The 130,000-nt window shown below is 47.5% G+C and overlaps 2 protein-coding genes across 2 annotated transcripts in view; both read right to left on the bottom strand.

Annotated features, from left to right (window-relative positions):
- Window positions 1–36,216: 36,216 nt before the first annotated feature.
- Window positions 36,217–101,203, bottom strand: syt14a (synaptotagmin XIVa; the record flags this gene model as incomplete). Its single annotated transcript, XM_079528662.1, has 15 exons — window positions 36,217–36,414; window positions 39,989–40,104; window positions 42,218–42,274; window positions 45,314–45,506; window positions 45,731–45,772; window positions 45,871–45,898; window positions 45,981–45,997; window positions 46,095–46,172; window positions 48,102–48,290; window positions 50,113–50,301; window positions 51,549–51,958; window positions 66,783–67,055; window positions 78,205–78,366; window positions 92,147–92,194; window positions 101,191–101,203. 15 exons carry the CDS (start codon window positions 101,201–101,203, stop codon window positions 36,217–36,219), a joined length of 2,013 nt encoding a protein of 670 aa, XP_079384788.1.
- An 11,700-nt stretch (window positions 101,204–112,903) lies between these two features.
- jkamp (jnk1/mapk8 associated membrane protein) overlaps window positions 112,904–130,000 on the bottom strand; it is a 25,348-nt gene continuing 8,251 nt past the window's right edge. Inside the window, exons 4-7 of the mRNA XM_079527272.1 lie at window positions 123,225–123,431; window positions 119,331–119,512; window positions 117,442–117,518; window positions 112,904–113,232 (exon numbers count right to left, since the gene is read on the bottom strand). Coding sequence (XP_079383398.1) covers window positions 113,014–113,232; window positions 117,442–117,518; window positions 119,331–119,512; window positions 123,225–123,431 — 685 coding nt within the window. The 3' untranslated portion in view covers window positions 112,904–113,013. The remainder of the gene's footprint in view (window positions 113,233–117,441; window positions 117,519–119,330; window positions 119,513–123,224; window positions 123,432–130,000) is intronic.

Raw genomic sequence — 130,000 nt, 5'->3', positions numbered from 1 at the left:
CTCTCTCCACATGCCTTCGGCCTGGTGGAGACAACTAAACATACTCTCTCCACATGCCTTCAGCCTGGTGGAGACAACAAAACATACTCTCTCCCCATGCCTTCTGCCTGGTGGAGACAACTAAACATACTCTCTCCCCATGCCTTCTGCCTGGTGGAGACAACTAAACATACTCTCTCCCCATGCCTTCTGCCTGGTGGAGACAACTAAACATACTCTCTCCCCATGCCTTCTGCCTGGTGGAGACAACTAAACATACTCTCTCCCCATGCCTTCTGCCTGGTGGAGACAACTAAACATACTCTCTCCCCATGCCTTCTGCCTGGTGGAGACAACTAAACATACTCTCTCCCCATGCCTTCTGCCTGGTGGAGACAACTAAACATACTCTCTCCCCATGCCTTCTGCCTGGTGGAGACAACTAAACATACTCTCTCCCCATGCCTTCTGCCTGGTGTAATATTAGAGAAAATATATCGTAAATTAATACTGAAACCAGATTTAATCATTAAGGAAGGTTTATGCGTGTACTATGTAAACTCTTAATTTACATTTTCCCAGCCATTCAGTTGAAAATAATTGAAAATAATTTGGGGACACCCCAAAATAAATGTGGCGACCCCCCCCCCCCGAGGGGTCGCGACCCACGGGTTGAGAACCCCTGCCAAGGCTGCCATAGAGACGGAATCTGGTCTGTTGATCCGGTGTTCCGTTCATCATGGAACTGGTCTATTGATCATGTATTTTTGTAAGTTTGGGTCCCATGACAGAGACCAGACGTCAGGATGTATTTTATAGGCTAGTGATATTCACATCCTGTAGTAGTATACGCTTGACTAGGTTTTACTTCACTGTTTTGTTCCTTTTATTTTGTAGTATTGTTCCTGTTACCTGTGTTGTCTCGCCTCCCTGTGATTAGTCTGTTATCTCCACCTGTGTCCTGTTGCCCCTAGAGCCAATCCCTGTGCTGATTGACAGCTGTGTTCACCTGTGTCTGGTTGTCCCCGTGTCTATATAAGCCCAGTTCTTTGTGCTCTCTGCTTGTCACTTCTCTAATGTCCTGCTGGAGCTCTGTTCTTTTTTTTGCAAAGTTTTATTCTCCTATGTGGGGGGATAATTCCTTTTGCCGTTTCTCAGACATTTATTTATTTATATGATTTCATCTTTATTCAGCTTTTCTTTTTTTGCAAAGTTTTATTCTCCTATGTGGGGGGATAATTCCTTTGCCGTTTCTCAGACATTTATTTATATGATTTCATCTTTATTCAGCTTTTTTTTTTTTTGCAAAGTTTTATTGTTTTATGTGGGGGGATAATTCCTTTGCAGTTTCTTGCCGTGGCTCAGGCATATTTTTTTTAATTTATATGATTTCATCTTTATTCAGCATTCTTTTTTTTTTTTTTGCAAAGTTTTATTCTCTTATGTGGAGGGATAATTCCTTTGCACTTTCCTGCCATGGCTCAGACATATTTTTTTAATTTACATTATTTCATCTTTATTCAGCATTATTCTTTTTTGCGAAGTGTTCTTCTCCTATGTGGGGGGATAACTCCTTTGCAGTTTCCTGCCGTGGGCCGTGGCTCATATTTATTATTGCAACATCTCTTGCCTGGATGTGAGCAGACCGTACTGGTCATTAATCCCATGTTTAAAAACAGCCATGCTATTAAAATTAGTCTGGTTTGGGTCCAAACACCATTGTCTCAAAGCATGACACCACATGTTGGGTCTCGAGCTCAGTGTTGCCACAAAAACTAAACCAAACCACTTCAAGCCTTCAGTGCTTATACGAAACGTTGCTTGCACAAAGAAATTACCGTACCGTACTTAACTTTTCTTCAGTGACCGCATGTCTCTGCCAGTGAAGGTTTACACGAACCCTGACTCACAGCCAGGAAGCCATAATATCCCAGTGGCAAATATGCCTGCAGTTCTCTGCAAACGCCACCATGTGGCACTACTGTCCCGTCTAAGCAGCCTCATGTCTAAATTACATCGCCTCATTGAAGGAAAAAAGAAGGGAAGACTAATGTTATACCTCTTGTCAATTTCAACTAAATTCAAAGGAGCTTTATTTGGCATGAGAAAACATACCTGTCAAGCAATATGGTTGTAGGAGTCCACTCTACAAATTGGCCAATGGTTTCATTCCTTCTCCCTTCTCCCCAGAGTGGAGATCATAATAATAATACAACTTTCATGTATGTAGAACTTTTTTAAACAAAGTTACAAAGTGCTTTGAACAGTCAGACATCGATAACAGAATACATCACTGAAAAAACAGTAGAAAATGCAAAATAACAAACGCATAAGAATCAGGGAGATGCAAAGGCTATTCTATACAAATGGGTCTTCAGGAGGGTTTTAAAATGTGTTAAGACTCTGGGTTAGCCTCAGTTCCTCTGGTAGGCTATAACAGTAGCCTGGCTAATAAGCCAGACCGAATCGAGTCTGGCTTATTAGCCAGGCTACTATAACCACAAAAGCCCGATACCCCCCTTTAGTGACCAATTTAGCCTTATGGGTCACCTTCAGTAGACCCTGACCCGATCTTAACCCATTTAGGACTGAGGTCGATAAAAAAAGGCTTCTAAATCTTTAGAAGCCTTTTTTTCTGAAAAAGCCATGTTTCTATGTCAGTGGTGCTCAACCTTTTTCATGTCAAGGACCCCCCAGCATTATCTCTATTGGGCCACGGACCCCCATCTCAAAATATGTAGTTCCAGGGACCCCCCAGAAGCCAATATTTTAGTTAAAAATGTTCGCTCTGAAATATATATTTAAAGATTTGCGACACATTTTCACTACTTTTCAAAAAAATTGCAGACCTACAAGCTCGTAGTGCGCCGCGAGCTTGTAGATCTGCTATTTTTCAATAGCTAAAGCATAACCTAATGCTTAAAACACCAAAAGGGGTTCCCAACTTCCCGCCCAAAATGGGTGGTACATGGTGGCACATAATATTGTACCATGTTGCATAAGTAGCTATAGGCGCTAGACCATTAAGAGCTTTAAAAGTTAATAATACAATCTTAAAATCAATGCGAAAGGATTACTGGCAACCAATGAAGTGCAGCTAAAACCGGAGATCACCATTAGACTTTCATAGATTTGTCATCAGCAATGGTAGATGTAACCTATAGTCGTGTAACTAGGTCTACACTGCAGTAGGCTATGGTAGACCTAATCTAGTGTTTGCGAACGCAGTGAGCATTTACTATGAGACCCAGCAGATCATGTCTGTCTGTCTCTGTGTGTGTGTCTGTGTCTGTGTCACGCTGTAACACCACCCGCCCACCACCAGAGGGCGCAGCTGTATCACACACAAAAACACACACATGCACGCACGCACGCACGCACGCACACAAAACTTAAAAAAAACTTAACTTAAAAAAAAACTTAACTTAAAAAAAAAAGTACATTTTGTGCTGGATGCTGTTGGCAGATTTGATGCATCGTAACTCAACCGAAACAAAGCAATTATTCTGGAAACACAGGACTACAGATAATTAAAGCCTTCAGTACAAAACAGAACTTCATGAAGAAATTAGGGCTGTCAAAATAACGTTCATTAAAAAAAACAAGACAAGACAAACGAGAACAAACAGAACAGGGGGGGGGGGGGCGTGCGATCGCTAAATTATTAGATAGATTACCCACACTGAACATCATTTGCTGTTCATTTATTCAGAACGGGTAAGGACTAGTCTAAAAGATTATACGAGTGCAAAAATACATACAGATGAGAAGATAGGAAGTCCGCACACCGGTCTTGAGCTCCAAACTTTTAATGAATTATAATTTAACAGCTGATAAAAACTTAAAGCTGATAAAATAATTAAATGGGGGTACGGTAGACTAATGAAATGTCGAAATTAAACTGGTTAAGAATCAACATGTCCATCCATCTTCAACCGCTAATCCGTAGTCGGGTCATGCATTCTTGTAAACAAATATTCTCAAAAATTAAATTCAAACATTTACCTTTTTTATACTTTTGTTTTTATTTCTTTGAACACAGAACGGCAGTGACATTACGATGTCCATCCATCTTCAACCGCTAATCCGTAGTCGGGTCGCGGGGGCAACAGCTCCACCAGAGTGTTCCAGACTTCCCTCACCAGAGCAACATTAGTGACTTCCTCCTGCCCTATGTCAGCATAGGGTTATATAGGGGCCAGAAATACAATTCAGTCGTTAATTAAAGAAATAATGTGCTCTCCATGTAAAGAAATGTGAAGGTTTCCTACCCAATCCTCCAGAGATGCTGACTGGTGACAAAGATGAGGTTGCATTTAGAACATTGTTGTGTTTATACAACTTGTGGTTCTTCACACCTGCAGCATTACTGCAACGTTTATCACCATCGTCACATGCAAATGGTCTCTCCCCCATGAGGGGGCGCCGACGGTTCCTCCGTTCTTCCTGTATAATGGATGGAGCTAATCTACAAAAAACAAGCTACAATTAAGCTACAATGTTGGGGAATTGGTCTCTGTTAATTGGTCACGAAGGGATTAAGGGAGAGCTCTCGATTGGATGACGGTCTGGGGGTGATGGTTGTATTAGAGTTACAGTCTGGGGGTGATGGTTGTATTAGAGTTACAGTCTGGGGGTGATGGTTGTATTAGAGTTACAGTCTGGGGGTGATGGTTGTATTAGAGTTACAGTCTGGGGGTGATGGTTGTATTAGAGTTACAGTCTGGGGGTGATGGTTGTATTAGAGTTACAGTCTGGGGGTGATGGTTGTATTAGAGTTACAGTCTGGGGGTGATGGTTGTATTAGAGTTACAGTCTGGGGGTGATGGTTGTATTAGAGTTACAGTCTGGGGGTGATGGTTGTATTAGAGTTACAGTCTGGGGGTGATGGTTGTATTAGAGTTACAGTCTGGGGGTGATGGTTGTATTAGAGTTACAGTCTGGGGGTGATGGTTGTATTAGAGTTACAGTCTGGGGGTGATGGTTGTATTAGAGTTACAGTCTGGGGTGATGGTTGTATTAGAGTTACAGTCTGGGGGTGATGGTTGTATTAGAGTTACAGTCTGGGGGTGATGGTTGTATTAGAGTTACAGTCTGGGGGTGATGGTTGTATTAGAGTTACAGTCTGGGGGTGATGGTTGTATTAGAGTTACGGTCTGGGGGTGATGGTTGTATTAGAGTTACGGTCTGGGGGTGATGGTTGTATTAGAGTTACGGTCTGGGGGTGATGGTTGTATTAGAGTTACGGTCTGGGGGTGATGGTTGTATTAGAGTTACGGTCTGGGGGTGATGGTTGTATTAGAGTTACGGTCTGGGGGTGATGGTTGTATTAGAGTTACGGTCTGGGGGTGATGGTTGTATTAGAGTTACGGTCTGGGGGTGATGGTTGTATTAGAGTTACGGTCTGGGGGTGATGGTTGTATTAGAGTTACGGTCTGGGGGTGATGGTTGTATTAGAGTTACAGTCTGGGGGTGATGGTTGTATTAGAGTTACAGTCTGGGGGTGATGGTTGTATTAGCGATAAATGTGTTAGATTTAATTTTAGGGAGTCAAGGTTTAATTGGAGGGTGTTATAATCTAAAATGGCGGTGGGGGTATTTTCATATTAATTGCATACAAACTAATACAAGTCCTAAAGTTAATTTTTGGTGTGTGTGGAATTGTGTAAATAAAATAAGTAAACCATAGCAATCATTGAAATATTAATTACAGGCCCTTGTAAATAAGAATACAGTATGTAGGTAAATTACATGCATATGGGAACTTAATGAAGGTGGTATTTGTCATATCGGCTCTGTGTAATTTGTGATTATGATACCACGCCCCAAAAGGCAAACAGAAATACAATTGTAACGTTCCGATGTAAAATGCAAAAACAAAAAAATACAATATTAAATTAAATCACAATTATTTGTGTGACAAATTAATCATCAATTTATGTGTAATCGTGACAGCCTACCTTCTGGATCCACCATCCTTATCATCTCCTCGAGATTCAGGAACTGCAATAAGGGTCCATTTGGTTACCAACTCTCCATCATTTATCTGTGGACCACCTGGAACCCCCTCAATGACCACTGGTTCAGAACCACTGAATGAGAGGAATGATATATATACACATAGTATAAATTAATATATTGCCATATAAATTAATTGAACATGCAATTGGTGTTGATGCATCGTTCCAGTGGTGAAGATTATTTAATCTGCATGTTGTGTTTATCGATGCACCCCCACATCGGAGGCAAGGATTGGTGGCGATGAACCCTAGCCAATAGGTCCCACTTTTCTTGTCCGTCACCTGCTACAAAACACCAGCTTCTGTAGCAAAAAGTGTGTCTGTCTATTTGGAACAGATGTTTGTTTGACTACCATACGTGTTTTATCGAGTAAGCTATGACTTTTACTTCGATAGATATAGGCTATTGGTGTATAAAAGGTTTAATAGTGTTAAAGATATTGATGTAAAATAAATCAAACATCAGCATTTACCTCCTGTGGGGTTGTGCGTTTCATGTTGCATGTATGGGTTCAAAGTAAAACCAACAATGCAGACTGAAATTCAATCAAGACTGATCAGACTGATCATCTGCAGTCTCTGCACGCACAGATGTGAAACAGATGTTGGTTTGACTATCATGATGTCTGCCTAGCTGTGCCTAAAAACAAAGGAACAATAATGGTCACCGTCAAACCACAATGATATGCCTGTAGAAACACATAGTAGGAAACAGTGGTGGAAAAAGTACTCAATTGTTTTACTTAAATAAAAGTACCAATACTGCAAATTAGAACTACTTCGTTAAAAGTACGAAATTGAAAATGTACATAAAGTACTAAAAGTAAAAGTAGGCTACTCATTGTGCAGAATGTGCCATTTCACAAGTTCAAAATGTGCACAAAATCTATTGAAAATAGCAGATCTACAAGCTCACAATGCGTCGCAACGCGACGCATTGTGAGCTTGTAGATCTGCTATTTTCAAATTGCCAAAATGTATAGGGTTGAAGTGGTTAATGTATATTTTCTAATCAAAATTTAAATCTCCAAAGTAACTAGTAACTAAAGTTTTAAAATAATTGTAGTGGAGTAAAAGTAAACATTTTGGCTCTGAGATGTAGTGGTAGTAGAAGTAAAAGTAGTGGAAATTGGAAATACTCAAGTAAAGTACAAATACCTCAAAATTGTAGCCTACTTATCTACAGTACTTAAGTAAAAGTACTTAGTTACCTTCCACCACTGGTAGGAAAAGAATGTGGTTAACGTAACCAGCCAAAGGGTGCGCTCACACCTTTAATGCAATTCTCGTGCTCGTTGGATGCTTGTGTTGTGTCATGGCCGCCCAATGTATTTCCAATGGAGGTCACATGGTTTGACACAACATTGTGTTGTGTGAGGGGGAGGGGTGTTTCGACTGCGCCCCTCCCCCTCACACAACACAATGTTGTGTCAAACCATGTGACCTCCATTGGAAATACATTGGGCGGCCATGACACTACACAACATGCATCCAACGAGCACGAGAATTGCATTAAAGGTGTGAGCTCAGCCAAAGGGTGCGCTCACACGGTTAATGCAATGCTCTATGCTCGTTGGGTAGTGTCATGGCCGCCCCAATGCATTTCCAATGGGAGTCACATGGTTTGACACAACATTGTGTTGTGTGAGGGGGAGGGGCGCAGTCGAAACACAGCTGAAAGCCATACAACAGACCATGTGACCTCCATTGGAAATGCATTGGGGCGGCCATGACACTCACAACAGCAATACAGTGTTGCGACCGTGTGAGTGAGGCCTAACCACCGACGCTATCAACAATACCACCCATGCAGCAGCGATACAGTACATGGACCCAAAAGTGTCAACAAAACAAAGTATTTCCTTGCTTATGCTTTACGGTAATGAAAGTATTTCAAGTTGGCCTGAAGAGCAAACTGAGTGTTGATCAAGGAATTAGCTTTAGTGTGCGTTGATCAAATGGAATCAATTTCCCGGGTACAGTGCAACGTTTTTAATTCAGCGAAAGGAAAGCTTATAAATCAGCCATTACTATTTTGTATATATATTTTTGGAAATAAATTATTATTAAAATGTTAAATTTGTATATTTAAGTTATTTTGTCATATCTGCTCTCGTGTGTAATTTGTGATTATTATGATACGACGCCTAAAAGGCAAAACAGATATACAATTGTAACGTTCCGATGTAAAATGCAAAAAAATATTTGTGTGACAATTTAATCATCAACTGATGTGTAATGTTGACAGCCCTACCTTCTGGATCCACCATCCTTATCATCTCCTCCAGATTCAGGGCCTTCAGGCCAGTTGTACTCCAGCCATCGTACTGCATTATTGCCTTAAAGGCGCAGGTGGGGAGCACTCCATCCATTGGAGCACTCCATCCATTGGAGTGTTGAAAACCATGAAAGCTTTATGGTACACTGTTGAAAGCAAACAAGACGGCGCACAAGCTGCAATTCCATTCCAGGCAGGTAACGGTCTCTCTCAGTCCAGCCATCATGGTAGCAAACTCATTGTTGTTGATGCTTGAGCGTCCCTCGCCGACGGCGCTGAAGGCTGTTAGGAACACTGTGGAAAGCAAACAAGTCGGCGCACAAGCAGTGCTGTAAGACACTACACTATGCGATTAATCTTTACACATAGATTGTATGCAGAGAACAGCTTTCGCACACCTGGTGCGTATAGGCAAGTGCACACCAATAATGAAATAGAAAAGTACGTTTCGGTCATTACTGACCTTCAGGCATATGGAGGTGTTGTTGGATTTGGAGTATATGTCGCTGTATCAGTCTGAAACTCTTGCCTCTCACTCATCTATGTTATCAGTCTCTGTACGTCTAATAGGTCAAACGACCTGAAGGTCTTGTGGCAGAGGTCACAATCGACCCCCTGAATGAACGGGGACGGCATGGGTGGTACGTCCTGCAATTCCATTCCAGGCAGGTAACGGTCTCTCAGTCCAGCCATCATGATAGCAAACTCATTGTTGTTGATGCTTGAGCGTCCCTCGCCGACGGCGCTGAAGGCTGTTAGGAACACTGTTGAAAGCAAAAAAGACAAGCGCACAAGCAGTGCTGTAAGACATTACACTAAGATTCGATACACCACCAAGATACCCATGTACCTGTCTAGATACTTCCTTAATGTTAACGAAGTCCACACCCACAACACCAGAGGGAGTGCAACGAACCATGTTCAACCCAGATTCGGCACAAACAAGGGACTAAATTATTTTCGCTCCTATGCCACCAAAATGTGGAACGCCCTACCAACAGTCATTAAGACATGCAAATCCCTTGACTCCTTCAAAACCGCTCTCAAAGGGCACCTACGGACGGCTGCAATTCGAAACTGGCCCCTGTAAAATCGGAATCCCTCAAACACGGACGCAAGGACAAAACAAGAGACGGTCGCGGCCACACAGCAAACTCAAGGTATGGCCACTGAGCCGACTTGGGGACCCAACGTAAGGACAACACAAGAGACGGTCACGGCCACACAGCCAACTCAAGGTACGGCCACTGAGCCGACTTGGGGACCCAACACAAGGACAACACAAGAGATGGTCACGGCCACACAGCCAACTCAAGGTACGGCCACGGAGCCGACTTGGGGACCCAACGCAGCTCCTCCAAGGAAAACAAACAAATGAACGGAGCTGAACGTGAATCCCCCCACCGCCCACCCCTTTTTTTCCCTCACTGTATGTTTCTTTTCCCTTTTTACCTCCTTTATGATGAATTCCTGTTCTGTCCTTTGTCTATTTGTACGTCTAAATGTTTTTGATGAATTGAACATTGTGGACCCTATTGGAAACAAGTGTAATGCTTAATTGGGTCGTCCACTCACAGTTAACAGCCTTTGTATTGAGTTTGTGCTTGAAATGTACTGTAATTCTGCAAACTGTTAATACATTTTTCAATCAATCAATCAAGCTACAATGCTTTACAATGAACTGGCAATTACCTACATCTGGGAGATCAGAGTAATGAAGCAATAATATTCTTTCTTTAGATCAATAAAAAGGATTCCAAGTCTCTTACCTACACAGCGCTGATTTGCTGCTGAAGTAATCCACCAGTTCTTTCAGTGCTACATTGGGTTGGTGCGGAAGTAATCCACCAGTTCTTTCAGTGGTACATTGGGTTGGTGCTGAAGTAATCCACCAGTTATTTCAGTGCTACATTGGGTTGGTGCTGAAGTAATCCACCAGTTCTTTCAGTGCTACATTGGGTTGGTGCGGAAGTAATCCACCAGTTCTTTCAGTGCTACATTGGGTTGGTGCTGAAGTAATCCACCAGTTCTTTCAGTGCTACATTGGGTTGGATCCCGCAGACTTTGATGAGTTGTTCGGGTGAGCTGTATGAAGAAGGGGGAAAAAAAAACTGGTCCTCCGCCGCTGAGGAAGAAGGCTTCCCTTTCGACGAAGATCCTGGCAACTCCTCTCCACTGCTTCCCTGCGCCATGCAGTGTTAAGCCTTGAGGAAAACAATAAAAACAGAATTACGAGCAGATTCTTTATCGTTTACACCCACAGCTTTGTTGTGGAAGACTACACTTATTTATTTATTTTAACACATCAAAAGTGTCAAGTCCTAGTTATCCCATTTTCCAGATCGATCCGAAATAAGTACTAGCTTGTCCCAAAAACACAATCTGTACATAACATTGTCAAGTACAGTAATTGCATTGTCAAAGTGTGTGTCAAGATGTACAAACACATCTTTGATCTGAATCTATTAGTCATATCAACTTACCCTTCACCACAAATGCTGGCATGAAATGGAAGGACAGCAGCTGGGAATGTTCTGACAGATTGGGCAAACCTGCTAAAAAAAAGTGGGGGAAAAAAAGAATGGCAATAGTAAATATAGTTCTATAGGATACTAAATGAGTACATTGTGTGTCCCATAACAAAACGTTACGTTTGGTGACACCCATTTATAACTTATCATCATATCATTATGAAGTTAAAGACAAGCTGCCTTACTTCCTAAGAGGAATAATGAATAAGTCATTGAGTCATCGACGTGACACACACTCGTTAAACCCACCCTTGCATGATGTCGTAGCACAGGGGTTCTCAACGTTTTTGGCCGGGGACCCCCGGAAATGCTTTGGCAATGTCTCGGGACCCCCGCCCCGCCCCCTCCCGACCCCCAATATAAATTGACTGCTACAATAACCTTAAACCATTTTGGGCGGGAACCCCTTTTGGTGTTTTAAGCATTGTTATAATTTAGCTATTGAAAAATAGCAGATCTACAAGCTCATAGCGCGCCACCGAGTGGCGCGCTACGAGCTTGTAGGTCTGCTATTTTTGAAAAATCGTGATTTTTTTATTTTTTTTTGAAAATAATTTGGGGACCCCCTAAAATAATTTGGCGACCCCCCCGAGGGGTCGCGACCCACGGGTTGAGAACCCCTGTCGTAGCAGATTGGCCATATTTCTGCAGCTGATGTGGCACTGATGGTAATTCCACCTTGTCTGTGGAAAGAACAAAATGTCTTGTTACAATAAACATGTCAATGTCGAATGAAGTAAGGTGCAGCCGAAACACTTGAGATTGTTCGGCTCTCGCTGCCGGTCAATGTTATGCGTTATTAGCCCATATACTCAGTCCCGAGGACTCCCAACGTTATGGAGTTCCCAAAATTGTGGATTTGGAAAATTCTGCCTAAAATAGAGCCCTATATGTCTATTGTCTAATGGTGGACGTGGACCACTGCACCACCTGTCACCACACTTACCTGCCATTGTGCTGATGATAGTCCGCTCTGAGCGAGACAGCCAGATTCAGTCCAAATACAGGGCTTTGTGTGGGACATTGAACTCCAAGGTCACTGCAGTGAAGGACGCAGGGCGTTGTGTGGGACATTGAACTCCAAGGTCACTGCAGTGAAGGACGCAGGGCGTTGTGTGGGACATTGAACTCCAGGGTCACTGCAGTGGAGGACGCAGGGCGTTGTGTGGGACATTGAACTCCAAGGTCACTGCAGTGAAGGACGCAGGGTGTTGTGTGGGACATTGAACTCCAGGGTCACTGCAGTGAAGGACTCAGGGCTTTGTGTGGGACATTGAACTCCAGGGTCACTGCAGTGAAGGACTCAGGGCTTTGTGTGGGACATTGAACTCCAGGGTCACTGCAGTGAAGGACTCAGGGCGTTGTGTGGGACATTGAACTCCAGGGTCACTGCAGTGGAGGACTCAGGGCGTTGTGTGGGACATTGAACTCCAGGGTCACTGCAGTGGAGGACTCAGGGCGTTGTGTGGGACATTGAACTCCAGGGTCACTGCAGTGAAGGACTCCTTCCTCCAACTCCTCCTCCTCCCCACCTACGGCTGTAGGAACGAACAGACCGCATGGCCTTGATTGTTTGTTGTTCCTTTGCCTTCTTCCCTTTCTCGTCTCTCTCTCCTTTATCGCCTTTATCTTCCCTCGCGTTGAGCCTCGTCACTATGAAAGGGGGACATGCGATTAATCTTTACACATGGATTGTATGTAGAGAACAGCTTTCGCACACCTGGTGCGTATAGGCACCAGGTGCACATCAATAATGAAATAGAAAAGTACGTTTCGTTCATTACTGACCTTCAGGCATATGGAGGTGTTGTTGGATTTGGAGTATATGTCGCTGTATCAGTCTACCTATGCAGCCAGAGTTGGATAATGAAAGGCAAACGGCGGAAGGTCCACGAAGTCATTGAAGCGGCTTGGCACGCGTTGTCTTCTCTGTTGGCGTAGCATAGTGGAGCTGACTCTGAGTCCCAACTAAATGAACTGAAGGCCTTTTATATGTGCTGTTGTACCTGGGTCTGACCACACCCCCTTGACAACTTCATTACCATCACCATGGTCAATGATGTGTGTAAATGCACTCCAAGAGTGCTAAAAAAAATAAAAAAATAATGGCTATAGTAAATATAGTTCTATAGGATACTAAATGAGTACATTGTGTCCCATAACAAAACGTTAAGTTTGGTGACACCCATTTATAACTTTAAATCATATCATTATGAAGTTAAAGACAAGCTGCCTTACTTCCTATGAGGGATAAGAGTCATTGACGTGACTCACCCTCGTTGAACCCACCCTTGCATGATGTCGTAGCAGATTGGCCAAATTTCTGCAGCTCCACCGTGTCTGTGCAATGAAAAAATGTCTTGTTACAATAAACATGTCAATGTCGAATTAAGTAAGGTGCGGCCGAAACACTTGAGATTGTTCGGCTCTCGCTGCCGGTCAATGTTATGCGTTATTAGCCAATATTCAGCCCCGAGGACTCGTTCCGGAGATCCCAAAATTGTGTATTTAGACATTTCTGCCTAAAATAGAGCCCTATATGTCTTATCTAATGGTGGACGTGGACCACTGCACCACCTGTCACCACACTTACCTGCCATTGTGCTGATGATAGTCAGCTCTCACTCAGTCCAAATACAGGGCTTTGTGTGGGACATTGAACTCAAAGGTCACTGCAGTGAAAGACTCAGGGCTTTGTGTGGGACATTGAACTCCAAGGTCTCTGCAGTGGAGGACTCAGGGCTTTGTGTGGGACATTGAACTCCAAGGTCACTGCAGTGAAGGACTCAGGGCTTTGTGTGGGACATTGAACTCCAAGGTCACTGCAGTGAAGGACTCAGGGCTTTGTGTGGGACATTGAACTCCAAGGTCACTGCAGTGAAGGACTCCTTCCTCAAACTCCTCCTCTCCCCACGAACAGAATGCATGGCCTTGATCGTTTGTTGCTCCCACTTTTCCCTTTTCCCTTCTTCCCCTTCTCCTCTCTCTCCTTGCGATCCTCTCTGGCGCTCAATTTCACCCTATACACCTCTCCCGCTTTCTCGTCTCTCTCCTTTATCGCCTTTATCTTCCCTCGCGTTGAACGGCCAGCCTTGGCCTCCTCACCTATATGAGGGGGGATATGTGATTAATCTTTACACATAGATCGTCTAACAACAGCGCTTTCATTAGTATCAATAACATTGCAATGATACATTTTTCAGCTGACAAAGTATAAAAAACATAGTATACATAATCATTAGATTCAAGAACAAGAGAGTAACTATCAGACAACATTAAAAGTGAGGGAGAGAAGGTGGGTTTTGAGAAGGGATTTAAAAGTCTCTAAGGATTGGGCAGTTCTAATGTGGGGGGGAAGGTTGTTCCATAGCCCTGGGGCCGCAACCGCAAAAGCACGGTCACCTCTTGTTTTACGGGTTAGGTCTGTTGGCATGGACAGTAGTGACTGGTCAGCAGACCTCAGAGCTCTAGAGTGGGTTGTGGCGATGTAGGAGTTCAGACATATATGGGGGAGCCAGGTCATTTAGGGATTTATAAGTAAATAAAAGGATCTTGAAATCGATCCTTTCTTTAATCGGGAGCCAATGGAGGGAGGTGAGGACTGGTGAGATGTGGTAAAATGTTTTGGTACCGGTGAGAAGGTTCTGGTACCGGTGAGAAGGCGGGCAGCAGCGTTCTGGTACCGGTGAGAAGGCGGGCAGCAGCGTTTTGAACTAGTTGGAGGCGTCTGAGTGCGGATTGGTCCATTCCATAATAAAGGGCGTTACAGTAGTCGAGTCGTGATGAGATGAAGGAGTGGATAACGGTTTCAAATTGATTGTGGGGGAGATAGGGTTCGAGTAGGCGGAGGTGGTAGAAGCTGGTTTGAACAACGGAGCTAATCTGTTTGTCGAACTTGAAATTGCAGTCAAATATGAAGCCAAGGTTTTTTGCGCTGGTGTGGATATTTGATGATAGGGGGCCCAGGGTATTGACAGGAAGGGTGGGGTTATGACCAAAAATGATGATCTCAGTTTTATTGTTGTTTAGATGTAGGAAGTTGGCATCCATCCAGGTTTTGATGTCACTGAGACGGTTGGTTAAGGGCTCAAATGAGTTATTGCTGTTGGGTGTGAGAGGCATGTACATTTGTACATCATCAGCGTAGCAGTGGAAGGATATATTGTGTTTGGAGAGGATGGGTCCGAGGGGGAGCATGTATAGCAGGAATAGTAGGGGGGCCAAAATAGATCCCCGGGGTACCCCACAGGTGAGAGGGGCTGCGGGTGATGAAAAGTCGCCCAACTGGACAGAGAAAGTCCTATCGGTCAGATATGATCTGAACCAGGTCAGGGCCGTGCCGGAGATGCCAACCTGGTTTTCCAGGCGTGAGAGAAGGATTCTGTGGTCGACCGTGTCGAAGGCCGCTGAGAGGTCCAACAAAACTAATATGGCAGGTCTACCTGAATCAACTGTTAAAATTAGGTAATTAAAAACTTTTAAAAGGGCCGTTTCAGTGCTGTGTCTGGGTTTAAAACCGGATTGAAATTTGTCATGAATGTCGTGGCTAATTAAAAAGGACTGAAGTTGCGTGTAGATTATTTTTTCCAAATCTTTGGAGGATTGATGGGTCTAGGTTTTTTTTTTTAAATAAGCGGGTGGACTACAGCATGTTAAAAGGGGGCGGGGACCTGTCCAGACATGAGGCACGTATTTAAGAGTGTGACCAGACTTGGACTTGGGACTTGGATGCTGTCTGTGGGGCAATTTGTGGGCCGGAGATGAGAGATGATGTCAGAGAGAGAGGAGAGAGATACCGGAGTGAAATGGTCGAGGGTAGCAGGGCAGGGTAGAGATGCAGGGGGTGGGGCAGTGAAGGTATGCAGTGACCTGAGATCTGAAATGTTTTCGATAAAAAATGCTTGAAAATTGTTGCAAAGGGTGAGAGATGGGGTGATAGGAGAGACATCGCGGGGATTTATAAGAGAGTTAAAAATGTTAAAGAGCACCTGGGGTTTGTGGCTGTTGTTAGAGACAGTAGCGGATATAAAGGCTGATTTTGCAGCCTTTACGGCTTTTTGATAAGTACATTAGCAGTCATTTGCTCTCAGGTATCTTGAGCGTGTCTTTACATGCAGATTCCAGAATCTGGCAGGCCACGAACCACAGGTGGACAAAAACGGTCAGCCCACCCAAGGACGGAGACGTTCCCAGTACAATAGGCAGGATGTCCAATGTCTCAGTGCGACAGGAAGAAAGATTCTGTTGCCTCACAGCTAGAAGGTCCTGGGTTCGATTCCCGCTGGGGGCGTGTTGCAGTGATTCCCAACAAGCTATCTGCTGGTAAAGTTGTTTTTTTTCCTCTTTGGGGACAGGCTCTGGGCTTCTCTCCTCTTGGGGCAGTGGGGACAGGCTCTGGGCTTCTCTCCTCTTGGGGCAGTGGGGACAGGCTCTGGGCTTCTCTCCTCTTGGGGCAGTGGGGACAGGCTCTGGGCTTCTCTCCTCTTGGGGCAGTGGGGACAGGCTCTGGGCTTCTCTCATGTGAGCGTGTCTTGGGGCAGTGGGGACAGGCTCTGGGCTTCTCTCCTCTTGGGGCAGTGGGGACAGGCTCTGGGCTTCTCTCATGTGAGCGTGTCTTGGGGCAGTGGGGACAGGCTCTGGGCTTCTCTCCTCTTGGGGCAGTGGGGACAGGCTCTGGGCTCCAAACTTTTAATTAATTATAAGAGAAACAACGTTTCAACAGGAATACAAACTGCTCTGCAATGAGGAGTAATCCATGTTCAAATGGAACCAAATGGACATGTTCATTTGCACGCGTTCTACACCCATAAGGGGCCATTTGGAACCCGCCTCAAGCTCAAGGAGCCATGAGGGGTCCCCTGGAGTTTGTCCAGTGAACCAACATGAATGATATCAGCACCCCGACTCTGTTTGACCAGAATGGTAACAAGTTAGAGAACAGCTTTCGCACACCTGGTGCGTATAGGCAAGTGCACATCAATAATGAAATCGAAAAGTACATTTCGGTCATTACTGACCTTCAGGCATATGGAGGTGTTTTGGAGTATATGTCGCTGTATCAGTCTCCCTATATGCAGCCAGAGTTGGACACAGAGTTACTGATTGATTAATGAGCTTTGTCCCTGTCAAATAAATAAATAATTAAAAATGTATGCAAACGAGTTCATTCTTTAAATGTATTAATTATTCTTTAGATCAATAAAAAGGATTCCAAGTCTCTTACCTACACAGCGCTGAGTGCTGCTGAAGTAATCCACCAGTTGTCTCAGTGCTACATTGGGTTGGATCCCGCAGACTTTGAGGAGTAGTGGGTCTGCTGTATAAAGGGGACACAAATATATAACACATTTTTGCATCTATGGCCTCGCTCACACATTCTGTCTCTGTTCTTTTTCAATGGGAGTCACGTGGTTTTGACGAAACATGCTTGCTTTATGGGGGGTGCAGAATCCATTTAAGAACTAAGAACAGAAACATGTATTGTTTTTGATCCACTGATCAACACCCCCCCGCTGGTAGTCATTCCCTTGGCATGCCTGGATGAAGAACAGCTTGGGCTTCCCTGCCAAGGTGGGAGCGTTCCTGCTTCTGAAGGGCTCCATCAGTTCTTTGAGCAACACCTTCTTACGATCCGAACCCAACACGCATCCCTTGTTGCCGTGAGACAGCACACACTGTCAATGTGTGGAAACAGGCCAATGCACAGGGAAATACTGACACCTCTGTAGATGTTGAACACCTCCTACCAAAGCATCTGCCTCCCTGAAATCTTGTCCTCCCAGTTCTTTCAGCACACGACAGATGTCATTCGCTGTCTGGTTGGTGCGTACCTCCACCTCAAAGCCCAGCTTGGAGAACACCTTTTCCAGTTCCTCTGTGTGACACCATGAGGAGAGACGAGAGAGAGGGAGGAGATAGATCGCGTTTTTATATATCATCAAAACATGTGAAATACAGACAAATGTTGACTTTGATCAAAGGCCTTTATTGACTGACTATCAGTAACTAATTAGATCTGATCACTAAAGCAAGGGTACAAACCCTGGTCTTTCAGAGTTCCTGGTCGATCGCTCGGCTTCCCAGAGAATATCTCGTTGTTGATGATCAAACACGTCCCACGTGGGTTATGAGTCAGTATGTAGAATTCAGTCTGCAGGATACACACACGCACACACACACACACACACACACACACACACGCACCCACACGCACAAACACACACACACACACACACTATCTGTATGAAATGTGATATTCCATCCTCACTTCTACACGTGTGTCAGACACTGTTTAATGCAATTCAAGGTACACTTAGTTCACAGGGCACACATTTCCTAAACTAAACTTTCCAGATCACATAGCTGAATTACAATATTGTTGTACCCTATTTTGTTTCTCAACTCATACTTATTACCATGTCTTTGTTAACTGCTTCTATTTATTTTTCTTATCTCTCTACTCTCATCTGTACCCGTCTTGTGTTTTACACGTACTGCTACGACATCTGCATTCCCCCACAGGGATTAATACATTATCTTATCATTCTTCAGCAGTAAATGTTTTCTTTCTTTTCAGTTTCATGTTTGTCTCATGTCCCACCTTGAAGTGTCCTCTGTTCCTCGTCACCATGTCTTCTGTTTTCTCCATCAGCTGTGTTACCTCTGAAATGTCCCACTTCCTACCATGTAGAACATGGTACCTGTAGCCACATTTCTCCAGGATCCTCCTCAGAGGTTCTCCTTCAGACTCGATGTACTCCTCAACACGTCTCCCTCCCAGCCAGGATCCCCACATGAACAGAACCAGAGCGTGTCTCCAGACTGTGTCCCCCAGCAGCTCCATGTGTTCCTCCACTGATCTCCTGTCAGCTTCACAGAAACTGGACTTGACATCGACAGTCACCAGGACAGCGTGGGGTCCAGGAGAACACAGAGTCACACCGTGTAGAAGGACGTCTTTGGTCTTCTGGGATGGAGGTGTAGTCGACCAGTCTGGACACATCACCACACTCACTGTTCTGTCAGCAACTCGTCTCTGTTGTCTGACACATTCTGTCAGTTTAGGCTGGGTTTTAAACTCCTGGAATATGAGATTTACTCTATATTAGTCATAATAATAATAATAATAATAATAATGATGATAAGGTTTACTGTACGTTAGTCTTAATTAATAATCACTATCAGAATAGAGCTATATGTAAGTAAACAGAATGGCTAACAGTAACAGTTAGCTAACACAGATCACAGACAAATACTTGTTAAATTGTTTTATAATTATTACTTCTACTACACTACACCTCACAGCAGAAAATGTGCTTTCAGACAGCGCGGGGGGGGGGGGGGGCATTCTTGCTTGGATCAGCTACACCGCGTTTGCTCATGATGGGCGTGGCCGCATAGCGTGACAAAAACATTGACCACGCGTGCACGAAACGAGCACTAGTTTAGTCACGACTGGTGTGTCGGAGCCCAACAGCCTTTAGCCTCAAATATTTAGGCATTTTCTACTCCTTTGTAAAACGTTTTTAAATGGTTCAAATAGCCAATCTACACCGACATCTATGATCTGAATGAGATGTTATAATGAATGAGCTCACAGTAAACAGTAAACACAATCTGCTGCAGAATGCAGCATCCCATTAGCATCTTGCATGTCGTCAAACCGCTATTCCATCACTACTTACCGAAAGAATGCCGATCTTGCTCCGTAGTTTTGCCGAGGTATACAGGAATAAGTCTCCTCTCCCACCTTCCTTGAGCGTTCTTGAAATAGTATAGTACTTTCCTCCACTCTGGACCGGACAGAGAGACCACCAGCTCTTAGACTTACCACACAGACGACAGCGAAAAGGTTTCTCTCCAGTATGGGTGTACGTGTGAGTTCTCAGATCACATGGATAAGCGAAACGCTTTGCCACACTGTGGACAGGCGTGATGTTTCTCTTAGTGTGGCTGTGTGTGCTGGTGCTTGGAAGACTGGGTACTACTGCTTGGGGGCTCTGTGCAGGCGTAGAGCTGCTGGTGCTGGGAGGACTGGGTACTACTGCTGGGGGGCTCTGTGCAGGCGTAGAGCTGCTGGTGCTTGGAAGACTGGGTACTACTGCTGGGGGGCTCTGTGCAGGCGTAGAGCTGCTGGTGCTGGGAGGACTGGGTACTACTGCTGGGGGGCTCTGTGCAGGCGTAGAGCTGCTGGTGCTGGGAGGACTGGGTACTACTGCTGGGGGGCTCTGTGCAGGCATAGAGCTGCTGGTGCTGGGAGGACTGGCTGCTGGGGGGATGAAATATAACACACAAAACACACAGATGCACGCACGCGCGCGCGCACACACACACACACACACACACACACACACACACACACACACACACACACACACACACACACACACACACACACACACACACACACACACACACACCGATATTCATAACTGTGACTGAGTGATCATTTTTTCTGCACAAAAAAAGCCAGTTGTGAAATCACATCCGGGTGTGATTTCATTACGTCAGACATGATTTCATTACGTCAGACAGACCTTACACCACTCAGTTCACACGGGTGTGATTTTTTTTAGAAACTAATGGTTCGAAGGTTCGCTCGGAAATTCCTGCCAAAGTTCGAGTCCTAAAAACAGGGCTAGGGTACAGCCTTATACCATACCCTATAAATCTACTTCATTCATTTCATAACTCCTAATTTATGGACATGCATAAACTCATAATAACTCGACGTAACACGACCGGGGATATTAAAAACAAGAGCATATTTACCATATTTAGGAGGCGTTCTGAAACAGCACCGGAGCACAGTGCAGCTCGATGGAGCTATTTCCAAACGCACCCTCAATAATAAGTGCAAAACAAGAAGAGTTAAAGATCTATAAGGGGTCCATTTGGTTACCAACTCTCCATCATTTAGCCACGGACCACCTGGGACCCCCTCAAGGACCACCTGGGACCCCCTCAAGGACCACCTGGGACCCCCTCAAGGACCACCCGGGTCCCCCTCAAGGACCACCCACCTCAAGGACCACCTGGGACCCCCTCAAGGACCACCTGGGACCCCCTCAAGGACCACCTGGGTCCCCTCAAGGACCACCTGGGTCCCCTCAAGGACCACCTGGGACCCCCTCAAGGACCACCTGGGGCCCCCTCAAGGACCACCTGGGACCCCCTCAAGGACCACCTGGGACCCCCTCAAGGACCACCTGGGACCCCCTCAAGGACCACCTGGGACCCCCTCAAGGACCACCTGGGACCCCCTCAAGGACCACCTGGGACCCCCTCAAGGACCACCTGGGCCCCCTCAAGGACCACCTGGGTCCCCCTCAAGGACCACCTGGGACCCCCTCAAGGACCACCTGGGACCCCCTCAATGACCACCTGGGACCCCCTCAATGACCACCTGGGACCCCCTCAAGGACCACCCGGGGCCCCCTCAAGGACCACCTGGGTCCCCCTCAAGGACCACCCGGGACCCCCTCAAGGACCACCTGGGACCCCCTCAAGGACCACCTGGGTCCCCCTCAAGGACCACCCGGGACCCCCTCAAGGACCACCCGGGACCCCCTCAAGGACCACCTGGGTCCCCCTCAAGGACCACCTGGGTCCCCCTCAAGGACCACCCGGGTCCCCCTCAAGGACCACCCGGGACCCCCTCAAGGACCACCCGGGACCCCCTCAAGGACCACCCGGGACCCCCTCAAGGACCACCCGGGACCCCCTCAAGGACCACCTGGGCCGCCTCAAGGACCACCTGGGCCGCCTCAAGGACCACCTGGGACCCCCTCAAGGACCACCTGGGACCCCCTCAAGGACCACCTGGGACCCCCTCAAGGACCACCCGGGACCCCCTCAAGGACCACCCGGGACCCCCTCAAGGACCACCCGGGTCCCCCTCAAGGACCACCTGGGACCCCCTCAAGGACCACCTGGGACCCCCTCAAGGACCACCTGGGACCCCCTCAAGGACCACCTGGGTCCCCCTCAAGGACCACCTGGGACCCCCTCAAGGACCACCTGGGACCCCTCAAGGACCACCTGGGACCCCCTCAAGGACCACCTGGGACCCCCTCAAGGACCACCTGGGACCCCCTCAAGGACCACCTGGGTCCCCTCAAGGACCACCTGGGGCCCCCTCAAGGACCACCTGGGGCCCCCTCAAGGACCACCTGGGACCCCCTCAAGGACCACCTGGGACCCCCTCAAGGACCACCTGGGACCCCCTCAAGGACCACCTGGGACCCCCTCAAGGACCACCTGGGACCCCCTCAAGGACCACCTGGGACCCCCTCAAGGACCACCTGGGCCCCCTCAAGGACCACCTGGGTCCCCCTCAAGGACCACCTGGGACCCCCTCAAGGACCACCTGGGTCCCCCTCAAGGACCACCTGGGACCCCCTCAATGACCACCTGGGACCCCCTCAAGGACCACCCGGGGCCCCCTCAAGGACCACCCGGGTCCCCCTCAAGGACCACCCGGGACCCCCTCAAGGACCACCCGGGACCCCCTCAAGGACCACCCGGGTCCCCCTCAAGGACCACCCGGGACCCCCTCAAGGACCACCCGGGACCCCCTCAAGGACCACCCGGGTCCCCCTCAAGGACCACCCGGGACCCCCTCAAGGACCACCCGGGTCCCCCTCAAGGACCACCCGGGTCCCCCTCAAGGACCACCCGGGACCCCCTCAAGGACCACCTGGGCCGCCTCAAGGACCACCTGGGACCCCCTCAAGGACCACCTGGGACCCCCTCAAGGACCACCTGGGACCCCCTCAAGGACCACCCGGGACCCCCTCAAGGACCACCCGGGACCCCCTCAAGGACCACCTGGGCCGCCTCAAGGACCACCTGGGCCGCCTCAAGGACCACCTGGGACCCCCTCAAGGACCACCTGGGACCCCCTCAAGGACCACCTGGGCCCCCTGGGACCCCCTCAAGGACCACTGGTTGAAAACCACTGATTTAGACAAACATCGACGCCAGGCAGTGTGAAAACTCTTTCATTCTCCTTACCTGCCTACTACTGCACTCCACCCCGCTGACCACTAGGTGGCAGCAGAGTCTTCCTCATGACAGTGGATGACAGTGGAAACGTTGCATGATTATTGTAACGTCTCCTACTTCAGTGGTTCCCAAATCGGGGTCCGGGGACCCCCAGAGGTCCTTGAGGGAGTTCCAGGGGGTCCCCAGCTAAATGATAGATATAGAAACCAAATGGACCCTTATGGGTCTGTAACTCAGAGAGTGTACAAATGGAACTAAATGGACCATTTGTGGTTCCCAAAGTGGGGTCCGGGGACCCCCAGGGGTCCTTGAGGGAGTTCCAGGCCAGGGGGGCCCCAGCTAAATGATAGTTAGGAACCAAATGGACCCTTATGGGTCTGTAACTCAGAGAGTTACAGACCCATGTAATAATTTAACTCAGAGTTAAATTAACATTGATTTTACAACATAAATTGGGGTCCCAGAGATAGAAATGCCATTAAATGGGGGTCCGTAGCCTAATGCATGTCAAACTGGGGGTCCTTGAAATGAAACTGCAAGAATCACTGTAACTGCGCTGTAAACATATAAGACATATATATACATATATATGGTACTATAGTTGAACCTGCAGCAACATCATACCTAGCCTACGTATATATGGTACTATAGTTGAACCTGCAGCAACAGCATCATATTCCAGATACCAATGTACAGCAATGGCCAATCTGCTCTTGCTGTCATTAATAGTAATAATAGATCTACAAGCTCATAGCGCGCCACCGTGCTAGGAGCTTAACAAGTGAAAATGTGGCACAAATCTTTGAATAATTATATAATATGAACGTGTTTAACTCAAATATTTGCTTCTGATCTCAGTGTGAATTTAAGCCTAAATGTTTTAAACTAAATCTAAGAGCAGAAGCAAAACAACCAGAGGTTTGATGATCAAAGCATCTCAGTAATGAAAGACACACACACACACACACACACACACACACACACACACACACACACACACACACACACACACACACACACACGTACAGCTGACAGCCTATTCTGACTCTCATCATCACCTCTTCCTACACGCACGCGTGCGCACACACACGCGCAGCACCGTGAAAACTATACAAACCCGTTACCCAAGCGCACACGTTCACGTATACACACTGAGACGAATCAAACACACACGCAACTGTCTGTCAATCAATCAACCAATCAATCAATCAAACACACGCAACTTGCAAGCAGCACGACCGAAATGAAATAAAGACGCAAGCATTAAGTCACACATACGCACGCGGCACCTATTAGTTATTATATTTCAATATGGCCTTCAGCCGACTGATTATGCCCAATAAGTCACACAATAGGCCTACCTATAAATCTACTTCATTCATTTCATAACTCCTAATTTATGGACATGCATAAAGTACTCATAATAACTCGACCGGGGATATTAAAAACAAGAGCATATTTAAGAGGCGTTCTGAAACAGCGCACCGGAGCGCACTCGCCTATTAATTGCATCGCACAGTGCTCTATTGAACGCGCCCTCAATAATATATAAAACTTTTTTTCCCGATATATCTCATCTGGCTGACAGTTGAAACACTTCTAAAGCCATTTATATTATCATTGTGGGTGTCCTTGACATGAACAAGTTGGGGAACCACTGCTAATCTGCCCCGAAAACATGGAAAATACAGCAATAAATCCATTTCTTCTCACCTTTTGTGGCGTTCTTTCTTCTCTGACTGAAGGCCTAATGTCTCCAAACACAAACAGGCCTAATGTCTCCAAACAGGCCTAATGTCTCCAAACACAAACAGGCCTAATGTCTCCAAACAGGCCTAATGTCTCCAAACACAAACAGGCCTAATGTCTCCAAACAGGCCTAATGTCTCCAAACACAAACAGGCCTAATGTCTCCAAACAGGCCTAATGTCTCCAAACAGGCCTAATGTCTCCAAACACAAACAGGCCTAATGTCTCCAAACAGGCCTAATGTCTCCAAACACAAACAGGCCTATATGTCTCCAAACACAAACAGGCCTAATGTCTCCAAACAGGCCTAATGTCTCCAAACACAAACAGGCCTAATGTCTCCAAACACAAACAGGCCTAATGTCTCCAAACAGGCCTAATGTCTCCAAACAGGCCGATACTAAACTTCACCCAAGTTCAGCTGCTCAGACGAAGCTTCAATACCTCACATAATAGCCCAATATAGGCAGAAATACTTCTTTCATTTCATAACGCCAACTTTATGGACACATAAACTCATCATAACTCGTTAAACTCGACGTAACACACGGACAGAAAAGGGATTAAAAAAAACTCCGTCACCATCTTTACTCGTGGTGAGGCGCGTTTGTTGCGCAGTTACAACTTGGCTCTTAATTGCAGGTCTCCATTCATTCAAGTGCTTTTATATGTTCACGGAGAAAACAAATTAAAAGTTATGTTTTTAATAAAACTCACCTTCTCTCCTCCTCTGCTCACACGGTCTGTTTTGTCTCTTCGTTTTCTTTTTCGTCCTCTTCTCCCACACCACGGCCATGCGTTTTTATATTAATGTTTACAATTAACTTCTTCTCGTGTTTCTTTATTCGTCTTATCTCGCTGCATCAAACAAACATTAAGTATAGTGTTCTTCTTCAGGAACGAAGGACAGGTCTAAGCTACAAGCACACGGCGCACAGCGAACACAACGCTCTGTGGGCTTGGAGCTCTGCTGTTTTTAGGGTCAGAGCCTGAAAAAAGAAAAGCTCGAGCGGTCTAAAAGACACTCGTCAGCCCAGCTGCATGTGATTGGACTAACCACACGCGTCGTCGTGTCAGAACTTTAATAGCCTGGGGTCCACCTATTATATATGCTTTCTATGGCATAGGCCCGGGCCCTATTATATAGGCAGCTCCCGGCAGGATCCGCCGGGAGAATCTAGACGCAGCTGCGCGACATGAGACTAATTAATTAGAGCGACAGAGAGAAGTGTGTGTGTGTGTGTGTGTGTGTGTGTGTGTGTGTGTGTGTGTGTCAATTTAACAAAGGTGCAGACGATCAGAAATCATAAAAACGTCTGGGTTTCGAGGCTATCTTAATGCCATGAAATTAGAATGATTTATGAATAATAGAATAATTATTTGAAGTCTTTGAAACATGCTGTGCTTCTTTGCTATATTGTTTTTCTTTTCCTCTTTTTTAGTATTTATGTATATGCCTCATACCTTTATTTTATGTGATATAATATTTACAACAAAAGGGGTCAACGCAGCTTAAGTTCCAACGTGCAATCTTTTTCTGGTGTAATATTTATAAATGTTTGCATTAGTCCTTCATTTGTAAATATCAGTAGATCTACAAGCTCACAATGTGTCGCACCACGATGCATTATATGAGCTTGTAGATCTGCTATTTCCAAATGGCCGAAGTGTGTATGGGGTTGAAGTGGTTAATGTATGTTTTTGTAATAATAATAATAATCATCTACAAAGTAACGTTTTCAAATAACTGTAGTGGAGTAAAAGTACAACATTTGGAGTAGAAGTAAAAGTATTGGATATTGGTAATAGCTCAAGTAATGTACAAATACCTCACAACTTTATACTTGAGTGCACAGTACTTAAGTAATTGTAATTAGTTACTTTCCACCACTGATTACCAGTAAGACACCCATGAGGGCGAGAAGCGACCTCTGACTGCTGGGTGAGCGTTAGCGCTTTGGAATAGGGGGGGTCAGATCAGCATATCCGCCTGGGTGACAGCAGACTGCTGGGTGAGCGTTAGCGCTTTGGAATAGGGGGGGTCAGATCAGCATATCCGCCTGGGTGACAGCAGACTGCTGGGTGAGCGCTGGCGCTTTGGAATAGGGGGGGTCAGATCAGCATATCCGCCTGGGTGACAGCAGACTGCTGGGTGAGCGTTAGCGCTTTGGAATAGGGGGGGTCAGATCAGCATATCCGCCTGGGTGACAGCAGACTGCTGGGTGAGCGTTAGCGCTTTGGAATAGGGGGGGTCAGATCAGCATATCCGCCTGGGTGACAGCAGACTGCTGGGCGAGCGCTGGCGCTTTGGAATAGGGGGGGTCAGATCAGCATATCCGCCTGGGTGACAGCAGACTGCTGGGCGAGCGCTGGCGCTTTGGAATAGGGGGGTCAGATCAACATATCCGCCTGGGTGACAGCAGACTGCTGGGCGAGCGCTGGCGCTTTGGAATAGGGGGGTCAGATCAACATATCCGCCTGGGTGACAGCAGACTGCTGGGCGAGTGCTGGCGCTTTGGCATGGGCCTGTTGAGAACTGTAGTTTTCGCCGGCTGCCAGGCGCGGCTGCACTAATAACATTTGGGGCAGGCCCGTCTAGAGTTTAAATGGACAGGTATCAGTCAAAAGGGAGACATCTTAAGCATCGGACAAAGCCGGACGGGCGACTGTGGCTCAGGAGGTAGAGCAGGTCGTCCAATGATCCATGGGTCGGCGGTTCGAATCCCGGCTCCTCCTGTCTACATGTCGAAGTGTCCTTGGGCAAGACACTGAACCCCAAATTGCTCCCGGTGTGCTGGTTGGTACCTTGCATGGCTTCCGCCGCAATCGGTGTATGAATGTGTGTGTGAATGGGTGAATGTAATGCACAATCTATGTAAAGCGCCTTGGATAAAGGCGCTATATAAATGCAAAAAAAAAAGAAAAAAAGCCAACTCGGCTTGTGACAATAAATCTTTTGGGCCGAACAAATAATTAGAAATAAGAAAAACAAAAAAAAGGGGCAAAAGGTTAGTTGTACTCGTTTTCACATATCCGCCATCTTGTAAATATGCAAATTAGAGTTCCAGACACACTCAATTGTAATGATAAGCATTCCAACGTGGTTGTGACTTACTTACTTACTGCATTTGTAGCTCATCTGGTTCAAATGTTAGTCAAAACCGTTTTATGTGGCAACCATATTGGATTTGGCCGCCATGGCGACCCCGAAGGTCACTGGCTCGGGTGCCTATAGCTAAATCGGTTATACACTTTAATACATTTCTGGCTTGTGACAAAATACTGCAGGATATTAAATGCGAAGAACCTTTAACCCAAAGTCCAGAAGGGTAATGTCTAATATGCAAAAATAAAATGCATTGAATTAGAGCTGCCAATAACGCGGACGGAACAAAATTCATTTTCTAGGCACTTTTTCTTGGGTCGCGGCACGGCCTATACTGCCCTGTTTACGCTTTCGCTTCTGTCGTGGAAGGTTCTTCTATAGTCATCATGGCTGCCAGTTCCCACCTGATGTTGTGTGGGAGTTCAGACCGCTCCAGACCGTACTGAATAACCGCCATCTTGCACAGCGTCTTGAGACTAGGACTGATGTCCAAGATGTACAGGTCATCCTTGAGTTTGTCGTTTCCTTGGATGGTATTTCCTTTCCATCCTCCAAAGATGATGACACGATCTCCCACCATGCAACAGCAGCCGCCAATCACCCTGAACGGGTCATTCACCTCGGGCTTAACCTCCGTCCAGGAAAAGGTCTCTGGGCTGAGTTTCAACACATCTTTTAGGGCGTCATTCTGCATCCAGTTCTTTCCACCAAATATGTACAGCTTTCCATTGTAGGCAAAGGCTGCGTGACCCCTACGTGACCCCTGCGTGACCCCTGCGTGACCCCGTCGTCCTTCTGGAAGAAGCTCGGCAGAAGGAATGCTGAGCCAGCGGTTGGTCTCTGTGTCAAACACACTGATGTTGTTGCAGACGTCGAGGTTGTTGCAGAGGTACCCATCTCCACTATACAAACATCTTTGTCCCCATGATGGTGGCAGAGTGATGTTGTGAATTAAGAGGCGGGGTGCCTCTGGTGTTAAAGGGGAAAACCACCCATTTTCAACATTTTACTATGTCATTAACCTTATACCTTATACCTTAGAGCTGTTGTGTGGAAATAATAAAAAAAAGTCCCCCCATTCTGTGTTTCCTAGAACTGTAATTATGAAAAAAGCATTAACATGGTGAAACATGGTGTCATCAAGATGTGTTTCACCATGTTAATGATTTTTTTCAGACCTCTAGTTCTAGGAAACACAGAATGGGGGAACCTTTTTATTATTTCCACACAACAGCTCTAAGGTATATTAATGACATAGTAAAATGTTGAAAATGAGTGGAATGCCCCTTTAATTGAAGTCCAGACCATCGTGGCGGTGTCCAGCTTGTAGATTCAGTGAATTCAGTCCCCTCGCCATCTCCTTTACCTCCATAGACATACATGTCCTTCCTCAAGGCACAGGCTGAGTGGCTCCACCTCGCCACTGGAACGCTCCCGGAAACCTCAGCATTGAGCCATCCGTGGGTGTCGACGTCAAATGTATAAAGAGTGTTGTTGCATAGCTCGCCATCTATATCTGCTCCACCCCAGATGTAGACGATAACTCCAATGTGCACAGCTGTGTGACCGCGGCGACTACAAGGCACCTCAGGGGGGCGCTCTCCTCTTGTAGTTGTCACTGGGGGCAACATTGTCCATCTCAGAGACACGGTGTGTCTCTGAGATGGCAGTGGCAGTGTTTTGCGGTGAAATCGGTGACGTCACAACATGACGTTAGTGGCAACTTGCAAGGTTTTACCTGTTAATTTACACAGTAAATACCTGGTAATTAACAGTTATTGCCATGGGTAGTACCCATGTAAACGTATTTTTTATAGATTATAATCCTCCCCATTACCCATCAGGGTGTATTTTTAACTTTGAACTTTGAATTTTGAACTGGCAATAACTGTTAATTACCAAGTATTTACTGTGTAAATTAACAGGTAAAACCTTGCAAGTTACCGTGTAAGAAAGGTGGAACTGTACTGTGAAAGGAAGCGTGGTTTGTTTCCATAATATTACCCTGTACTTTCACTGTAACAAACCACGCTTCCTTTCACAGTACAGTTCCACCTTTCTTACACGGTAACTTGCAAGGTTTTACCTGTTAATTTACACAGTAAATACCTGGTAATTAACAGTTATTGCCAGTTCAAAATTCAAAGTTCAAAATACACCCTGATGGGTAATGGGGAGGATTATAATCTACAATTGCCAGGTAGGTACATGGTAATATCATGGAAATAGAGCACGCTTCCTTTTACAGTACAGTTCCTCCGTCCTTACTGGTTACCTATCAGGTAATTACATGGTAGTTGTCAGGAAATGACCTAGTAACAACTGGTAATTTCCTGGTAGGCTACTACCCACGTGTTTCATGGGTAGTACCCATGTAAACACAGTGAATACAGTTACCATGTTATTACCTGGTAGTTGTCAGGAAAATACTTGGTAATGACCTAGTACCTACTGGGTAACTTGCCTGGTAGCAGAGTAAATACCTGGTAGTTGTTGAAAATACTTGGTATACCTATAGTACCTACATACCTATAGTACCTGCAACCAGGGTATCGTGCCTGGTTGCAGAGTAAATACTTATAAATACCGGGTAGTTAGCTGGTAATTACATACTAAAAACGTATAAATACCTGGTAATTGTCAGGAACATACTTGGTAATTACCTGGCAACCAGTGTGTCATTTACCATGGTAAGTTCCATATAATTACCAGGAGATTATACAGTAAATAGTTATACATACTGGGTAATACTTGGTAATTACTGGGTAATTACTGAGTAATGTATCTGGAAGTTACCATGTAATTACCAGGTAATTAATGGGTAAATACTTATAACTACTACCTGGTTGTTACCAGGTAATACCAGGTACTTACCTATTATTACCAGGTAATTACCTGGTAGTTACCTGGTAATTACCGTACCGTAAAATGAAGGGTTACCAAAATATAAAATAAAGGCGGAAGCCGCAAAAAACAAAACATGTTTTCGTAACATGTATTTTTGGGACCCTTAAGGTCCCTGCACACTGGACGCATTTTTCGGATTTTTAGCCCTTTTTTCCGTCGGTTTTCCAAAAAGACGTGTCCAGTGTGCAACCACCTTTATGGTGTCTAGTTGAAGACGCGTCCACCTTTATGGTGTCTAGTTGAAGACGCGTCCACCTTTATGGTGTCTAGTTAAAGACGCGTCCAGTGTGCAACCACCTTTATGGTGTCTAGTTAAAGATGCGTCCACCTTTATGGTGTCTAGTTAAAGACGCGACCACCTTTATGGTGTCTAGTTAAAGACGCGTCCAGTGTGCAACCACCTTTATGGTGTCTAGTTAAAGACGCGTCCACCTTTATGGTGTCTAGTTAAAGACGCGACCACCTTTATGGTGTCTAGTTAAAGACGCGTCCAGTGTGCAACCACCTTTATGGTGTCTAGTTAAAGACGCGTCCAGTGTGCAACCACCTTTATGGTGTCTAGTTAAAGATGCGTCCAGTGTGCGACCACCTTTATGGTGTCCAGTTACGATTTCTTCTAATGTCCCATGGGGGTTAATTTTAACCCTTTCTTACACCTACCCCCCCAAACGAACCATACGATGGAGATAACAGCAAATTCCATAACTTTTGAAGTAAACAACATACAGAGACAACTGAACACAGAATTCATTAAAGTGGTTATTAATAAGATTCAAGCACATCTTTAAATTTTTTATCCCTCGATTTTGTAACCCATTTTTTCACCCCTGTGCCAATTATCTAATGTGATCCTGGGCTCTCTACACACCCTCCGCCAAACTAGTCCCCATATATGGGGGACATGGGGAGAGCAACGGACTTGAACTCATGCTTCCTTCCTGCCCGAGTGTCCAAGTTGCTCCTTTACAGTGACAGGGGGGAGTTTCCCTGGTTGGACGTAGCGCGTGGAAGGAACATGTTATTCCAACCAGTTCCTTTCCCCTCCATCAGATGCCCCGGCTGGCCAGGGGGAGGCAGTTTGTTTAGAGACCAGGATTCAAGCACATCTTGACTCTATTTCAGGACAGAAACAACAAAAAACGACCATAAAACGTTTAGTAGAGGGGCCTTCCAAAGTCTGCAGGATGCACGTACTGTATGTCATGATGAGAAAAAGACCACATACTCTCAAAATGCGGTTTCATCTGGACTTTAATAAGTAACCAAACCAGAAAGTGTAAATAACGTATACTTCAAGGAAGTGTGTTTGGCCACAGCTGTAGTAGCACCGACGACGCGGAGCGAAAAGGGCCTAAACATCTCTACGTGATCTCCTTAAAGGAGAATTCCATACTAGAAGGCTTTCTTACCTTTATTTGTAGTTGTTCTGTCCCCACCAAAGAGGTCCAGGTGTTATTTTGGGCAAAAGTGCATTATTGGCTATTTCCCCTATAAGCCCTCAATGAATTGCATTGAATTGGATTGAATTGAATGGGGCTATGGGGTGTTGTGCTAATTCGCTTATTTCCATCGCTCAAATCATTTATTTTGTATATATCCTCTCTTCATAATGTAAATAGTATCCCAAGCGGCACACTTTACTACTTATTTCGATGGAAATAAGCGAATTAGCACAAAAACCCAACCCCCATTGAGGGCTTATATTAGGGGAAATAGCCAATAATGCACACAAAATGTGCATTACAAACACCTGGACCTCTTTGGGGACGTAAGAACTACAAATAACACCTGGACCTCTTTGGGGACGTAAGAACTACAAATAACACCTGGACCTCTTTGGGGACGTAAGAACTACAAATAACACCTGGACCTCTTTGGGGACGTAAGAACTACAAATAACACCTGGACCTCTTTGGGGACGTAAGAACTACAAATAACACCTGGACCTCTTTGGGGACGTAACAACTACAAATAAAGGTAAGAAAGCCTTCTAGCCTGGAACATCTTCATTCTAGTGCAGGGGTGGGCAACTGGCGGCCCGGGGGCCACACGTGGCCCCCACCTTCACTAAACACGGCCCGCATGTTAATATCAGAATACTGATATAGTATTGATGTCAGCTGTTGCAATTCCAATCCCGCTTTAATTACTTCATAGTATTCAATCCAATGTAGTTATGTTAACAGTTCATAAAGTTGACATAACTATAATTAAATGCATTTGAAATTCAATAAAAAAGGTTACTTTTCAGGATTCCAATTAAAAAAAAACAAGCTCAAAACGCGTCGCATTGCGACGCGTTTTGAGCTTGTAGATCGGCTATTTTTGCTACGACAGTAATATGCAATGTGGCCCCTCTGGAGTGAGTGTGGAAATATAGTGGCCCTCTCCATCGTCAAAGTTGCCCACCTCTGTTCTAGTTTGACATTCCAAAGCAGTATAACTTATTTTATCAAACATCATCAAGGTCCATATTGAATATATATATATATATATATATATATATATATATATATATATATATATATATGGCACATTTAAAAATTAGAAATGACAGACACAACGACATAGAAGTTGAGATTACATCACCCCAGCGTCAACTACACACAACAGTGCAAGGGGCTTAACTGTGTCGCCACTAAGTGTGACTGCTGTACTTTGTCTTCAGATAAGTTCCACTTAGCGATAGAAAAACAAGAAGAGAGGGTGAAGTAATTCACCCTGGCAGTGTTGACGGCTTAAAGGACGTCATATTTACCTCAGATATGAGGTAGTGTACTGCGTCTGATAGTCTGAGCAATGCTCTGTGTGTAAATACATGTCCCTCTGTGTGCCTGTGTAATGGTGGCCACTTGTGCTCTAGTTTACAACCACTGACCAGTGGTGGAAAGTAACTAAGTAATTTTACTTAAGTACTGTACTTAAAGTATTTGTAGTATTTCCAATTTCCAGTACTTTTACTTCTACTACCACTACATCTCGGGGCCAAAATGTGTACTTTTACTCCACTACAATTATTTGAAAACTTTGGCGATTTTAATTCTGATTAGAAAACATACATTAACCACTTCAACCCTATACATTTCGGCCATTTGAAAATAGCTGATCTACAAGCTCACAATGCGTCGCATTGTGAGCTTCAGCTATTTTTCAATAGATTTTGTACACATTTTGAACTTATGAAATGGGACATTCTGCAATATGAGTACTTTTACTTTTAGTTCTTTAAGTACATTTTGATATCGATACTTTTCTACTTTTACTCAAGTACATTTTCAATTCCGTACTTTTACTTGTAACGAAGTACTTCTAAATCGCAATATTGGTACTTTTACTTAAGTAAAACAATTGAGTACTTATTCCACCACTGACTTACATTCACTGTTGTAATGTTTGTGCGTTAGTCTCTCTCGTAGCCAGACAACTATCCCACAGTCTCTGAACCCTACTATATAAAAGAGTCTGGAATTAACACCTCCCCAAAGCCGAGAACGTAGGTCGGTCATCCGTTCGTCATTTCCGTCCACGAAAAATATGTTTTAAAATATATATTTTAAATTTACTTCAATAATAATTTGATTTACAGTATATGACAAAATGTATATGCGACTGCAAAGACGAGTCGCGGATGGTTTTCACCGCGTGTATTAAAGTCGTGGGAGGTCTCGGCTCGCAAGACTAGTTTGTGCACCAGCGTGGACAGCCGTGTCCCATCGCCCGTTTCACCAGCGTGGACAGCCGTGTCCCATCGCCCGTTTCACCAGCGTGGACAGCCGTGTTCCATCGCCCGTTTCACCAGCGTGGACAGCCGTGTTCCATCGCCCGTTTCACCAGCGTGGACAGCCTTGCCCCATCGCCCGTTTCACCAGCGTGGACAGCCGTGTCCCATCGCCCGTTTCACCAGCGTGGACAGCCGTGTCCCATCGCCCGTTTCACCAGCGTGGACAGCCGTGTCCCATCGCCCGTTTCACCAGCGTGGACAGCCGTGTCCCATCGCCCGTTTCACCAGCGTGGACAGCCGTGTCCCATCGCCCGTTTCACCAGCGTGGACAGCCGTGTCCCATCGCCCGTTTCACCAGCGTGGACAGCCGTGTCCCATCGCCCGTTTCACCAGCGTGGACAGCCGTGTCCCATCGCCCGTTTCACCAGCGTGGACAGCCTTGTCCCATCGCCCGTTTCACTTAAAGGTACACGTTGCCAATTTTGACATCGTGAAAGGATGACATCATACGGATAATCGTCGGAAAATCCGCGAGGTTTCCCATAATGTGTTACTGAACGTACGTTGTCAAACTGCTGAATTGTCGAGCGTCAGCAAGCCATCTTTTCACGTGAAAATAGCTCATGTCTACTGATGACATGAGCAAGACATTAATTAGCCTTTACTTAAATGGAAACGTTGCCGATTTCAAACCTAAATCCCACTGTTCAGAAGTAAGGAGATCAATGAATATTATAGCGTGGCAAAACATACCCTATGATGGGCTCCATTTTCGTCACCGCTAAACACCTTATCCCTAAACTTATTTGCCTTTTTACTATTTTGAAAAACATTTTTGAATAGTTCAACTAGCCAATCTACATTGACACGTTGTGAGCTTGTAGACTGGCCATTTTAACTATTCAAAAATGTTTAGCAAAATAGTAAAAAAAAGGCAAAGAAGTTTAGGGATAATGGGTTTAGCGGTGACGAAAATGGAGCCCTATGCCTCCTGTGTATTTCTCCGCAAAATGTTGAGGTTGTGAAGCGCCCGATGTCGCCGTTTAGCAACGGTAACATTTGTAAAAAAGCCGAGGGATCAGCGTAAGATCGGCAACGTTTCCCTTTATCTCTGCTAATTAATACTGCACTTTCCGAGTTGTACAACGAACCACGCCACGCTTCTTCAACGCTTTTCACTTGGAAATGCCCTGCAGGTTCGACTCTAGGGAGAGCTGTTACCCAAGGATCCCCAGGTTCAGCTGGAGAGAGAGAGCCCTGTGCCCGTATGTTCTCCTGGAGGAGAGCAGTGGGGGGGGGTATCGGACCCCGACTCGGGTGCTTTTGGGACGCTCTGCAGAGTCTGAATCAGTCTCTGTGTCTCCTAGGACTCCAGCAGGCCTCTCATCGGTACCGTCTCTCTGTGTGTCTCCTAGGACTCCAGCAGGCCTCTCGTCTGTACCGTCTCCGTGTGTCTGCTAGGACTCCAGCAGGCCTCTCGTCTGTACCGTCTCTCTGTGTGTCTCCTAGGACTCCAGCAGGCCTCTCATCGGTACCGTCTCTGTGTGTCTCCTAGGACTCGTCGGTACCGTCTCTGTGTGTCTCCTAGGACTCCAGCAGGCCTCTCATCGGTACCGTCTGTGTGTTTCTCCTAGGACTCCAGCAGGCCTCTCGTCGGTACCGTCTCTGTGTGTTTCTCCTAGGACTCCAGCAGGCCTCTCATCGGTACCGTCTGTGTGTTTCTCCTAGGACTCCAGCAGGCCTCTCATCTGTACCGTCTCTGTGTGTCTCCTAGGACTCGTCGGTACCGTCTCTGTGTGTCTCCTAGGACTCGTCGGTACCGTCTCTGTGTGTCTCCTAGGACTCGTCGGTACCGTCTCTGTGTGGTCTCCTAGGACTCCAGCAGGCCTCTCATCGGTACCGTCTCTGTGTGGTCTCTCCTAGGACTCCAGCAGGCCGTGCCAGCGACACACCTGCTGGCCCTTGCACTCCTTCATGTGCGTCCAGTGGGCCAGCTCGTGGTCTCCGGAGCTGTTGAGGCCCAGGGAGATCCAGCCCAGCAGCTCCTTGCGCTGCAGGCTGCGCTTGTTGAACACCGACAGCATGAGCGTCACGTCCGACAGCTGGAACAGCGCCACCTATAGGGAGGGGTAGGGTATAGGAGGGACAGGGGGGGTCATTAACGTGTCCGTACGTACGTACGTACGTACGTACGTACGTACGTACGTACATACATACGTGGACAAAATGTGTCCTGTGGAGAAAAAAAACGTGATCAAATGTCCGTGGCAAATGTTTTGATTTTGTTTTACACTCCATTATAATGTTCTTATTTGGATCATAAGACCCACTTACTGAATGTGTCCAGGTTTTCTGATTTACTATGACACTATGTATGGCATATTAGGAGTCCAACTAGTACTAGTGTTTCTCAAATGTTTTATTTGCAATGACCAACCATCCCTCTTCAACCGCTTATCCGTAGTCGGGTCGCGGGGGCAACAGCTCCACCAGAGAGCTCCAGACTTCTCTCTCCAGAGCAACATTAGTGACTTCCTCTTGGGGGATCCCAAGGCGTTCCAAGGCCAGCGAGTCGATGTAATCCCTCCATCTGCGCCTTGGTCTGCCCCGGGGTCTCCTCCCAGTGGGACGTGCATCTAATGTTTTATTTGCAATGCATAATGTTTTAACCCATTTTGGTGTTGAAAGCATTATGTTATGCTTTAGCTGTTGAAAAATAGCAGATCTACAAGCTCATAGCCGCGCTATGAACTTTTTTAAGTCTGCTATTTTTTTAAAAATCCTGAAAATGTGGCACAAATCTATATTCTTTCAGAGCGAACATTTTTAACTCAACTCTTCGCTTCTGGGAGGGTCCCTGGAACAACATATTTTCAGATGGGGTCGGTGGCCAATTACAGATATATTCGAGGGTCCTTGACATGAAATAATGTGTCCACACGTCCTAGGGAATCCAATGACGTGTGTACACGTCCTAGGGTGTGTACACGTCCTAGGGTGTGTACACGTCCTAGGGTGTGTACACGTCCTAGCGCATCTTCAATGATATCAGGCGAGAGAATAATATTCTGAATTTTTTCCTCTTTTTATTTTTGAGTGGGACTCTAAGGCCACCGTACACTTCGCTCTTCGTTCATGCGCGGTCCCGTTTAGCGCGGCAGAAAGAATGCCTCGTCTCTCCTAATCCAGGGCCGTGGTTTTGATCAGATGGATTTACTAAGCGCTTCATTTCTGACTTCTTATCCGCCTCTCGTTCAAAATATGAACACTTTGAGAAATATTTTGCTAGCTTACCTTGCTCTCGTTTCCATTATATCGCTAAACTAGAAAGGTCGCAATTTAAAAAAATTGAAAAGTGTGGTTGCCGCAGTGGCTTACATATGCCCCTCCCACTGATATTGCCAGCCAATTACAATGTCACGTCACCCCTGCGATCATGTGTAAGTAATTCGGAGGGGATTTATCCCCCAAAAATCATGTTTTTGCACCATACGGTGACATTTTTGGCATTTGCGGTGCCCCCTATGGATGAAAATGGAATTGCTTTTGAAACTTGGTTGATTGAACCACCCGCGACATGTGATTACAATTTGGGATGGATCGGACATTCTGTTCGTGATTTATGGCATTTTTTGTAAAATAGGCCCCTCCTACTATCTTCGGACGACGATTACGGCCGAACGACACGCACTACCAAAATTCTGCAGTTGGTGTTGTAATCGAATGGGTCCGGAGATCATGTGTGCCGATTTTTGTGAGATTTGGACAAAATCTGTAGGAGGAGCCAAAAGTGTGTTTTGGAGAAAATTCAAAATGGCGGAAAATCTATCATGACACAAATGGGCGTGGCCTATATGGGGAGATTCGTCATAATCCAAGGAAGTCAGGGGAAAGGATATTTTGATTTTACAACCTACGGTTCAAGAGTTATAAGCCAAAACGTAAAGTGGGCTGTTATAGCGCCACCATGAGGCCGACCGATAACATTATACGGTGATTAATTTTAGTAATTATTATGAACCTACCCTCCAAGTTTTGTAACTATAGTGCTTACAGTCTCTGAGGAAAAAATACTTGAATGTGAGAAAATGCGAAAAATCGCATTTTCCCATTCATGTCAATGGGGAAATTTGATTCACTAATAAATTAATATCAATTAAACTATACAACATTTCTCTTAAAAAAATACAAGCACATCCTTCCCGATGAAGCCGGTCAATTTGACATATAAGTGCGTACAGTCAAAACTGTGGGAGGAGTAGCACATCAAAAAAAAGACTACTCCAGTAAAATAATAAAGTGTTACAAATACAATAGTCTGGTTGCCCTGTTAGGGCAACCACACTAATAATCCAGTTTTTTTCCGGATTGGGGGGTCAGAATAAAAGCCGCCATGTTTTCCCGGCACCCCAGAGCTCTTATTTTGAAGGAATCTGATTGTGTTAACTGAGAGTGTTCATTTGTACCCTCAGTTACAGACCTGTTATGGTCATTCAGCGCTTTGTGTTTCTGGTAAGATTATTGTCCACTCATTTTTTTTTGTCAAAATCTGTACAAAATAGCGGACACGAAGTGACATGTTGTAAGCTTGTAGATCAACTATTTACGCATTTTTTTTCTGCAAAAATAATTGTGAGCGTCTCAAATAACTGTATTAGGCGATGATGTAATAAATGTCTCCTTGTACTGTAGGTCCGGTTGGGTTGACCTTTGAACTCTGACCCACCTGGAAGACGAAGGTCTCCTTGTAGGTGGGGTTTGTGCTGACCTTTGAACTCTGACCCACCTGGAAGACGAAGGTCTCCTTGTAGGTGGGGTTGGGCTGACCTTTGAACTCACCTGGAAGACGAAGGTCTCCTTGTAGGTGGGGTTGGGCTGACCTTTGAACTCTGACCCACCTGGAAGACGAAGGTCTCCTTGTAGGTGGGGTTGGGCTGACCTTTGAACCCACCTGGAAGACGAAGGTCTCCTTGTAGGTGGGGTTTGTGCTGACCTTTGAACTCTGACCCACCTGGAAGACGAAGGTCTCCTTGTAGGTGGGGTTGGGCTGACCTTTGAACTCTGACCCACCTGGAAGACGAAGGTCTCCTTGTAGGTGGGGTTGGGCTGACCTTTGAACCCACCTGGAAGACAAAGGTCTCCTTGTAGGTGGGGTTGGGCTGACCTTTGAACTCTGACCCACCTGGAAGACGAAGGTCTCCTTGTAGGTGGGGTTGGGCTGACCTTTGAACTCTGACCCACCTGGAAGACGAAGGTCTCCTTGTAGGTGGGGTTGGGCTGACCTTTGAACCCACCTGGAAGACAAAGGTCTCCTTGTAGGTGGGGTTTGTGCTGACCTTTGAACTCTGACCCACCTGGAAGACGAAGGTCTCCTTGTAGGTGGGGTTGGGCTGACCTTTGAACCCACCTGGAAGACAAAGGTCTCCTTGTAGGTGGGGTTTGTGCTGACCTTTGAACTCTGACCCACCTGGAAGACGAAGGTCTCCTTGTAGGTGGGGTTGGGCTGACCTTTGAACTCACCTGGAAGACGAAGGTCTCCTTGTAGGTGGGGTTGGGCTGACCTTTGAACTCACCTGGAAGACGAAGGTCTCCTTGTAGGTGGGGTTGGGCTGACCTTTGAACTCTGACCCACCTGGAAGACGAAGGTCTCCTTGTAGGTGGGGTTGGGCTGACCTTTGAACTCTGACCCACCTGGAAGACGAAGGTCTCCTTGTAGGTGGGGTTGGGCTGACCCCGACATGTGGACGTCTTGCACTTGGACATCTCCTGACCCACGGCATTCAGCAAGGTCAGCTTCACGTAGGTGTCTGAGGAACAACCGCATTTACAATACGACTACTACTAATACAACAATACTGCTACCAATAATACAACAATAATACTAATACAACAATAATACGACTAATACTACGACAATACTGCTACCAATAATACAATAATAATACTAATACAACAATAATACGACTAATAATACAACAATTCTACGACTAATAATACGACAATACTACTACTAAGAACCAGTAAGACGCCTGATGTTGAGGTCGCACGCATCCACCTCGTTGACGGCAGACTGCTGGGCGAGCACTGGCGCTTTGGCATGCATGGGGGGTCAGATCAACATGGAATGAATTCTGTACTTCCCATACAATTCAATTCAATTCAATTCAATTCAATTCAATTCAATTCAATTCAATTCAATTCAATTCAATTCAATTCAATTCGCCTTTATTGTCTCCGAGGATAAATTTGTCTTGGGCACCAAGAGACAGCGTTATACATAGCCTACAGCACGCACGCACGCACGCACGCACGCACGCACGCACGGGCCAGAGCACACATGGAACATTGAACAGTGTTCTGAAGAGAATCAGAATCCACCAATACATCACCACTCATGCTTCATCATCACTAGCATGCACACAAAACACAACACAACGGAAGCCACACATGGAACTGGTACACCGTGTTGTGAGAGTAGCATCCGTAATGTGGACTAACTGGTACACCGTGTTGTGAGAGTAGCATCCGTAATGTGGACTAACTGGTACACCGTGTTGTGAGAGTAGCATCCGTAATGTGGACTAACTGGTACACCGTGTTGTGAGAGTAGCATCCGTAATGTGGACTAACTGGTACACCGTGTTGTGAGAGTAGCATCCGTAATGTGGACTAACTGGTACACCGTGTTGTGAGAGTAGCATCCGTAATGTGGACTAACTGGTACACCGTGTTGTGAGAGTAGCATCCGTAATGTGGACTAACTGGTACACCGTGTTGTGAGAGTAGCATCCGTAATGTGGACTAACTGGTACACCGTGTTGTGAGAGTAGCATCCGTAATGTGGACTAATCCTAGGAACTGGTACACCGTGTTGTGAGAGAAGCATCCGTAATGTGGACTAATCCTAGGGGTGTAACGACACATTGTAACAGCGATACGAGACGTATCTCGATACATGGTTGACGATACGATATACGTGGGCCATATTAGTTCATTATGGCGATCCGATACGATTCAATGATTTGAAATCGATACAGTAACTATTTAAAATACATTGACACTATTTGAAATTAAGTAAGTAAACCCCTCTTTTTCATTTTTCTTTTGAAAAAAATGCTAAATACCATGCACAAAAATGTAGTATTGATACAATCGATTAATTGCATAGAAAAAAAATTGATACTGATTATTTGCATCGCGATACGATACGATACAAAGTCAATGTTGCTGTTTTCATTTCGATATACTTCGACTCTTGAAATTCGATTTTTCGATGCAGTTAATATTATCGTTACACCCCTAACTAATTCCCAAGTGCACTCACTCCTTCCTGCTACGTTGGATTCTGTTGGAGGTGTGGGACCAATTAATGGGTTAAATGCCTTAATACCTTATACTTACCCTCTATAACTATAATTAAAATGTAAAAACACCTTAAATATGTAATGTGTCTTTAGGAATAGTTCATCTTTCACTCAATATAGGCACCAAATTACTCAATATAGACACCTTTCATCCATGTAGTCAGTGTCCATGAGCGGTCATCCTCAACAAGAATATGTTTTTATACAAACAAAAAAAGTAACCAACCAAAAAAAGAAAAATCAGACCAGTCTGAAGCGAGTGGTGCAACAGCACCCCCTATTGGTACTCTAAACATAGTCCCATAGGGACAAAGCTGTTCCTTGGAGTGGTTCCACCACTCAAACTGGTGAACCATCAAATGTGAGGCAAAAACTGTGAAAATAGCCGATCTACAAGCTCAAGTTGTGAGCTTGTAGATCAGATCAGACAGACAGAAGACAGACAGACAGACAGACAGACAGACAGACAGACAGACAGACAGACAGACAGACAGACAGTGTTCTGTGCCAGAACTCACCTCTGATTATATAAACCTGTCGACCAATCAGAACTCACCTCTGATTATATAAACCTGTCCACCAATCAGGTGCTTCAGACAACAGAACAGCCCGTCTGACAACAACAGGCAGGAAAGCAGGGAGGAGGAGGAGGAGAGGAGATAATGGACCAATCAGGCATCAATACACTGACGAGCAGAAGTAAATGGACCAATCAGGCGTCAATACACTGACGAGCAGGGAGAGAACAGGGGTCAGAAGGTCAAGTCAAGTGTATCGACAAGATGCTCTTTTTGAATGAGTGCGTGTGTGCGTGCATAGTCTGCATACGGTGCTTGCGTGCGTTGCGTGCGTGCGTGCGTGCGTGCGTGCGTGCGTGCAAGTGTGGTGTGCGTGTAGTGCTTGCGTGCGTGCGTGCGTGCGTGCGTGCGTGCGTGCGTGCGTGCGTGCGTGCAAGTGTGGTGTGCGTGTAGTGCTTGCGTGCGTGCGTGCGTGCGTGCGTGCGTGCGTGCGTGCGTGCAAGTGTGGTGTGCGTGTAGTGCTTGCGTGCGTGCGTGCGTGCGTGCGTGCGTGCATACTCGCTCGCTCAATGATTACAACAAAGGGGAACTGAAGCAGAATGTGGAAGAGCATTTCACCGTATAGAATACAATGTAAAACAAATTCTATATTGAAAGAACAGTTTGACACTTTGGTAGAAATGGGCTTCCATACAGAACGGCACAGTGTCCTGCGTAGAAAGGTTGTCCGCAGCAAACACAAAGCATTGTGTAGAGTTCAAACTGCCAATGTTTGAATGCATCAAATACAACATATTTGAAATTGCGTTATTATCGTTGATTCTTTTGTTCACTTGACGTTTGACGTCAAGAACGATCAACAATCGCCAGTGGTGGGCGAAGCGCCAATAAGGGCCTTTCTTGGCCCCACCCCTCTCCAATTATTTATATTGTGTTTAGTTTCCAAGATGGCCGCAGCACCAGGAGTGGGTGGGGCGGAGGTGAGCGGGCGGGGTCGACATATGCCCTTACTGCTGGGCTGCGTTCACACATTCAAGACACCTGTCTTGTGTTTCTCTTGTGTCTGTGTTTAATGGCCGCTCCAATGCATTTCCAATGGAAGCCCATATGGTTTGACCAAACATTTTGTTTGATAGCTGTGTTCAGACACAAGTCAGGTGTCAGACACAAGGCAAGTGTCTTGAACGCAGCCCAGTAAGGTCATATGTCGACCCCGCCCGCTCCCCTCCGCCCCACCCCCTCCTGGTGCTGCGGCCATCTTGGATCCCAAACACAATATAAACAAATGGGAGAGGGGGTGGGGCCGAGAAAGGCCCTTATTCCAATGAATTGTCATCATGGGTGTACCGTCCTCCAGCTGGTGGTTTTTAGATATAAACATTGACAGCTCCATGAAAAGCAGACTATAATCACCGTCCTCCAGCTGGTCGTTTTTAGATATAAACATTGACAGCTCCATGAAAAGCAGACTATAATCACGGCCCCGCCTGGAGACATGATCGTCATATCACGGCATTTATTAATTAACCCATTAAGGCCTGACGTCGAAATAAAAATAAAAGTTTGCTCTGAAAGAATATAAGAGTACCACAGACGAAAAACAGTCTAAGTCCAAATGTCATTCTGACCCCTCCACGAAAAGGCCTGGTTGTCCTGACCCCTGACCCCTCCACGAAAAGGCCTGGTTGTCCTGACCCCTGACCCCTCCACGAAAAGGCCTCGTGGTCCTGACCCCTCCACGAAAAGGCCTCGTGGTCCTGACCCCTCCACGAAAAGGCCTCGTGGTCCTGACCCCTCCACGAAAAGGCCTCGTGGTCCTGACCCCTCCACGAAAAGGCCTCGTGGTCCTGACCCCTCCACGAAAAGGCCTTGTGGTCCTGACCCCTCCACGAAAAGGCCTCGTGGTCCTGACCCCTGACCCCTCCACGAAAAGGCCTCGTTGTCCTGACCCCTGACCCCTCCACGAAAAGGCCTGGTCGAGTCACAAGGTTGTCGAGTCAAGTCGGGTCGAGTCACAAGGTTATGTCAAGTCAAGTCGGGTCGAGTCACAAGATTGTCGAGTACTGTACTGTACTGTACTGTACTGTACTGTACTGTACTGTACTGTACTGTACTGTACTGTACTGTACTGTACTGTACTGTACTGTACTGTACAAGCTCTCCTCCCTGGCCTCTGTGTGTTAGGCTGCACAACAGTGACACTTGATGGTGGTGTCCGAGTCAGCTTGTCTCAAGTCGAGTCGAGTCTGGAGTCATTGTCTTCCAAGTCAAGTCGAGTCTCAAGTTTTTACCCTTAAGTCCAAGTCGAGTTGCAAGTCGTCAAATCAATGACTCGAGTCAGACTCGAGTCGAGTCATCGAGTCTCGAGTCCAATACTTTTCCCGCCCAGAATGGGTTAATGCCCATGCTGATCATTACATACGACGTGGTTTATATCAACGCATGCCGTTGGCCACATTTCAAGCCAATCAGAGCGCAGTAGATGTAATCATACAGCAGGCGGTGGCCAATCAGAGCGCAGTAGATGTAATCATACAGCAGGCGGTGTTTGACAGAAAGTTTACGGCCATTATCGGCTTTCCATAAAAAAGCTGCAGCCGCCTGTGGGCGGGGCCAAATGACCTCATTTAACAGAATGCGTCTGGAACACGCCCCCCCCCGAGGGAGAGGAGACCAACGCCTGTGGGCGGGGCCAAATGACCTCATTTAACAGAATGCGTCTGGAACACGCCCCCCCCGAGGGAGAGGAGACCAAACCAGTGGTGGAGGGAAAAAAAAGTACTCGGATGTTTTACCGAAGCAAAAGAATATCAATAGCAGTGTTGTTTTCGTCGACTAAAACTATGACGAAAAATGTTCGTTGACTACCTTTTTTCACTGACAAAAACTAAATGGAAACTAAATGAAAACTCAGCTACGATGACTAAAACTAAGACTAAATATACTGACAATTTAAAGATAAAAACTAGACTAAAATGTTAGGAAGGGACTAGTGGACAAGAGATCCAGTATGAAAATAGCAGCTCTGCGACGCGTTGTGAGCTTGTAGATCTGCTATTTTCAGCAAGTGTAAAATCAGTCATTACGACGGCATCAAGTGTCGGTGGCCAGGTGCTTGTTATTAGCAGACTTACGAGGGGGCTTGTCGGTGGGCAGGTGTTTGAAGTGGCTTCCCTTGACGACCTCGACGGACAGGCGTCCCGTGGTGGCGTTGTAGAGGAGGCCCAGCAGCAGCTCGGGGCTGGCGGTGTGGTAGAGCGACTGGAAGGACGAGACCACGCTGTCGCTGCACGACGCGTCCGACACCGTCGCCTGGGAGCCGCCCACCTGTAAGAACACACCCAGTTAACCCCACCTGTAAGAACACACCCAGTTAACCCCACCTGTAAGAACACACCCAGTTAACCCCACCTGTAAGAACACACCCAGTTAACCCCACCTGTAAGAACACACCCAGTTAACCCCACCTGTAAGAACACACCCAGTTAACCCCACCTGTAAGAACACACCCAGGTAACCCCACCTGTAAGAACACACCCAGTTAACCCCACCTGTAAGAACACACCCACACCGTCACCCTGGGAGCCGCCCACCTGTAAGAACACACCCAGTTAACCCCACCTGTAAGAACACACCCAGTTAACCCCACCTGTAAGAACACACCCAGTTAACCCCACCTGTAAGAACACACCCACACCGTCACCCTGGGAGCCGCCCACCTGTAAGAACACACCCAGTTAACCCCACCTGTAAGAACACACCCAGTTAACCCCACCTGTAAGAACACACCCACACCGTCACCTGGTCGTTAACCCCACCTGTAAGAACATGCATTTATTAATTAATTAACATGCTGTTTACATTTCTGCTAATATTAAAGTATTCTGTATTCAATCAATCAATCAATCAACTCACCGGCAGAGCGCAGCATGGATCCAGGATGACCGCCACAGACATCCTGCCCTGCAGGTGCATCTTCGACAAGTAGAACACCTTCGGAATCACAGAGATCACAATCAGAAACACCTCATCGTCAGTTAAACCTGAGGGGTTAGTCACCCCCTAACTAACCCATGTAGACCCGAGGGGTCAGTCACCCCCTAACTAGCCTGGAAGTAACCCACCTATGCTTTTTATGGCATAGGCAGCTCCCGGCAGGATCCGCCGGGAGAAACTATGCGCAGCTGCTAGACATGAGACTAATTAATTAGAGCGACAGAGAGAGAGAGGAGTGTGTGTGTGTATATGTGTGCGTGTGTGTGTCAATTTAACAAAGGTGCAGAGTGCAGACTAGAGACTGACATTTTGTCGGGACTCCCGCGGGTCACGGGATTCCCGCAGGATTCCCGCGGGATGGGATTCATATTTTTATTAATCCCGTGATCGGGACGGGACGGGAATGAAAGTCAACAGGAGCGTGCAGGACCGTGAATTATATTTTCAACTGGTCGCGCTGCCAACCAAAAGAACAGAAGCGCCCATCTTTGTTGTAGTCATCTTTCAGTGAGCCAACTACATACCCCAGCAGTGCTAATGCTTCCAGGCTCCGCTCCAACCGGGAGAGGATGAAAACTTCCTTCATGCAATCCAGTGGACGTTTCATAAAGTTTAATATGAAGACATCGCAGTGCGGCCGTGCATGATTCTGCATCGCGCCGGTGATGTGATATAATCGATTATTTATAGCCAGATCATCCTGATCATCCTGATGCATTTGTTTCCCCTGGCAGTGGCAACGTTGCAACTTGCAATTGTGATGCTACGTTAGCTACATGCTAACGCTGTTACTGTTGGCACTTGCTTGGCTCCCTGAACAGCTGTCTGAGGCTGAGCGAATGTTCTACAATACATCGTCTCCCTTCTTTCTCCCAAACGAGTCCCATACACCAGTGGTTCCCAAACATTTTCATGTCAAGGACCCCTAAATCAACATTTATTAGCCCGTGGACCCCCATTTGAAAAGATGCCAGGGACCCCCATAAGAGAAGATCTGTATTACGTTTATTACTGTGTGTAAAAATTATTTACATTATGTTTTTATTGGCTATTATATATCTCAACAATTGACAAAGCACTTGTCAACAGTCAGAACTGTTCTTGGTTTTGTTTTAATATTGATATGAATATAGGATATACTGTATTTGGTAGTCAAAGTTAAATCCACCATTGCCCACTTTATTTTTATTTGTTTTATTGGTAGGCTATCTGTCTTGAGAAGCAGGAAGAGATGGATAGATGGATAGATATAGAATAACTTTTCCTAATGAAAAAATAAAAATAAAAACAGGAGCGGGATGGGAGCGGGAGTAATTTCGAGTGGGAGCGGGATGGGATCAGGAGTCATTCTACAGGAGTGGGACAGGATGGGATTTTGTTTTTTACTCTGGCCCAGGATTGGGACAGGACAGGATTTTTTCTGCAGGAGTGGGATGGGACAGGAGTGAAAATCCACTCCCGTGTCAGTCTCTAGTGCACTGCAGACGATCAGAAATCAGCAGAGAGTGAGTGATGTTTGCACTACTCTATGCCGAATTGAAGTGGACCCAGACTTTCCTCCCTGGAAATAAAAAACGTCTGGGTTTCCGAGGCTAGTCACACCCTAACTAAAAAAATAGGGTGCAGAGGGTGTTTGGACCAAGGAGGCGCTATAAGGCGCTGTCGGCGGTCAATGAGTTAACCCATTCTGTGCGGGAACCCCTTTTGGTGTTAGCATTATGTTATGCTTTAGCTATTGAAAAATAGCAGATCTACAAGCTCATAGCGCGCCACCGAGTGGCTCGCTATGAGCTTGTAGGTCTGCTATTTTTGAAAAATCGAAGAACCACTGACATAGAAACCAAGCTTTTTCAGAAAACTGTCAGGATGTAGAAGACATTTATAGAATCTGATCTCAGGTCAAAATGGGTTAATAATAATAAAAACCTTCTCTCCCAGCAGCGTCTCCCTCTTCATGCGCCGTACGCTGTACAGTCTGAAGCGGAGGGCGGAGTCTCCCACGCTCTGAGCGTCCACCTGGCTGAAGCAGAAGGTCTCCGTGAACATGGGGCACGCCCCCTTCTGGACGGAGGTCCGAGCGCGCTGCTTCCTGCCTGGCAACAGGACCATGTGCACCTACACACACACGCACACACACGCACACGCGCGCACACGCACGCACGCACGCACACGCACACGCACACGCACACGCACACGCACACAAAGCCACAATCAAGTCAGTGTTAATCAGAGCATTCAATGCTCCAGTAGACACGTCTCAGTAGGCTGCATCCTGTGTGGTTGATCATGGCTACCAGCGACGACGTGACGTGGCCGGTTAAGACTGATATGAGGTTAGGAGACTTAATGTGGCCGGTTAAGACTGATATGAGGTTAGGAGACTTAATGTGGCCGGTTAAGACTGATATGAGGTTAGGAGACTTAATGTGGCCGGTTAAGACTGATATGAGGTTAGGAGACTTAATGTGGCCGGTTAAGACTGATATGAGGTTAGGAGACTTAATGTGGCCGGTTAAGACTGATATGAGGTTAGGAGACTTATTGTGGCCGGTTAAGACTGATATGAGGTTAGGAGACTTAATGTGGCCGGTTAAGACTGATATGAGGTTAGGAGACTCAATGTGGCCGGTTAAGACTGATATGAGGTTAGGATACATTGGGCAGTATTATGCGTGTCTTAAGTATGAGGTCTTATGACTTAACTTAAGACCTGGAGGCGTGGTCAATGCTGTTTGGCCACTCAGAATAGCCAAATGGCATTGATCACGCCTCCAGGTCTTAAGTTAAGTAATAAGACCTGGTACTTAAGACATGCATAATACTGCCCTTAATGTGGCTAGTTAAGACTGATATGAGGTTAGGAGATGTCTGTGACGGTGTTGTTTTTGTCGACTAAAACTAAGACGAAAAATGTTCGTCGACTACCTTTTTTCACTGACGAAAACTAAATGGAAACTAAATAAAAACTAAGCTATGATGACTAAAACTAAGACTAAATGTATTGACAATTTCATCAACAAATAAAAACTAGACTAAAATGTTAGGAAGGGACTAGTGGACAAGAGATCCAGTATAAGTCATTTTACACTTGGTTGCATGCTGAAAATAGCCGATCTACAAGCATCAAACCGATCAAAAAACGTCATTACGACAGCATCAAGGCCCGCCAAAATACATTTTAGTCGACTAAATCACCTGAAGATTTAGTCCTACGATATTTAGTCGACTAAACCTAGACTAACACTAAAACATTCCAGGTGACTAAAATGTGACTAAAACTAAAAGCTATTCAACAGACTATAATTATGACTAAAAACTAAAATCTAAATTTTCTGCCAAAAACAACACTAGCCTGACCACACTGACCTGCCAGGCGAGGTTAAAACAACACTAGCCTGACCACACTGACCTGCCAGGCGAGGTTAAAACAACACTAGCCTGACCACACTGACCTGCCAGGCGAGGTTAAAACAACACTAGCCTGACCACACTGACCTGCCAGGCGAGGTTAAAACAACACTAGCCTGACCACACTGACCTGCCAGGCGAGGTTAAAACAACACTAGCCTGACCACACTGACCTGCCAGGCGAGGTTAAAACAACCCTAGCCTGACCACACTGACCTGCCAGGCGAGGTTAAAACAACACTAGCCTGACCACACTGACCTGCCAGGCGAGGTTCTGACCAGGCGAGGTTCTGACCACACTGACCTGCCAGGCGAGGTTCTGACCACACTGACCTGCCAGGCGAGGTTCTGACCAGGCGAGGTTCTGACCACACTGACCTGCCAGGCGAGGTTCTGACCACACTGACCTGCCAGGCGAGGTTCTGACCACACTGACCTGCCAGGCGAGGTTCTGACCAGGCGAGGTTCTGACCAGGCGAGGTTCTGACCAGGCGAGGTTCTGACCAGGCGAGGTTCTGACCACACTGACCTGCCAGGCGAGGTTCCCGCTGCCTTGCAGCGCCGGCGTGTCCGTGACGGAGGTGACGGTGACGGCCAGGCGCTGCTCGTTGGCGTGGTAGTCCAACAGGACGTCCAGCGTGCCACCGTGCTTCATGGCGTCCGTGTTCGCCTCGTAGCCTTTAGGGAACAGAGCCTCCCACCCATTGGCTGAAATGCCCTGGAGGAGGAGGAGAAAGAAAAAAATAAAACACGGCGATCTTAACTGGTTCACAGCCAGATGGCGCCAGAGCTCTCTACCCCTGAAAGTGCCAGACGTTTTTGAAAAAGAAAACACCACCAAAAATGGCTGACAATCAGTTCCCGGTTCAAAGCCTAGTAAACATCCGCTACTCTTCTCGCAGTGGTGGAGGGGACGTGAGCGGTCCGGTGGTGGAGGGGACGTGAGCGGTCCGGTGGTGGAGGGGACGTGAGCGGTCCGGTGGTGGAGGGGACGTGAGCGGTCCGGTGGTGGAGCGGACGTGAGCGGTCCGGTGGTGGAGGGGACGTGAGCGGTCCGGTGGTGGAGGGGACGTGAGCGGTCCGGTGGTGGAGGGGACGTGAGCGGTCCGGTGGTGGAGGGGACGTGAGCGGTCCGTGAGCGGACGTGAGCGGTCCGGTGGTGGAGGGGACGTGAGCGGTCCGGTGGTGGAGGGGACGTGAGCGGTCCGGTGGTGGAGGGGACGTGAGCGGTCCGGTGGTGGAGGGGACGTGAGCGGTCCGGTGGTGGAGGGGACGTGAGCGGTCCGGGGAATAATAGTTTTTGGCACATCTAAGTCAAATTAACCAAGCCCCGAATATCGCATTTTGAGCAGATTATGAGCCATAATGCACGAGTATGTTGGCCGTTTTTAGGTGGACGCGATCATCTGTTAGCATAAAATGCTAAATTATATATATTTTTCCCCTGGATTATCCATCCATCCATCCATCTTCAACCGCTTATCCGTAGTCGGGTCGCGGGGGCAACAGCTCCACCAGAGAGCTCCAGACTTCCCTCTCCAGAGCAACCTTAGTGACCCCAGCCCCCCCCGTCCCCCACCCGGGCTGCCGCCAGTTGCCCATCCGTGCACGGTGCATTTTGGCGGGCTTGATGTCGTCGTAATGACTGATTTTACACTTGCTGAAAATAGCCGATCTACAAGCTCACAACGCGTCGCAGCGCGACGCGTTGTGAGCTTGTAGATCGGCTATTTTCAGCATGCAACCAAGTGTAAAATGACTTATACAGGATCTCTCGTCCACTAGTCCCTTCCTAACATTTTAGTCTAGTTTTTATTTGTTGACGAAATTGTCAGTATATTTAGTCTTAGTTTTAGTCGTCAGAGCTTCATTTTCATTTAGTTTAGTTTTTGTCTGTGAAAAAAAGGTAGTCGACAAACATTTTTCGTCTTAGATTTTAGTCGACGAAAAATCAACACTGCTCACCTGTGTGCTGAGCGGCGCGGTGCTGTCGCTGCAGGGCGCGTCCTCTCCGTAGGCCTTGGTCAGGTAGCGCTCCATGTCGTTCTGTCGCGACACCGCCGTCCCGCTGTCCGCGCTGTCGTCGTCGTCCTCGTCCCCGTCGCTGGGACACTTGTCTCCGTCTCCGTACGCGTACAGCAGGAGGACGGGACTGTCCGTACCGGCGGGCGACATGCAGCCGCCGCCGCCGCCGCCCTTGGCGTCGTCGTTGGCGCCCCCTAGGCCCAGGTCGTATGGCGTGTTGGCGCCCCCTAGGCCCAGGTCGGACGGCGTGCAGCAGGACATGCGAGGCGAGCCGTTGTCATCGTCACGGTACGGCGGAGGCTGCAGCTCGTCCAGCGGAGGAGTCCGTCGCATCCTCTGGATGTAGCTGGCTGCATGTTGGAACCAGACAGTATAGGGTTAGTGATGTAGCTGGCTGCATGTTGGAACCAGACAGGTAGGGTTAGTGATGTAGCTGGCTGCGTGTAGGAACCAGACAGGTAGGGTTAGTGATGTAGCTGGCTGCGTGTTGGAACCAGACAGGTAGGGTTAGTGATGTAGCTGGCTGCATGTTGGAACCAGACAGGTAGGGTTAGTGATGTAGCTGGCTGCGTGTTGGAACCAGACAGGTAGGGTTAGTGATGTAGCTGGCTGCGTGTTGGAACCAGACAGGTAGGGTTAGTGATGTAGCTGGCTGCGTGTTGGAACCAGACAGGTAGGGTTAGTGGTGTAGCTGGCTGCGTGTTGGAACCAGACAGGTAGGGTTAGTGATGTAGCTGGCTGCATGTTGGAACCAGACAGCTAGGGTTAGTGATGTAGCTGGCTGCATGTTGGAACCAGACAGGTAGGGTTAGTGATGTAGCTGGCTGCGTGTAGGAACCAGACAGGTAGGGTTAGTGATGTAGCTGGCTGCATGTTGGAACCAGACAGGTAGGGTTAGTGATGTAGCTGGCTGCATGTTGGAACCAGACAGGTAGGGTTAGTGATGTAGCTGGCTGCGTGTAGGAACCAGACAGGTAGGGTTAGTGATGTAGCTGGCTGCATGTTGGAACCAGACAGCTAGGGTTAGTGATGTAGCTGGCTGCATGTTGGAACCAGACAGGTAGGGTTAGTGGTGTAGCTGGCTGCATGTTGGAACCAGACAGGTAGGGTTAGTGATGTAGCTGGCTGCGTGTTGGAACCAGACAGGTAGGGTTAGTGATGTAGCTGGCTGCGTGTTGGAACCAGACAGGTAGGGTTAGTGGTGTAGCTGGCTGCGTGTTGGAACCAGACAGCTAGGGTTAGTGATGTAGCTGGCTGCGTGTTGGAACCAGACAGCTAGGGTTAGTGATGTAGCTGGCTGCATGTTGGAACCAGACAGGTAGGGTTAGTGATGTAGCTGGCTGCGTGTTGGAACCAGACAGCTAGGGTTAGTGATGTAGCTGGCTGCATGTTGGAACCAGACAGGTAGGGTTAGTGATGTAGCTGGCTGCGTGTTGGAACCAGACAGGTAGGGTTAGTGATGTAGCTGGCTGCGTGTTGGAACCAGACAGGTAGGGTTAGTGATGTAGCTGGCTGCGTGTTGGAACCAGACAGGTAGGGTTAGTGATGTAGCTGGCTGCATGTTGGAACCAGACAGGTAGGGTTAGTGATGTAGCTGGCTGCGTGTAGGAACCAGACAGGTAGGGTTAGTGATGTAGCTGGCTGCGTGTTGGAACCAGACAGCTAGGGTTAGTGATGTAGCTGGCTGCATGTTGGAACCAGACAGGTAGGGTTAGTGATGTAGCTGGCTGCATGTTGGAACCAGACAGGTAGGGTTAGTGATGTAGCTGGCTGCATGTTGGAACCAGACAGGTAGGGTTAGTGATGTAGCTGGCTGCATGTTGGAACCAGACAGGTAGGGTTAGTGATGTAGCTGGCTGCATGTTGGAACCAGACAGGTAGGGTTAGTGATGTAGCTGGCTGCATGTTGGAACCAGACAGGTAGGGTTAGTGATGTAGCTGGCTGCATGTTGGAACCAGACAGGTAGGGTTAGTGATGTAGCTGGCTGCATGTTGGAACCAGACAGGTAGGGTTAGTGATGTAGCTGGCTGCGTGTTGGAACCAGACAGCTAGGGTTAGTGATGTAGCTGGCTGCATGTTGGAACCAGACAGGTAGGGTTAGTGATGTAGCTGGCTGCGTGTTGGAACCAGACAGGTAGGGTTAGTGGTGTAGCTGGCTGCGTGTTGGAACCAGACAGGTAGGGTTAGTGGTGTAGCTGGCTGCGTGTTGGAACCAGACAGGTAGGGTTAGTGGTGTAGCTGGCTGCGTGTTGGAACCAGACAGGTAGGGTTAGTGATGTAGCTGGCTGCATGTTGGAACCAGACAGGTAGGGTTAGTGATGTAGCTGGCTGCATGTTGGAACCAGACAGCTAGGGTTAGTGATGTAGCTGGCTGCATGTTGGAACCAGACAGGTAGGGTTAGTGATGTAGCTGGCTGCATGTTGGAACCAGACAGCTAGGGTTAGTGATGTAGCTGGCTGCATGTTGGAACCAGACAGGTAGGGTTAGTGATGTAGCTGGCTGCATGTTGGAACCAGACAGCTAGGGTTAGTGATGTAGCTGGCTGCATGTTGGAACCAGACAGGTAGGGTTAGTGATGTAGCTGGCTGCGTGTTGGAACCAGACAGGTAGGGTTAGTGATGTAGCTGGCTGCATGTTGGAACCAGACAGCTAGGGTTAGTGATGTAGCTGGCTGCATGTTGGAACCAGACAGCTAGGGTTAGTGATGTAGCTGGCTGCATGTTGGAACCAGACAGGTAGGGTTAGTGATGTAGCTGGCTGCGTGTTGGAACCAGACAGCTAGGGTTAGTGATGTAGCTGGCTGCGTGTTGGAACCAGACAGGTAGGGTTAGTGATGTAGCTGGCTGCATGTTGGAACCAGACAGCTAGGGTTAGTGATGTAGCTGGCTGCGTGTTGGAACCAGCCAGGTAGGGTTAGTGATGTAGCTGGCTGCATGTTGGAACCAGACAGGTAGGGTTAGTGATGTAGCTGGCTGCATGTTGGAACCAGACAGGTAGGGTTAGTGATGTAGCTGGCTGCGTGTTGGAACCAGACAGGTAGGGTTAGTGATGTAGCTGGCTGCATGTTGGAACCAGACAGGTAGGGTTAGTGATGTAGCTGGCTGCGTGTTGGAACCAGACAGCTAGGGTTAGTGATGTAGCTGGCTGCATGTTGGAACCAGACAGCTAGGGTTAGTGATGTAGCTGGCTGCATGTTGGAACCAGACAGGTAGGGTTAGTGATGTAGCTGGCTGCGTGTTGGAACCAGACAGGTAGGGTTAGTGATGTAGCTGCTGCATGTTGGAACCAGACAGCTAGGGTTAGTGATGTAGCTGGCTGCATGTTGGAACCAGACAGGTAGGGTTAGTGATGTAGCTGGCTGCGTGTTGGAACCAGACAGGTAGGGTTAGTGATGTAGCTGGCTGCGTGTAGGAACCAGACAGGTAGGGTTAGTGATGTAGCTGGCTGCATGTTGGAACCAGACAGGTAGGGTTAGTGATGTAGCTGGCTGCGTGTAGGAACCAGACAGGTAGGGTTAGTGATGTAGCTGGCTGCGTGTAGGAACCAGACAGGTAGGGTTAGTGATGTAGCTGGCTGCATGTTGGAACCAGACAGGTAGGGTTAGTGATGTAGCTGGCTGCATGTTGGAACCAGACAGGTAGGGTTAGTGATGTAGCTGGCTGCGTGTTGGAACCAGACAGGTAGGGTTAGTGATGTAGCTGGCTGCGTGTTGGAACCAGACAGGTAGGGTTAGTGATGTAGCTGCTGCATGTTGGAACCAGACAGGTAGGGTTAGTGATGTAGCTGGCTGCATGTTGGAACCAGACAGGTAGGGTTAGTGATGTAGCTGGCTGCGTGTTGGAACCAGACAGGTAGGGTTAGTGATGTAGCTGGCTGCATGTTGGAACCAGACAGGTAGGGTTAGTGATGTAGCTGGCTGCATGTTGGAACCAGACAGGTAGGGTTAGTGATGTAGCTGGCTGCATGTTGGAACCAGACAGCTAGGGTTAGTGATGTAGCTGGCTGCGTGTTGGAACCAGACAGGTAGGGTTAGTGATGTAGCTGGCTGCGTGTTGGAACCAGACAGCTAGGGTTAGTGATGTAGCTGGCTGCATGTTGGAACCAGACAGGTAGGGTTAGTGATGTAGCTGGCTGCGTGTTGGAACCAGACAGGTAGGGTTAGTGGTGTAGCTGGCTGCGTGTTGGAACCAGACAGGTAGGGTTAGTGATGTAGCTGGCTGCATGTTGGAACCAGACAGGTAGGGTTAGTGATGTAGCTGGCTGCGTGTTGGAACCAGACAGGTAGGGTTAGTGATGTAGCTGGCTGCATGTTGGAACCAGACAGGTAGGGTTAGTGGTGTAGCTGGCTGCGTGTTGGAACCAGACAGGTAGGGTTAGTGATGTAGCTGGCTGCGTGTTGGAACCAGACAGGTAGGGTTAGTGATGTAGCTGGCTGCATGTTGGAACCAGACAGGTAGGGTTAGTGGTGTAGCTGGCTGCGTGTTGGAACCAGACAGGTAGGGTTAGTGGTGTAGCTGGCTGCGTGTTGGAACCAGACAGGTAGGGTTAGTGATGTAGCTGGCTGCGTGTAGGAACCAGACAGGTAGGGTTAGTGATGTAGCTGGCTGCGTGTTGGAACCAGACAGGTAGGGTTAGTGGTGTAGCTGGCTGCGTGTTGGAACCAGACAGGTAGGGTTAGTGATGTAGCTGGCTGCATGTTGGAACCAGACAGCTAGGGTTAGTGATGTAGCTGGCTGCGTGTTGGAACCAGACAGCTAGGGTTAGTGATGTAGCTGGCTGCGTGTTGGAACCAGACAGGTAGGGTTAGTGATGTAGCTGGCTGCGTGTTGGAACCAGACAGCTAGGGTTAGTGATGTAGCTGGCTGCGTGTTGGAACCAGACAGCTAGGGTTAGTGATGTAGCTGGCTGCGTGTTGGAACCAGACAGCTAGGGTTAGTGATGTAGCTGGCTGCGTGTTGGAACCAGACAGCTAGGGTTAGTGATGTAGCTGGCTGCGTGTTGGAACCAGACAGGTAGGGTTAGTGATGTAGCTGGCTGCGTGTTGGAACCAGACAGGTAGGGTTAGTGATGTAGCTGGCTGCATGTTGGAACCAGACAGGTAGGGTTAGTGATGTAGCTGGCTGCGTGTTGGAACCAGACAGGTAGGGTTAGTGATGTAGCTGGCTGCATGTTGGAACCAGACAGCTAGGGTTAGTGATGTAGCTGGCTGCATGTTGGAACCAGACAGCTAGGGTTAGTGATGTAGCTGGCTGCGTGTTGGAACCAGACAGGTAGGGTTAGTGATGTAGCTGGCTGCATGTTGGAACCAGACAGGTAGGGTTAGTGATGTAGCTGGCTGCATGTTGGAACCAGACAGGTAGGGTTAGTGATGTAGCTGGCTGCATGTTGGAACCAGACAGGTAGGGTTAGTGATGTAGCTGGCTGCATGTTGGAACCAGACAGGTAGGGTTAGTGATGTAGCTGGCTGCATGTTGGAACCAGACAGGTAGGGTTAGTGATGTAGCTGGCTGCGTGTTGGAACCAGACAGGTAGGGTTAGTGATGTAGCTGGCTGCATGTTGGAACCAGACAGGTAGGGTTAGTGATGTAGCTGGCTGCGTGTTGGAACCAGACAGGTAGGGTTAGTGATGTAGCTGGCTGCATGTTGGAACCAGACAGCTAGGGTTAGTGATGTAGCTGGCTGCATGTTGGAACCAGACAGCTAGGGTTAGTGATGTAGCTGGCTGCGTGTTGGAACCAGACAGGTAGGGTTAGTGATGTAGCTGGCTGCATGTTGGAACCAGACAGGTAGGGTTAGTGATGTAGCTGGCTGCATGTTGGAACCAGACAGGTAGGGTTAGTGATGTAGCTGGCTGCATGTTGGAACCAGACAGCTAGGGTTAGTGATGTAGCTGGCTGCATGTTGGAACCAGACAGGTAGGGTTAGTGATGTAGCTGGCTGCATGTTGGAACCAGACAGGTAGGGTTAGTGATGTAGCTGGCTGCATGTTGGAACCAGACAGGTAGGGTTAGTGATGTAGCTGGCTGCATGTTGGAACCAGACAGGTAGGGTTAGTGATGTAGCTGGCTGCGTGTTGGAACCAGACAGGTAGGGTTAGTGGTGTAGCTGGCTGCATGTTGGAACCAGACAGGTAGGGTTAGTGATGTAGCTGGCTGCATGTTGGAACCAGACAGCTAGGGTTAGTGATGTAGCTGGCTGCGTGTTGGAACCAGACAGGTAGGGTTAGTGATGTAGCTGGCTGCATGTTGGAACCAGACAGGTAGGGTTAGTGATGTAGCTGGCTGCGTGTTGGAACCAGACAGGTAGGGTTAGTGATGTAGCTGGCTGCATGTTGGAACCAGACAGGTAGGGTTAGTGATGTAGCTGGCTGCATGTTGGAACCAGACAGGTAGGGTTAGTGATGTAGCTGGCTGCATGTTGGAACCAGACAGCTAGGGTTAGTGATGTAGCTGGCTGCATGTTGGAACCAGACAGGTAGGGTTAGTGATGTAGCTGGCTGCATGTTGGAACCAGACAGGTAGGGTTAGTGGTGTAGCTGGCTGCATGTTGGAACCAGACAGGTAGGGTTAGTGATGTAGCTGGCTGCATGTTGGAACCAGACAGGTAGGGTTAGTGATGTAGCTGGCTGCATGTTGGAACCAGACAGGTAGGGTTAGTGGTGTAGCTGGCTGCATGTTGGAACCAGACAGGTAGGGTTAGTGATGTAGCTGGCTGCGTGTTGGAACCAGACAGGTAGGGTTAGTGGTGTAGCTGGCTGCATGTTGGAACCAGACAGGTAGGGTTAGTGATGTAGCTGGCTGCATGTTGGAACCAGACAGGATGTATAGCTGGCTGCATGTTGGAACCAGCCAGGTAGGGTTAGTGATGTAGCTGGCTGCGTGTTGGAACCAGACAGGTAGGGTTAGTGATGTAGCTGGCTGCGTGTTGGAACCAGACAGGTAGGGTTAGTGATGTAGCTGGCTGCATGTTGGAACCAGACAGGATGTATAGCTGGCTGCATGTTGGAACCAGCCAGGTAGGGTTAGTGATGTAGCTGGCTGCGTGTTGGAACCAGACAGGTAGGGTTAGTGATGTAGCTGGCTGCGTGTTGGAACCAGACAGGTAGGGTTAGTGATGTAGCTGGCTGCGTGTTGGAACCAGACAGGATGTATAGCTGGCTGCGTGTTGGAACCAGACAGGTAGGCCAGTCATTTACATTTACATTTTTGTATAACCCCATTGTTCAGCCGGTGCCAATGAATGCATGAGGAGTGAGCAGCGTTATTTTAAGCCTGAGGGTGATGTGGTTACTGCTGGCTTCAGTACAAAGTGTCCCTCGGGGATGATAAATAGAATGCTGTACCTTGTGAACAACGGAGAGAGAGCCGACCCTGTGGCTGGCCTGGATAACTCTCACATAGATGCATGTAGCACTTAAACCATTTTGTGCGGGAACCCCTTTCGGTGTTTCAAGCATTATGTCATGCTTTAGCTATTGAAAAATAGCAGATCTACAAGCTCGTAGCGTGGCACCGAGTGCCGCACTACGAGCTTGTAGGTCTGCTATTTTTGAAAAATCGTGAACATGCAAATCTTTGAATATTCTTTCAGAGCGAACGTTTTTAACTCAAATCGTTGCTTCTGGTGGGGTTCCTGCATGAACTACATATTTTGAGATGGGGGTCGGCGGCCAATTACATATGATTTTTGGGGGTCCTTGACATGAAAATGTTTGAGAACCACTGATATAGAAACATGGGTTTTTCTGAAAGCTGTCAGCATGTAGAATCGAACTCAGGTCAAAATGGGTTAAACTAGAGCTACATTTACACTCTCACTGACAAACTCTCTGTTCTCTTATTCTTCTTCAAGATGACTTTATTTATCATTTGTTTTTTCCAACTGCCAGCAGCAGAAAATACAAACTAAATGATGTTTCTCCTAGTTAAAAAGAGACGGCACAAACTCATACAAGAATAACAATATCAAATGCAAAACAATACCCTGAGTCTAAATAAGTTCTAAAAAACGACAGGAATTCAAGTCATTAAAATCTGAACATAAAGCTAATGTCATCTCTTCTCTTGCATTGGAATGCCTCCCCGGGTTCATGTCCATATTGTGGAATCTGGGAACCCATAATTCTACATATTTCATAAGTAATGTGTGTTCCTGTGTATTCCTGAGATACACCCAAGGACATCTGCATCTAGAGATACACCCAAGGACATCTGCATCTAGAGATAAACAGGGACAACAGTGGTTCAAATAGTGGTGGACTCTACCTGGCAGGAGGGTGTGGTCACTGTCTGATAGTGGTGGAGTCTACCTGGCAGGAGGGTGTGGTCACTGTCTGATAGGGGTGGACTCTACAGGAGGGTGTGGTCACTGTCTGATAGGGGTGGACTCTACAGGAGGGTGTGGTCACTGTCTGATAGGGGTGGACTCTACAGGAGGGTGTGGTCACTGTCTGATAGTGGTGGACTCTACCTGGCAGGAGGGAGTGGTCACTGTCTGATAGTGGTGGACTCTACCTGGCAGGAGGGTGTGGTCACTGTCTGATAGTGGTGGACTCTACAGGAGGGTGTGGTCACTGTCTGATAGGGGTGGACTCTACAGGAGGGTGTGGTCACTGTCTGATAGGGGTGGACTCTACAGGAGGGTGTGGTCACTGTCTGATAGTGGTGGACTCTACAGGAGGGTGTGGTCACTGTCTGATAGGGGTGGACTCTACCTGGCAGGAGGGAGTGGTCACTGTCTGATAGTGGTGGACTCTACAGGAGGGTGTGGTCACTGTCTGATAGTGGTGGACTCTACAGGAGGGTGTGGTCACTGTCTGATAGTGGTGGACTCTACAGGAGGGTGTGGTCACTGTCTGATAGTGGTGGACTCTACAGGAGGGTGTGGTCACTGTCTGATAGGGGTGGACTCTACCTGGCAGGAGGGAGTGGTCACTGTCTGATAGGGGTGGACTCTACCTGGCAGGAGGGTGTGGTCACTGTCTGATAGGGGTGGACTCTACCTGGCAGGAGGGAGTGGTCACTGTCTGATAGTGGTGGACTCTACAGGAGGGTGTGGTCACTGTCTGATAGGGGTGGACTCTACCTGGCAGGAGGGTGTGGTCACTGTCTGATAGTGGTGGACTCTACAGGAGGGTGTGGTCACTGTCTGATAGTGGTGGACTCTACAGGAGGGAGTGGTCACTGTCTGATAGTGGTGGACTCTACCTGGCAGGAGGGTGTGGTCACTGTCTGATAGTGGTGGACTCTACAGGAGGGAGTGGTCACTGTCTGATAGTGGTGGACTCTACCTGGCAGGAGGGTGTGGTCACTGTCTGATAGGGGTGGAGTCTACCTGGCAGGAGGGTGTGGTCACTGTCTGATAGGGGTGGAGTCTACCTGGCAGGAGGGTGTGGTCACTGTCTGATAGTGGTGGACTCTACAGGAGGGTGTGGTCACTGTCTGATAGTGGTGGACTCTACAGGAGGGAGTGGTCACTGTCTGATAGTGGTGGACTCTACCTGGCAGGAGGGTGTGGTCACTGTCTGATAGTGGTGGACTCTACAGGAGGGTGTGGTCACTGTCTGATAGGGGTGGACTCTACCTGGCAGGAGGGTGTGGTCACTGTCTGATAGTGGTGGACTCTACCTGGCAGGAGGGTGTGGTCACTGTCTGATAGTGGTGGACTCTACAGGAGGGAGTGGTCACTGTCTGATAGTGGTGGACTCTACCTGGCAGGAGGGTGTGGTCACTGTCTGATAGGGGTGGAGTCTACCTGGCAGGAGGGTGTGGTCACTGTCTGATAGGGGTGGAGTCTACCTGGCAGGAGGGTGTGGTCACTGTCTGATAGTGGTGGAGTCTACCTGGCAGGAGGGAGTGGTCACTGTCTGATAGGGGTGGACTCTACAGGAGGGAGTGGTCACTGTCTGATAGTGGTGGACTCTACAGGAGGGTGTGGTCACTGTCTGATAGTGGTGGACTCTACCTGGCAGGAGGGAGTGGTCACTGTCTGATAGGGGTGGACTCTACAGGAGGGAGTGGTCACTGTCTGATAGTGGTGGACTCTACCTGGCAGGAGGGTGTGGTCACTGTCTGATAGGGGTGGAGTCTACCTGGCAGGAGGGTGTGGTCACTGTCTGATAGTGGTGGACTCTACCTGGCAGGAGGGTGTGGTCACTGTCTGATAGTGGTGGACTCTACCTGGCAGGAGGGTGTGGTCACTGTCTGATAGGGGTGGACTCTACAGGAGGGAGTGGTCACTGTCTGATAGTGGTGGACTCTACAGGAGGGTGTGGTCACTGTCTGATAGGGGTGGACTCTACCTGGCAGGAGGGAGTGGTCACTGTCTGATAGGGGTGGAGTCTACCTGGCAGGAGGGAGTGGTCACTGTCTGATAGTGGTGGACTCTACCTGGCAGGAGGGTGTGGTCAGTCTGATAGTGGTGGACTCTACCTGGCAGGAGGGTGTGGTCACTGTCTGATAGTGGTGGACTCTACAGGAGGGTGTGGTCACTGTCTGATAGTGGTGGACTCTACAGGAGGGTGTGGTCACTGTCTGATAGGGGTGGACTCTACCTGGCAGGAGGGAGTGGTCACTGTCTGATAGGGGTGGAGTCTACCTGGCAGGAGGGAGTGGTCACTGTCTGATAGTGGTGGACTCTACCTGGCAGGAGGGTGTGGTCACTGTCTGATAGTGGTGGACTCTACAGGAGGGTGTGGTCACTGTCTGATAGGGGTGGACTCTACAGGAGGGTGTGGTCACTGTCTGATAGGGGTGGAGTCTACCTTGCAGGAGGGTGTGGTCACTGTCTGATAGTGGTGGACTCTACCTTGCAGGAGGGTGTGGTCACTGTCTGATAGTGGTGGACTCTACCTGGCAGGAGGGTGTGGTCAGTCTGATAGTGGTGGACTCTACCTGGCAGGAGGGTGTGGTCACTGTCTGATAGTGGTGGACTCTACCTGGCAGGAGGGTGTGGTCACTGTCTGATAGTGGTGGAGTCTACCTGGCAGGAGGGTGTGGTCACTGTCTGATAGTGGTGGACTCTACAGGAGGGAGTGGTCACTGTCTGATAGTGGTGGACTCTACCTGGCAGGAGGGTGTGGTCACTGTCTGATAGTGGTGGACTCTACAGGAGGGAGTGGTCACTGTCTGATAGGGGTGGAGTCTACCTGGCAGGAGGGTGTGGTCACTGTCCGATAGTGGTGGACTCTACCTGGCAGGAGGGTGTGGTCACTGTCTGATAGGGGTGGAGTCTACCTGGCAGGAGGGTGTGGTCAGTCTGATAGTGGTGGACTCTACCTGGCAGGAGGGTGTGGTCACTGTCTGATAGGGGTGGACTCTACCTGGCAGGAGGGTGTGGTCAGTCTGATAGTGGTGGACTCTACCTTGCAGGAGGGAGTGGTCACTGTCTGATAGGGGTGGACTCTACCTGGCAGGAGGGTGTGGTCACCGTCTGATAGTGGTGGACTCTACCTGGCAGGAGGGTGTGGTCACTGTCTGATAGTGGTGGACTCTACCTGGCAGGAGGGTGTGGTCACCGTCTGATAGTGGTGGACTCTACCTTGCAGGAGGGAGTGGTCACTGTCTGATAGGGGTGGAGTCTACCTGGCAGGAGGGAGTGGTCACTGTCTGAGCAAAATGTTTATTGTGATTCTTTATACACCGGTTGGAATTTAATGAAAGTTGGTCAGTTCTCTCCGAGACCGTAAGGCTGTCGGAAGAGTATGCTGAGGAGGAGGAGGAGGAGGAGGAGGAGTATTCTGTGCTGGAGGAGGAGGAGGAGGAGGAGGAGGAGGAGTATGCTGTGCTGGAGGAGGAGGAGGAGGAGGAGGAGTATGCTGTGCTGGAGGAGGAGGAGGAGTATGCTGTGCTGGAGGAGGAGGAGGAGGAGTATGCTGTGCTGGAGGAGGAGGAGGAGGAGGAGGATGCTGTGCTGGAGGAGGAGGAGGAGGAGGAGGAGGAGTATGCTGTGCTGGAGGAGGAGGAGGAGGAGGAGTATGCTGTGCTGGAGGAGGAGGAGGAGGAGTATGCTGTGCTGGAGGAGAAGGAGGAGGAGTATGCTGTGCTGGAGGAGGAGGAGGAGTATGCTGTGCTGGAGGAGGAGGAGGAGGAGGAGTATGCTGTGCTGGAGGAGGAGGAGGAGTATGCTGTGCTGGAGGAGGAGGAGGAGGAGGAGTATGCTGTGCTGGAGGAGGAGGAGGAGGAGGAGTATGCTGTGCTGGAGGAGGAGGAGGAGTATGCTGTGCTGGAGGAGGAGGAGGAGGAGGAGGAGTATGCTGTGCTGGAGGAGGAGGAGGAGGATGCTGTGCTGGAGGAGGAGGAGGAGTATGCTGTGCTGGAGGAGGAGGAGGAGGAGGAGTATGCTGTGCTGGAGGAGGAGGAGGAGTATGCTGTGCTGGAGGAGGAGGAGGAGGAGGAGTATGCTGTGCTGGAGGAGGAGGAGGAGTATGCTGTGCTGGAGGAGGAGGAGGAGGAGGAGGAGGAGTATGCTGTGCTGGAGGAGGAGGAGGAGGAGGAGGAGGAGGAGTATGCTGTGCTGGAGGAGGAGGAGGAGTATGCTGTGCTGGAGGAGGAGGAGGAGGAGGAGGAGGAGTATGCTGTGCTGGAGGAGGAGGAGGAGGAGGAGGAGGAGGAGGAGGAGGAGTATGCTGTGCTGGAGGAGGAGGAGGAGGAGGAGGAGGAGGAGGAGGAGGAGGAGTATGCTGTGCTGGAGGAGGAGGAGGAGGAGGAGGAGGAGGAGGAGGAGGAGTATGCTGTGCTGGAGGAGGAGGAGGAGGAGGAGGAGGAGTATGCTGTGCTGGAGGAGGAGGAGGAGGAGGAGTATGCTGTGCTGGAGGAGGAGGAGGAGGAGGAGTATGCTGTGCTGGAGGAGGAGGAGGAGGAGGAGGATGCTGTGCTGGAGGAGGAGGAGGAGGAGGAGGAGGAGGAGGAGGAGGAGGAGGAGGAGGAGGAGGAGGAGGAGGAGGAGGAGGAGGAGTATGCTGTGCTGGAGGAGGAGGAGGAGGAGGAGGATGCTGTGCTGGAGGAGGAGGAGGAGGAGGAGGAGGAGGAGGAGGAGGAGGAGGAGGAGGAGGAGGAGGAGGAGGAGTATGCTGTGCTGCTGTGTGTACTTTGTTGAAATAAACCACGAGCGAACATCAAACCATCAAGCTGCTCTCTGCCGGCTCAAACTTTCTCTCCGGGTGCTCTCCAGTTTTTAACAACAGTCTATTTTCTACGGTGTGGACCATAGAGTGTCATCTACTAGGGAGACATCACTACGGTGTGGACCATAGAGTGTCCTCTACTAGGGAGACATCACTACTACTAGTCTATAACAGTCTATTTTCTACGGTGTGGACCATAGAGTGTCATCTACTACGGTGTGGACCATAGAGTGTCATCTACTACGGTGTGGACCATAGAGTGTCATCTACTACGGTGTGGACCATAGAGTGTCATCTACTACGGTGTGGACCATAGAGTGTCATCTACTAGGGAGACATCACTACTACTAGACTGAGATGCAAGAACTACATTTGTTATTGTCACTCTGGCACTACTAGTGTGTCAGTGTTTGAAATGCAACTCAAAGTGCTTTACAGAGCAAGAAATAAAATAAAATAAAAACATTGAAATAATAGCAGTGAATAAGGCAATGCAGTGAATAGACAACAAGGATTCTAAAAGCTCAACTAAAAGCAAGAATGTAGAAGTAGGTCAAAAAATCACACCCGTGCGAAGTGAGTGGTGCAACTCCGTGTGGGGGTCCCCGGGGGCGGGGGGAGTTCCAGACCCACAGGAACGCACCCAAGGTGCCGGCCCGGTTCCGGCGAGCCGCCCCGCGTCCGAAACGGTTGAGAAATGACAGTTACCGTGTGGGGGTGCCTCTACTGTACTGTACTATACTGGCACACCCAAAATCATCAGTTAATATGTGCGTGTGTGTCTTTGTGTGCGTTAGGTTGCACACAGGTGGTGAAAAACAACCATGTTGTTTTCGTGCTCAGACCCACCCAGCCACCCACCCACCGACCCACACACATAGCTCCGTGGTTGCACCACTCACAAAGGAGAGGCTGACTGTCGAAGGTATATTAGTGAGACTAGAGTCCTTCCATAACAATGAGACTAGAGTCCTTCCATAACAATGAGACTATAGTCCTTCCATAACAATGAGACTATAGTCCTTCCATAACAATGAGACTAGAGTCCTTCCATAACAATGAGACTATAGTCCTTCCATAACAATGAGACTATAGTCCTTCCATAACAATGAGACTATAGTCCTTCCATAACAATGAGACTATAGTCCTTCCATAACAATGAGACTATAGTCCTTCCATAACAATGAGACTATAGTCCTTCCATAACAATGAGACTATAGTCCTTCCATAACAATGAGACTATAGTCCTTCCATAACAATGAGACTATAGTCCTTCCATAACAATGAGACTATAGTCCTTCCATAACAATGAGACTATAGTCCTTCCATAACATTTTAGTCTAGTTTGTATTTGTTGACAAAATTGTAAATGTATTTCATCTTAGTTTTTGTCATCACAGCCTAGTTTTTAATTCGTTTACGTCAGTGAAAAAAGGTAGTCGACTTATTTTTTTGTTGCAACTGAATGTCTGGAAAATGGAAATGAAGAGTTTACATATAGTACACATAGTGTATAGTGCATACACTTTCCTTAATGATTATATCTGGTTTCAGTATTTATTTATGATGGCGCTTTTATCCAAGGCTCTTTACATAGACTGTGCATTACATTCACCCATTCACACACACATTCACACACCTTTACATAGATTGTGCATTACATTCACCCATTCACACACACATTCACACACCTTTACATAGATTGTGCATTACATTCACCCATTCACACACACATTCACACACCTTTACATAGATTGTGCATTACATTCACCCATTCACACACACATTCACACACCTTTACATAGATTGTGCATTACATTCACACATTCACACACACATTCACACACCTTTAAATAGATTGTGCATTACATTCAATTTCACACACCGATGGCAGCTGAAACCATGCAAGGCACCAACCTGCACATCAGGAGCAATTAGGGGTTCAGTGTCTTGCTCAAGGACACTTCGACACTAACTCTGGGGGATCCCACAGGGATCGAACCGGGAACCTTGAGTTCTCAGCAGTAGGAAGTGTTACGACAGACTTACCGTCGTGCGCCGAGGCCTCGCTGCTGTAGCCATCGTACGCGGCGGGCCTGCAGTCCCAGCTCCGCAGCAGCGAGCTCCCCCTGGCGGTGCGGCCTGCCAACGGCGCCCCCTCCTGGTGGGGGGGGTGGTGGTGGTGGTGGTGGGGGTGGTGCAGGTACTGGCCCAGCAGCTCCTCGTCGCTGTCGGAGGACGACGACGAGCCCAACGCCGCCGCCGGCAGCTCCGCTGGAGCGCTGGAGGAGCTGGACTTCTCCGCCTGCGCCGACCCGCCACCTGTAGGTGTTGGGGTGAAATCAACCCTCAAGGCTTTCTGACAGACATATGGGCGGGGTTTTTCCTTACTGGGCGGGGTTTTTCCTTACTGGGCGGGGTTTTTCCTTTTCTTTTACATGACTTGGGCGTGTTATAATGAAATGGACTCTAGAAAATCATTCCAGCTCGTAGCATGCCTCGTTAGGCAATAGACTTTCAATCCATACCTCCTGGGTTCAGTGGGTTCAAATCCTGCTCATATAATTGTTGTGTCCACCGCAAACAACTTTTTTTTGCGGATAAGGTGAAGTTTGCTTTTGGTCCGACATGTGTTGCGACGTGGGGGTAGGGTTAGTAATACTGGGACGTGGGGTAGGGTTAGTAATACTGGGACGTGGGGTAGGGTTAGTAATACTGGGAACGACGTGGGGTAGGGTTAGTAATACTGGGACGTGGGGTAGGGTTAGTAATACTGGGGTAGGGTTAGTAATACTGGGACGTGGGGTAGGGTTAGTAATACTGGGGGGTAGGGGTACGTGGGGTAGGGTTAGTAATACTGGGGGGTAGGGGTACGTGGGGTAGGGTTAGTAATACTGGGGGGTAGGGGTACGTGGGGTAGGGTTAGTAATACTGGGAACGACGTGGGGTAGGGTTAGTAATACTGGGAACGACGTGGGGTAGGGTTAGTAATACGTGGGGTAGGGTTAGTAATACTGGGAACGACGTGGGGTAGGGTTAGTAATACGTGGGGTAGGGTTAGTAATACTGGGAACGACGTGGGGTAGGGTTAGTAATACTGGGAACGACGTGGGGTAGGGTTAGTAATACTGGGACGTGGGGTAGGGTTAGTAATACTGGGACGTGGGGTAGGGTTAGTAATACTGGGACGTGGGGTAGGGTTAGTAATACTGGGACGTGGGGTAGGGTTAGTAATACTGGGACGTGGGGTAGGGTTAGTAATACTGGGACGTGGGGTAGGGTTAGTAATACTGGGACGTGGGGTAGGGTTAGTAATACTGGTCGACGTGGGGTAGGGTTAGTAATACTGGGACGTGGGGTAGGGTTAGTAATACTGGTCGACGTGGGGTAGGGTTAGTAATACTGGGACGTGGGGTAGGGTTAGTAATACTGGTCGACGTGGGGTAGGGTTAGTAATACTGGGACGTGGGGTAGGGTTAGTAATACTGGTCGACGTGGGGTAGGGTTAGTAATACTGGGACGTGGGGTAGGGTTAGTAATACTGGGACGTGGGGTAGGGTTAGTAATACTGGGACGTGGGGTAGGGTTAGTAATACTGGTCGACGTGGGGTAGGGTTAGTAATACTGGGACGTGGGGTAGGGTTAGTAATACTGGGACGTGGGGTAGGGTTAGTAATACTGGGACGTGGGGTAGGGTTAGTAATACTAGGAACGTGGGGTAGGGTTAGTAATACTGGGACGTGGGGTAGGGTTAGTAATACTGGGAACGTGGGGTAGGGTTAGTAATACTGGGACGTGGGGTAGGGTTAGTAATACTGGGAACGACGTGGGGTAGGGTTAGTAATACTGGGAACGACGTGGGGTAGGGTTAGTAATACGTGGGGTAGGGTTAGTAATACTGGGAACGACGTGGGGTAGGGTTAGTAATACGTGGGGTAGGGTTAGTAATACTGGGAACGACGTGGGGTAGGGTTAGTAATACTGGGAACGACGTGGGGTAGGGTTAGTAATACTGGGAACGACGTGGGGTAGGGTTAGTAATACTGGGAACGACCGGATTAAGGTTAGTGAGGGGTCCGTTTGTGGCTTTGTGTGGTGCCACTCAAAGTGCCTACTGGGTTGGTCATAACCCAGTAGGTCATAACCCAGTAGGTCATAACCCAGTAGGTCATAACCCGGTCATAACCCAGTAGGTCATAACCCGGTCATAACCCAGTAGGTCATAACCCAGTTGGTCATAACCCGGTCATAACCCAGTTGGTCATAACCCGGTCATAACCCAGTTGGTCATAACCCAGTAGGTCATAACCCGGTCATAACCCAGTAGGTCATAACCCAGTTGGTCATAACCCGGTCATAACCCAGTAGGTCATAACCCAGTTGGTCATAACCCAGTTGGTCATAACCCAGTAGGTCATAACCCGGTCATAACCAAGTAGGTCATAACCCAGTAGGTCATAACCCAGTTGGTCATAACCCAGTAGGTCATAACCCAGTAGGTCATAACCCAGTAGGTCATAACCCAGTAGGTCATAACCCGGTCATAACCCAGTAGGTCATAACCCAGTAGGTCATAACCCGGTCATAACCCAGTAGGTCATAACCCAGTAGGTCATAACCCAGTAGGTCATAACCCAGTAGGTCATAACCCGGTCATAACCCAGTAGGTCATAACCCAGTTGGTCATAACCCAGTAGGTCATAACCCAGTTGGTCATAACCCAGTAGGTCATAACCCAGTAGGTCATAACCCGGTCATAACCCAGTAGGTCATAACCCAGTAGGTCATAACCCAGTAGGTCATAACCCAGTCATAACCCAGTAGGTCATAACCCAGTTGGTCATAACCCAGTTGGTCATAACCCAGTAGGTCATAACCCAGTAGGTCATAACCCAGTAGGTCATAACCCAGTAGGTCATAACCCAGTAGGTCATAACCCGGTCATAACCCAGTAGGTCATAACCCAGTTGGTCATAACCCAGTAGGTCATAACCCAGTAGGTCATAACCCAGTAGGTCATAACCCGGTCATAACCCAGTTGGTCATAACCCGGTCATAACCCAGTAGGTCATAACCCAGTAGGTCATAACCCAGTAGGTCATAACCCAGTAGGTCATAACCCAGTAGGTCATAACCCAGTTGGTCATAACCCAGTAGGTCATAACCCAGTAGGTCATAACCCAGTAGGTCATAACCCAGTAGGTCATAACCCGGTCATAACCCAGTTGGTCATAACCCAGTAGGTCATAACCCAGTAGGTCATAACCCAGTAGGTCATAATCCGGTCATAACCCAGTAGGTCATAACCCGGTCATAACCCAGTTGGTCATAACCCAGTAGGTCATAACCCGGTCATAACCTAGTAGGTCATAACCCAGTAGGTCATAACCCAGTAGGTCATAACCCGGTCATAACCCAGTAGGTCATAACCCAGTAGGTCATAACCCAGTTGGTCATAACCCAGTAGGTCATAACCCAGTTGGTCATAACCCAGTAGGTCATAACCCAGTTGGTCATAACCCAGTAGGTCATAACCCAGTAGGTCATAACCCAGTTGGTCATAACCCAGTAGGTCATAACCCAGTAGGTCATAACCCAGTTGGTCATAACCCAGTAGGTCATAACCCAGTTGGTCATAACCCAGTAGGTCATAACCCAGTAGGTCATAACCCAGTTGGTCATAACCCAGTAGGTCATAACCCAGTTGGTCATAACCCAGTAGGTCATAACCCAGTAGGTCATAACCCAGTTGGTCATAACCCAGTAGGTCATAACCCAGTAGGTCATAACCCAGTTGGTCATAACCCAGTAGGTCATAACCCAGTAGGTCATAACCCGGTCATAACCCAGTAGGTCATAACCCAGTAGGTCATAACCCAGTAGGTCATAACCCAGTAGGTCATAACCCAGTCATAACCCAGTAGGTCATAACCCAGTTGGTCATAACCCAGTTGGTCATAACCCAGTAGGTCATAACCCAGTAGGTCATAACCCAGTAGGTCATAACCCGGTCATAACCCAGTAGGTCATAACCCAGTTGGTCATAACCCAGTAGGTCATAACCCAGTAGGTCATAACCCAGTTGGTCATAACCCAGTAGGTCATAACCCAGTAGGTCATAACCCAGTAGGTCATAACCCGGTCATAACCCAGTTGGTCATAACCCAGTAGGTCATAACCCAGTAGGTCATAACCCGGTCATAACCCAGTAGGTCATAACCCAGTAGGTCATAACCCAGTAGGTCATAACCCAGTCATAACCCAGTAGGTCATAACCCAGTTGGTCATAACCCAGTTGGTCATAACCCAGTAGGTCATAACCCAGTAGGTCATAACCCAGTAGGTCATAACCCGGTAGGTCATAACCCAGTTGGTCATAACCCAGTAGGTCATAACCCAGTAGGTCATAACCCAGTTGGTCATAACCCAGTTGGTCATAACCCAGTTGGTCATAACCCAGTAGGTCATAACCCAGTAGATCATAACCCAGTAGGTCATAACCCAGTAGGTCATAACCCAGTAGGTCATAACCCAGTAGGTCATAACCCAGTTGGTCATAACCCAGTAGGTCATAACCCAGTAGGTCATAACCCAGTAGGTCATAACCCGGTCATAACCCAGTAGGTCATTACCCAGTAGGTCATAACCCGGTAGGTCATAACCCAGTTGGTCATAACCCAGTAGGTCATAACCCAGTTGGTCATAACCCAGTAGGTCATAACCCAGTAGGTCATAACCCAGTAGGTCATAACCCGGTCATAACCCAGTTGGTCATAACCCAGTAGGTCATAACCCAGTAGGTCATAACCCGGTCATAACCCAGTTGGTCATAACCCAGTAGGTCATAACCCAGTTGGTCATAACCCAGTAGGTCATAATCCGGTCATAACCCAGTAGGTCATAACCCAGTAGGTCATAACCCAGTAGGTCATAACCCAGTAGGTCATAATCCGGTCATAACCCAGTAGGTCATAACCCGGTCATAACCCAGTTGGTCATAACCCAGTAGGTCATAACCCAGTAGGTCATAACCCGGTCATAACCCAGTAGGTCATAACCCAGTAGGTCATAACCCAGTAGGTCATAACCCAGTAGGTCATTACCCAGTAGGTCATAACCCGGTAGGTCATAACCCAGTTGGTCATAACCCAGTAGGTCATAACCCAGTTGGTCATAACCCAGTAGGTCATAACCCAGTAGGTCATAATCCAGTAGGTCATAACCCAGTTGGTCATAACCCAGTTGGTCATAACCCAGTAGGTCATAACCCAGTTGGTCATAACCCAGTAGGTCATAACCCAGTTGGTCATAACCCAGTAGGTCATAACCCAGTTGGTCATAACCCAGTAGGTCATAACCCAGTAGGTCATAATCCAGTAGGTCATAACCCAGTTGGTCATAACCCAGTTGGTCATAACCCAGTAGGTCATAACCCAGTTGGTCATAACCCAGTAGGTCATAATCCAGTAGGTCATAACCCAGTTGGTCATAACCCAGTAGGTCATAACCCAGTTGGTCATAACCCAGTAGGTCATAACCCAGTAGGTCATAATCCAGTAGGTCATAACCCAGTAGGTCATAACCCAGTTGGTCATAACCCAGTAGGTCATAACCCGGTCATAACCCAGTAGGTCATAACCCAGTTGGTCATAACCCAGTAGGTCATAACCCAGTTGGTCATAACCCAGTAGGTCATAACCCAGTAGGTCATAATCCAGTAGGTCATAACCCGGTCATAACCCAGTAGGTCATAACCCAGTTGGTCATAACCCAGTAGGTCATAACCCAGTAGGTCATAACCCAGTAGGTCATAACCCGGTCATAACCCAGTAGGTCATAACCCAGTTGGTCATAACCCAGTTGGTCATAACCCAGTAGGTCATAACCCAGTTGGTCATAACCCAGTAGGTCATAACCCAGTAGGTCATAATCCAGTAGGTCATAACCCAGTAGGTCATAACCCAGTAGGTCATAACCCAGTAGGTCATAACCCGGTCATAACCCAGTAGGTCATAACCCAGTTGGTCATAACCCAGTAGGTCATAACCCGGTCATAACCCAGTTGGTCATAACCCAGTAGGTCATAACCCGGTCATAACCCAGTTGGTCATAACCCAGTAGGTCATAACCCAGTAGGTCATAACCCGGTCATAACCCAGTTGGTCATAACCCAGTAGGTCATAACCCAGTAGGTCATAACCCAGTTGGTCATAACCCAGTAGGTCATAACCCGGTCATAACCCAGTAGGTCATAACCCAGTTGGTCATAACCCAGTAGGTCATAACCCGGTCATAACCCAGTTGGTCATAACCCAGTAGGTCATAACCCGGTCATAACCCAGTAGGTCATAACCCAGTTGGTCATAACCCAGTAGGTCATAACCCGGTCATAACCCAGTTGGTCATAACCCAGTAGGTCATAACCCGGTCATAACCCAGTTGGTCATAACCCAGTAGGTCATAACCCAGTAGGTCATAACCCGGTCATAACCCAGTAGGTCATAACCCAGTAGGTCATAACCCAGTTGGTCATAACCCAGTAGGTCATAACCCAGTAGGTCATAACCCAGTAGGTCATAACCCGGTCATAACCCAGTAGGTCATAACCCAGTAGGTCATAACCCAGTAGGTCATAACCCAGTAGGTCATAACCCGGTCATAACCCAGTAGGTCATAACCCAGTAGGTCATAACCCAGTCATAACCCAGTAGGTCATAACCCAGTAGGTCATAACCCGGTCATAACCCAGTAGGTCATAACCCAGTAGGTCATAACCCGGTCATAACCCAGTAGGTCATAACCCAGTTGGTCATAACCCAGTAGGTCATAACCCAGTAGGTCATAACCCAGTAGGTCATAACCCGGTCATAACCCAGTTGGTCATAACCCGGTCATAACCCAGTAGGTCATAACCCAGTAGGTCATAACCCAGTAGGTCATAACCCAGTTGGTCATAACCCAGTAGGTCATAACCCAGTAGGTCATAACCCAGTAGGTCATAACCCAGTAGGTCATAACCCAGTTGGTCATAACCCAGTAGGTCATAACCCAGTAGGTCATAACCCAGTAGGTCATAACCCAGTAGGTCATAACCCAGTTGGTCATAACCCAGTAGGTCATAACCCGGTCATAACCCAGTAGGTCATAACCCAGTAGGTCATAACCCAGTAGGTCATAACCCGGTCATAACCCAGTAGGTCATAACCCAGTAGGTCATAACCCAGTAGGTCATAACCCAGTAGGTCATAACCCAGTAGGTCATAACCCAGTAGGTCATAACCCAGTTGGTCATAACCCAGTAGGTCATAACCCGGTCATAACCCAGTTGGTCATAACCCAGTAGGTCATAACCCAGTTGGTCATAACCCAGTAGGTCATAACCCAGTTGGTCATAACCCAGTAGGTCATAACCCAGTAGGTCATAACCCAGTAGGTCATAACCCGGTCATAACCCAGTAGGTCATAACCCAGTAGGTCATAACCCGGTCATAACCCAGTTGGTCATAACCCAGTTGGTCATAACCCAGTAGGTCATAACCCGGTCATAACCCAGTAGGTCATAACCCAGTAGGTCATAACCCAGTTGGTCATAACCCAGTAGGTCATAACCCAGTAGGTCATAACCCAGTAGGTCATAACCCAGTTGGTCATAACCCAGTAGGTCATAACCCAGTTGGTCATAACCCAGTAGGTCATAACCCAGTTGGTCATAACCCAGTAGGTCATTACCCAGTAGGTCATAACCCGGTAGGTCATAACCCAGTTGGTCATAACCCAGTAGGTCATAACCCAGTTGGTCATAACCCAGTAGGTCATAACCCAGTAGGTCATAACCCGGTCATAACCCAGTAGGTCATAACCCAGTAGGTCATAACCCAGTTGGTCATAACCCAGTAGGTCATAACCCGGTCATAACCCAGTAGGTCATAACCCAGTAGGTCATAACCCAGTTGGTCATAACCCAGTAGGTCATAACCCAGTAGGTCATAACCCGGTCATAACCCAGTAGGTCATAACCCAGTTGGTCATAACCCAGTAGGTCATAACCCAGTAGGTCATAACCCGGTCATAACCCAGTAGGTCATAACCCAGTAGGTCATAACCCAGTAGGTCATAACCCAGTTGGTCATAACCCAGTTGGTCATAACCCAGTAGGTCATAACCCAGTAGGTCATAACCCAGTAGGTCATAACCCGGTCATAACCCAGTAGGTCATAACCCAGTAGGTCATAACCCGGTCATAACCCAGTAGGTCATAACCCGGTCATAACCCAGTTGGTCATAACCCAGTAGGTCATAACCCAGTAGGTCATAACCCAGTAGGTCATAACCCGGTCATAACCCAGTAGGTCATAACCCGGTCATAACCCAGTAGGTCATAACCCAGTAGGTCATAACCCAGTAGGTCATAACCCAGTAGGTCATAACCCGGTCATAACCCAGTTGGTCATAACCCAGTAGGTCATAACCCGGTCATAACCCAGTTGGTCATAACCCAGTTGGTCATAACCCAGTAGGTCATAACCCAGTTGGTCATAACCCAGTAGGTCATAACCCGGTCATAACCCAGTTGGTCATAACCCAGTAGGTCATAACCCAGTAGGTCATAACCCAGTAGGTCATAACCCAGTAGGTCATAACCCGGTCATAACCCAGTTGGTCATAACCCGGTCATAACCCAGTAGGTCATAACCCAGTTGGTCATAACCCAGTAGGTCATAACCCGGTCATAACCCAGTTGGTCATAACCCAGTAGGTCATAACCCAGTAGGTCATAACCCAGTAGGTCATAACCCAGTAGGTCATAACCCAGTAGGTCATAACCCAGTTGGTCATAACCCAGTAGGTCATAACCCAGTTGGTCATAACCCAGTTGGTCATAACCCAGTAGGTCATAACCCAGTAGGTCATAACCCAGTTGGTCATAACCCAGTTGGTCATAACCCAGTAGGTCATAACCCGGTCATAACCCAGTAGGTCATAACCCAGTAGGTCATAACCCGGTCATAACCCAGTTGGTCATAACCCAGTAGGTCATAACCCAGTAGGTCATAACCCGGTCATAACCCAGTTGGTCATAACCCAGTAGGTCATAACCCGGTCATAACCCAGTTGGTCATAACCCAGTAGGTCATAACCCAGTTGGTCATAACCCAGTAGGTCATAACCCGGTCATAACCCAGTTGGTCATAACCCAGTAGGTCATAACCCAGTTGGCCATAACCCAGTAGGTCATAACCCGGTCATAACCCAGTTGGTCATAACCCAGTAGGTCATAACCCAGTTGGTCATAACCCAGTTGGTCATAACCCAGTTGGTCATAACCCAGTTGGTCATAACCCAGTAGGTCATAACCCAGTAGGTCATAACCCGGTCATAACCCAGTTGGTCATAACCCAGTAGGTCATAACCCAGTAGGTCATAACCCAGTAGGTCATAACCCAGTAGGTCATAACCCAGTTGGTCATAACCCAGTAGGTCATAACCCAGTAGGTCATAACCCAGTAGGTCATAACCCAGTAGGTCATAACCCGGTCATAACCCAGTAGGTCATAACCCAGTAGGTCATAACCCAGTAGGTCATAACCCAGTTGGTCATAACCCAGTTGGTCATAACCCAGTAGGTCATAATCCAGTAGGTCATAACCCAGTAGGTCATAACCCAGTAGGTCATAACCCAGTAGGTCATAACCCAGTAGGTCATAACCCAGTTGGTCATAACCCAGTAGGTCATAACCCAGTTGGTCATAACCCAGTAGGTCATAACCCGGTCATAACCCAGTAGGTCATAACCCAGTTGGTCATAACCCAGTAGGTCATAACCCGGTCATAACCCAGTAGGTCATAACCCGGTCATAACCCAGTAGGTCATAACCCAGTTGGTCATAACCCAGTAGGTCATAACCCGGTCATAACCCAGTTGGTCATAACCCAGTAGGTCATAACCCAGTAGGTCATAACCCAGTAGGTCATAACCCAGTAGGTCATAACCCGGTCATAACCCAGTAGGTCATAACCCAGTTGGTCATAACCCAGTAGGTCATAACCCAGTAGGTCATAACCCAGTTGGTCATAACCCAGTTGGTCATAACCCAGTAGGTCATAACCCAGTAGGTCATAACCCAGTTGGTCATAACCCAGTAGGTCATAACCCGGTCATAACCCAGTAGGTCATAACCCAGTTGGTCATAACCCAGTAGGTCATAACCCGGTCATAACCCAGTAGGTCATAACCCAGTAGGTCATAACCCGGTCATAACCCAGTAGGTCATAACCCAGTAGGTCATAACCCAGTTGGTCATAACCCAGTTGGTCATAACCCAGTAGGTCATAACCCAGTTGGTCATAACCCAGTTGGTCATAACCCAGTAGGTCATAACCCAGTAGGTCATAACCCAGTTGGTCATAACCCAGTAGGTCATAACCCAGTAGGTCATAACCCAGTAGGTCATAACCCAGTAGGTCATAACCCGGTCATAACCCAGTTGGTCATAACCCAGTAGGTCATAACCCAGTAGGTCATAACCCGGTCATAACCCAGTTGGTCATAACCCAGTTGGTCATAACCCAGTAGGTCATAACCCGGTCATAACCCAGTTGGTCATAACCCAGTAGGTCATAACCCAGTAGGTCATAACCCGGTCATAACCCAGTTGGTCATAACCCGGTTGGTCATAACCCAGTAGGCACTTTTTGATGACCATTTGATGCCATTTAGACTTGCATACCCAAAACTAAATAATGTTGTTATCGTTGGATAAGATTTTCTCCACAATTCCATGCTGTATTGATGTTGGTACCATTAGGAGAGACAACAGGCTGTATTGATGTTGGTACCATTAGGAGAGATGACAGGCAAACTCTTGAGAGCGTAAAATGAAACCAAATGGACCCATAAGGGTCATTTGCTTTCATTTTACGCTCTCAAGAGTTAAAGATCTATAAGGGTGGTTACCAACTCTCCATCACTTAGCTGGGGGACCCCCTGGAACCCCCTCAAGGTCCCCGGACCACTGGTTGAGAACCACTGCCGTAAATCATTACATTTATCATTAGAATGTGAACAGAATATTGAGAAGGTGCAGTAACCAGTAGTGACCAGCAGGCTGATCCATGGTGTTACATTATGTGTCATTAGAAGGTGCAGTAACCAGTAGTGACCAGCAGGCTGATCCATGGTGTTACATTATGTGTCATTAGAAGGTGCAGTAACCAGTAGTGACCAGCAGGCTGATCCATGGTGTTACATGATGTATCATTATAAGGTGCAGTAACCAGTAGTGACCAGCAGGCTGATCCATGGTGTTACATTATGTGTCATTAGAAGGTGCAGTAACCAGTAGTGACCAGCAGGCTGATCCATGGTGTTACATTATGTATCATTAGAAGGTGCAGTAACACATAGTGACCAGCAGGCTGATCCATGGTGTTACATTATGTATCATTAGAAGGTGCAGTAACACATAGTGACCTGCGGTAGCGGCGGTGGCGCCGCTGAGCTCGTCGAGGCGACGCGGGGCGGAGCCTCTCTCCTGATTGGACGACAGCTTGTTGTTGAGGTAAACGAACAGGACGAGCATTAGGACCATGAGGACGCTGATGGCCGACAGCAGGCCCAGAGCCTCTGGAGACACTGAGGAGAGAAGAGACACACGACGAGCATTAGGACCATGAGGACGCAGCAGGCCCAGAGCCTCTGGAGACACTGAGGAGAGAAGACACACGACGAGCATTAGGACCATGAGGACGCAGCAGGCCCAGAGCCTCTGGAGACACTGAGGAGAGAAGACACACGACGAGCATTAGGACCATGAGGACGCAGCAGGCCCAGAGCCTCTGGAGACACTGAGGAGAGAAGAGACACGACGAGCATTAGGACCATGAGGACGCAGCAGGCCCAGAGCCTCGGGAGACACTGAGGAGAGAAGAGACACGACGAGCATTAGGACCATGAGGACGCAGCAGGCCCAGAGCCTCTGGAGACACTGAGGAGGGAAGAGACACGCACGCACAGTGGTGGAAAAAGTACTCAATTGTTTTACTTAAGTAAAAGTACCAATACTGCAATTTAGAACTACTTTGTTACAGGTAAAAGTACGGAATTGGAAAAGAGAAGGGAACCCTCACACTCATATGCTCCAAAGAGAAGGGAACCCTCACACTCATATGCTCCAAAGAGAAGGGAACCCTCATACTCATATGCTCCAAAAGAGAAGGGAACCCTCACACTCATATGCTCCAAAAGAGAAGGGAACCCTCACACTCATATGCTCCAAAAGAGAAGGGAACCCTCACACTCATATAAAAGAGAAGGGAACCCTCACACTCATATAAAAGAGAAGGGAACCCTCACACTCATATAAAAGAGAAGGGAACCCTCACACTCATATGAAGAGAAGGGAACCCTCACACTCATATAAAAGAGAAGGGAACCCTCACACTCATATGAAAAGAGAAGGGAACCCTCACACTCATATGAAGAGAAGGGAACCCTCACACTCATATAAAGAGAAGGGAACCCTCACACTCATATAAAGAGAAGGGAACCCTCACACTCATATGAAGAGAAGGGAACCCTCACACTCATATGAAGAGAAGGGAACCCTCACACTCATATGAAGAGAAGGGAACCCTCACACTCATATAAAGAGAAGGGAACCCTCACACTCATATAAAGAGAAGGGAACCCTCACACTCATATGAAGAGAAGGGAACCCTCACACTCATATGAAGAGAAGGGAACCCTCACACTCATATGAAGAGAAGGGAACCCTCACACTCATATAAAGAGAAGGGAACCCTCACACTCATATGAAGAGAAGGGAACCCTCACACTCATATGAAGAGAAGGGAACCCTCACACTCATATGAAGAGAAGGGAACCCTCACACTCATATGAAAAGAGAAGGGAACCCTCACACTCATATAAAGAGAAGGGAACCCTCACACTCATATAAAGAGAAGGGAACCCTCACACTCATATGAAGAGAAGGGAACCCTCACACTCATATAAAGAGAAGGGAACCCTCACACTCATATGAAGAGAAGGGAACCCTCACAATCATATGAAGAGAAGGGAACCCTCACACTCATATAAAGAGAAGGGAACCCTCACACTCATATAAAGAGAAGGGAACCCTCACACTCATATGAAGAGAAGGGAACCCTCACACTCATATAAAGAGAAGGGAACCCTCACACTCATATGAAAAGAGAAGGGAACCCTCACACTCATATGAAGAGAAGGGAACCCTCACACTCATATAAAGAGAAGGGAACCCTCACACTCATATGAAGAGAAGGGAACCCTCACACTCATATGAAAGAGAAGGGAACCCTCACACTCATATGAAAAGAGAAGGGAACCCTCACACTCATATAAAGAGAAGGGAACCCTCACACTCATATGAAGAGAAGGGAACCCTCACACTCATATGAAGAGAAGGGAACCCTCACACTCATATGAAAAGAGAAGGGAACCCTCACACTCATATGCTCCAAAAGAGAAGGGAACCCTCACACTCATATGAAGAGAAGGGAACCCTCACACTCATATGAAGAGAAGGGAACCCTCACACTCATATAAAGAGAAGGGAACCCTCACACTCATATGCTACAACAGGTTTAAAGAGAAGGGAACCCTCACACTCATATGAAGGGAAGGGAAGGGAAGAGAAGGGAACCCTCACACTCATATGCTCCAAAAAGTTAATTTATTGACGACGTTTCGAGCCAAGGCTCTTCATCTGGTCATTCAAAAGTACGGAATACGGAAGTAAAAGCATCAAAATGTACTTAAAGTACTAAAAGTAATTTTCACAAATTCAAAATGTTTAGAAAATCTAGTGTGTATGTATGTATGTATGTATGTATGTATGTATGTACGTACGTACGTACGTACGTACGTACGTACGTCGGTGTCCTCCAACAGCCAATAAGGGACCACCATTCTTCGTGACGTGACTAAGTTAAGTTTCAGGGTTGGTATAAGATAAGGTCAATAACGGGTCTAAAGGATTTAGAATAGCAGAGAGCTCTAGGACTCAGAGCAGCAGCCGTACCCAGACAGACAGCAGAGAGCTGTAGGACTCAGAGCAGCAGTCGTACCCAGACAGACAGCAGAGAGCTCTAGGACTCAGAGCAGCAGTCGTACCCAGACAGACAGCAGAGAGCTGTAGGACTCAGAGCAGCAGTCGTACCCAGACAGACAGCAGAGAGCTCTAGGACTCAGAGCAGCAGTCGTACCCAGACAGACAGCAGAGAGCTCTAGGACTCAGAGCAGCAGTCGTACCCAGACAGACAGCAGAGAGCTCTAGGACTCAGAGCAGCAGTCGTACCCAGACAGACAGCAGAGAGCTCTAGGACTCAGAGCAGCAGTCGTACCCAGACAGCAGCAGGGAGCTCTAGGACTCAGAGCAGCAGCCGTACCCAGACAGACAGCAGAGAGCTCTAGGACTCAGAGCAGCAGTCGTACCCAGACAGACAGCAGAGAGCTCTAGGACTCAGAGCAGCAGTCGTACCCAGACAGACAGCAGAGAGCTCTAGGACTCAGAGCAGCAGTCGTACCCAGACAGACAGCAGAGAGCTGTAGGACTCAGAGCAGCAGTCGTACCCAGACAGACAGCAGAGAGCTCTAGGACTCAGAGCAGCAGTCGTACCCAGACAGACAGCAGAGAGCTCTAGGACTCAGAGCAGCAGTCGTACCCAGACACAGCAGAGAGCTCTAGGACTCAGAGCAGCAGTCGTACCCAGACAGACAGCAGAAAGCTCTAGGACTCAGAGCAGCAGTCGTACCCAGACAGACAGCAGAGAGCTGTAGGACTCAGAGCAGCAGTCGTACCCAGACAGACAGCAGAGAGCTCTAGGACTCAGAGCAGCAGTCGTACCCAGACAGACAGCAGAGAGCTGTAGGACTCAGAGCAGCCATACATGGCCTACTTGTGTGCAAGGCGCAAGTTGGCATCTGGAGAGAGTGCATTTATAGTTTAGAACTGCAATGGGCTATATTGTTATGCATATACGCCATTTTGGAAATAACTATATATAAATCAGCTCAATAGGCCTATCTCACAGCATTTCCCCACCCCCTTTTTACGCCCCCTTTTAGAGCTAGTGGTCTTTTAACATAGGCTTCCATGTTAAAAGAGGTATTTTCACAAGCCACAAACTACCGTTTTGTAAAGGTAAGGTTTATTCTACTTATTTGAGTTGTTATACCATGGTGTTTTCTTCATATTATTATCGGTCTTTGACATTAGGAAATGTACTTAGATTCTCCAGAGAAAAAAAGTGTAAATGCCTAATGTTAAATGACACCACTATCTACCGGAAGTGGGCGTGGAAAGCGGGCTGTGAGATAGGCCTATCGATGTCCAGCACACATGAAACTCTGTTACTCTCTTGCCTGTAACGGCAAAAACTTGCACTTTTACACCTCCTACAGACGCTTTATGGAACTACACCTGTAATTTGTGTTAAGCCCTTTTCCTCCTCACGTATGTTTTGAAGAGCCTTTGCTTGTAAGTTTTCATGCTTTAGTTCCTGGTCCTTCTCTTCCTGGTCTTACTGGTATCGTATGTATACATACTCTCTCTTACTGGTATCGTATGTAATAAATATTCTCTGCTGGTTAGTTTGTTGGATGTGAGCTGATCCCCAAGTTTCTCCGGGCAGAGAGAGTATAGGTGACACCAAGGTATATTTCAACAGAATAGTAGTTTATTTCCATTAAGCCGTGGTTTATTTGTCATGGACGCATGGCTGCAGAAAAGTGAGTGGTGTTGGTTAGACTCAGTGAGAGCTGCAGGTTCTGCATGTGGCCGGTGTGAAGGCTGGAGACTGAGTGAGGAGTGTGGGGTGAGATGCTGGTTATATATGGCACACCTGGACTGTGATTGGGCAGTGAGTTGAGTGGTGATTATGGAAAGCACCTGTGTCATTGTGGATGCAGGGAATGGGAAATGTCCACCAGAGGCTGCCATTCTGACAGCATGAGATAATTCACAACAGCCGCCCCCACGGTAGCTCAGCTACTGTGAATATGGGAGAATTGTCTATCGAGATGGCAGTGAGTGTAGTGCAGGGACAACCAGTGTAGTGTAAGGGCAACCGGTCTGGTGTATTGGGGTGGACACAGAATGTTCGGTTGTCAGTTAGGGTCAAGCGTTGTCTGCGAAGGCGGACAGTCAGCCACCCCATGGAACAAAAACTTGGGGTTGGTGAAGGGAGGCATTCGGCCGCCCCGTGTTGACCAGATATTTGGGCTGGTGACAGGGGGTTACCTCAGGCGGACGGCCTGGAGGCTGGATAGGAACGGAACTGGCCGCCCCAGTCAGGAACGAAGGGCGACGCCGGTGCAGATGGTGACTGGGTGGTTGGGACCACCCAGGGGACTGCGGTTGTCGGCACGACCACTCTGGCGGACGACCATGGTAGGGGAGCCAGACCGGAAACTGCTGACGCCGGTGAGGCCATACTGGAGGAGGGTCTGGAGGAAACCCTGAGGAGTGGAGCCACGAGGAAGACCGGTGCTTGTGGCGAGGCCACACCGGAGGGTGCCGATGCAGGTAGGACCAGGCAGGAAGTAGTGCGGCAGGTTTGCTTGGCTCAGAAGGCGGGTCTGCTGCATACTGTGGACGTGGACCTGTGGTGGCTGTGGGCCCCCGGACTGGGAGCTCTAAAATAGGTGCCAGGCAAGGCGATGAACACGCCGGGACAGGAGGCGTTGGACACACTGGATTGGGAGGCGTTGGACACGCCGGGTCTGGAGGCCGGACACACGCCAGGCTGGATGGCAATACACACGCCGGACTGGATGGCGATACACACGCCGGACTGGGTGGCGATACAAACGCCGGACTGGATGGCGATACACACGCCGGACTGGATGGCGATACACACGCCGGACTGGATGGCGATACACACGCCGGACTGGATGGCGATACACACGCCGGACTGGATGGCGATACACACGCCGGACTGGATGGCGATACAAACGCCGGACTGGATGGCGATACACACGCCGGACTGGATGGCGATACAAACGCCGGACTGGGTGGCGATACAAACGCCGGACTGGGTGGCGATACACACGCCGGACTGGGTGGCGATACACACGCCGGACTGGGTGGCGATACACACGCCAGAACTGGAGCCGCCGGGACTGGAGGCGCCGGGACTGGAGGTGCAGCACGAGGCACCAGGGCAGGAGGTGCAGCACAAGGCACCAGGGCAGGAGGTGCAGCACGAGGCACCGGAGCAGGAGGTGCGGCACGAGGCACCAGGGCAGGAGGTGCAGCACGAGGCACCAGGGCAGGAGGTGCAGCAGGAGGCACCAGGGCAGGAGGTGCAGCAGGAGGCACCAGGGCAGGAGGTGCAGCACAAGGCACCAGGGCAGGAGGTGCAGCACGAGGCACCGGAGCAGGAGGTGCGGCACGAGGCACCAGGGCAGGAGGTGCAGCACGAGGCACCAGGGCAGGAGGTGCAGCAGGAGGCACCAGGGCAGGAGAGGCTGGAACAGGTGGAGGACTAAGCTGGTTGAGTGGCAGGAATGGCTGAGAATAGGCCGGGCTTAGCTGGGGGAGAGTAGGGTGTGAATGCACCACCTGCACTGGTGGGCATATGATCATGATCTGCTTTTTGGCGGTTAAGTGGTGATCATGGGGGGGTGCTCCCACTTGTTCTCCGTGTTGGAGAAGATCACACATTAGCCATGTGTTAATGTGTTTTAGCAATGTTCGTATTTCCCCGTCTCTCCCATCAAGCTCCTTCATTCTGGTCTTAATTAGTTCCAATTGATGGTTGTCCTCAATCTCAGCTTTCCTCATTGTTTCTACCATGTCAGATAGATCCTGGATGGACCTCAATGTCACCCTTGGGTAGCCAGCTAATCCCGCTCGAAGGACCATAATAAATATTCTCTGCTGGTTAGTTTGTTGGATGTGAGCTGATCCCCAAGTTTCTCCGGGCAGAGAGAGTATAGGTGACACCAAGGTATATTTCAACAGAATAGTAGTTTATTTCCATTAAGCCGTGGTTTATTTGTCATGGACGCATGGCTGCAGAAAAGTGAGTGGTGTTGGTTAGACTCAGTGAGAGCTGCAGGTTCTGCATGTTCTACTCTCTCTTACTGGTATCGTATGTATACATACTCTCTCTTACTGGTATCGTATGTATACATACTCTCTCTTACTGGTATCGTATGTATACATACTCTCTCTTACTGGTATCGTATGTATACATACTCTCTCTTACTGGTATCGTATGTATACATACTCTCTCTTACTGGTATCGTATGTATAGGCCTACTCTCTCTTGATGAAACAAAATACACAATGGTGAAAAAGTAAAACAAATAAATGCATTGGAACATTGGGGTAAATCCTGGGCACGATAAACGGCGAGACCATCCTTGGACAAACACACACGGCGAGACCCTCTTATAGACGGCAGGGTAAAAAAAGAGTTATGGTTGGGTTACAGTCTGTAGAAATGAGGTCCCAATAGATAAATAATAAAAATCACACCCGTGTGAACTGAGTGGTGCATCTCCCCTCTATTGGTTCTCAATTTGTATCGTTCCAATTTCTTCTCTGTATCGTTCCAATTTGTATCGTTCCAATTTCTTCTCTGTATCGTTCCAATTTCAGTTCCTATTGGTTCTAACACTTTTGGTGCTCATTGGTACTGGACAGTGGTCACACACATAGTCACACACAAACAAACATAGTTGAACACGGACATTGCTAGTTGAACACGGACATTGCTGTTCCTTGGAGTGGTTGCACCACTCAAAAATAAATAATGGCCTATTCCTAGTGTACTGGTTCTCAGCGTCAACTCTGGGGACCACTTGGGGTACAAACGGACCCTTCCGTGGGTCTGTAACTTTGAGGGTGTACAATGGGGTCCCAGAGATCAAAACGCTTTTGTTTGAATTGTTTCAAATCGTGGTTATATACTAGACGCCCAAAGCCCAGAACCACCTAAGCTGGCTCCTTTCCAAGTCAAGGGAGCAGCACTCTACTCCGAGCCTCTCGTGGGTAACCAAACTTCTCACCCTATATCTCTACACTGGCCAGTCAGTGCCCTGGGATCCCCCAGGAGGAAGTGGCCAATTGATGCTCGCGAGAGGGAATTCTGGAGGAGCTCTCTGCTGAAACTGTTGCTTCCGTGACCCGACTCCGGATAAGCGGTGGAAGACGATGTTACAGAGCTCTGCTGTTTTAACTGGGTCTGTTCCTATAGATCATTCCTGGAGGTCCTCGAGGTCTGGGTTTTAACTGGGTCTGTTCCTATAGATCATTCCTGGAGGTCCTCGAGGTCTGGGTTTTAACTGGGTCTGTTCCTATAGATCATTCCTGGAGGTCCTCGAGGTCTGGGTTTTAACTGGGTCTGTTCCTATAGATCATTCCTGGAGGTCCTCGAGGTCTGGGTTTTAACTGGGTCTGTTCCTATAGATCATTCCTGGAGGTCCTCGAGGTCTGGGTTTTAACTGGGTCTGTTCCTATAGATCATTCCTGGAGGTCCTCGAGGTCTGGGTTTTAACTGGGTCTGTTCCTATAGATCATTCCTGGAGGTCCTCGAGGTCTGGGTTTTAACTGGGTCTGTTCCTATAGATCATTCCTGGAGGTCCTCGAGGTCTGGGTTTTAACTGGGTCTGTTCCTATAGATCATTCCTGGAGGTCCTCGAGGTCTGGGTTTTAACTGGGTCTGTTCCTATAGATCATTCCTGGAGGTCCTCGAGGTCTGGGTTTTAACTGGGTCTGTTCCTATAGATCATTCCTGGAGGTCCTCGAGGTCTGGGTTTTAACTGGGTCTGTTCCTATAGATCATTCCTGGAGGTCCTCGAGGTCTGGGTTTTAACTGGGTCTGTTCCTATAGATCATTCCTGGAGGTCCTCGAGGTCTGGGTTTTAACTGTTCCTAGATCATTCCTGGAGGTCTTTGAGATCTGCGTTTTACTGTTCCTGGAGGTCTTTGAGGTCTGCTGTTCCTAAGGGATCATTCCTGGAGGTCTTTGAGGTCTGCTGTTCCTAAGGGATCATTCCTGGTGGTCCTTGAGGTCGGTGATCTTCTTCCTCAGCTCGTCCACCTCCTCCTCCAGGGAGGTGTTCTCCTCCTGCAGGACCAGGTTCTCCTCTTCCAGGACCAGGTTCTCCTCTTCCAGGGCGCTGTTCTCCTCCTCCATGGCAGCGTTCTCGGTGTCCAGGACCTTGATCTCCTCCTTGAGGGCCGAGATCTTCTCCTCCTTCTTCTCCTTCTTCTTCTCCTTCTCCTTCCCTGACATGTCTACTTCTGAGTATCTTCTGAACTGTCAATTTGCAAATATGTCCAACCTGCGCTGCGTAGCTAGAATCTGTGCTATGTCGTAGGTCCAGTCGTGGTTATATAGGCCGTAGGTAGTGGGCGTGTGACGTAAGCACGGACGTATAGCCAGTGGTGGAAAGTAACTAAGTACTTTTACTTAAGTACAATTTTGAGGTATTTGTCATTTTACTTCTACTCCACTACATCTCAGAGCCAAAATGTGTACTTTTACTTCACTACAATCATTTGAAAAACTTTAGTTACTAGTTACTTTGGCGATTAAAATTTTGATTAAAAAACATACATTAACCACTTCAACCCTATACATTTCAGCCATTTGAAAATAGCCGATCTACGAGCTTGTAGATCGGCTATTTTCAATAGATTTTCTACACATTTTGAACTGAAATATGAATACTTTTAGTACATTTTGATGCCGATACTTTTGTACTTTTACTCAAATACATTTTGAATTCCATACTTTTACTTTGCTCTAAATTGCAGTATTGGTACTTTTACTTAAGTAAAACAATTGAGTACTTTTTCCACCACTGCGTATAGCTCTCCCAGACCACAGGCCAGCTCAACGCGGGGCACACAAGGACACGCCCCCAAATGAGACAGCGGCCCCACTTCGGGTCCGTTTCAACTGTGTACTGCAGCTGCCAATCAGTCTTCTCTGGCTCTTAGAAGGAAACAACATGCTACCCTGTTCACGTATAAAGCTTTAATTGGTAAACTACCTCTGTATTTAACAAAACTGCTAGATCTCAATACATCAGCTTATGGTACTAGATCACAAGATATGCTTTTATTGAAGGTACCAAAAACTACTACTAAATTGGGAGATACTGCCTTCAGGGTGTATGCTCCACATTTATGGAATGGTTGTCAAAACAAATTGAAGTTGAATGTTTTTGTTTTGTTTACTACTTTTAAGAGACTCTTAACTGACCTCACACTAGAGGAAGGCATATGCACCTGCTTTCTGTAACATTTGGTTACAAGGTTTTGTTTCTGTGTGTATGTGCTTGTGTATTATATTTGTTGTACTGTGTGTCCATGTCATGTATGTAAAATGTAAATGTTCTTATTTGTATACAGGGCGCCATTGAAAAAGAGAACCTGGTCTCAATTGGATTCCCCTGAAATAAAGGTTACAAACAAACAATCCCTATGAGAGGCATCATGAAATACCCTAATTTCACTGGTTCATTACTGAGGCTATAGCGATTTTTTTTTGTGTTCTAATAAAGTGTCCCATATGTTTGATTTGTCCTTTTCAATGTCACATACCTGCCATCTCAATATACATCCTACAATGTACTATAATATACTCCATCAGTTTGTGAAAAGTGCTAGCATTGTAAATCTCAAGTCAAAGTGGTCGCACGGTATATACGTCACGGTTGCATCCCTTGAGGTTTTCAATACCCAGATATATTTGTTGTATTTCGTTTTATATGCAATGTATTTGTTGAAAATGATCTAAACAGCATCTTGCAAGTCTATTATTAATACTCATCTGGAGAATTCACTAGGTAGTTGAAAATGTCAGGATGTCACTCCTCCATTTAGCTGGGTTATTTCCCCATGCAACTATTCAGCAAAGTTAATTATACAACAAGTTGACAGCGGTAAAACACACCATCGGAGCTCCGTGGTAGGTAGAACATATATAGTAAGCCCGTGACATGTTCAAAATATAGACATGAATAACAAAGTCAGTCGGGATCGGGATGTATATTGAGAATTCCACTCTTCAAAGTCGGCGCTCGTAGCCTCGTAAAGGCAGTGACGCCCAAAGCCCCTAACCACCTAAGCTGGCTCCTTTCCAAGTCAAGGGAGCAGCACTCTACTCCGAGCCTCTCATGGGTAACCAAACTTCTCACCCTATATCTCTACACTCAGTCAGTGCCCCCCAGGAGGAAGTGGCCAATTGATGCTCGCGAGAGGGAATTCTGGAGGAGCTCTCTGCTGAAACCGTTGCCCCCACGACCCGACTCCGGGTAAGTGGAAGATGATGTTACAAGTTAAAAGCTCCAGGGTTGTTCCTATAGATCATTCCTGGTGGTCCTTGAGGTCTGTGTTTAACAGTCTAGATCATTCCTGGTGGTCCTTGAGGTCTGTGTTTAACAGTCTAGATCATTCCTGGTGGTCCTTGAGGTCTGTGTTTAACAGTCTAGATCATTCCTGGTGGTCCTTGAGGTCTGTGTTTAACAGTCTAGATCATTCCTGGAGGTCCTTGAGGTCTGGGTTTAACAGTCTAGATCATTCCTGGTGGTCCTTGAGGTCTGGGTTTAACAGTCTAGATCATTCCTGGTGGTCGTTGAGGTCTGTGTTTAACAGTCTAGATCATTCCTGGTGGTCCTTGAGGTCTGGGTTTAACAGTCTAGATCATTCCTGGTGGTCCTTGAGGTCTGGGTTTAACAGTCTAGATCATTCCTGGTGGTCGTTGAGGTCTGTGTTTAACAGTCTAGATCATTCCTGGTGGTCCTTGAGGTCTGGGTTTAACAGTCTAGATCATTCCTGGTGGTCCTTGAGGTCTGGGTTTAACAGTCTAGATCATTCCTGGTGGTCCTTTTTTTTTTTTTTTTATCCCACGATTTTGTAACCCATTTTTTCACCCCTGTGTCAATTATCTAATGTGATCCTGGGCTCTACACACCCTCCGCCAACCTAGTCCCCATATATGGGGGACATGGGGAGAGCAACGGACTTGAACTCATGCTTCCTTCATGCCTGAGTGTCCAAGTTGCTCCTTTACACCTGACACAGCGTCCCGAGCGGGAATCGAACCCAGGACCTTCTAGCTGTGAGGCGACAGCACTACCAACTGTGCCACCGTGCCCCCCTGGTGGTCCTTGAGGTCGGTGATCTTCTTCCTCAGCTCGTCCACCTCCTCATTCAGGGCGATGTTCTCCTCCTGCAGGCACAGGTTGTCCTCTTCCAGGGCGATGTTCTCCTCCTCCAGGTCCATGTTCTCCATCTCCAGGGCAGCGTTCTCGTTGTCCAGGATCTTGTTCTCTTCCTTGAGGGCCGAGATCTTCTCCTTCTTCGTCGACATGTCGTTCTTCTTCCGAGTATCCAAATGCACGACGGGGTCTGAACTGTCAATTTGCAAATTCATCCAACCTGCGCTGCGTAGCTAGAATCTATGCTATGTCACAGGTCCAGTCGTGGTTAAATAGGCCATAAGTAGTGGGCGTGTGACATAAGCACGGACGTATAGAGTGTAAAAACGTGTACGTCACCAAGAGGGGGGCGGCGTCAGAAAATCTAGCGGCGCCATTTTTGTGGGATTTAAACTCTAGCCCTACTCTACTCAGAATAGAATGACGGTGGTCTGTTTCTGTAAACATTGAGCTCGTTCCTGGCGACAACACAGTGAGCCAAGACCAGAATGGAAAGAAAAAAGGGGTCGGGTTCGACATACCTTCTACAAGCACCATCTGTGAGATGTCAGTTTAGAATGGTTGCACGTCGTTTGTTCAACTCCCTCTGGTGTTTTAAAAAAAACAACAACGCACACGGATAGTCGCTCACTGTGTAAACAAAGCAGACAGCTCGGCCGCTACCACGTGACACATATGTTGACGCCCCCCTCAAGGGCCGCTACCACGTGACACATATGTTGACGCCCCCCTCAAGGGCCGCTACCACGTGACACATATGTTGACGCCCCCCTCAAGGGCCGCTACCACGTGACACATATGTTGACGCCCCCCTCAAGGGCCGCTACCACGTGACACATATGTTGACGCCCCCCTCAAGGGCCGCTACCACGCGACACATATGTTGACGCCCCCCTCAAGGGCCGCTACCACGTGACACATATGTTGACGCCCCCCTCAAGGGCCGCTACCACGTGACACATATGTTGACGCCCCCCTCAAGGGCCGCTACCACGTGACACATATGTTGACGCCCCCCTCAAGGGCCGCTACCACGTGACACATATGTTGACGCCCCCCTCAAGGGCCGCTACCACGTGACACATATGTTGACGCCCCCCTCAAGGGCCGCTACCACGTGACACATATGTTGACGCCCCCCTCAAGGGCCGCTACCACGTGACACATATGTTGACGCCCCCCTCAAGGGCCGCTACCACGTGACACATATGTTGACGCCCCCCTCAAGGGCCGCTACCACGTGACACATATGTTGACGCCCCCCTCAAGGGCCGCTACCACGTGACACATATGTTGACGCCCCCCTCAAGGGCCGCTACCACGTGACACATATGTTGACGCCCCCCTCAAGGGCCGCTACCACGTGACACATATGTTGACGCCCCCCTCAAGGGCCGCTACCACGTGACACATATGTTGACGCCCCCCTCAAGGGCCGCTACCACGTGACACATATGTTGACGCCCCCCTCAAGGGCCGCTACCACGTGACACATATGTTGACGCCCCCCTCAAGGGCCGCTACCACGTGACACATATGTTGACGCCCCCCTCAAGGGCCGCTACCACGTGACACATATGTTGACGCCCCCCTCAAGGGCCGCTACCACGTGACACATATGTTGACGCCCCCCTCAAGGGCCGCTACCACGTGACACATATGTTGACGCCCCCCTCAAGGAGATTTCGGTACGCTCTATAGACTCTCAAATTGTTGCACAGACCACAGGCCAGCTCAACGGGTATAGGGTATAAGCGGGTAAATGGTAATTGGTGCATTTATATAGCGCCTTTATCCAAGGCGCTTTACATAGATTGTGCATTACATTCACCCATTCACACACATTCATACACCGATTGCGGCGGAAGCCATGCAAGGTACCAACCAGCACATCGGGAGCAATTTGGGGTTCAGTGTCTTGCCCAAGGACACTTCGACATGTAGACAGGAGGAGCCGGGATTCGAACCGCCGACCCATGGATCATTGGACGACCTGCTCTACCTCCTGAGCCACAGTCGCCCGGGTATAGGCCGGGTATAGGCTGGCAGGTGTGTCGGCCAACAGAATAAAACGTAGCTTTCATGGAATACAATGAGTGAAATGCGTTGTGGCGACTGGGAATGTAGAAAAATAAGCCGTGTAAAATGTAAGATGACGTCATAAGGATGAGCAGGTGATGTGATGTCCTACCTCTTCTGACGCAGATCAGCTCATTCACTCCACAGTTGCGCTCGCCACCTGCAAACACAATGCATGTGTGAGTGACCGTGCACGCGCACGCGCACGCACACGCACACACACACACACACACACACACACACACACACACACACACACACACGGCAGCTTTGCCCTCAATGCCCTCAGTCAACACAGTACCCGCATAGCTGGCTAACCACCTCAAAACAGTGAGCGACACCCACAGCCACAATACCAGAGGGAGCGATACTAATGATCTGTACATAATTAGAAAGAAGGGGGGGGGGGAAGGGCATGCAGGGTACGACACCGTCTTTGTTTTGTTTTTTTATTTGCTCGGCCCAAAAGAAATGTGATTCTCTTCCGGGCCGCTCATCGTCGTGAAAGAGAACGTCCGGCCGGGACTGTGACGCTCTATATATGGTCCTCATCATAGGACTGTGACGCTCTATATATGGTCCTCATCATGGGACTGTGACGCTCTATATATGGTCCTCATCATAGGACTGTGATGCTCTATATATGGTCCTCATCATAGGACTGTGACGCTCTATATATGGTCCTCATCATAGGACTGTGATGCTCTATATATGGTCCTCATCATAGGACTGCGACGCTCTATATATGGACCTCATCATAGGACTGTGACGCTCTATATATGGTCCTCATCATAGGACTGTGACGCTCTATATATGGTCCTCATCATGGGACTGTGACGCTCTATATATGGACCTCATCATAGGACTGTGACGCTCTATATATGGTACTCATCATGGGACTGTGACGCTCTATATATGGTCCTCATCATGGGACTGTGACGCTCTATATATGGACCTCATCATAGGACTGTGACGCTCTATATATGGTCCTCATCATAGGACTGTGACGCTCTATATATGGTCCTCATCATAGGACTGTGACGCTCTATATATGGTCCTCATCATAGGACTGTGACGCTCTATATATGGTCCTCATCATAGGACTGTGACGCTCTATATATGGACCTCATCATAGGACTGTGACGCTCTATATATGGACCTCATCATAGGACTGTGACGCTCTATATATGGACCTCATCATAGGACTGTGCCGCTCTATATATGGTCCTCATCATAGGACTGTGACGCTCTATATATGGACCTCATCATAGGACTGTGACGCTCTATATATGGTCCTCATCATAGGACTGTGACGCTCTATATATGGTCCTCATCATGGGACTGTGACGCTCTATATATGGACCTCATCATAGGACTGTGACGCTCTATATATGGTCCTCATCATAGGACTGTGACGCTCTATATATGGTCCTCATCATAGGACTGTGACGCTCTATATATGGTCCTCATCATAGGACTGTGACGCTCTATATATGGTCCTCATCATAGGACTGTGACGCTCTATATATGGACCTCATCATAGGACTGTGACGCTCTATATATGGACCTCATCATAGGACTGTGACGCTCTATATATGGACCTCATCATAGGACTGTGACGCTCTATATATGGTCCTCATCATAGGACTGTGACGCTCTATATATGGACCTCATCATAGGACTGTGACGCTCTATATATGGTCCTCATCATAGGACTGTGACGCTCTATATATGGTCCTCATCATGGGACTGTGACGCTCTATATATGGACCTCATCATAGGACTGTGACGCTCTATATATGGTCCTCATCATAGGACTGTGACGCTCTATATATGGTCCTCATCATAGGACTGTGACGCTCTATATATGGTCCTCATCATAGGACTGTGACGCTCTATATATGGTCCTCATCATAGGACTGTGACGCTCTATATATGGACCTCATCATAGGACTGTGACGCTCTATATATGGACCTCATCATAGGACTGTGACGCTCTATATATGGACCTCATCATAGGACTGTGACGCTCTATATATGGTCCTCATCATAGGACTGTGACGCTCTATATATGGACCTCATCATAGGACTGTGACGCTCTATATATGGATGCTTAAAAAATGCTTACTTACTTTGACTACGACTTCAGAACAAAGCTCAATACGTTTATGTACATTAAAACCCATTCTGGGCGGGAACCCCTTTTGGTGTTTTAAGCATTATTATGTTATACTTTAGCTATTGAAAAATAGCAGATCTACAAGCTCGTAGCTGTGCCGCGCTATGAGCTTGTAGATCTGCTATTTTCAGCTTGTAGATCTGCTATTTCATGAAAAATCGTGAAAATGTGGCGCAAATCTTTGAATATATATTCTTTCAGAGCAAACGTTTTTAACTCAAATCTTTGCTTCTGGGAGGGTCCCTGGAACAACATTTTCAGATCGGGGTCGGTGGAATATTATATATAGTTTTTGTGGTCCTTGACATGAAAACCTTGAGAACCACTGAAACATGAGGTTTTTCAGAAAACTGTCGTGATTTAGAAGTCATTTGTAGAATCGTCCTCAGGTCTAAATGTGAGTAAAGTAAGTCAAGGTGGAACGTCAACGTGCGTAACAGAATATTCCTCCCTCATGCAGATCAGGACCAGAATGTCCATGACTCGTCCCAGTTTCCCATAATCACATCTTCACAACTGCGTCAACTAAATTAATCACATCTTCACACCTGCTTCAACTAAATTAATCACATCTCCACACCTGCCCGACTAAATTAATCACATCTTCACACCTGCCCGACTAAATTAATCACATCTTCACACCTGCCCGACTAAATTAATCACTTCTCCACACCTGCTCCACTAAATTAATCACATCTTCACACCTGCTCCACTAAATTAATCACTTCTCCACACCTGCCCGACTAAATTAATCACTTCTCCACACCTGCCCGACTAAATTAATCACTTCTCCACACCTGCTCCACTAAATTAATCACTTCTCCACACCTGCTCCACTAAATTAATCACTTCTCCACACCTGCTCCACTAAATTAATCACATCTTCACACCTGCCCCACTAAATTAATCACATCTCCACACCTGCCCCACTAAATTAATCACATCTCCACACCTGCCCCACTAAATGAATCACATCTTCACACCTGCTCCACTAAATTAATCACATCTCCACACCTGCCCCACTAAATTAATCACATCCCCACACCTGCTCCACTAAATTAATCACATCTCCACACCTACCCGACTAAATTAATCACTTATCCACACCTGCTCCACTAAATTAAACACATCTCCACACCTGCTCCACTAAATTAATCACATCTCCACACCTGCTCCACTAAATTAATCACATCTTCACACCAGCTCCACTAAATTAATCACATCTCCACACCTGCTCCACTAAATTAATCACATCTCCACACCTGCTCCACTAAATTAATCACTTCTCCACACCTGCTCCACTAAATTAATCACATCTTCACACCTGCTCCACTAAATTAATCACATCTCCACACCTGCCCGACTAAATTAATCACATCTCCACACCTGCCCCACTAAATTAATCACATCTCCACACCTGCCCCACTAAATTAATCACATCTCCACACCTGCCCCACTAAATGAATCACATCTTCACACCTGCTCCACTAAATGAATCACATCTCCACACCTGCCCCACTAAATTAATCACATCGCCACACCTGCTCCACTAAATTAATCACATCTCCACACCTGCCCGACTAAATTAATCACTTATCCACACCTGCTCCACTAAATTAAACACATATACACACCTGCTCCACTAAATTAATCACATCTCCACACCTGCCCGACTAAATTAATCACTTCTCCACACCTGCTCCACTAAATTAAACACATCTCCACACCTGCTCCACTAAATTAATCACATCTCCACACCTGCTCCACTAAATTAATCACATCTTCACACCTGCTCCACTAAATTAATCACATCTCCACACCTGCTCCACTAAATTAATCACATCTCCACACCTGCTCCACTAAATTAATCACATCCTCACACCTGCTCCACTAAATTAATCACATCTCCACACCTGCTCCACTAAATGAATCACATCTTCACACCTGCTCCACTAAATTAATCACATCTCCACACCTGCTCCACTAAATTGATCACATCTCCACACCTGCTCCACTAAATGAATCACATCTCCACACCTGCTCCACTAAATTAATCACATCTCCACACCTGCTCCACTAAATTAATCACATCCTCACACCTGCTCCACTAAATTAATCACATCTTCACACCTGCTCCACTAAATTAATCACATCGACACACCTGCACCAACTAAATTTACACACATGTAAGGCGCATGGCGACAGGTTGTGAGCTTGTAGATCTGCTGTTTTTTTAAATAAAATAAATCTTTTAAGAAGTTTGAAAAAATGTGGAATGTTTTCCAACAACAGAAATCGTGGAGGTCTCGATGACGCTACACATTCATCTGGCGGTCCTTGACGTGAACATGTCTGAGAACCGCTGGTTTAAAACAGCAACATAAGGAAGTAACGTCCAAATAAGCACACACACCTGCACTGTAGAAACAAGCCCCAAAAAACTGCAACCAGCATTGAACTATGAAGAGAGTATATAGCCTGGCCCAGCCAGCGTGCTTTCTGGTCTAGAGGGGCGGGTAGCCTGGCCCAGCCAGCATGCTTTCTGGTCTAGAGGGGCGGGTAGCCTGGCCCAGCCAGCATGCTTTCTGGTCTAGAGGGGCGGGTAGCCTGGCCCTAGCCTGGTTAATAAACCAGACCGAATCAGCCGTTGGCAAAAAAAAGTTGCCTACCAGCGGATTACGGTCTGGCGAGGCTCAGTAGCACGCCTCTTTCCTACAGCAGAGAACAGGTCGGACCAATCGGGACACGGTATGCAATATAGGCGGGCTTTGGTACAGTGACGTTCAATGCTTGAGACTTTTGACTGACAGTAGCTCTGACCAATTGCGTCAAAGAGAAAATGTTCCCCGGGAAATGAAATCCAAGTGGAGCCAGCCCAGACTGATATACCGCGACAGTGTTGTGTGATATTAGTCTGGTTTATTAGCCAGGCTAGCCTGGCCCAGCCAGCATGCTTTCTGGTCTAGAGGGGCGGGTAGCCTGGCCCAGCCAGCGTGCTTTCTGGTCTAGAGGGGCGGGTAGCCTGGCCCAGCCAGCGTGCTTTCTGGTCTAGAGGGGCGGGTAGCCTGGCCCAGCCAGCGTGCTTTCTGGTCTAGAGGGGCGGGTAGCCTGGCCCAGCCATCATGCTTTCTGGTCTAGAGGGGCGGGTAGCCTGGCCCAGCCAGCGTGCTTTCTGGTCTAGAGGGGCGGGTAGCCTGGCCCAGCCAGCGTGCTTTCTGGTCTAGAGGGGCGGGACGCGCATGGAGCAAGCACTGGAGAATATTGGTTCAGCGATGAGCCCCCCTCTGCCCCCCTCTGCCCCCCTCTGCCCCTGCCCTACCTGGTAGAAAACAGCGGGGAAAACTGAAATCACATTTTCACTGTAGTTCAGTCCCACTCCTAAACCAGGAAATGTGTCTCGTTTCCACAGGCTTTCATTTTTAGCGAACGAAAATAAAAGCCTGAGTACCGAGGCTACCAAGAGAGAGTAATTTATGTGTAGGAGTAAATACTAAATGCAGTTGTACGTTGCGTTCATTTTGAGACCGATATTTGTCTCCGAACCCAAAACACTCTTAACCCATTTTAGGCGGGAACCCCTTTTGGTGTTTTAAAGCATTATACTTTAGCTATTGAAAAATAGCAGATCTACAAGTTCATGGCGCTGCACTCGGTGCCGCGCTATGAGCTTGTAGATCTGCTATTTTTGAAAAATCGTGAAAATATGGCGCAAATCTTTGAATATATATTCTTTCAGAGCGAACGTTTTTAACTCAAATCTTTGCTTCTGGGAGGGTCCCTGGAACAACATATTTTCAGACGGGGATCGGCAGCCAATAACATATATTTGTGGGGGTCCTTGACAAGAAAATGTTTGAGAACAACTGATATAGAAACATGGGGTTTTTCAGAAAACTGTCAGGATTTCTACATTTGTAGAATCGTCCTCAGGTCTAAATGGGTTAATAGCCAATTATACATAATATGATACCATTATCATAATTACCGGTTGTTGTAATTGTGATAATGGGATCCTCACAATGTACCGTAATCACTCAGCGGGCGCTGCCATTATCACAACCAGTGGATGAAACGCAATGGTGTAAAGTCATTTTTACTTAAGTACCGTACTTAAGTACAATTTTGAGGTATTTGTACTTTACTTGAGTACTTTCCAATTTCCAATACTTTTACTTCTACTCCACTACATCTCAGAGGCAATTTTTTTACTTTTACTCCACTACTGGAGATTTTAATTTAGATTAGAAAACATACATTAACCACTTCAACCCAATACATTTCGGCCATTTGAAAATAGCCGATCTACAAGCTTGCAGATCGGCAGATCGGCTATTTTCAATAGATTTTGTACACATGTTGAACTTGTGAAATGGCACATTCTGCACAGTACATTTGTCAATTCCATTACTTTTACTAAATTGCAGTATTGGTACTATAAGTAAAACTATAGAGGGTATGCGCGTGACATCATCATCAAACCAGGAAGTTATGCGGGAACTTCCTGGTTCCACGCCTACTGAGTGGCAAAAAACTACTTTCTGGCCTTGACAGCCCATGCATCCACACAGAAAAGTCATATCTGATTGCATTAAACAACATTAAACAATGTTAAACTCACTTTGCCTGTTGCTTTGAGACTCGATTTGCCACTCGATGTGCCATTCACTTTAAGCATGCGCATACTCTCTATTCAGTACACTGGATGCAACGCAGTAGCAGCAAAGACAGCTGGGGTACATTTCATTTCAGTAGCCTGGATCAAGACAGCTGGGGTACATTTAATTTCAGTAGCCTGGATCAAGACAGCTGGGGTACATTTCATTTCAGTAGCCTGGATCAAGACAGCTGGGGTACATTTCATTTCAGTAGCCTGGATCAAGACAGCTGGGGTACATTTCATTTCAGTAGCCTGGATCAAGACAGCTGGGGTACATTTCATTTCAGTAGCCTGGATCAAGTCTCTCAAAAACAGATGGTAAAGAAAGCCAACTCCTCATCCTTTCAGCTCTGAGTACAAGAAGGCTGCTTCTTTCCTTCTGGCCTGCGCTTCACTTCAGCCCTATGTGTACATTTCAGCGGCCATTCGAAGATATAAAGTACTTTGAAAGGATTTGCATACATTTGAAAACTTGTGAAATGAGACATTCTGCATGTATACGTTATATTTTTGGGATTTAAAGTGCATTTTGATGCCAATACTTTTCTACTTTTTTCCCCCTACTCAAATACATTTTGAATTCCGGACTTTTAATTGTATTTCTATATTGCAGTATTGATACTTTTACTTGAGTAAAACATGCGAGTACTTTTCCCACAACATGCAATTTGAACAGACCAATGGCGGTGCAATCTGGTAAGGATGCCCCTCGGGCGTCTCCCTAGGGAGGTCCTCGACGCACGTCCCACTGGGAGGAGACCCCGGGGCAGACCAAGGACCACGTCCCACTGGGAGGAGACCCCGGGGCAGACCAAGGACCACGTCCCACTGGGAGGAGACCCCGGGGCAGACCAAGGACCACGTCCCACTGGGAGGAGACCCCGGGGCAGACCAAGGACCACGTCCCACTGGGAGGAGACCCCGGGGAAGACCAAGGATCACGTCCCACTGGGAGGAGAACCCGGTGGGCAGACCAAAGATCACGTCCCACTGGGAGGAGACCCCGGGGCAGACCAAGGATCACGTCCCACTGGGAGGAGACCCCAGGCGCAGTTGGAGGAAACACATCGACTCACTGGCCTTGGAACGAATGTTGCTCTGGAGAGGGAAGTCTGGAGCACTCTGGTGGAGCAGTTGCCCCTGCAACCCGACTACGGATAAACGGTTGAAGATGGATGGATGGCGGTGCAACAAACCACTGATCTTCATTTTATAACCTAACCAGTGGTCTGGGGACCACCAGTGGTCCTTGAGGGGGTTCCAGGTGGTCCCCAGTGGTCCGGGGACCACATGCAGCTAAATGATGGAGAGTTGGTAACAAAATTACCCTTATTAGATCTATCTTTAATCCTTCCGGGTCCATTTGGTTTAATTTTATACGCTCTCAAGAGTTAAATATATTGTTAAAACATATTCGTTAAGTTACAAGAAGTCTGACACAATTAGATAATGTAGCAGAATAATTATTTTGACCAACGTTTGCCTGTTATCTCTCCCATGGATATAAATAATAATGGACCTTGATGTGAAAAGGGTTGAAAACCACTGGCCTACTTTAGGCTAGGCTACCTGTGGCGTCGCTCGCCGAAAACCAACGGATCTACACCCCGCCCACATCATCATCTGTCCCATCATTCGGCAACCGTGGTGTCAGTCACCTATTATTATTATTATTATTAATATAGTCAAGCGGTTCTACAACAAAATACATGTATTTATTTAGGCTATTTATAGCATATATGTCTTAATAGGAAGGTGACGTCACACCACTGATTATGTGCGCCAAAAATAGCCTGTTGTTTGCGTGCGTGCGTGCACGCCGGCGGTGCACGCACGCATGCACAGGACTGCATTGCTTTACAATTAAAGCTAATTAATTAAAATAGGCTAGGCTACTATAATGATTAATTCTGCGGACTTAGAATAATTTGGTTTAATTCCAAAGAGAGAAACGTGTGTGTGTGCGTGCGTTAAAAAGAAATCACTACTGCCCCTATATAAATTCCAACCCACAAAAAGCAGTGAACAAAACAATTAAGCCAGCTAGATCTACAAGCTCACAACGCGTCGCGACGCGAGCTTGTAGATCTGCTTGTTTTCAATGCTTTGGAAACAATAAGGGGGAATTGGGCATTGATTTGAGTCTTTATTAATAATGTCAAGCCAATAAAAAAAAAGCGATGCCGTGCGTGCGCGTGTATAGGTTACATAGCTGTGCGTGTCTGTCTGTCTGTCTGCTTGTCTGTCTGTCTGTCTGTCTGTCTGTCTGTTATTAGCGATCAGAATAAATCAGAGTGTCTGTCTCTCTCTCTCTACTCACCATCCACCGCCATCGTGTTCTCTCCGTCTTGTGTGTTGTTTTGTTTTCGGACTGAACCAAGACAGACGCTGAGCACAGGGTGCTTCATGGCTCCCCCCCACCCAACCCAACCCCATCTCACACGACACACATGGAACAGCCCGGTGTCCAGGGCGTAGCAGTGGGCGTGGTTTCCTGGCTGCATGGCACCACTGAAAAATCGGGCATTCATTTATTTATTTTTAATCCCCATAATGTAGAGATTTACACAAGTATTTATATATCAATTATTTTAAGCCTAGTATATAGAATCCAGCCGTGAGTAATATGTGGCCACATTTGACTGAGGGACTGCCATTGTAGTTTTTTTTTTAATTGTAGTTTTTTCATGTCATATGAAAGCAGGGAATCATAGCTTCAAATTTACATATTGGTTGTTCAGTTTGACCCACCAGTTTAGGAGATATGGCTTATAGAGTAATGTCTTGCAGAGACACAGCGAGTTGAGAAAACAGACTCGAAAGGTTCACTTCTGTGGACTCTAACATTACACCTAGCTACATGTTTAAGCATTTATTTCATATACATGTCTTCTGTGGTCTCTAACATTACACCTAGCTACATGTTTAAGCATTTATTTCATATACATGTCTTCTGTGGACTCTAACATTACACCTAGCTACCCTCTTAAACCCCAGGGGGGCCCAGGGGGGGAAATCAAAAACATCGGAGTTGGAACCCAATTGGTCTCCATTTACCCGCTGAGAGCTGTTCATGAGGTGGAGGGCAATGGGGCTCAAGAAGTTTTAAGCATTTATTTCATATTTACATGTTGATTTCAGCACTGATATTTATTTCTCTAGTATGTGAAAGAGCCTGCCTGTACTATTAACTCATTTTGGATAAAATATAAATCAATTCAGTTTTTCTCCTCTGGTGAAAAGCTGGAGGTTGCACGATGGCAGGCTCTCAGTCAAATCTGGTCACATATATAAACCCTTTGATATTTAATTGTGGAGAAAAATAATAATAAATAAATGTCTTGTCTATTTTACTGAGAGTACAAATACCCCAAAATTGTTCTTAAGTACAGTACTTAAAGGACCACTTCACTAGTAATCATGATAAAATGGCACAATTTGTGTCTCATAGGAGGGCTGTGGGCAGTTCAGAAACCAGTCTGTCTCATAGGAGGGCTGTGGGCAGTTCAGAACCCAGTCTGTGTCTCATAGGAGGGCTGTGGGCAGTTCAGAAACCAGTCTGTCTCATAGGAGGGCTGTGGGCAGTTCAGAAACCAGTCTGTCTCATAGGAGGGCTGTGGGCAGTTCAGAAACCAGTCTGTGTCTCATAGGAGGGCTGTGGGTAGTTCATAAACCAGTCTGTCTCATAGGAGGGCTGTTGGCAGTTCAGAAACCAGTCTGTGTCTCATAGGAGGGCTGTGGGCAGTTCAGAAACCAGTCTGTCTCATAGGAGGGTTGTGGGCAGTTCAGAAACCAGTCTGTCTCATAGGAGGGCTGTGGGCAGTTCAGAAACCAGTCAGTGTCTCATAGGAGGGTTGTGGGCAGTTCAGAAACCAGTCTGTGTCTCATATAGGAGGGTTGTGGGCAGTTCAGAAACCAGTCTGTGTCTCATAGGAGGGCTGTGGGCAGTTCAGAAACCAGTCTGTGTCTCATAGGAGGGCTGTGGGCAGTTCAGAAACCAGTCTGTGTCTCATAGGAGGGCTGTGGGCAGTTCAGAAACCAGTCCGTGTCTCATAGGAGGGCTGTGGGCGGTTCAGAAACCAGTCAGTGTCTCATAGGAGGGCTGTGGGCAGTTCAGAAACCAGTCTGTGTCTCATAGGAGGGCTGTGGGCAGTTCAGAAACCAGTCTGTTTCATAGGAGGGCTGTGGGCAGTTTAGAAACCAGTCTGTGTCTCATAGGAGGGCTGTGGGCAGTTCAGAAACCCGTCCACATCATCGTTAGGCTGATTTTTTTAAACAAGATATATTTACAAAAAAGGTTATTATCATGAGAACGATGGCTTCCATTTTCGCATTGCACTTTTCAGGACTAGAATGCCTGCAGTTTCTATTAGCGCCTTGGATTCCCCATCGATGATGTCACTGGTGGACGGGTTTCTGAACTGCCCACAGCCCTCCTATGAGACACAGACTGGTTTCTGAACTGCCCACAGCCCATGAGACACAGACTGGTTTCTGAACCTCCTATGAGACACATACTGGTTTCTGAACTGCCCACAGCCCTCCTATGAGACACAGACTGGTTTCTGAACTGCCCACAGCCCTCCTATGAGACACAGACTGGTTTCTGAACTGCCCACAGCCTTCCTATGAGACACAGACTGGTTTCTGAACTGCCCACAGCCCTCCTATGAGACAGACTGGTTTCTGAACTGCCCACAGCCCTAAAATTGTGCCATTTCATCATGATTATTAGTGAGGATTATATGAAGATATAGGTTGAAAAGTAGTGAAGTGGTCCTTTAATTAAATGTACATTACACCACTGATGATGTATTTGGTGATAACAGCCAGCGCCCCTCACTTCACATGAGTGTTATTTTTTTCTTTTCCAAACAAAATAAATAAAAGAAAATGACACCTGTGTGAAGTGAGGGGCGCTCTTATGACACTAGGTCAATTTTCTCAGACGTGAAATTCTCCATTCATTGTCAATGGGAATTTAATGTTTGTGTAGGACAATGTTTGCGCACACGCACACGCACACGCACACACACACACACACACACACACACAGAGATATAGGAGGCGCTCCTCAACAAATACATGTTTCCACGAAGACACGTGTGTACTGTGAGGCTCACGTACTGCACTGAAATGCACCTTTATTTCATTTATCCGCTTTTATGTATTTGTATATTTATTTTGTATATTTATTTTTGTGGATTTTCTTTGTGATCAAGTTTTTAAATGATTTTATGTCCACATAGCTGGAGGTTTGGACGAGCATATCAGCTGAACAGTAGTACAACTACAATGTACTACAGATTCTTATTTGTCCCTTCAGTTTGTACAAGGAGTCAGCTCATACCAAATATATGCTAAACGTATTCCTAAATTAATTTAATGGAGGGGATTATATCATGTTTTTCTTCGTCTTTTTCTTCGTTTTTCTTTCCCTCCGTCTCCACCGAGATCAGCGTCCAAGTTGACAGGAGAGATGATCAGAGGAGAAGCGTTTGTACCGTTAAGGTTCAAACATGGACTGAATAATGGATAAAGTCTCTCAGTGAAGGAGCAGCCAGTGAAAGAGTAGAGGTGGACTCTGGTCTCCACATCATAAAAGGAGACCAGACCCTCCTCATAATCCACAAACACTCCCACTTTCTGGATCTCCTCTCTTACAGGAAGGAGGACAGGAGGGCCAGCAAGAGCCCAGTACTCATTTCCATTCATCAGCCTTATATTCCAGTAACCATCGTTGGGTCTCAGTGTGATTGATCCCTTCCTGTCGATGGACTCTCTGGCCACTCCTACTCTCCAGTCAGTCTTCCCTCCAACCTGGACCTCATAGTAAAACCTTCCTGAGGAGAAGCTTTGTTTTCCGAAGACAAAGATATATGGATAGAACCTCTCTTTGTTGTCTGGCAGATTCTTCCTTACGTTTCCAAGACTCACTTGTTTTCCATCCTCAGACAGGATGAGGTGGGGATTTGCTGTATCAGGGTCCCTAGTTACATCCACCTCATATCGTTGGATCATCCTCAGCTCAACATCACCCATCTGCTTCTTCATCTCCTGACTGAGTATCTTCTGCAGCTGAGCCACAGCTGTCCTCACAGTCCCCACATGTGAAGGCTGAAGGACATTAACCTTTGTCCAGTCCTTGGTGGGTGGAGGGACGTTGGTGGATGTGAAGTTCTGGAGGAGGTGGAGGTGGTCTTCAGGGTGTGAGATCTGCTTCAGCTCAGAGCTTCTCTTCTCCAACTGAGTGATTTCCTGTTGCAGATCTTTGATGAAGCCTTCAGCCTGTTTCTCTGTTGTTTTCTGCTTCCCTTCAATCACACCGATGAGCTCAGCCTGGCTTCTCTGAATACAGCTGATCAGAGCAGCGAAGACCTTCACACTGTCCTCTATCTCTGTGTCTGCATCCTTCTTGCTGAGCTCCACTGAGCGTTTGACCTCCTGAATCTTCCCTCGTCTCTCCTGGATCAAAGTCTGGATTTCAGCCTCTGTCTTTCTGTTGTATTCTTCTTTCCACTCATGATACCTGAACGGACGAACCATTTCAGCAACAAAACTATTGATAGATACGTTTGGTCTCTTATAGGTTTCTTAACTAGTGGTCACAGGGTGTCTTCAACCAGGATGTCTGTCTTTATACAATCCAGGAATGTTTATGCTGTGATTACAGCAGAATATTAAGTTATCTAATTGTCTGTATCTCTCTCTTCTCTTTGACTAATGCTTATCACACACTGTGTAATCAGCTTTTAAGTCAAGCCCACTGAAATCTGACCTCATCAAACATGACGTCAGTCATGCTCAAACATGGAGTTCTCTCATGTCTGGATAACTTCCTAAGATCTCTTCACGTTGTCCATTGTCCTCTCTTCCAGGCCAAGTCTTTACCCATAATCGCATCTTTGATGAATATACGAACTGAACTCCCTGGGAAACCAGTAACTTCCAGGAAAGTGTGGATGGCAACCGAGGAAGGTCGGTGACGCTGGAGAGACAGCTGACCTCCAGGAAAGACTGGTGGGGTAACAGGGGCCAGCGACCTCTGTCGCAGCACTCGCAAGAGGGCGCTCAAAACGCGTCTTGAACTTGTAGATAGGCTAACTTTGCTATTATTTGAATTGAAATCCTGAAAAAAAACAATGGGAATTTCTTTTATTGGAATCCTGAAAAATATATATATTTTTTTTTCAAATGAATGTAGTTATAGTTATGTTAACTTTATTAACTAAATCCAAACACATTGGACATACAAAAGGACATAAAAGAATTGTAACGGCTGAAATCCAAAATATATCAGTATTCTGATATTAACCTGAGGGCCGCATTAAGTGAAGGTGGGTGTCCGCATGTGGCCCCCGGGGGCCACGCGGACATGCAGAGTGTCCCGAGAGGAGGGGAGGTATAGGGAGACTCGATTGGACAGATTCAACAACAACAACAATGACAGTGACTCAGACTCAGAGAGGCTTCCTTGACTCAAATACACCAGAGGAAGGCCATTTGGACAAGGATGGATGCATGCACACCAGGTCACATGTCCTGGTCCCCAGGACATGTGACCTGGGGACCAGGACATGTGACCTGGTGACCAGGACATGTGACCTGGTGACCAGGACATGTGACCTGGTGACCAGGTCACGTGTCCTGGTGACCAGGACATGTGACCTGGTGACCAGGACATGTGACCTGGTGACCAGGACATGTGGTTTCATTTCGTTTCATTTCGAATCATAGCTTCAAATTGACATATTGGTTGTTCAGTTTGACCCACCAGTTTTGGAGATATGGCTTATAGAGTAATGTCTTACAGAAAACAGAAAATTGAGAAAACAGGCTTGAAAGTCTGAAAGTTGAATGTCTCTAACATTACACCTAGCTACATGTTTAAGCATTTATTTCATATTTACCTGTCGATTTCAGCTCTGACACTTATTTCAGACATGCTCTAGTATGTGAAGAGTCTGCCTGTGCTATAAACTCATTTTGAAAAAAAAAGAAAAAGAAAGTGTTTCTCCTCTGGTGAAAAGCTGGAATTTGCGCGATGGCAGTCTCTCAGTCAAATCTGGTCACAAATGTCTTCCTCGGGAGCCAAATAATAAAGAACCTTGAACCTTGACTGGTCTATAGCTGGAGGCCTGGAGGTCAGGAGAGGAGCAGTGACTGGTCTATAGCTGGAGGCCTGGAGGTCAGGAGAGGAGCAGTGACTGGTCTATAGCTGGAGGCCTGGAGGTCAGGAGAGGAGCAGTGACTGGTCTATAGCTGGAGGCCTGGAGGTCAGGAGAGGAGCAGTGACTGGTCTATAGCTGGAGGCCTGGAGGTCAGGAGAGGAGCAGTGACTCGTCTATAGCTGGAGGCCTGGAGGTCAGGAGAGGAGCAGTGACTGGTCTATAGCTGGAGGCCTGGAGGTCAGGAGAGGAGGTAAGGAGAGGAGCAGTGACTTGTCTATAGCTGGAGGCCTGGAGGTCAGGAGAGGAGCAGTGACTGGTCTATAGCTGGAGGGCAGGAGGTCAGGAGAGGAGCAGTGACTCGTCTATAGCTGGAGGCCTGGAGGTCAGGAGGTAAGGAGAGGAGGTAAGGAGAGGAGCAGTGACTTGGCCAATCACTGCTGACCCGCCAACTGCAGAGTGTGGAGGTTGAGGGTTGAAACACTCTAAGAAGGTTGGAGGTTGATGATCTCTCTTCCAGGCCAAGGCTTCATCCATTAGAAATGGATTATAATATTAATATTATATCATTATAATCGCATCTTTGATGTATTTACAAACAGTAAAAGTACAACAGTGTCGGCATCACAATGTACTTAAAGTGCCGAACTACAAGCTCACAATGTGTCACATCGCAACACATTGCGTTACACTTTCCGTAAGATCTAATAAGGGTCCATTTGGTTGTCAACTGCCCCATCATTCAGCTGGGGACCACCTGGACCCCTCAAGGACCACCTGGACCCCCTCAAGGACCACTGGTCTGATGTGTCATCAGTGAGGCACAGCATATGAATAGATGGAGTGTGTGTGTGTGTGTGTGTGTGCACTGAGATAGCAAGGGGCAGTTTCCATAGGAACAGGCACGTAGCACGTAACACATGGTCCACACACACACACACACACACACACACACACACACACACACACACACACACACGACATGTAAATGTCAACCGGTTTTGTACATAATGAATGTATTTCTTCAGAGTAATACGACGTTCGTGTACTTTCTGTATCTGTGTCACATTCACTGGCTACGAGTCCAGCACCTTGGAGAGCTCTTATACCTATATCATTGTTAAACACTTCAGCACCTTGGAGAGCTCCTACATACTGTAGCATTGTTGCACACTTCAGTCCCTCGGAGAGCTCCTACATACTGTGGCATGGTTACACACTTCAGCACCCTGGATAGCTCCTACATACTGTAGCAGTGGTACACACTTCAGCACCATGGAGAGCACCTACATACTGTAGCATTGTTAAACACTTCAGCACCATGGAGAGCACCTACATACTGTAGCATTGTTACACACTTCAGCACCATGGAGAGCACCTACATACTGTAGCATTGTTACACACTTCAGCACCTTGGATAGCTCCTACATACTGTAGCATTGTTACACACTTCAGCACCTTGGATAGCTCCTACATACTGTAGCATTGTTACACACTTCAGCACCTTGGATAGCTCCTACATACTGTAGCATCGTTACACACTTCAGCACCTTGGATAGCTCCTACATACTGTAGCATTGTTACACACTTCAGCACCTTGGATAGCTCCTACATACTGTAGCATTGTTACACACTTCAGCACCTTGGATAGCTCCTCCATAATGTAGCATCGTTACACACTTCAGTTCCTTGGATAGCTCCTACATACTGTAGCATTGTTACACACTTCAGCACCTTGGATAGCTCCTACATACTGTAGCATCGTTACACACTTCAGCACCTTGGATAGCTCCTACATACTGTAGCATTGTTACACACTTCAGCACCTTGGATAGCTCCTACATACTGTAGCATTGTTACACACTTCAGCACCTTGGATAGCTCCTCCATAATGTAGCATCGTTACACACTTCAGTTCCTTGGATAGCTCCTACATACTGTAGCATTGTTACACTTACACGTGTCAGTTCCTTGGATAGCTCCTACATACTGTAGCATTGTTACACTTACACGTGTCAGTACCTTGGAGAGCTCCTACATACTTACTCTACAAGAAATAAAATACAGTGCCTGCATTTTGCATTAAAGACCAACAAGTCGTGGGCGTAAGACTTAGCTTATTGTGCCTACCCTTTTAACATTTGATTAATAATCATAATACTACAAAGCACAGACAGGACACAATATGAGCACAGAGCACTTCACGAGCATATCAACATCAAATAAATGTTATGTTCTTAAGTCTCGGAGTGACTTCCTTATTGTTCCATACAGTGACTTCCTTATTGTTCCATTGTAGTGGAAAAAATGCATATAAACACTATGGTATTGATTCATTGAATGTAGCCTACTAGTAGATGATACTTAACACTCTAATTACCACCTGTTCTTCACTGACCAACTCATTAGAGACTGCTGACTCATGTAAACCTATTTCAAACTGTGTGAGTTAACTATAGAATAGAGTCCATTTAAGGCAGGACCATCTCTTGTTACTCCTGAAACTCTGTACACTGCTGAAAGTATAAAATGTGTGGGACATGTGTGTGGGGAGTGCTTGGGGAAGCTCTGGAGGGAGACACTAGTCTCTCTCTGGTGTGATGACATATACAATAAAATAATGGAGTTCGAATCCTGATGGTTGAGTCCTGCTTCTTGCTGATGATGTTTACTTACTAATAGTAATATCAAAAGCTGCCATTACACCATACAGTGAGCGAGTCTTACATTTATGCCAGTTCTCCTTTATTGAAGTAACAACACACGAGGCCGCGGGTCAGAATGACATCACTCAACATGCGTTGACACGAGGCCGCGGGTCATGACATCACTCAGCATGCGTTGAGATTCTACATGTCTTCATCGGATCAGAACCATACATGTATTTACAAAGACTACAAGAATACAATAGATAGAACAGTAGAACTACATACGTGCACACGTGTGTGCGTGAGCACATGCACATGTGTGATAAGCGTGACACACACAGGGCCAATCTTTATGGTTAGTGTTTTAATAGAATAACCCATAAAGCAGTGGTTCCCAAAGTGGGGTCCGGGGACCCCCAGGGGTCCTTGAGTTACTTCCAGGGGGTCCCCAGCTACATTATAGCTAGGAACCAAATGTGGTTCCTAATTTAACTCTCAGAGTTAAATTAACATTGCTTTTACAACATAAATTGGGGGTCCCAAGAGATAAGAATGCCATTACATGGGGGTCCATAGCCTGTTGCAGGTCAAACTGGGGGTCCTTGGAATTAAACGGGTTGAGAATCACTGCTAGAACCGTAATAAAGATCTTCTCTCACGGGTGTCCCTGCAGGCATAGCTCTTCAAATGGGGGTCCGCGCACTAATACGTGTCAATGTGGGGGTCCTTAAAGAACCACTGTGGTAGGACACCGTCACCTACTGGACGACAGGTGCTACTGCAGCCGTGGCTTTGAACAAGGCATGTTGTTTTGGCACTGGGCCCAGGAGGGCACTCGGGTTCCAATCCCAGGTGTGTGACATAAGTTACAGAATGAGGCTTTATCCCATTCTGGGCGGGAACCCCTTTTGGTGTATTAAGCATCATGTTAAAAATAGCAGATCTACAAGCTCATAGCGCGGCACTCGCTTGTAGGTCTGCTATTTTTGAAAATGTGGCGCAAATCTTTGAATATATATTCTTTTTGAGCGAACTCAAACTTTCCTTCTGGGGGGTCCCTGGAACAAATTCAGATGGGCATCTGCGGCCAAATACATATAATTCTGGTTCTTGACATGAAAATGTTTGAGACTGACTGACATAGAAACAGGGTTTTTCAGAAAACCGTCAGAATTTAGAAGGCATTTGTAGCATCGTCCTCAGGTCTGAATGGGTTAAACAGCTTTAGACGCACTCTGAGGTACCAATGATTAGATGACACTGTTGATTCTACCGTGCAAAAAAAAAAAAAAAAAAAAACATTCAATAATGTACATCAGGTGATATTTACAATATGTATAACATATTTACATAAAGTATAGTAGAATATACTTTCGAGATTCAAGATGCATTTCTAAGACAAAGACAATGGTTTTAGTATCTCTGAACTTGGTGTCAATGAAATGGTATCTTTTCCAAGTGGCTGTTTTCAGAGTGATTAAAAGGTACAGTATATGGAATAGTATAAGTGATCATTTGCACATTTTTCATCTTCTTGGATTTTGAAGACGAATGAGGGTCTTTGGACAACAGTATACTGGTATGGCAAGGTAGTGTAAGGGATATTATTGTCTCCACCAGGCCGAAGGCATGGGGAGAGAGTATGTTTTGCACTCCGTGTGTGTGTGTGTGCGTGCGTGCGTGTGTGTGTGTGTGTGTGTGTGTGAGTGTCCGTCCGTCTGTTACCAGTTAATCTCCGGCAACGTTAACCCGGTCTATTCCAAATGTTGCACACACACTCCCTGGATGCCAACGATGAACCTCTGCCCCCAATTCTCCAGAACGGCCTGTTATAGCGCCCCCAGGAGGCCACAACCTGACCTGCCCTGGTGGAGACCTGTGCCCAGAGGGGAACTTTATCTAGTTTGGGTTAAAACAAGACGTGAGGCAAGTCGAGTCTTTGATCTCATTTGAGGTACAGAAAACACTGAGCAGGCAGGCTAGACGCACCAGAACATCTCTCTTATAATGTTAACAGTTCTACTGCGTAACCCGCGTTCCCCGCTATTTAATCCAATATTCTACGCTGCCTAGATTGTCTTATTACCTTTGGAGCATAACGCCGAAGTATTTGCAGCTTTGTTCGATGAAAATCCGGCGAAAAATAGTCCCATGGTTTGTTGTTGAAGAGAAAAACATGGCCGCCATTACAATGCAAAACAACTGCATGTTGTAGTCCAAACAAACCCACTGTTCACTTGCATTGAACTCATTTTCCCAAAAGCCCTAGCAGCCCAGAGGATGACTTGATTTCCGGTTCCGTCATCATAACCAGGTCCGCGACAAATCCGCTCTTTCTTTTTAATTATTAAAAAAAAGGCGAATTCAACACATTAAACAAATAGCGGGTTTAGCATATTAAGCAGGGGGGAACGCTGGATTAAACAATTTAATATATCTTATATCAGATTTTAATTTCAGATTGTGGTCCGCAGCCAATTACTCCATGTAATTCTGGGGTTCATTGACGTGAAATAATTTGAGCACCGCTTCTATACAGTAGACCAGGGGTTCTCAACCCGTGGGTCGCGACCCCTCGGGGGGTCGCCAAATTATTTTAGGGGGTCCCCAAATTATTTTCCAAAAAAATAAAAAAAATAAAAAAAAAATATTTTCATGATTTTTCAAAAATAGCAGACCTACAAGCTCGTAGCGCGCCACTCGGTGGCGCGCTACGAGCTTGTAGATCTGCTATTTTTCAATAGCTAAATTATAACAATGCTTAAAACACCAAATGGGGTTCCCGCCCAAAATGGTTTAAGGTTATTGTAGCAGTCAATTTATATTGGGGGTCGGGAGGGGGCGGGACGGGGGTCCCGAGACATTGCCAAAGCATTTCCGGGGGTCCCCGGCCAAAAACGTTGAGAACCCCTGCAGTAGACATGTTATAGAATCTAGCGTCAGCTCTAAATGGATTAACAAGAGATTGTGACTAAATAACGCAAAATATCTTCCCGCCCATTCTGAACGGGAACCCCTTTTGGTGTTTTTAAGCATTATGTTATACTTTAGCTATTGAAAGATTGCAGATCTACAAGCTCATAGCGTGCCACCGAGTGGCACGCTATGAGCTTGTAGGACTGCTATTTTTGAAAAATCGTGAAAATGCGGCACAAATCTTTGAATATATATTCTTTCAGAGGACTTTTTTTTAATTTCGACGTCAGGCCTAAATGGGTTAAAAATAAACCGTTTGGACACACATGGTTTCCACCTGACAATATACAGTGTGTGTGTGTGTGTGTGTGTGTGTGTGTGTGTGTGTGTGTGTGTGTGTGTGTGTGTGCGTCAGTGCCCGTTGCCTCCCTCAGACAGGATGCGGCTGGGCTCGGTGAACCTGGCTGTTGCCAGGTAGAACAGGGCGGGGCATGGCACCAGGGCCAATAGCGGCAAGTCCTGCTCCAGCTTGTCCAATCGGGAGATGGAGATGATGCCGTAGGCGTGCAGCAGCCAATGGCTGAAGAGGACGACCAGTCGCTTCTTCTTGGCCACCAGGCTCTTGAAAGACTGAGAGAGAGAGAGAGAGAGAGAGAGAGAGATGGACATAGAGAGACAGAGAGAGAGACACAGAGAGAGAGACATAGAGAGTATTAATTATGTTTCTGCACTGTCAAATAGGTCTACATCTATCCTAAGATGCCATCAAAGAAAAGAAGAAATGTTAACTCGAGCTAGGTTTAAACATGAAAGCATGTCTACAGTTGTTGCACAGAAAATAAGTAATTTTATATGAAAAGTAATGCTACTTTTGCAATGTAGTTAAATACAAATTGTCTGGAAAATAATTGTGTGAAAAATCGTATCGTGAACCTCGTATGGCGATACGTATCGTAACGAGTTGAGTGTATCGTTACATGCCTAGTATTAACTCATAGAAGACAGACAACAGCAGTGGTGGACAAGGTAAATACTCAAGTACTCAAAAGTACAAATGTATTAAGTACATTGCGTTTAAAAAAGAATAGCAGATCTACAAGCTCGAAACTAGTTGCTTGGTGCCGCATTGCAAGCTTGTAGATCTACTACTTGTTGCTGCTTGTGTGTGACGCTGTGGCCCTCTGGTGGTTCTCAACCAGTGGTCCGGGGACCACCAGTGGTCCTTGGGGGGGTTCCAGGCGGTCCCCAGTGGTCCTTGGGGGGGTTCCAGGTGGTCCCCAGTGGTCCTTGAGGGGGTTCCAGGCGGTCCCCAGTGGTCCTTGGGGGGGTTCCAGGTGGTCCCCAGTGGTCCTTGAGGGGGTTCCAGGCGGTCCCCAGTGGTCCTTGGGGGGGTTCCAGGTGGTCCCCAGTGGTCCTTGGGGGGGTTCCAGGCGGTCCCCAGTGGTCCTTGGGGGGGTTCCAGGTGGTCCCCAGTGGTCCTTGAGGGGGTTCCAGGTGGTCCCCAGTGGTCCTTGAGGGGGTTCCAGGTGGTCCCCAGTGGTCCTTGAGGGGGTTCCAGGTGGTCCCCAGTGGTCCTTGAGGGGGTTCCAGGTGGTCCCCAGTGGTCCTTGAGGGGGTTCCAGGCGGTCCCCAGTGGTCCTTGGGGGGGTTCCAGGTGGTCCCCAGTGGTCCTTGGGGGGGTTCCAGGTGGTCCCCAGTGGTCCTTGAGGGGGTTCCAGGTGGTCCCCAGTGGTCCGGGGACCACCAGCGGTCCTTGAGGGGGTTCCAGGTGGTCCCCAGTGGTCCAGGGACCACCAGTGGTCCTTGGGGGGGTTCCAGGCGGTCCCCAGTGGTCCGGGGACCACCAGTGGTCCTTGAGGGGGTTCCAGGCGGTCCCCAGTGCTCCGGGGACCACCAGTGGTCCTTGAGGGGGTTCCAGGTGGTCCCCAGTGGTCCAGGGACCACCAGTGGTCCTTGAGGGGGTTCCAGGTGGTCCCCAGTGCTCCGGGGACCACCAGTGGTCCTTGAGGGGGTTCCAGGGTCCTTGAGGGGGTTCCAGGTGGTCCCCAGTGGTCCGGGGACCACCAGTGGTCCTTGAGGGGGTTCCAGGTCCTTGGGGGGGTTCCAGGTGGTCCCCAGTGGTCCAGGGACCACCAGTGGTCCTTGAGGGGGTTCCAGGTCCTTGGGGGGGTTCCAGGTGGTCCCCAGTGGTCCGGGGACAACCAGTGGTCCTTGAGGGGGTTCCAGGTGGTCCCCAGTGGTCCAGGGACCACCAGTGGTCCTTGGGGGGGTTCCAGGTGGTCCCCAGTGGTCCAGGGACCACCAGTGGTCCTTGGGGGGGTTCCAGGTGGTCCCCAGACAAAATGATGGGAGAGTTGGTAACCAAATGGACCCTAATTAGATCTTTAACTCTTGAGAGTGTAAAATGAAACCAAATGGTGTTGTTTTACGCTCTCAAGAGTTAAATTATTGTTAAACATCTGCATTACTTAATTTACAAGAAGTCTACACAATTAGCCCTTTCTCTAAGTCCCTCCCCAATCCGTCCTCGTCCAATAGGCACGTTAGCAGCGAGGAGACGGGGCAAGCTGTCCTTCTCACCCATAGAGATGCATTTAACCCTCATAGAGATGCATTTAACCCTCATAGAGATGCATCTCTATGGGGGTTAAATGACTGATGATTTCTACATATAAATAATATAAATATAAATATATAAATAATCCATCATTTCAGTAGCGAGAGCCTCAACATGTCTTCGAAATCTAGTCAACCAGGCCTGTAGTAGGCTATGCACTGGACAAATGTCTTCTAAATCTAGTCAACCAGGCCTGCAGGAGGCTATGCACTGGACAAATGTCTTCTAAATCTAGTCAACCAGGCCTGCAGGAGGCTATGCACTGGACAAATGTCTTCTAAATCTAGTCAACCAGGCCTGCAGGAGGCTATGCACTGGACTAATGTCTTCTAAATCTAGTCAACCAGGCCTGCAGTAGGCTATGCACTGGACAAATGTCTTCTAAATCTAGTCAACCAGGCCTGCAGGAGGCTATGCACTGGACAAATGTATTCTAAATCTAGTCAACCAGGCCTGCAGGAGGCTACTCACTGGACAAATGTCTTCTAAATCTAGTCAACCAGGCCTGCAGGAGGCTACGCACTGGACAAATGTCTTCTAAATCTAGTCAACCAGGCCTGCAGGAGGCTATGCACTGGACAAATGTCTTCTAAATCTAGTCAACCAGGCCTGCAGGAGGCTATGCACTGGACAAATGTCTTCTAAATCTAGTCAACCAGGCCTGCAGGAGGCTACGCACTGGACAAATGTCTTCTAAATCTAGTCAACCAGGCCTGCAGGAGGCTACGCACTGGACAAATGTCTTCTAAATCTAGTCAACCAGGCCTGCAGGAGGCTACGCACTGGACAAATGTATTCTAAATCTAGTCAACCAGGCCTGCAGGAGGCTATGCACTGGACAAATGTCTTCTAAATCTAGTCAACCAGGCCTGCAGGAGGCTATGCACTGGACAAATGTCTTCTAAATCTAGTCAACCAGGCCTGCAGGAGGCTACGCACTGGACAAATGTCTTCTAAATCTAGTCAACCAGGCCTGCAGGAGGCTACGCACTGGACAAATGTCTTCTAAATCTAGTCAACCAGGCCTGCAGTAGGCTATGCACTGGACAAATGTCTTCTAAATCTAGTCAACCAGGCCTGCAGCTGTGTGTGTGTTCAACAACAACAACACAGCCATGACGTTAAGCTGTGTGTGTGTTCAACAACACAGCCATGACATTAAGCTGTGTGTGTGTTCAACAACACAGCCATGACGTTAAGCTGTGTGTGTGTTCAACAACACAGCCATGACATTAAGCTGTGTGTGTTCAACAACACAGCCATGACGTTAAGCTGTGTGTGTGTTCAACAACACAGCCATGACATTAAGCTGTGTGTGTGTTCAACAACACAGCCATGATGTTAAGCTGTGTGTGTTCAACAACAACACAGCCATGATGTTAAGCTGTGTGTGTTCAACAACACAGCCATGACATTAAGCTGTGTGTGTGTTCAACAACACAGCCATGACGTTAAGCTGTGTGTGTTCAACAACACAGCCATGACGTTAAGATGTGTGTGTGTTCAACAACACAGCCATGACGTTAAGCTGTGTGTGTGTTCAACAACACAGCCATGACATTAAGCTGTGTGTGTGTTCAACAACACAGCCATGACGTTAAGCTGTGTGTGTTCAACAACACAGCCATGACGTTAAGCTGTGTGTGTTCAACAACACAGCCATGACGTTAAGCTGTGTGTGTGTTCAACAACACAGCCATGACGTTAGGGTGTGTGTGTTCAACAACACAGCCATGATGTTAAGATGTGTGTGTGTTCAACAACACAGCCATGACGTTAAAGCTGTGTATGTGTTCAACAACACAGCCATGACATTAAGCTGTGTGTGTGTTCAACAACACAGCCATGACGTTAAGCTGTGTATGTGTTCAACAACATGGCTCAAATGGGTCTGAGAGGCTAAATGTCATCAAATGGTGGTCCGTGGCTCAAATGGGTCTGAGAGGCTAAATGTCATCAAACGGTGGTCCGTGGCTCAAATGCTGAATAGATAAATAATGGACCTTGATATGGAAAGGGTTGAAAACCACTGCTGTACTGTCTAGGTCAGGATCTGTGTGTGATGTTGATGTCAGGAGCGCACACACACACACACACACACACACACACACACACACACACACACACACACACACACACACACACACACACACACACACACACACACACACACACACACACACACACACACACACACACACACACACACACACACACATTACCTGGATCTGGGAGGCGGACATGTACACAGCCAGGGTGACCAGAGACAGAACCAGGATGATGAAGGGGAACGCATAATCTGGAGGAGGAACATCACAAGATGTAGAATGTTTACATGTTCACTGTCCCTGGAATACCAACCCATTCTGGGCGGGAACCCCTTTTGGTGTTTTAAGCATTATGTTATACTTTAGCTATTGAAAAATAGCAGATCTACAAGCTCATAGCACGCCACCGAGTGGCACGCTACGAGCTTGTAGGTCTGCTATTTTTGAAAAATCGTAAAAATGCGGCACAAATGTTTGAATATATATTCTTTCAGAGCGAACGTTTTTTTTTATTTCGATGTCAGGCCTAAATGGGTTAAGCATTAAGTTATATTTTAGCTATTGAAAAATAGCAGATCTACATGATGAAATGATGATTAGGAACCAAATGTGTGTGTGTTCAACAACACAGCCATGACGTTAAGCTGTGTATGTGTTCAACAACATGGCTCAAATGGGTCTGAGAGGCTAAATGTCATCAAACGGTGGTCCGTGGCTCAAATGGGTCTGAGAGGCTAAATGTGGTGGTCCGTGGCTCAAATGGGTCTGAGAGGCTAAATGTCATCAAATGGTGGTCCGTGGCTCAAATGGGTCTGAGAGGCTAAATGTCATCAAATGGTGGTCCGTGGCTCAAATGGGTCTGAGAGGCTAAATGTCGTCAAATGGTGGTCCGTGGCTCAAATGGGTCTTTTTCAGACCGAGTACGAGTACTTTCTTTTAAGTACTCGCCGATACCGAGTACCGATACGAGTACTTTATGGGATCCTTATGGGTCTGTAACTCAGAGTGTACAAATGGATTTGGTTCCATTTGTACACTCTCTGAGTTAAATTAACAGTGGTTTTACAATATAAATTGTGGGTCCCAGAGATAGAAATGCCATTAAATCAGGGGTCCGTAGCTTAATGCCTGTGAAACTGGGGGTCCATGAAATTAATATGTTTCGGAATCACTGCTAGAGCCGTAAAAATCCTCCCTTATCGAGGTCACTGGCATGTGTTTTCAAATGGGGGGTCCGTGGCCTAATAAATATTGATTTGGGGGTCCTTGACACGAAAACGTTTAGGAACCCCTGGTCTAGAGGATACTCCCAGAGCAGCCCTGTGAGCTTGTAGATCTGCTAGGATACTCCCAGAGCAGCCCTGTGAGCTTGTAGATCTGCTAGGATACTCCCAGAGCAGCCCTGTGAGCTTGTAGAACTGCTAGGATACTCCCAGAGCAGCCCTGTGAGCTTGTAGATCTGCTAGGATACTCCCAGAGCAGCCCTGTGAGCTTGTAGATCTGCTAGGATACTCCCAGAGCAGCCCTGTGAGCTTGTAGATCTGCTAGGATACTCCCAGAGCAGCCCTGTGAGCTTGTAGATCTGCTAGGATACTCCCAGAGCAGCCCTGTGAGCTTGTACATCTGCTAGGATACTCCCAGAGCAGCCCTGTGAGCTTGTAGATCTGCTAGACAGAGGATACTCCCAGAGCAGCCCTGTGAGCTTGTAGATCTGCTAGGATACTCCCAGAGCAGCCCTGTGAGCTTGTAGATCTGCTAGACAGAGGATACTCCCAGAGCAGCCCTGTGAGCTTGTAGATCTGCTAGACAGAGGATACTCCCAGAGCAGCCCTGTGAGCTTGTAGATCTGCTAGGATACTCAGAGCAGCCCTGTGAGCTTGTAGATCTGCTAGGATACTCAGAGCAGCCCTGTGAGCTTGTAGATCTGCTAGGATACTCAGAGCAGCCCTGTGAGCTTGTAGATCTGCTAGGATACTCCCAGAGCAGCCCTGTGAGCTTGTAGATCTGCTAGGATACTCCCAGAGCAGCCCTGTGAGCTTGTAGATCTGCTAGAGGGTACTCACAGAGCAGCCCCCCCCCCACGGCCTGCAGGACGGTCAGGATGGGGAAGAAGTAGAGCGCAGCGTAGATGCTCTTGAAGCGGTCCGACTTCCCCAGGCCGCACGCGATCCTCTTCACCAGCAGGGGGCGCAGCAGCATCATCAGCACCAGACACAGGGCGTAGTAGATGAGAACCATGGTGTAGCTGGAAGAAAACACACAACCACGTTAACACAACCACGTCAACACAACCACGTTAACACACAACCACGTCAACACAACCACGTCAACACACAACCACATTAACACAACCACGTTAACACACAACCACGTTAACACACAACCACGTTAACACAACCACGTTAACACACAACCACGTTAACACACAACCACGTTAACACAACCACGTCAACACACAACCACGTTAACACAACCACGTCAACACAACCACGTCAACACACAACCACGTTAACACACAACCACGTCAACACACAACCACGTCAACACAACCACGTCAACACAACCACGTCAACACAACCACGTCAACACAACCACGTTAACACACAACCACGTTAACACACAACCACGTCAACACACAACCACGTTAACACACAACCACGTCAACACACAACCACGTTAACACACAACCACGTCAACACACAACCACGTTAACACACAACCACGTCAACACACAATCACGTTAACACAACCACGTTAACACAACCACGTCAACACACAACCACGTTAACACACAACCACGTCAACACACAACCACATTAACACAACCACGTCAACACACAACCACGTCAACACACAACCACGTCAACACACAACCACGTCAACACACAACCACGTTAACACAACCACGTCAACACACAACCACGTCAACACACAACCACGTCAACACACAACCACGTCAACACACAACCACGTTAACACACAACCACAGGGCATGGGATAGGAGGCGAAGGGTGACGTATAACAGAGTGTCTTTACAGGGCATGGGATAGGAGGCGAAGGGTGACGTATAACAGAGTATCTTTATGGGGCATGGGATAGGAGGCGAAGGGTGACGTATAACAGAGTATCTTTATAGGGCATGGGATAGGAGGCGAAGGGTGACGTATAACAGAGTATCTTTATAGGGCATGGGATAGGAGGCGAAGGGTGACGTATAACAGAGTATCTCTACAGGGCATGGGATAGGAGGCGAAGGGTGACGTATAACAGAGTATCTTTATGGGGCATGGGATAGGAGGCGAAGGGTGACGTATAACAGAGTATCTTTATAGGGCATGGGATAGGAGGCGAAGGGTGACGTATAACAGAGTATCTCTACAGGGCATGGGATAGGAGGTGAAGGGTGACGTATAACAGAGTGTCTTTATATGGCATGGGATAGGAGGTGAAGGGTGACGTATAACAGAGTATCTTTATAGGGCATGGGATAGGAGGTGAAGGGTGACGTATAACAGAGTATCTCTACAGGGCATGGGATAGGAGGCGAAGGGTGACGTATAACAGAGTGTCTTTATAGGGCATGGGATAGGAGGCGAAGGGTGACGTATAACAGAGTATCTCTATAGGGCATGGGATAGGAGGTGAAGGGTGACGTATAACAGAGTATCTTTATAGGGCATGGGATAGGAGGTGAAGGGTGACGTATAACAGAGTGTCTTTATAGGGCATGGGATAGGAGGTGAAGGGTGACGTATAACAGAGTGTCTTTATAGAGCATGGGATAGGAGGTGAAGGGTGACGTATAACCTCAGTGTGTCTTTATAGGGCATGGGATAGGAGGCGAAGGGTGACGTATAACAGAGTGTCTTTATAGGGCATGGGATAGGAGGTGAAGGGTGACGTATAACAGAGTATCTTTATAGGGCATGGGATAGGAGGTGAAGGGTGACGTATAACAGAGTATCTTTATAGGGCATGGGATAGGAGGCGAAGGGTGACGTATAACAGAGTATCTCTACAGGGCATGGGATAGGAGGTGAAGGGTGACGTATAACAGAGTGTCTTTATATGGCATGGGATAGGAGGCGAAGGGTGACGTATAACAGAGTATCTTTATAGGGCATGGGATAGGAGGTGAAGGGTGACTACTAACAGAGTATCTTTATAGGGCATGGGATAGGAGGTGAAGGGTGACGTATAACAGAGTGTCTTTATAGGGCATGGGATAGGAGGTGAAGGGTGACGTATAACAGAGTGTCTTTATAGAGCATGGGATAGGAGGTGAAGGGTGACGTATAACCTCAGTGTCTTTATAGGGCATGGGATAGGAGGCGAAGGGTGACGTATAACAGAGTGTCTTTATAGGGCATGGGATAGGAGGTGAAGGGTGACGTATAACAGAGTATCTTTATAGGGCATGGGATAGGAGGTGAAGGGTGACGTATAACAGAGTATCTCTACAGGGCATGGGATAGGAGGTGAAGGGTGACGTATAACAGAGTATCTCTACAGGGCATGGGATAGGAGGCGAAGGGTGACGTATAACAGAGTGTCTTTATAGGGCATGGGATAGGAGGCGAAGGGTGACGTATAACAGAGTATCTCTACAGGGCATGGGATAGGAGGCGAAGGGTGACGTATAACAGAGTGTCGTTATAGGGCATGGGATAGGAGGTGAAGGGTGACGTATAACAGAGTGTCTTTATAGGGCATGGGATAGGAGGCGAAGGGTGACGTATAACAGAGTATCTCTACAGGGCATGGGATAGGAGGCGAAGGGTGACGTATAACAGAGTGTCTTTATAGGGCATGGGATAGGAGGCGAAGGGTGACGTATAACAGAATGTCTTTATAGGGCATGGGATAGGAGGCGAAGGGTGACGTATAACAGAGTGTCTTTATAGGGCATGGGATAGGAGGTGAAGGGTGATGTATAACAGAGTGTCTTTACAGGGCATGGGATAGGAGGCGAAGGGTGACGTATAACAGAGTATATTTATAGGGCATGGGATAGGAGGCGAAGGGTGACGTATAACCTCAGTGTGTCTTTATAGGGCATGGGATAGGAGGTGAAGGGTGACGTATAACAGAGTATCTTTATAGGGCATGGGATAGGAGGCGAAGGGTGACATATAACTAAAGTGTATTATGAACGTATAACTGTTTTACAGATCGTTTATATATTCCACATACAGGTCTGTGTGGGTTTACTACTACTGTCTGTAATCTGAATGAGTTGCTGGCTAGTGGCTACACACCTGAATGTTCTCGTTTTGTTTTTGTTTTAAATTGCTGTGTCTGATAATCCCATGTGGGATGGGTCAAGCAACTGTCCGGACACGGAAATAAAATATGCATTCATTCATTCATACAGTACATCATACAGTACTCACAGAGGGTACACGGCCTCCTGCGTACAGTGCAGTGATCATACAGTACTCACAGAGGGTACACGGCCTCCTGTGTACAGTGCAGTGATCATGCAGTACTCACAGAGGGTACACGGCCTCCTGTGTACAGTGCAGTGATCATACAGTACTCACAGAGGGTACACGGCCTCCTGTGTACAGTACAGTGATCATACAGTACTCACAGAGGGTACACGGCCTCCTGCGTACAGTGCAGTGATCATACAGTACTCACAGAGGGTACACGGCCACCTGTGTACAGTGCAGTGATCATACAGTACTCACAGAGGGTACACGGCCTCCTGTGTACAGTGCAGTGATCATACAGTACTCACAGAGGGTACACGGCCTCCTGTGTACAGTGCAGTGATCATACAGTACTCACAGAGGGTACACAGCCTCCTGTGTACAGTGCAGTGTGCAGTGATCATACAGTACTCACAGAGGGTACACGGCCTCCTGCGTACAGTGCAGTGATCATACAGTACTCACAGAGGGTACACGGCCTCCTGTGTACAGTGCAGTGTGCAGTGATCATACAGTACTCACAGAGGGTACACGGCCTCCTGTGTACAGTGCAGTGTAGTGACGTAGTCCGGGCTGGGGTTGTACAGCATCGTGTACCAGTCGGAGAGCATCTGGACGCGACAGGACCGAACGCCCAGCGTTCCCAGAGGCTCGCTGACCAGCAGGGTGACCACGCACGCCGCGCCGCACTCCAGCATGGCCGTCACATGCTGCAGGAGAGCGCTGGAGCTGAGAGGGTTAAAACACAGAGCGCTGGGGGTGAGAGGGTTAAAACACAGAGCACTGGAGCCAAGAGGAGAAAAGACACAAAAAATTAAAAAAATGTAAAACACGGTTGGCAAAAGAGCCTTGCTGTGTGGAGTTTGCATGTTTTCCCCGTGCCCCCTAGGGTAGGTACCCTCACATGTTCTCCCCGTGCCCCCTAGGGTAGGTACCCTCACATGTTCTCCCCGTGCCCCCTAGGGTAGGTACCCTCACATGTTCTCCCTAAGTCCCCTAGGGTAGGTACCCTCACATGTTCTCCCCGTGTCCCCTAGGGTAGGTACCCTCACATGTTCTCCCCGTGCCCCCTAGGGTAGGTACCCTCACACGAATTAACTATAAAAGTGTAATTGTTGTAGGGCTACGCCAATGGCGTTAAGGGTAGCATTAAATAATAGGCTTCTATTGACGTACATCGAGGAGCGAAGTGGGATAAGTTATCCAGACATGAGAGAACTCCATGTTTGAGCATGACTGACGTCATGTTTGATGAGGTCAGATTTCAATGAGCTTGACTTAAAAGCTGATCACACTATCTATCAATAGTTTTGTTTCTGAAATGGTTCGTCCGTTCAGGTATCACGAGTGGAATGAAGAATATGCCAGAAAGACAGAGGCTGAAATCCAGACGATGATCCAGGAGAGACGAGGGAAGATTCAGGAGGTCAAACGCTCAGTGGAGCTCAGCAAGAAGGATGCAGACACAGAGATAGAGGACAGTGTGAAGATCTTCGCTGCTCTGATCAGCTGTATTCAGAGAAGCCAGGCCGAGCTCATCGGTGTGATTGAACAGAAGCAGAAAACAACACAGAAACAGGCTGAAGGCTTCATCAAAGATCTGCAACAGGAAATCACTCAGTTGGAGAAGAGAAGCTCTGAGCTGAGCCAGCTCTCACACCCTGAAGACCACCTCCATCTCCTCCAGAACTCCACATCCATCAACGTCCCTCCACCCACCAAGGACTGGACAAAGGTTAATGTCCTTCAGCCTTCACATGTGGGGACTATGAGGAAAGCTATGGCTCAGCTGGAGAAGATACTCAGTCAGGAGATGAAGAAGCAGATGGGTGATGTTGAGCTGAGGATGATCCAACGATATGAGGTGGATGTAACTCTGGACCCTGATACAGCATACTGTGGACTCATCCTGTCTGAGGATGGAACACAAGTGAGTCATGGAAACGTATGGAAGAATCTGCCAGACAACAAAGAGAGGTTCGTTCCACATGTCTTTGTCTTAGGAAAACAAAACTTCTCCTCAGGAAGGTTTTACTATGAGGTCCAGGTTGGAGGGAAGACTGACTGGAGAGTAGGAGTGGCCAGAGAGTCCATCGACAGGAAGGAAAACGGCATCATACCGAGACCCAACAATGGTTATTGGACTATAGGGTTGTGGAATGGAAATAAGTACAAGGCTTGTGCTGGCCCTGATGTCCTCCTCCCTGTAAGAGAGGAGCTCCAGAAAGTGGGAGTGTTTGTGGATTATGAGGAGGGTCTGGTCTCCTTTTATGATGTGGAGACCAGAGTCCACCTCTACTCTTTCACTGGCTGCTCCTTCACTGAGAGACTTTATCCATTCTTCTGTCCATGTTTGAACCTTAACGGTACAAACGCTTCTCCTCTGATCATCTCTCCTGTCAACATGGACGCTGATCTCAGTGGAGACGGAGGGAACATGTCCCCTCCATCTTGAAAAAGAAGAAACACATGATATAATCCCCTCCATTAAATTAATTTAGAAATATTTCTGGAAATATATTCGCTATAAGCTGACTCCTGTTAAAAACTGAATGGACAAATAAGAGGCCGCTCTACATTGCAGTTGTAGTACTGTGTAGTACTGTAGTACATTGTAGTACATTGTAGTTGTAGTACTGTTGTACATTGTAGTTGTAGTACTGTTGTACATTGTAGTACATTGTAGTTGTAGTACTGTTGTACATTGTAGTTGTAGTACTGTAGTACATTGTAGTTGTAGTACTGTAGTACATTGTAGTTGTAGTACTGTAGTACATTGTAGTTGTAGTACTGTTGTACATTGTAGTTGTAGTACTGTAGTACATTGTAGTTGTAGTACTGTAGTACATTGTAGTTGTAGTACTGTAGTACATTGTAGTTGTAGTACTGTAGTACATTGTAGTTGTACTACTGTTCAGCTGACACGCTCATCCAAACCTCCAGCTATGTGGACATGAAATCATTTAAAAACTTGATCACAAAAAAAATAAGATGACTCCACAAAAAGATATATACAAAATAAAATAAATACATTAAAATGAATAAATAAAATGAAGGTGCATTTCAGTAAAGTACGTGAGCCTCACAGTACGCCGTGTCTTTGTGAAGAATGTATTGTTGAGCATCGCTAGCCCCTCCTATATCCAGCTTTTGGAGTGCGTGCGTGCGTGCGTGTGTCTGTGTGTGTGCATGTGTTTGTGTGTGTGCACGCGCACAAACGTAATCCTACACAGACATTAAATTCCCATTGACAATGAATGGACAATTTGACAACATAGTGTCTGAGCAAATAGTGTCTATTTTACGTCATGATGATGTACAATGATAAGAGCGCCCCTCACTTCACACAGGTGTGATTTTTGAGGGGCACTATAGCTGAGGGGCGCTATAGCTGAGGGGCACTATAGCTGAGGGGCGCTATAGCTGAGGGGCACTATAGCTGAGGGGCGCTATAGCTGAGGGGCACTATAGCTGAGGGGTGCTATAGCTGAGGGGCGCTATAGCTGAGGGGCGCTCAGCTATAGCTGAGGGGCGCTATAGCTGAGGGGCGCTCAGCTATAGCTGAGGGGCGCTCAGCTATAGCTGAGGGGCGCTATAGCTGAGGGGCACTATAGCTGAGGGGCGCTCAGCTATAGCTGAGCGCCCCTCAGCTATAGCTGAGCGCCCCTCAGCTATAGCTGAGGGGCGCTATAGCTGAGGGGCGCTCAGCTATAGCTGAGGGGCGCTATAGCTGAGGGGCGCTCAGCTATAGCTGAGGGGCGCTATAGCTGAGGGGCGCTCAGCTATAGCGCCCCTCAGCTATAGCTGAGGGGCGCTATAGCTGAGGGGCGCTATAGCTGAGGGGCGCTATAGCTGAGGGGCACTATAGCTGAGGGGCGCTCAGCTATAGCTGAGGGGCGCTATAGCTGAGGGGGCGCTATAGCTGAGGGGGCGCTATAGCTGAGGGGAACTATAGCTGAGGGGCGCTATAGCTGAGGGGGCGCTATAGCTGAGGGGAACTATAGCTGAGGGGCACTATAGCTGAGGGGCACTATAGCTGAGGGGGCGCTATAGCTGAGGGGCACTATAGCTGAGGGGCGCTATAGCTGAGGGGGCGCTATAGCTGAGGGGAACTATAGCTGAGGGGCACTATAGCTGAGGGGCACTATAGCTGAGGGGCGCTATAGCTGAGGGGCACTATAGCTGAGGGGCGCTATAGCTGAGGGGCGCTATAGCTGAGGGGCACTATAGCTGAGGGGCGCTATAGCTGAGGGGCACTATAGCTGAGGGGCACTATAGCTGAGGGGCGCTATAGCTGAGGGGCACTATAGCTGAGGGGCGCTATAGCTGAGGGGCACTATAGCTGAGGGGCACTATAGCTGAGGGGGCGCTATAGCTGAGGGGCGCTATAGCTGAGGGGCACTATAGCTGAGGGGCGCTATAGCTGAGGGGCGCTATAGCTGAGGGGCGCTATAGCTGAGGGGCACTATAGCTGAGGGGCACTATAGCTGAGGGGCGCTATAGCTGAGGGGCGCTATAGCTGAGGGGCGCTATAGCTGAGGGGCGCTCAGCTATAGTGTAGATTCTTGTCCTAACACAAACATTAAATGCCTTTGATAATGAATGGAGAATTTACGTCATATGTAGACGAGCAAATCGGCTATTTCTGTCCTACAAAAAGAATAAATTCCCATATTGACAATGAATGGAGAATTTACATCACGTGTCTGAGCAAATGATGATGATACGATAAGATTGCCCCTCACTTCACAGGGGTGTGATTTTTCACTTCCAAACTAGAATCAGAGCAGCCACTCCAGTAAGGTTCAGTCACCCAAATGGTGACGTGCAAATGATAGTGATAGAATCACTACTGTGTAAATGATAGTGATACAATCACTACTGTGTAAATTATAGTGATACAATCACTACTGTGTAAATGATAGTGATACAATCACTACTGTGTAAATTATAGTGATACAATCACTACTGAGTAAATTATAGTGATAGAATCACTACTGAGTAAATGTCACCATTCAGAATTAGCAAGATCTTGTTTTGTTTTGGAGTGGTACAACCACTCCAAGGAAAAGCAATGTCCGTGATGTTCAACTATGTGTGTGACTATGTTTGCGTGTGGCGTTAATGAGCACCAGTACCAATGAGTACCAAAAGTGGCGCTGTTGTGCCATAAACAGAGAGAGAGATAGGGCTGCACTGTTGCCTGCTAATGAGAGAGAGAGAGAGAGCTCAGTTCACACGGGTGTGATTTTTCTCCACAACTAGCACCCCCACCAGGATGGCAGCCTAGGCGAATGCTTATCCTATCCTATTCAATGCATAATTCAATATATTTAAAACCATTCAAAACATTTTCGGAAAAAAGAAAAAAATGTTGATGAATTAAAAACAAAGATAAAGGACCACTTCACCACATTTCAACCTATCGTCATATACTTCATTCACACAAATGTTCATGATTAAATGCCTGACTTTTTGTTTTAGAAGAGTTAGAATTAGGGCCAAATTTTGCATGTTGCTGAATGAGGCCCACTGTGTTTCCCCCCACTATAATGCCAGTGTGTGTGTGTGTGTGTGTGTGTGTGTGTGTGTGTGTGCGTGTGTGTGTGTGTGTGTGTGTGTGTGTCGGCCTCCTCTTGGTAGATTGCCAAGGATTATTTTAACTGATCAGGAGTGGAGCACACAAAACACCTGGGCCTGTGACCTGGATACAGATGTTTAGAGATCTGACCATGTATGATACAGATGTGAAGAGATCTGACCATGCATGATACAGATGTGAAGAGATCTGACCATGCATGTGAAAGAGATCTTATGAAGTTATCCAGACATGAGAGAACTCCATGTTTGAGCATGACTGACGTCATGTTTGATGAGTTCAGATTTCAGTGAGCTTGACTTAAAAGCTGATTACACAGAGTGTGAGGAGCATTAGTCAAAGAGAAGAGAGAGAGATACAGACCATTAGATAACTTAATATTCTGCTGTAATCACACAGCATAAACATTCCTGGATTGCATAAAGACAGACATCCTGGTTGAAGACACCCTGTGACCACTAGTTCAAAAACCTATAAGAGACCAAAACGTATCTATCAATAGTTTTGTTGCTGAAATGGTTCGTCCGTTCAGGTATCACGAGTGGAACGAAGAATACGACAGAAAGAAAGAAGCTGAAATCCAGACGATGATCCAGGAGAGACGAGGGAAGATTCAGGAGGTCAAACGCTCAGTGGAGCTCAGCAAGAGGATGCAGACACAGAGATAGAGGACAGTGTGAAGGTCTTCGCTGCTCTGATCAGCTGTATTGAGAGAAGCCAGGCTGAGCTCATCGGTGTGATTGAAGGGAAGCAGAAAACAACAGAGAAACAGGCTGAAGGCTTCATCAAAGATCTGCAACAGGAAATCACTCAGTTGGAGAAGAGAAGCTCTGAGCTGAGCCAGCTCTCACACCCTGAAGACCACCTCCATCTCCTCCAGAACTCCACATCCATCAACGTCCCTCCACCCACCAAGGACTGGACAAAGGTTAATGTCCTTCAGCCTTCAAATGTGGGGACTATGAGGACAGCTGTGTCTCAGCTGGAGAAGACACTCAGTCAGGAGATGAAGAAGCAGATGGGTGATGTTGAGCTGAGGATGATCAAACGATATGAGGTGGATGTAACTCTGGACCCTGATACAGCATACTGTGGACTCATCCTGTCTGAGGATGGAAAACAAGTGAGTCTTGGAAACGTAAGGAAGAATCTGCCAGACAACAAAGAGAGGTTCTTTCCATCGGTCTTTGTCTTAGGAAAACAAAACTTCTCCTCAGGAAGGTTTTACTATGAGGTCCAGGTTGGAGGGAAGACTCACTGGACAATAGGAGTGGCCAGAGAGTCCATCAACAGGAAGAGATCAATCACACCGAGTCCCAACGATGGTTACTGGACTATAGGGTTGGAGAATGGAAATGAGTACTGGGCTCTTGCTGACCTTCATGTCCTCCTCCCTGTAAGAGAGGAGCTCCAGAAAGTGGGGGTGTTTGTGGATTATTTGTGGATTATTAACTAAAAGCCAACATTTTAGTTAAAAATGTAGAAATCAAGATTTGTGCCACATTTTCACAATTTTTCAAAAATAGCAGACCTACAAGCTCGTAGCGCGCCACTCGGTGGCGCGCTATGAGCTTGTAGATCTGCTATTTTTCAATAGCTAAATTATAACATAATGTTTAAAACACCAAAAGGGGTTCCCGCCCAAAATGGGTTAAATAGGCCAGTCAATCTACGCTAAAAAGAAGGCGTGACCCAAAAT

The sequence above is a fragment of the Electrona antarctica genome, assembly GCF_951216825.1.
Source record: "Electrona antarctica genome assembly, chromosome: 18".
NCBI classification, from domain to species: Eukaryota; Metazoa; Chordata; class Actinopteri; order Myctophiformes; family Myctophidae; genus Electrona; species Electrona antarctica.
The sequence above is the reverse complement of the archived record's forward strand: the minus strand, read 5'-3'. Positions and strand labels throughout refer to the sequence as shown.